The 144,179-nt window shown below is 45.2% G+C and overlaps 1 protein-coding gene across 1 annotated transcript; it reads right to left on the bottom strand.

Annotated features, from left to right (window-relative positions):
* Window positions 1-62,334: 62,334 nt before the first annotated feature.
* On the bottom strand, window positions 62,335-107,121 carry LOC141056742 (uncharacterized). The gene is made up of 6 exons (XM_073553193.1): window positions 106,964-107,121; window positions 74,811-74,974; window positions 74,503-74,716; window positions 72,313-72,413; window positions 69,267-69,404; window positions 62,335-62,793 (listed from the first exon to the last, which is right to left on the bottom strand). Exons 1-6 carry the CDS (start codon window positions 107,072-107,074, stop codon window positions 62,706-62,708), a joined length of 816 nt encoding a protein of 271 aa, XP_073409294.1. The 5' UTR covers window positions 107,075-107,121; the 3' UTR covers window positions 62,335-62,705.
* Between the last annotated feature and the right edge of the window lie 37,058 nt (window positions 107,122-144,179).

The following is a 144,179-nucleotide window of genomic DNA, read 5'->3' as shown; positions in this document are numbered from 1 at the left end:
GTTCCAAAATTGTGCTGATGTAAAGTAAACATGTGGGAAATGTTACTTATTAAGTTTTTGTGTGCCGTATCTCTATGATTTAAGGGCATAAAAATTCAAATTTGGAAAATTGCGAAATTTTAACAATTTTTGCCAAATTTCCATTTTTTTTCACAAATAAACGCAAGTTATTTGAATGAAACTTTACCACTCACATGAAGTACAATATGTCACAAGAAAACAATGTCAGAATCACCATGATCCATGGAAGCATTTCAGAGTTATTAGTTATTACCTCATAAAGGGACAGTGGTCAGAATTGTAAAAATTGGCCCGGTCATGAACGGGCAAACCACCCTTGGGGGTTAAGGGGTTAAACAAATCCAGAATTAGCGGCAAGGGGTAAGGATTGCACACAGTGGTCTTGTTAATCTCCCTGAAATCCAAACACGGCCTAAGACCCCGATCTTTCTTTTTGACAAAATAGAATCCCACAGCCACAGGGGACTTGGAGGGTCTTATATGACCTGCAGCAAGACTAGTCTGCAGGTATTCCTTTAAGGCCTCCCTCTCGGGAATCATCAGATTAATAAAAGACTCTTTAGGAGAGTAGCACCTAGGATGAACTCAATAGCGCAATCGTAATCTCTGTGCCGTGGTAGAGCTTGTGACTCAACTTCAGAAAATACTTTCCAAAATTCCTGAATGGGTTCAGGTAGCTCATTTTTTCACCACAGCATCGATGTGTACATCACAACATTTCCCATAACACCCCTGACTGCAGGATATTATAGTATTTGATGGCCAGCCCTGTACAGGATTGTGCACTTTTATCCAGGGTAACCCCAGGACGACTGGAAAAGGCAATTTATCAAGTACAAACAAATCCAAAGATTCCTGGTGCTCCATATTCACAGTGAGTGGAAACCCGGTGACCTTTCGGGAAACACCCATGCTCTAGTGGAGTGTTATCAATCGCCACTACAGGAGCAGGGGATGACAAAGGTACGGACTCAATCTTATCCTTGTCAAGAAATTGTTGATCGATCAAATTCAGTGCTGACCCACAGTCCACCTTCACTTGAAAATCCATAGTATGACCATGACAGATAGAACTACCAGAAAAAGAAACTCCTGTGGACCGTAAAAATGCAATACGAATGGGAGGGTTACTCTGAGCCCTTTGTTTTTCTTTTCCTGATTTATGTGATCTTCACATTGCTTGATAAAATAGCCAGTCTTACCACAATAAAGGCATAGCCCCTCAGAAAACCTTCTCTCCCGTTCATGGGAACGAGAGGACATTGCGCCAAGTTGCATCGGATCCCCGTAGTCCACGGGGGTCTCTTGAGAGACAGGACCCAGCAGAATTGAATCCTCATTCTGCCTGTCTCTCCATCTTCTATCCACCCTGATGGCTAATTGCATTGCAGCTTCAAGTGTATCAGGTGCAGGGTATGCAATGAGTAAGTCTTTAACCCTGTTATTCAGACCTGCTAAAAACTGACTTTTGAATGCTGGATCATTCCAGCTGACTTCTGCAGACCATCGTCTGAACTGGGTACAATATCTCTCAGCCTCACCAGAACCCTGTTTCAGCCGTCTAAATTTAGCCTCGGCTGTAGCGACCCGATCCGGATCATCATATATTTGTCATGATCCATGTAGGATCATGTCAGATAAGAGCACTGGTAACCATTTTTTTTCTCTCTCTAAGCTTTGTGCTTAGAGATAGTTTTGCCCCCGGTGGCCAGTATGGTCATTGCACTGGTGTTTTTAGAGATAGTTTTGCCCCCCGGTGGTGGTTAGTGTAATTGCACGGGAATCACTAACAGGTGTGTTTGCTCAATAAAGGTGTGTCAGTTGTGCTCACTGACGTTTGTGATTATTGTTGGTCTTTTCCAACCAGCCTGGGTGAAGGATGCAGCTGGAGGAGAGTCCAGGACAGCTCAGTCAGAGTCCTGGAGTAGAGAATATGGGAAGCAAGATGTGCCACAGTCCGCGCTGCTGAATCCACAAAATCACCTGGGATGCAAGATGTAGTAACAAACTACATCGTAGTGTCACTAGTGATAGGGCACTATTGCGCCTCTTGTTCCTCCACCCTTTTTGTATTGAGAGTCCTGGAGTGGCAGCTATGGTGTCAACGAGGAGTTCGTGTAAAGCATGGTGGAGTGGCAGCTATGGTGTCAGTGAAGAATTCTTGCAAAGCTTGGAGGAGTGGCAGCTATGGTGTAGAGCTGCACTCAGTTTGCTGGACTCTGTTACTGGAAAGCTGCACTCAGGTGCTGGACTCGGTTGCTGGACCGTTGCACTCAGGTGCTGGACTCTGTAGCTGGACAGCTGCACTCAGGTGCTGGACTCTGTTGCTCCAAGGTGGCACTCAGTGCTGGACGCTGTTGCTGTAAAGTTGCACCCAGGTGTTGGACACGGTGGGAGGAAGATGCACTCAGGTGTTGGACTCTGTTGCCAGGAGCAAGTGCATCAAAACAAAACTAAGTGTTTTCCTGTTTGTCACTTTTCCTTATGTTGGTGTTAGTACAGCAGTGGGGCCAGTGCCTGCACCACCCAGCTCCCTAGTAAGGAATAGGTGTAGGGTGTGCTAGGGTGACAGGTATCCTGATCGGTGAAGGGGAGGAGCCTGTATAGGGAACATTAGGAGTGTTAGGGACTCTGACTCAGGGGAGTGCAGGAGGTCTCCACGTCCCCCGTTCCCTATCGCAGGGCCCACCGCTGTAAATGTTTCCCTATCCCCTTTGTCTTGTTGTATTAGTTACCAGCCTGCGAGCCGCGTCATACTGGACAATTACACGTACCGTTTCCTGTTGTATTAGTTACCGGCCTGCTGGCCGTGTCACACAGGACGGGGCACGTGGCATTATCACCAACCTTACATTTTCTCTGGTGAGCCTTTGGCCATGTTCAGACATGTGAGCAATTGCTGCTGGACCTCACTAGGGTGAGTGAGGAGCTGCATGGTGTGTTGAAGCAGTTCCAGCAGCAGTAATCGGGGTCTGGGGCCTTCCCTCTGGCTCAACCAGAAAATTAATTTGCGTCTCTGGCAATCTGGCAATTAAGCCCCCTAGAGTCCCTGCTGGGGAGCGGGACTTGCTCATACAGGTGGATGTACCCAGGCAGGTGGGTGGAGTTGGTGTCCCCATGGTGCTGTCTGGGGTTCCCCGAGGTGAAGGGGTGCATCCCTGTAGTGAGCAGACTGGTGATATGGTCCGCGGGGCTCACGCTAAATCTTCCATACCACCGAAGAAGCCGCCCCCTCCTGGTCGTGTGGAGGAAGGCGATCAGGGAGTGTATTTTTCCTCCATATCCCAGGCCCCTCCCTCTCCGGTGTGTGCAGCAGGTGCGCTGCGGGGGAGTTGGGGCAAGTCTCTACCCTCGCCATTGGCCAACCCTGGAGGCTCAGACCTCATGGTGGAAAGGGTTGGGGGGGTGTACCCCTTGGTGGAGTGTGGGGGTGTGAGTGTGGTGACACAGGGGAACGCCTCTGTTGTCAATCCCAGAGAGAGTTCACCGAATATTGACAAACAAATGTGTGGCAATAAACGTTCAGGTCCTGACCTGTCTGTGTGAACGAGTGTGTATGGGTCCCACCAAAAACATCTAGTGGAAGTGTGTTGTGGAGTCTTACCAGCTCATATCTAACATACACATATCTAACTCATTCCCCAGGACGGCGCTTTGGAGATGTGTGGTGCCTCCAGAACTTACATTGCCAATACCAGCGGTGCGTTTGTCATAAACCTAAAGTGCAGGTGGTTGCTGGGGTGAACTCTGGATCTGGGCATCCCCTATGTAAGTGGTTCCTGATGAGGAGCGCTTTTGAGGGTCCAGAGGCCCCTCATTAAGGGGAGGGTACTGTCATGATCCATGTGGGATCATGTCAGATAAAAGCACTGGTAACCTTTTTTTTCTCTCTCTAAACTTTGTGCTTAGAGATAGTTTTGCCCCCGGTGGCCAGTATGGTCATTGCACTGGTGTTTTTAGAGATAGTTTTGCCCCTGGTGGTGGTTAGTGTAATTGCACGGGAATCACTAACAGGTGTGTTTACTCAATAAAGGTGTGTCAGTTGTGCTCACTGATGTTTGTGATTATTGTTGGTCTTTTCTAACCAGGTGAAGGATGGAGCTGGAGGAGAGTCCAGGACAGCTCAGTCAGAGTCCTGGAGTGGCAGCTATGGTGTCAACGAGGAGTTTATGTAAAGCATGGTGGAGTGGCAGCTATGGTGTCAGTGAAGAATTCTTGCAAAGTTTGGAGGAGTGGCAGCTATGGTGTAGAGCTGCACTCAGTTTGCTGGACTCTGTTACTGGAAAGCTGCACTCAGGTGCTGGACTCGGTTGCTGGACCGTTGCACTCAGGTGCTGGACTCTGTACCTGGACACCTGCACTCAGGTGCTGGACTCTGCTGCTCCAAGGCGGCACTCAGTGCTGGACGCTGTTGCTGTAAAGTTGCACCCAGGTGTTGGACACAGTGGGAGGAAGATGCACTCAGGTGTTGGACTCTGTTGCCAGGAGCATGTGCATCAGAGCAAAGCTAAGTGTTTCCTTGTTTGTCACTTTTCCTCATGTTGGTGTTAGTACAGCGGTGGGGCCAGAGCCTGCACCACCCAGCTCCCTAGTAAGGAATAGGTGTAGGGTGTGCTAGGGTGACAGGTATCCTGATCGGCGACAGGTGAGGAGCCTGTATAGGGAACGTTAGGAGTGTTAGGGACGCTGACTCAGGGGAGCACAGGAGGTCTCCATGTCCCCCGTTCCCTATCGCAGGGCCCACCATTGTAAATGTTTCCCTATCCCCTTTGTCTTGTTGTATTAGTTACCGGCCTGCGAGCCACATCACACTGGACAATTACACATGCCGTGTCCTGTTGTATTAGTTACCAGCCTGCTGGCCGTGTCACACAGGATGGGGCACGTGACAATATTAAGCCCATAGCACAAAAAACATTTCTACTGACCCAAAACAAGGGTCATCTGGACGCAATAAAAATGCCCAAACTTGCAGCTCCCCTCGCAATAAGGACATAATAATCCCCACACGCTGTAATTCAGCCCCTGAAGACCTGGGTCTAAGCCGAAAATAAAGTAAACGTGCATTTTTGAACAAAAAAATTTCCTGCTGTTTATCAGAAAAGCATTCAGGCAAACTCACTGAAGGCTCTTCAGGCCGGACCCCTGGGCAATTACTCACATGCTGTTGTAAGCTGGAAACTTCCAACATTAACCGTTGCAGGCATTGAGCGAGATCTTGAACGCTTTTCATATTGCAGATCCGGTAGGGTTTTTTTTTTTTTTTTTTTTATACTTTCTCGGACTGGACAAATTGCTACAGTTCTGCAGCACAGGACTAAGGTAGGAGGGGGAAAACTGACCCTGCACTGAGACTAGACTGATGCCCTACGATGGAGTGGGCAACCCATTCCTTGTGAATAGACCCACCGACGATCCTAGGCTAATCTCAAGCGAAGACCTATAGATAGGGGGAAGGGGGTCCCTGAAAGATCTTAGGACTGGGTATAAAAACGGGTCACTTCTTAATAGAAAACACAAAGAAGGCTGCAGAAACAAACTGAAAACAGAAACTAAGACTAGCAGAGCCAGAGGTCCCAGAACTGCACTAATTAAACACACAGAAGGCAAAGCAAAGCTCCAAGCCAGACTTCAAGCGGATTAACACTGTTGTCCAGCAAGGAATGGGAGACAGGGGCAGGTTAATAAAGGGTAATACAATCACCTGACCCAAGACAAACCCAGCACCAGGGGAAAAAGACCAGCAGCCAGAACACTACAAGAAAATGGTGGATAGTCACAAACTGAACAGATTCTAATAATAGTGAAGACACTGAATTTTTGAAAGCCTGGGAACGACTGCTTACTAAAAATTCCATATGCCTAACAAAATATTTACTGGATTATGAAAAAGAATATCTTGCTAAAATTAATCTAGCACTTGAAAATGAAATAGAACAGATTTAAACCGTTGCATATAATTCTTAATTTAAAGATCTGGAGAATAAATTACAAAAGAACATTGAAAACTTTAAAAGAATTGTGAAAGAGAGAAAGCATAACAAATTAATGAGAGACCTAAATGTATTTCAAATGTACACAGAATATCAAAAACTTGAGAGTGATATATTAGAAAGTGAAGAGGCCAACTACAGCAGTAATAGGAAATTTCCTAGAACCAAAAATGATAAAAAATGTTATTTCAACAAAAATTCTAACTCTAATACTGATCGGGGAGGAATTCCCAAAAGAAAAGATCATTGGACAGCAGATTTAAATCCTAAACAATCAACAAAACAATCTAAGAATAGTGATCAAAATTAAACCAGAAAAGAACATCAAATAAATACAATATGCAACCTAGGTCCTGCTCCTTCTTCATCCTCGGACTTGTCCTTTTTGCAACCATTAAATATGCAGATACAAAATGCTCCAGTACTAAACTCAACAATTACAGTCCAACTAAATACAATGACAAATGTGGACCCTACAAATACAATGTCTTAAGTGTCATCAAATATGCAAACAGCGTGAGAATCATGCTTAACATCTTCAGCTGCCTTTTTTTTAGGGGCATGCCAGTTGGTGACCAGAAAAATGCCTACAGGAAAATTCCCCACAGTAAAACTGCCCACAGGAAAATTCCCCACACGGAAAATTGCCCACAAGAAAAATTGCCCACACAGGCAATTGCTAAATACAGCATCACAAAGTTTCAGATCTATGATATTTGAGGTGCAAGGTGAGGATATTCACATGATATATGAAAAATGCCCACAGAAAATTGCCTACAGACATGAATACCCACTGGAAAACAGTAGAGAGTTATAGGTGAGATGCTCTGCAGCGCAGAAGAATGTTGTCGAAAATTGCTCACACAGAAAACTACCCACAAGTTTATTAAGAACAGTTTATTAAAGAGGTCTAATAACAGTAACTTCAGTTTTTTAATCAATCATTGCACACTTGCAAATAATTAGCCACCTGGTGGTAGTCCTGAACAGGAACAGTTTATTAAAGAGGTCTAATAACAACAATAACTCCGGTTTAGTAAACAATCATTGCACATTACTGAAAATTAGCTATTCTCCTTAAGTACTTTAGTTTATCACCTGGTGATAGTCCTGTACAGAAGTTATAATCATGTGATACATACTTTCTCTTTTTTATCTCAAGGTGACCTGCCTGTGCATTAGCCAGTGTTAATTTGTGGCAAGCCAGGTCATTCTGCAGTCCATCAAAGAGAAACCACAAACTGGGATGACTGCAGTGGAACATGGAATTAAGTGCATTGTGAAATCCCTCACAACAGTTTGTGGTTTTTGGTGACTGTTCCAGGGCTGCATCATGATGATTCCATATTCTTATAGGAAATTGAGGATCTCTACCAGCTGCACCCTCAATATATGTAGAAAAAAAAGTATGTGAGTGGGACGCCCTCCCAGGGCTGTGGGGTACTGGGTACCGGGCCAGTCTCTCAGAGGGGATTGTCACAGCAGCGGTGATACAGTCTGTGGCCCTGGGCGCCCATGTAAAAGGGGTTGAGTTGGGAATAAAGTTTATAAGTGATTCGTGACGCCACCTGTGGTGTTCAGCAATGAAGGTGTTAAGCCGACGCTGCAAGCAGATCCTCTGGGACAGATGGTGTAGTACAGCAATGATGTTATAACCCTCCACAGGTAGGGCTGTTGGTCCCAGGGCGCTGTAGCGGAATGTTTAGGAAGAGTGTGCAGTGTTTGGCACAGAGATGTAGCAGTGCTGAGGATGTTGCAGGAAGGAGGCAAGGACACAACAGGGTGCAGTTTCTTTACCTTTACTTGGCAAACGCAGTCCAGGGTCCTGGTTACAGATGGCACAGGAGCAGGCTAGCCTGGAAGCAACTCAGGGATCTCTCTATCAGATGGGTTGTGTAGTCTCCTTCCTAGCGCTGGCTTGAGGTACATGCAGTACGTATTACACTGAAGTTCCTCCTTCTTGTCTTCTCTTAGAACTACCTCGTATGGCAGACAGCTGTAGCCCTCTATCTCTCTTGGCTCACCCGTTGCTCTTGTGCCTCCGAGTCTTAGGTGGGAATAGAGCATTTACAGCTCCTATTCCTCTGGTTTCTGTTGCAGGACCTTCAGTATCCATACAACTGTAGAGACCAGGCTCCAGATCATGCGCTATCACTGGGAGGGAGCTCTCTATCCTCAGCTCAACCCCCAGCTTCTCTCCACACGTCTACACTTGTTGCCCTCCTCACACAACTGACTAATTTCCCCTCCTGGCCATCAGAGACAGCTCCTCCCCTCAGTTCTGGGTTCAGAGCTCCCTCTGCTGGCCTGGAGTGGGAACTGTGTTGCATGACATGGTTAACTGCTAGAGAGACCCTTCATTGCCTCCAAGCCTGACATCACCCTCCCTGGAGGAAGGCAATGCCACTGTGGCGACCATACTCCTGGGGGCGCCACATTCCCCCTAGTGAAAGTCAGTACTCCTGGACAGATAAAAGAAAAACATGAAAAACATATAAACATATAAACAATAGGAAGGTTACAAGATTTAAGAAAAATGAAATATTTACAAAAACCACATGCTCCAAAAATAGTCCTATGATGATAAGTCCAAGCATCAATGTCCATGGTCCATTCCTGGGCAACTGGTGAACTATGTACAAGTTGGTTTTGACCACACAAGTCCTGTGGTCCAATGTCCATCAAAACATGAAACGAGAACTTCAAAAAGGCTTCTTACAGGTTATCTGTAGGCACAAAACTTGAGAACAGTTACATATATACACAATTTCAACATTCACATAAACTTATCTATACACGATATCTGATGGGTGGTATACCTTGTGTAGTACGGGTAGACCTGTGTAACTCTTGTGTTGGTAAAGTAGGTAGTATTCTCCTACCGACTCTTAGTCTCACCATGGTTATGACAGATTCACCACCGGCAGGGCGAGGGTTCTCTACTCCACTGCTGGTATGGCATCTGCTACCTGAACTTCCTGATTTTCAGAGTTCTCATGAGTCACTTCTTCTTGTACTACCAGTTGGGGAAATGTCAACACTGGCACCACTATGGCATAATTTACTTTAGTCCAATTGGCAGGGAATTCTTCAAGTATAGTGTTGACCTTTTCTTCTTCTATGGGTTGGATGTTACTTTGTTCTTCCATTCTTTCCTTTAACTGGTCAGGGCATAATTTCAAATGATCCCTTGATATTGCTGTTGAGGTTTCTCCTCCATCTTTACTAATAAGGCACACCATGGTATTGTCAAAATTTGAGGGTAGAATGGTGTAGGGTTCAGCTTCCCATTGGTCATCCAATTTATGCAGTCTTCTTTTCCTCTTGAGGACTTGTTCTCCTGGGGACAAGGGAACTGCAGATGCATGCTGATTGTAGTTCCTCTCTTGCTTTTGTCTTGCCTGAGCTAGACTCTTCTCCACACACTCTTGTACTCTTCTGTACTGCGGCTGCCTCTCTGTATCCCAGTCAGCATCTGATGATGTCACTTCAGGGGTAAGGACTCCCATGTCCAAATTAATAGGCAGCTTACCAGGCCTCCATCTCATTAGGTAGGCTGGAGTGCAATTGGTGGAATTCACAGGAATGTGGTTGTAGAGGTCTACCAGATCTGGCAACTTTTCTGGCCACAGATTCCTCTCCTCCAAAGGCAAGGTCTTCAGTAGGTCAATCACTACCTGGTTCATCTTTTCACACATGCCATTGGTCTCTGGGTGGTACGGTGTTGTCCTGATCTTCTTCTAACCGTACAAGTTAAAGAATTCCTGGAACACTTCTGCCTCAAAAGCTGGACCTTGATCTGTAAGCACTCGCTCTGGGTATCCATGTGGTCTACAGAAGTGCTGTTGGAACGCTCTGGCTGCTGTCCTGGCTGTTTGATCCTTGACAAGCACAACTACCAGGAATCTTGAATAGTGGTCCATGATATTAAGAGCATAGATGTAGCCTGAGCGGCTTGGGACCAGCTTCACATGGTCTAGGGCGACCAACTCCAGTGGCTGTTTAGTTGTTATTGGCTGTAGAGGAGCTCTCTGGCTGTTTCGATCCTTTCTGCGCAGGTTACATTGTCCACACTCCCGGCACCACTTTTCAATGGCTTTCCTCATACCAGCCCAGTAGAATCTCTCCCGGAGCAATGCTTCCAACTTCTTCCATCCGAAGTGGCCAGCTCCATTGTGGTATGCTTCCAGGACCATTGATGCCTCTCTCTTTGGGACTACCACCTGCCAGACCAACTCATGAGTGCAGGCATTGATACTCCTCCGACACAGCTTTCCTTCTTAAATGAACAGCCGGCCTCTCTCCTTCCACAACTGCTGAGTTTCTTCAGGAGCATCCGACTCTGGGCAGGAGTCAGCTTGTGACAGTAGCTCCTTCACTAAGGCGGACTGCGGGGTCGCTATCCTGCATTTCCGCCCAGTCAAGATGGGGCAATGGATTTAGGGTGACCTCTTTCAAGCCAGACCATCTGTTTCTCACTCCTTGAGCATGCTGGGCCGCAATTGGCCGGTGGAAGGGAGGTAACTCTATTTCTTCAAGAGCCTCAGGGTCTTCTCCTGCATCTGGCAGATTAGGCATTCTGGACAGTGCATCAGCATTGGCATTCTTATGCCTGCTCGGTACTTGATGGTAAACTCTTAATTAGACAGCCGAGCCATTCATCGCTGCTCCAGTGAACCTATTTTTACAGTTTCCAAGTGAGTTAATGGGTTGTTGTCCGTGAAGATGGTAAACTTGGCTGAAGCTAGATAATGCTTGAATCTTTCAGTCACAGCCCAGACTATGGCGAGGAACTCCAGCTTGAAGGAACTGTAGTTGTCAGGGTTCCTTTCAGTGGGACGAAGCTTCCTGCTGGCGTAGGAGATCACTCTTTCTTTGCCATTCTGTACCTGTGACAGTACTGCTCCAAGTCCCACGTTGCTGGCATCAGTATACAACACAAAGGGTTTGTCATAGTCTGGGTAGGCCAGAACTTCGTCTCCTGTGAGAGCCATCTTCAGTCGGGTGAAGGAACTCTCCAACTCTTCAGTCCATTCAAATGTGGAACTTTTCTGTTTGGCTTTCTTGGACTGCCCCACCAGAAGATTTTGCATAGGAGTGGCTATTTCAGTGAAGCCCTTGATGAACCTTCGGTAATAGCCTACCAACCCCAGAAATTGGCGTACTTCATGGAGGTTGCTGGGCTTCGGCCAGTCCCGGATGACTGTGACTTTGTCAGGATCTGGTGCCACACCTTCTGCACTTACTACATGAACGAGGTACTGTACCTTGGGCTTCAGGAGGTGGCATTTGGAAGGCTTCACCTTCAGGCCAAAGTTGGACAAGGCTTCAAACACCTCAGCCAGGTGCTTCAGATGGTCTTCATAAGTCTTGGAGAAAACAATGACATCATCAAGGTACAACAGGACCGTCTCGAAGTTCTTGTGTCCCAGGCAGCACTCCATCAGCCGTTGAAATGTTCCTGGAGTGCTGCAGAGCCCGAATGGCATATAGTTGAACTCACAGAGACCCATTGGGGTGGTAAATGCTGTTTTCTCCTTGTCTGCCTCTGCCACGGGAACCTGCCAATACCCAATAGTGAGAACCAAGGTGGAAAAATAGTTAGCAGTTTTAAGTGCAGCTAATGACTCCTCAATTCTCGGTAATGGGTAGGCATCCTTATGTGTAATGCTGTTAATCTTTCTGTAATCAACACACATTCTCATGGTACCATCCTTTTTCTTTACAAAAACTATTGGAGCTCCCCACGGGCTACAACTGTCTCTGATAACCCCTGCTTCCTTCATCTCTCTCAACATACCTTTAGCACATTGGTATTGTGTTGGGGGTATAGGCCGGTACCTTTCTTTTATGGGTGGATGATCTCCAGTGGGGATATGGTGTTGAACCCCTTTTGCCTTCCCAAAATCTAGGGGGTGTTTACTGAATACCCACTCATATTCCTGGGTCACCCTGTAAACCCCATTTTTCTGGTATGAAGGTGTAGAGTCAGTCCCCATCTGCAAATGCTGGCACCACTCCTCCAGCTGCTTCACAGAGCCATTGTCCTCCACCTGGTCGGATGAGACCAAGGGCTCTGCTGCCTGCATTGCATTGTTACTGACAGTGAGCAGCTTAGCAACTGTGGCATACTGAGGTATTGTGGCCTCCTCCTCCCCACAATTCAAAAGGCGTACAGGTACTCTCCCTTTTCGTACATCAACTACCCCTCTTGCTGTCAGGACAGAGGGCCTGCTATCAGGGTACACTGGTTCTACCATTGCCTGGTAATCTTTTCCTCTGAGGCCTATGGCTGCCCGACACCAAATCAACATTTCACATCTGGGGGGTATTGCAATGGGGAAAGCATCACTCACTCTGACGCTGCCAATTTCTCCACCAGAGAGTTCTACCTGCTGTCTTTGCATCAGGGCCTTGATCTCCTTCTGCAGGACTCGTTGTTCACTGGAACCAGCAGTCTCAGCCACCTGTTGCAACAATAACCTCGGAAAGACAATTTTCAATTACATTTGTACCAAGAGTCATCATGGGATTACATTCTCGTCGATCAATATCCACAACTATCAGACCTTGAGATTTTAACTCCACCCTCCCCACTTTTACAGTAATTTCTTTACATCCCACTTGTGGTAAAGACTGACCATTACTGGCAACTACTGTTAGTTCGTCACTTGGGCCATGGGTGAGTTCAGAGTCAGCCCAATACCGCTTGTAGAGGATATAGGGCATAGTGGTCACCTGGGAGCCAGTGTCCTGCAAAGCGTTCATGGGGATGCCGTCAATCACCACTGGAAGGATCGGTCTCCCTCCAACATATTTGGCTCGCTAGTTCCTTGGGCCTTATTGTCCTACTCCTGGGGGTTGGCCGTCTGCCCCAGGGGTTACTCGTTTAAAGGACAGAATCTTGCGAGGTGGCCTGCTTTGTGGCAGTGACGACAGATGGGACGTCCATTCTGGTCATAGCAATCATTGTTTCTCCCTCGGAGTGGCAGGGTTCTCCTCTTCCGGAGCCACGGGACATCCTCTGGACTGGATGCGAGCTGGATCTTCTCCTTGGAGAACACCTGCAGGGACTGCATGGTTTTAGTAAGTTCAGCCATACCTTTGGTCAACTCCTGGACCTGAAGACGCAGCTCTTCTGTAGGATCTTTATCCAGAGTCTGTGCATCAGCCTCCACAGGGATGGAAGGAAAAGATGTTGCTTCCTGGTGGTAGGTGATTGCTGGGCGCCTAGGGGGCGCAGGACAGCTGACAGTTGGTTCATTCAGCACCTGGATAGCCCTGTACTTGAAGTCTGCAAAATCTAGGTCAGGGTTCTGCAGGGCTATAATGTGCAGCTGTGCTCTGTGGGTACTGGATAGGAGTCCTTCAATAAACTGCTCCTTTAACAGTCTGTCTCCGTTCTGCACACTGTCTGGATCCATCTGCTTTATGGCTCGCAGTGCCTCCTGCAGGTTAAGAGCATAGTCCCGTATACTGTCCTGCGCTCTCTGCTTACATCCAAAGAACCTCATCTTTATTTCAACTGCAGTGCGGGTGTCAAAGGTGCTTCTGAGCTTAGCCAGGATCTTTTTAACAGTCTCTTTGTCAGTGTCCTGCCAGGCTTTTACTTCTCTCTGTGCTGCACCTGTTAGCTGCCCAATCAGGATGTTCACTTTCTGACTATCAGATAGAGGATACACCTCAAACAAACTGCACAGTGAATTCACTCAGGGTATGTGACTCACCGGAGTACTGCAGTAGCCAGGCTGCTCCCGGTATGTAAGGCATAGACAGCGGCATTATGGGGACCGCTGCGGTGGGCGCTGTTTCTTGCGTTGCCCTGGAAGCAACACTGGCGGCTGGATTCAGCGGCGCTGTGGGGTTGGCGGGGGCGTCCACCGCTGCATTGGCGTTGTCCTTGGACATTTTCTCTCCCCCCTAGTTAACGTGGGCCAGGCCACGGGGTTGCGCTGGCTTACTGGATGCCACTCCTCGGCTGGATCAGGGGACGTCGGGACTGCAGGCATCAGCTTTTCACTTCCCGCGCGCTCTTCTCCTTTCGCGCTTCTCGGATGACTCCGCCCACGAAGGCCTGCCTCCTTTTCTTCCCGCGCCAATCAACGGGATAATGGCGGCAATGGCGCCAATTTTGCACACAGTCTATAGCACACAACACAGTCTCTGGCACACAGGACCCGGGGATACCGGGCTCCGTAATCCTGTTCGTGACGCCAAAATGGGACGCCCTCCCTGGGCTGTGGGGTACTCGGTACCAGGCCGGTCTCTCAGAGGGGATTGTCACAGCAGCGGTGACCCGGTCCGTGGCCCTGGGCGCCCATGTAAAAGGGGTTGAGTTGGAAATAAAGTTTATAAGTGATTCGTGACGCCACCTGTGGTGTTCGGCAATGAAGAAGTTAAGCCGACGCTGCAAGCAGATCCTCTGGGACAGATGGTGTAGTGCAGCAATGATGTTATAACCCTCCACAGATAGGGCTGTTGGTCCCAGGGCGGTGTAGCGGAATGTTTAGGAAGAGGGTGCAGTGTTTGGCACAGAGATGTAGCAGTGCTAAGGATGTTGCAGGAAGGAGACAAGTACACAACAGGGTGCAGTTTCTTTACCTTTACTTGGCAAATGCAGTCCAGGGTCCTGGTTACAGATGGCACAGGAGCAGGCTAGCCTGGAAGCAACTCAGGGATCTCTCTATCAGATGGGTTGTGTAGTCTCCATCCTAGCGCTGGCTTGAGGTACATGCAGTACGTGTTACACTGAAGTTCCTCCTTCTTGTCTTCTCTTAGAACTATCTCGTATGGCAGACAGCTGTAGCCCTCTATCTCTCTTGGCTCACCCGTCGCTGTTGTGTGTTGTGAGTTCATTTTCCCCTTCGATACTGAGGCCTGAGGAACTCCCTCTTCTGGTAAAGAAAGGTAGTGAGCCTGATTATCAAACACCTGAGTCTGATGATGATGATGACTGGCTGAGTGGAGTTAGTGACTGGATATAAGGCTGCCGACGCCCTTCTGCCCTGCGGGTGATTTCTCTGTGGGATCCTTGGAGACCAGTCTGAATTCCTGCTCCTCTAAAGCTAAGTTTTCTGCTCGGCCTTTTGCATTTGTGCTTAGACTTTGTTTTGCTTTGTTTTTCTGGATTTCTGCCATTCCCTGCTGGGGTGTGCTGAATTCCTTTAGCTCTGTCTTCTGAAAATACCTGAGTGCTGATTTAGTTTTTGAAGCCTAGCTGCTTCAGGGTCTTTTTCATATCAGCTTGTTGGCTTATGTCTTTGATAGGGTTTTGGTAGATTGCAGACAGCAACCTTCCTTTCCTGTTCTGTTTAGCTAGCTTGGGCCCCATCATTTGCTCAGCCTATCTTTCTATCTGTGTGAGTGTTTTTTCATCTTGCTTCACCGTCATTATATGTTGGGGGCTGCCTTTTACTTTGGGGTCTGCTCTGGGGCAGTTTAGATTTCCTTTTCTGTCTTTAGGCTATTTAGCGCTCCGGCTGTGATCGAGGGGTCTAGGGCATCGTAGGAACCCCCCACGGCTACTGCTAGTTGTGTTGATAGGTTCAGGGGTCTGCAATCTGATAGTTGCCAACTTCTCTGGTTTTCTGGATGTAGCTTCTATTTTTGTGTCTGCCTCCTACGGTGATTCAATCATAACAGTTGTGCCTCCGAGTCTTAGGTGGGAATAGAGCATTTACAGCTTCCTATTCCTCTGGTTTCTGTTGCACGACCTTCAGTATCCATACAACCGTGGAGACCAGGTTCCAGATCATGCGCTATCACTTGCAGGGAGCTCTCTATCCTCAGCTCAACCTCCAGCTTCTCTCCACATGTCTACACTCGTTGCCCTCCTCACAAAACTGACAAATTTCCCCTCTTGGCCCTCAGAGACAGCTCCTCCCCTCAGTTCTGGGTTCAGAGCTCCCTCTGCTGGCCTGGAGTGGGACTGTGTTGCATGACATGGTTAACTGCTAGAGAGACGCTTCATTGCCTCCAAGCCTGACATCACCCTCCCTGGAGGAAGGCAATGCCACTGTGGTGACCATACTCCTAGGGGCACCACATTAGCACCTCATTATAGCATTCTTCATCTGGGAATATGGCAGCAAGCTTATCAAAAACACATCTCACATCTTAAATTGGCACAAAGGCTAATGCAACAAGAGATTTCAGTGTAATTTTTATGTTGATACTAGATTCATATTGTTTTCAAACCAACATTTTTTATTTTTCTAATGAGACTCTGACAAAGATGAAAATAACACCCTTTAACATCAGCAAGTGGAAAGACAATCCTAACTGCAGCCATACAAGCCTTCTCAAAATCTACTAAAACCTTTTGAGGTGCCAGATTTGGAATCAATAGCTTCATTATTTCTAAAATTCTCTTATATGTGTTCATGGCCTTTCTATGTAGTAAAATGTACAAACATGGCAGATATGAGTTACCCACCTTGGCATGCCAAGTGCACAGTTGGTAAAACTTATTTTGCACTTTATCAAAGGTGCCATCTCCATGGATAGTATCTTTGTTCAGTTCAAGCATAAGATCTCTGTCTCCTAAAACCAGAATTCTCTTTCGATCATCCTTTCCTGAATCATGAAGTATCAGTTGACTATACTTTTCAGGAATGCATAAATGTATAACTTTTGGGTTAGGCAAATATCCATCTGTTCTATGATAGACCAGGCTTCTCGCAAGAGATGATTGTCTTGGCATATGGCCAATACATCATTACTCAACACAGACAACACCTTTCCCATCACATTATGAGGAGTTGCACTTACTGCTCTCATGTCTTCTCTTATTTTGCTTCTGGCAATATTTGCTTCTGCTTTTTGAGGGCAGGAGTCATGACAATGTTCTGTTGTTTCTTGAACTACGTTGCCCTCTTTTGTTTTGAGAATTGAACGGCACTTTGAAGAGCAATGCAGTCAGCATCTCCAAGTCACCACTGCATTGATAGAACGAAATGCAAGATATTCAAACCCCAAGTAAATCATAACTAAATCATAACTCTTGTCTTCTTGCAAACTCCATTGTTTGCACTACAAGAAGAAATAGAATAATTTAGATTTACTCAAAATACACTTTTATTGAAAAGAAATAAGGAATGGCATGATTGCCAACTGCAAACAATGGGGGTGGGGGAACGCTGGAAGGCCCATTTGAAATAATGTCAACAAGGAAAGCCAATTGACTTCCATGGGCTCAATTGAAATACAATACAGCACAACACAGGCAGCAAAGAAAATGCAGAATGGATTTCAACAAAGGAATGTGGGCCCAGTTTACTTCTCCAGGTTCTACAGGTTTGGTTCACTCATACCTAGTCCCAGAGGACAGATTTTGCTCTTACAAGTTGTCATTCCACTGTGCTGCAAAAGGAAGGACAAGATCAGGAGAACCGTTCTCACACCGGTTCCAGAACCACCAATGTTGCAGGGGGAAGACTTTCGGACAAGGACCAACCCTTGCATGTGACTGTAGCAGGTGAGGCTGAGTTAAAAAGCACTTCACGCAGCAATTGAGGCAGAGACCAGGCGGGAAAGCTAAGTGGATGGTCAGGTGCCATATTAGTTGTGAGAGCAGAGTACCCCCGTGGATGCAAGGCGGCTTGACTCATCTCCTGCTCTTTGTTCCGCTGCAGAAGGACTACCGACTGACAGTTCCCCGCTATTCTCCATGGTGGCTCAGATTGGACGCCAGAGACTGTAATGTGTGCGCGGCGCAGTAATCCACAAGTGACTAGGCCAGAGCCTGTTAGTCAAGTACCCGTAAACAGCGCAGAGCGAAGCCTCGCTCTGGTGGTTCTCTGTACTGAACTGAGCACAGTGTTTGACATTTGGGAGTGTGAAAGCTCCCCTCAATCATCAAGGGATCTCCCCCTGCCGTATGGATTGGATCCGCCTTCCCTACGAAAACCTGAAACCTTAGAGACATCACGTGCCACTGTTGTTGATGCCATCATTGGAGAACCGAGACGCTGCAATCAAGACAACTACAGACAGATACGTTTTTCTGCCGTTTACTTATTGAACTATCGTTCGCCCCTGTCCTATCCCTACTGAGCTCCTAGTTCTACCCAAATCCCTATCTCACCCCCGTCTCCCATCACTCCCTGTGCAGAGTATACTCGTTGTTAATAAATCTGTTAACTCTTGATCTGTCTCCTACTGTGACAACATCCCGCGTTCCTGCGATTACTTCAGTGCTAAAAATAATTCCACTCTCAGTGTGGTGTGTATGGGTCTAGAGACCCTTATTCAAATCCATTCTGCATTTCTTTCATCCTATGCCTGCCTACACCTGCAGTATATGTGTATGATACATAACTATGTAGGAACTGTTCACTCTTACTCTTGGTAGTCATAAGTGGGCATGGAAGGAAGTGCAGGCGCCAGATTCACTGCCACTGAAATCAGTGGGAGAGCGGCGCTGCTATGGCACTTCCACCTCCTCTGTTGGTCAGTGACATCACTAGGGAAACACACCGGTCAGTGGGTGCTCTTGTCTGCTGGCCTGGCTGTCTTTCGAGAGCCTGCAAGAACCAGGGCTCATCCCACTGAATGCCCGCATTCGATACCTGTGGGTAGAACACCACTCAGACAACACAGGGTAAGGGGAACACACATTGGTAGGACTATTGGTTAGCCAGCAGAAAAAAATGCAGAGGTGTAATGACTGTGGCCGCAAAGATCAAGGCCACGACAAGGCATAGGGGTACAGATGTCTGCTTCTGCTGGATCTGTGTCCTCACTGAATACGCAGATCCAGATGACATGCATTGTGTTGCAGAGACCCATTGGGTCCCCGCACTGCGATACATGCTGCCGTCGCAGTGGTTGTGAGGTGACGTCGGAGGTTCAGCCACAGGGAGCTGCGCACAACAGTGGTGCACACTCCATTGTCAGCTGCTGGGATGTGTGGTGGCTACAAAAGACACAGGGCGAGGTGGGAGCACAGGAAAGGTGAGTAGAGTGTTTTTGTTTTTAATTATGCATTAGGGGCAGAACGGGGACACATACACTTTGATTGGGGACCATGTAAACCTTAATGGGGATATATATACCAGGAAGGGGGCTTATATACCAGGATGGGGACCATATATACCAGCATTGGGACATGTATACCAGGATGCAGACAAATTCACCAGGATAATGGGCATAAATACCAGGATGGGGGACATTACTACATAACAAAGGGGGAGGGAAGCAATTCATAAGTCTTTATAGAATCTAGAATGAAACAGGTGCCCATACATCTGACCAACATGTGTGTGTGTGGGGGGCAGGTCCAAATTTTGCACTGGGGCCCATAAGACTCAAGTTACACCACTGAAAAAACATATACATTCTCAGCAAGAACACAAGGTGGTAAAAGTCACAGAATCTCACCTTTCTGCTGTTCCTTCTGGGCTTCCAGAAACAACTATCTCTGCCAGCAGCATCTTGCTTTTGGTGGGCTCCCACTGAGATGTTAATGTATTAGATGTGGCCTGCAGTCCCATGTAACTCCACCACAGATAATACAGTGATACTTTTGTGAGTACTGATAAAAGTGATGGCTCCTATTATTGATCAGACTGCTTCTGGTTCTGCATGTGCTGCTGTTTTGGGCTGGTGGGAGGAGTAAGGCAGAATCAGTGAGAGATGAGAGCAGACTATATCTATCTATTGCTGATAATGACAGACTGCTACAAACTACAGATCATCATTTTTGCAGTTTTGCACTAGGTCAACTGTAAATCACAAGTTAATCACGTATCATGTGAACATTCTCACCTTGCACATCAAATATCATAGATCTGAAACTTTGTGATGCTGAAATTGGCAATTTTCTGTGTGGGCAATTTTCCATGTGGGCAATTTTCCATGTGGGCAATTTTCCGTGTGGGCAATTTTCCATGTGGCCAATTTTCCTTGTGGCCAATTTTCCGTGTGGGTAATTTTCCTGTAGGCATTTTTCAGGGAATCGTACACTCAATATATTGAAGGATTTTTCTGGCAATCTATGATATTTTAATATTTTTTTCAATAAAGAAAATTGTTTTTATGGAGCTGGAACGTCAATCCTTTTGCTTCTTAACTTAAAAACATGCTGGTACCTAGCCACTTCCCATCTAATAATGAATCGGGCTGTGATTAGCTTAGAAATAAGACAGTGGGTTGTTACAAATGTGGCCATTGTAAGGCGTGCAATTTTATTTTAACAACTAAACCGTTTAATAATCCCAAACAGTCTGGGAAAATTTATGACATAAGAGACTTTATAAATTGTACATCATCGGGTATTGTTCATGCCGCCAGATGCCCCTGTTCCCTTCTATATGTGGGCAAAACAAGCCAACAATTTAGAAGACGGATTTTGCAGAACTTTGGGTCTGTTAGATATGGCTATGATACACCAATCGTCATATGCATTTTCATCACAGTTCAGACGCTCTGGCGTTATGTTTTTGGGGTATTTGAAAATATATACAAAAACACAGAAAAAGAGAACCTCGACCAATTATTAGTTTCTTCTATTATTAAAAGAAGCTAGACAGATACATCACCTTGCACCATGAGCCCAGCCGGCTTGAATGAAGGTTTTTCCTTCAGCGCTTTTCTTTAATTCCAGATGCCACTACGCTAACACCTGTATTCGCTAAGGAGTTTATAACTAAAATGATTGAAAATTTATGATAACATGGGTATATGGTTTTAACTTTTTTGTTTTTAAAAGTGCACTATTATGTTTGTCTTGTGTAGCTGTTTCTGCTTTGAGGAGCTGACTACACGGCAATTTATTATTTGTTTAAGATTGAACAGGCTGATTACTCATTTTGGCAGACATCGTGAATAATTCTCTCTCGTTTTCTAATTAAATTAGGCTAATAACAGTGGTTAAAATCATTTCCTCGCACTATACTCAGTATAGTTTTAAACTGTTTAAGGAAATATTTCTACTGCTGAATCCTATATGAGCCCCTTTCAATATATGGAGCACTGTGTGTTTAACATTTTGAAGATGTACATATAGGCTATGTGTAAGCTACATGTAGCCTTTGGTTAAGTAATATTTGAGCTACATATAATCATATAATCTATAAATAAGCTATATATGAGTTATTTAAAGTATATCTGTAACCCCAATTTTGGCCTATAAGCTGCAGCCACTGCCATCAGGGGCTTGTCTACAGCCTTCTATAATGCTGTAGCCAGCGTCGGACTGGAACACCTTGGGCCCACCAGAGAAAATCATTCTTGGGGCCCACTACGTAGCTGCATAGAGTTAAATACCAGACCACCAATTATGCGGTAAAACACGCTAATATCCGGGTATAATATAAGGTTGTACATGTCTTAATTATGTAGCAGGAGTTGGGGTAGCCCCCTCATATAATATAAAGCAGCCCCCTCACATAGTATAATGAAGCCATCTGATAGAATATAATGCAGCCATCTCATAGAATATAATACTGCCCCCCTCATAGGGTATAATACTGCCCCCTCATAGGGTATAATGCTGCCCCCCTCATAGGGTATAATGCACCCCCTCATAGGGAATAATGCACCCCCTCATAGGGTATAATACTGCCCCCCTCATAGGGTATAATACTGCCCCCCTCATAGGGTATAATACTGCCCCCCTCATAGGGAATAATGCACCCCCTCATAGGGAATAATGCTGCCTCCTCATAGGGTATAATGCTGCCTCCTCATAGGGTATAATGCTGCCTCCTCATAGGGTATAATGCTGCCTCCTCATAGGGTATAATGCTGCCTCCTCATAGGGTATAATGCTGCCTCCTCATAGGGTATAATGCTGCCTCCTCATAGGGTATAATGCTGCCTCCTCATAGGGTATAATGCTGCCTCCTCATAGGGTATAATGCTGCCTCCTCATAGGGTATAATGCTGCCTCCTCATAGGGTATAATGCTGCCCTCCTCATAGGGTATAATGCTGCCTCCTCATAGGGTATAATGCTGCCTCCTCATAGGGTATAATGCTGCCCTCCTCATAGGGTATAATGCTGCCTCCTCATAGGGTATAATGCTGCCCTCCTCATAGGGTATAATGCTGCCTCCTCATAGGGTATAATGCTGCCTCCTCATAGGGTATAATGCTGCCTCCTCATAGGGTATAATGCTGCCTCTTCATAGGGAATAATGCTGCCTCCTCATAGGGAATAATGCTACCCCCCTCATAGGGTATAATGCTGCCTCCTCATAGGGTATAATGCTGCCTCCTCATAGGGTATAATGCTGCCTCCTCATAGGGTATAATGCTGCCTCCTCATAGGGTATAATGCTGCCTCCTCATAGGGTATAATGCTGCCTCCTCATAGGGAATAATGCTGCCCTCCTCATAGGGTATAATGCTGCCTCCTCATAGGGTATAATGCTGCCTCCTCATAGGGAATAATGCTGCCCTCCTCATAGGGTATAATGCTGCCTCCTCATAGGGTATAATGCTGCCCTCCTCATAGGGTATAATGCTGCCTCCTCATAGGGAATAATGCACCCCCTCATAGGGTATAATGCTGCCTCCTCATAGGGTATAATGCACCCCCTCATAGGGTATAATGCTGCCTCCTCATAGGGTATAATGCTGCCCCCTCATAGGGTATAATACTGCCCCCCTCATAGGGTATAATGCTATATAGATATATAGATATAGAGTTAGATAGATATAGATAGAAAGATAGATGTAGAAATAGATAGATATAGAGATAGATAGTAGATAATGGATAGAAAGTAGATAATGGATAGATATAGATAGAAAGATTCATAGAGATAGAGATAGATAGAGATAGATATAAAGATAGATAGATATAGAAAGAAATATAGATAGATAGATAGATCGATAGGTAGATAGATATAGAGATAGATAGAAAATAGATAATGGATAGATAGATAGATATAGATAGCTATAGATAGAAAGATATAGAGATAGATAGATATATAGATAGAGATAGATAATAGATAGAGATATACAGATATAATAATAATAATAATAATAATAATAATAATAATAATAATAATAATATAGACATATATAGATAGATATAGAGATAAATATATATAGATAGATGGCTATAAATAAAAATAGATATAGAGATATATATAGAGATAATAGATATAGAGATAATAGATATAGAGATAATAGATATAGAGACAGATAGCTATAGAAAGATAGATATAGAGATAGATATAGAGATAATATCTAGATATAGAGATATGTATAGAGATAGATAGATATAGAGTTAGAAAGATAGATAGATATAGAGAGAGATAGAGATAGATAGAGATAGCTAGATAGATATAAATAATAGAGATAATAGATAGCTATAATAGATAGATATAATAGATAGATATAGAGATAGATGGATAGATCAATAGATAGATAAAGAGAGAGAGATAGAGATAGATAGATAGATAGATAGATAGATATAGAGATATAGTGTTAGATAGAAAGATAGATATAGAGATAGATAGATATAGAGATAGATAGATATAGAGATAGATATGGATATAGAGATAACAGATAGATATAGAGATAGATATAGAGATAATATATAGATAGATAGATATAGAGATAGCTATAGAGAGAGATATATAGAGATAGATATATAGAGAAACAGATATAGATATAGAGATAGATATAGAGATAGATAGGTAGATAGATATAGAGATAATAGATAGATATAGAGATAGATATAGATAGAGATAGAGAGAGCGGTAGATAGAGAGAGAGATAGATAGAGAGAGAGATAGATACAGAGATCGATAAATAGATAGAGAGATAGATATAGATATAGATAATAGAGATAGATAATAAATATAGAGATAACAGATAGCTATAGAGAGAGTAAGATAGAAAGATATAGAGATAGGTAGATATAGATAATAGAGATAGCTAGATAGATAGACATAATAGATAGGTAGAAAGATAGATATAGAGATAGATGTAGAGATAGAAAGATAGATATAGAGATAGAGCGATAGATAGATAGAGATAGATATAGATAATAGATAGAGATAAATAGATAGATAGATAGAGAAAGATAGATAGATAGATATAGAGATAGAAAGAAAGATAGATATACAGAGAGATAGATATAGAGATAAATAGATAGATAGATATAGAGAGAGATATAGAGAAATAGATATAGATATAGAGATAATAGATATATATATAGAGATAGATATAGAGAGAGATAGATACAGAGAAAAGATATAGAGATAAATAGATAGAGAAAGATAGATAGATAGATAGATAGAAAGATAGATATAGAGATAGAGCGATAGATAGATATACAGAGAGATAGATATAGAGATAGAGATAAATAGATAGATAGATATAGAGAGAGATATAGAGAAATAGATATAGATATAGAGATAATAGATATATATAGAGATAGATATAGAGAGAGATAGATACAGAGAAAAGATATAGAGATAAATAGATAGAGAAAGATAGATAGATAGATAGATAGATAGATAGATAGAAAGATAGATATAGAGATAGAGCGATAGATAGATATACAGAGAGATAGATATAGAGATAGATAGAGATATATAGATAGATAGCTATAGAGAGAGATAGAGATAGATATAGAGAGAAATATATATAGATATAGAGATAGATAGAGATAGATATATAGATATAGATATAAAGATAGATATAGAGATAGATATAGATATAGAGATAGAGCGATAGATAGCGAGAGATATAGATATAGAGATAGATAGATACAGAGAAAAGATATAGAGATAGATAACGGATAGATAGATAGATAGATAGATAGGTATAGAGATAGATAGATATAGATATTAGATAGAGATATATATAGATAAAGATAGATAGATATAGATGGTAGCTAGATAGATAATAAATATAGAAATAATAGATATAGAGATAGACATAATAGATAGATATAGAGATATATATAGAAAGATATAGAGATAGATAGATAGATAGATAGATAGATATAGAGATAGAGCGATAGATAGAGATAGATATAGAAATAGATAGATATAGATAATGGATAGAGATAGATATAGAGATAGATATAGATAATAGATAGAGATAGAAAGATAGATAGATATAAGAGAGATAGAGAGATATATAGAGATAGATAGAGAGAAACAGAGAGAGTGAGAGAGATATAAAAAAAAAAAATAAACACAATACTCACCTCTCCTCCTCGCTCCCACGCTGATCCCGGCTTCAGTGTCAGGAGCTGCCCTCTCTGCAAGACACACAGCGGGTGCGCGATGTAGTGACGTCATCGCGCACTGGCTGTGAGCCAGGAGCAGAGGGGACTGAGGGCGGCGCCGGCCCTGATGCAGAGCGGCTTACTGGGCTGGGGGCGGGGCCTCTGGGGGTGGAGACCTGAAATGATATTCACTGCTTCGCAGTGAATATTCATTTCTCTTTAGCAGCGGGGACAGGGGCTCCTGCCTCCTGACACCCGCTGCTGCTCCGCTGGCAGGGGCCCCCATAGCAGCTGCATGGTGTGCGACACACCACTGGCTGGGGGCCCCTGGAGCAGCGGGGTCCCTAGGCAACTGCTGGCCCTGTATGCCAGCAGGTGCCAGGGCCCACCAGATGCCAGGGCCCACCGGAGAATCCTCCGGTTCCCCGGTGGGCCAGTCCGACGCTGGCTGTAGCTAAGCCCCCGATGTAACCTGAAAGATAAGAAAAACGAGTTAGATTATACTCGCCCCGGGTTCCAGTCCGGTCTGATGTGTGTCGCAGGTTTGGGTCTGGCGCCTCCCAACTTCTTGCGATGCTGTCCCCCTGCTTGCATCATGGCTCCCCGGCATTGAGCTCCTGTGCAGGCGTAGTTCTCTGCCCTGATGAGGGCAGAGTAAAGTACTGCAGTGCACAGGAGCCGGGGAAAGGTCAGAGAGGTCCGGCATCTGTGCACTGCAGTACTTTACTCTGCTCTCATCAGGGCAGATAAAGTACACCTGCGCAGGAGCCACGGCAGAAGTAAGAAGGAGGATGTCATCTCAAGAAGATGGGAACTGCCGGACTGGACTGCGACACCCACCGCACGCGCCCCCCCCGGTAAGTATAATCTAACTTGCTTTTCTTCTCTTTCAGGTTACATCGGGGCTTATCTACAGAATTACAGAATGCTGTAGATAAGCCCCTGATGGCGTGGGCCGCAGCTTAAAGGCCAAAAATGAGGTGACAGCTTCCCTTTAAGGAAATATTACTATTGCTGAACCCTTTGTAAGCTATCTTAAGTACATAGGGCACTTTATGTATAACATCTTTAAGATGTATACATATAAAAAAAATAATGTTATATACACTTTACTATGCTTCTTTTTATCTTTATACATAACATTAATAGAGTTTGGCTAATTATGACTGAGAGGAATAGGGAAGAATAGCTATTTAACCTTCTCCAATACTTATATCTGAAACACTCTGAAAATGTATAATAAATAACGTTACTCATTCTGTGTTCTAAAATAACTTGTACCTTATTATTTTATTAAGCTTGTAAATGTTCTAGTGCTTTTTATAAAAATGGCAGATAACCGTTTATTAACAACTAATATTAAGCTTATAAATATCTTCTATATATTAATAATACACAGCTATAGAGAGATTAGTACTTTCACTTTTTAATAGTATATATTGAGTTAGTTAAATTACATTTTATAATAAAGCTTACTCCACAAATAGATCAACTTTTAAATAGATCACTTTTCTGTTCTGTTGCTCACTAGATGGGAACTCATATTTGAAAAACAATGAATCATGGAGCAGCTTGTTCTTTTCTTGTGACTCTAGTTGAACCAATTGAAATCTGCAACATCATCTTAGTAGACACACTAACTAGTCCCTAGCAGATTGGACAACTTAGATGTTGACACACCTGCAGGACACTCGCATATAACTGTTTTGAACTCAAACTTGAAAAATAACCAATCATGGAGCAGCTTTTCCTCTCATGTGATGCTAATTGAGCCAATTGAAATCTGCCATGCCATCTCAATACACAGTCAGTGAGTCCCAAGTAGATTGGATGAGCCAGATGCTGACGCGCCTACAGGACACTCGCTTCTGACTGATGTGATCTTGTATTTGAAAAATAACCAATCATGGAGAAGCTAATGTGATGTTAAGTGAACCTACTGAAATCTGCCATGTCATCTCAATACACAGACTGATGAGTCCCAAGCAGATTGGATGAGTTAAATACTGACACGCCTGCAGGACACTCGCATCTGACTGATGCAAACTCATACTTGAAAAATAACCAATCGTGGAGCAGCTTGCTCAGTTCATGTGATATTAAGTGAGCCAATTGTAACCTGCCACATCAGCTCAATACAGAGACGATCAGTCCCAAGCAGATTGGACGAGCTAGATACTGACACGCCTACAGGATACTCGCATCTGACGGGTGAGTTCAAATGATGATATGATTATATGTGTGTCAATAGCAAGGTGCCATGTCAGCACCATGTGATGACAGAAAGGGATATACCTCTTGGAGCCTTAAGAAGTAGGTTCCATGAGATTTCTCCTAAATAATACTAACTTAATAATATGTAAAGTGGATGTCGTCAATGCCAAGCTAACAGATAAAACCTTTTATAACCTTTCAATCTTTCCTATCGATCAGTTGACCACATTGGCTGTGATACAAGAGACCATTTTTTGCAACATGTAAAATTGCGAGTCATTGGTCCACAGGTATGCAAAAGCTACAGTACAGACCAAAAGTTTGGACACACCTCATTCAAAGCGTTTTCTTTATTTTCATGACTATGAAAATTGTAGATTCACTCTGAAGGCATCAAAACTATGAATTAACACATGTGGAATTATATAATTAACAAAAAAGTGTGAAACAACTGAAAATATGTCTTATATTCTAGGTTCTTTAACGTAGCCACCTTTTGCTTTGATTACTGCTTTGCACACTCTTGGCATTCTCTTGATGAGCTTCAAGAGGTAGTCACCGGAAATGGTTTTCACTTCACAGGTGTGCCCTGTCAGGTTTAGTAAGTGGGATTTCTTGCCTTGTAAATGGGGTTGGAACCATCAGTTGTGTTGTGCAGAAGTCTGGTGGACACACAGCTGATAGTCCTACTGAATAGACTGTTAGAATTTGTATTATGGCAAGAAAAAAGCAGCTAAGTAAAGAAAAACGAGTGGCCATCATTACTTTAAGAAATGATGGTCAGTCAGTCCGAAAAATTGGGAAAACTTTGTAAGTGTCCGCATGTGCAGTGGCAAAAACAATCAAGCGCTACAAAGAAATTGGCTCACATGAGGACCGCCCCAGGAAAGGAAGACCAAGAGTCACCTCTGCTGCGGAGGATAAGTTCGTCCGAGTCACCAGCCTCAGAAATCGCAGGTTAACAGCAGCTCAGATTAAAGACCAGGTCAATGCCACACAGAGTTCTAGCAGCAGATACATCTCTACAACAACTGTTAAGAGGAGACTTTGTGCAGCAGGCTTTCATGGTAAAATAGTTGCTAGGAAACCACTGCTAAGGACAGGCAACAAGCAGAAGAGACTTGTTTGGGCAAAAGAACACAAGGAATGGACATTAGACCAGTGGAAATCTGTGCTTTGGTCTGATGAGTCCAAATTTGAGATCTTTGGTTCCAACGACCGTGTCTTTGTGCGACACAGAAAAGGTGAACGGATGGACTCTACATGCCTGGTTCCCACCATGAAGCATGGAGGAGGAGGTGTGATGGTGTGGGAGTGCTTTGCTGGTGACACTGTTGGGGATTTATTCAAAATTGAAGGCATACTGAACCAGCATGGCTACCACAGCATGTTGCAGCAGCATGCTATTCCATCCAGTTTGCGTTTAGTTGGACCATCATTTATTTTTCAACAGGACAATGACCCCAAACACACCTCCAGGCTGTGTAAGAGTTATTTGACCAAGAAGGAGAGTGATGGGGTGCTACGCCAGATGACCTGGCCTCCACAGTCACCAGACCTGAACCCAGTCGAGATGGTTTGGGGTGAGCTGGACCACAGAGTGAAGGCAAAAGGGCCAACAAGTGCTAAGCATCTCTGGGAACTCCTTCAAGACTGTTGGAAGACCATTTCCGGTGACTACCTCTTGAAGCTCATCAAGAGAATGCCAGGAGTGTGCAAAGCAGTAATCAAAGCAAAAGGTGGCTACTTCAAAGAACCTAGAATATAAGACATATTTTCAGTTGTTTCACACTTTTTTTGTTAATTATATAATTCCACATGTGTTATTTCATCGTTTTGATGCCTTTAGAGTGAATCTACAATTTTCATAGTCATGAAAATAAAGAAAAAACTTTGAAAGAGAAGGTGTGTCCAAACTTTTGGTCTGTACTATATATGTAGATGGCTTGTTTGGCTGGCCACCATTAAGTCTATATCACATCCCCTGATGATGCTGCTAAAGCGGTGAATCATGTTGGGGGGGACGCTGGGCTAAAATTGGTTGTCGTATTCTGCCAATGTGAGGGAAGGCAAGGGCCGTAGTCCTGACCGAGGCCAGCTGTGTAGTCGTGCCCTGGTCTCCCATCACATTAAAACAGTACCCATTGCTCTGCATACCTGTGGCTTCACTTTCAGTACCGTCAGGGTCTCCTCTGTGTTTCTGTAGGCTCCTTCTAGATGGCTTTGCACAAATCAAGACACAGTCCACTTCAACTTTCAAATGAACAACTTTACTGGTTTCCTTACAAAGCACATACATATTCATCACAGCATCAACAACAGGTTCCATTATGCACACTTCTTTCTTTTACCCTGTGCTCCTTTCTTTGCCATATGGCACGTGCCTGTGTCGGACCATATCATATGGTTCCTCAGCATCTTCTCTGTCCACACTTACATTGCTTGGAGGTTCCTTAGCCGTTTCGCCCCAGATCTGAGGGCATCTGCCCATGCTATAAGTTACCACATGGTGAGCGACCTACCGGTCTGTACTGCCATGATATTCCTTTCAGCTCCAATTCTCACTACTGTTGTACTGCTGCTGTTGTTGTGTCCTAACTATCCTGGATGGCTGGGCTCCAACTTAGAACATTACGTGATCACTGCTTCTATTCCGGGCTCTATAGCCCATCAAGGTGGTTTGGGGCACCCTGGCCCAACTGATTCTAAAAAGAATATCTCCGTCCCTTAACTGAAGCTGACCCCTCCTATACTTAACTATGTACAGTATGTGGCCTAATTAGAGACTGTCAGAATCCCATCTTTTAGACTACCTGGGTACTGCACTCTCCCTATGTCAGAACTATTATACATATTATACATAGGAAGACAAGTATATATACATTTATACAAATATAAGCAAAAAGAATATTTACACTAAAGAAGGAAGTGCAGTATTACACGGTCACGGTACACCCTTTACACCAATATGTATTAGCATACCGGGTGCTATACGCTTTATTGATATAAAGTAGCTGGAAAACTGCAAAAAATTACTGCAGACTTCTGAGACAGATAAGGGACAAAACATTTTATACCCTTTGTGTATTCAATATTTTAATTTATAGAACTAAAAGTTAAATTTTATGGTCTTCCAGTGAGGGTTTATTAGGGGTTCTCCCCAATTTGGAAGTTATGCTAACATAATCTTCTAAATGTGTCCCTGCTATGTCTTGTATAATGGCCGTGTCCACCAGGGAAGGAAGCATAAGTGAATATCCTGACCACACAGCAAGGGGTTCCAGTAGCTTCCTGCAGCGGTGCTCCAGGTGCGCCGAACGTCTGTGGAGAAAATCCAATCTACCCGAAGATTTCATCCATTTTAAGTTTATGCTTAGAACATGCAACACTGCCCTTCACCTCTCCAAACAAACCTATTTCAACACCCTCATCACCTCACTGTCCAATAACCCGAAACGTCTCTTTGACACTTTTCATTCTCTACTCAATCCAAGAGTACAGGCCCCAACCACGGAGCTCCGAGCTGACGATCTGGCCAATTACTTCAAAGAAAAAATTGACCAGATCCGACAGGAAATTATCTCCCAATCCCCTCATACCATGCACTGTCCTCCCTCCCCCACTGCATCTAGCTCACTCTCTGATTTTGAACCAGTCACAGAAGAAGAAGTAAGCAGGCTCCTTGCATCTTCTCGCCCAACTACTTGCACCAGTGACCCATTTCCGTCACAGCTCCTTCAGTCCCTTTCCCCTGCTGTCACCCCTCACCTAACTAAAATATTTAACCTCTCTCTCTCTTCTGGTATTTTTCCCTTCTCATTTAAGCATGCCATCATACATCCACTACTTAAAAAACCATCCCTCGACCAAAACTGTGCCGCTAACTATAGACCTGTCTCTAATCTTCCCTTCATCTCTAAACTCCTGGAACGCCTGGTCCACTCCCGTCTTATCCGCTATCTCTCAGAAAACTCTCTTCGCGACCCTCTCCAATCCGGTTTCCGCTCTTTACACTCCACTGAAACTGCCCTCACTAAAGTCTCTAATGATCTGCTAACAGCTAAATCAAATGGTCACTACTCCATGCTAATTCTCTTGGATCTCTCTGCAGCATTCGACACTGTGGATCATCAGCTCCTCCTCACTATGCTCCGTTCCATTGGCCTCAAGGATACCATTCTCTCCTGGTTCTCCTCCTATCTCTCCGACCGCTCCTTTACTGTATCTTTTGCCGGTTCCTCCTCCTCTCACCTTCCCCTTACTGTTGGGGTCCCCCAAGGATCGGTTCTAGGCCCCCTCCTCTTCTCTTTGTACACTGCCCCTATTGGTCAAACAATCAGTAGATTTGATTTCCAGTACCATCTCTATGCTGATGACACCCAATTATACGCTTCTTCTCCTGACATCACGCCAGCCTTTCTAGAAAACACCGGCGATTGTCTAAACGCTGTGTCTAATATCATGTCCTCACTATATCTGAAACTGAACCTGTCAAAGACTGAACTCCTGGTGTTTCCTCCCTCTACTAATGCACCTATACCCGACATTGCCATTTCTGTGTGTGGTTCCACTATTACTCCCCAGCAACAGGCCCGCTGTCTTGGGGTCATACTTGATTCCGAGCTTTCCTTTGCCCCCCACATTCGATCACTGGCTCGCTCTTGTCATCTGCACCTCAAAAACATTTCTAGAATTCGACCTTTTCTTACCTTTGACTCTGCAAAAACTCTTACTGTTTCTCTTATTCATTCTCGTCTCGACTATTGTAACTCTCTTCTAATCGGTCTCCCTCTTACCAAACTCTCCCCCCTCCAATCTGTCTTGAATGCTGCAGCCAGGATCATATTCCTCACCAATCGTTACACCGATGCCTCTACCTTGTGCCAGTCATTACACTGGCTAGCCATCCACTCCAGAATTCAGTATAAACTTATTACCCTCACTCACAAAGCCCTCCATGGCTTAGCACCACCCTACATCTCCTCCCTTGTTCCAGTATACCACCCTACCCGCGCCTTCCGTTCTGCTGATGACCTGAGATTAGCATCCTCAATAGTCAGAACCTCCCACTCCCGTCTCCAAGACTTTACACGTGCCGCGCCAATTCTTTGGAATGCACTTCCCAGGTCAATACGATTAGTCCCCAATCCCCACAATTTTAAGCGTGTCCTGAAAACGCATTTATTCAGACTGGCCTATCGCCTCAACACATTAACCTAACCTATCCCTGTGTGGCAGAGCCAAAAGTTTTACCATAACCAGGTTCCCCGCATCATGTTCCCACATGCTTTATGCCTCCATTAGCCCTCTGTGTCTGTACTGTTACACACTTAACATTATGACTGGTCCATACAATCAGGGTAACTGTTACCACCCACCTTTCGTGTCTCCCTCTTTCCTCATAGACTGTAAGCTTGCGAGCAGGGCCCTCTTTCCTCTTGGTATTTGTTATAATCTACTGTATGTGATTATTGTTATGCTGTAATGTCTATTGTCTGTACAAATCCCCTCTGAAATGTAAAGTGCTGCGGAATATGTCGGTGCTATAAAAATAAAATTTATTATTATTATTCTTTTTGTGAGGTAACACATTTCCATATCTGTTTGATTTATCACAGGAGTCAGTGTTTCTACTGTCCACCAGAGCTGTGAGCTCATGGTAAATCATATTAGTGACATAAAAGTTCAGTGGGCACCAGACTTTGTACCTCAATTTTTACTGCAACTATAGATGTGTAGCCATTTTAATAGTTTAATGTGTTGGAATTTATTCTGCTTAATAGCTGTAATTGAAGACTCCTTTTTTTTTACCACTTCACATCATTTTAACTGACAAAGAGAGCAGAACAATGTATATGATCTTTCTGATGTATTTACATTCATTCTTTTACCTTAAGCTAGTTTCACACTAGCTATATGGCCGAGGTGCAGAGGGCTGCGGACTTCCTATGTGAAGCTCTGCCCACAGCCGCACCTCCTCCTGTCGGCTCCGCCTACCTCAGCATGCGGCGTGCGTACCCTATCTTTAACATTGGGTATGCAGGCCATGCTGATGAATGCAGATGCCTCCACATGCGTCATTTTGACGGTGCGGCGACCGCGCCAAAATGCAACACGTTGCGTTCGGGGCAGGTCACCGCACTGTCAAAACGACGCATGCGGAAGCATCTGCATACATTGACACGGCCTGCGTACTCAATGATAAAGATAGGGCACGCATGCCGCATGCCGAGGTAGGCGGAGCCAATGGGAGGAGGTGCGGCTGTGGGCAGAGCTTCACAGAGGAAGTCCGCAGCCTCCGCACCTCGACCATACGCTAGTGTGAATCTAGCCTTAGTCATACAGACCCTAGTTATAGACCAAAGTCATATTCCTTGATGTAATGGAACGTCACTTGAACTTGTATTTACCTTGAACAAGAGTTGTTGGGATTTGTTTTTCCAAGCCAGATCAGATGAAAACAAAAACCCTTTCAGCTTTTCTGTGTCACAAAATGTAGTACTTGCTTACATTTGAGTCTGAGCACAATTAAAAGGAAGACAGATTATTAAGAAGCAGAGATTTATGGGTACACCTGCAGGTAAGGTAACTTGGGGCAGCTGATAAGAAAACAAACAGATGTAAAACATGTTTGACAAGTCATCTGAGGTAACAGTTTACCTGGGAGGAAAATTTCATCAAGATAAAACAGAATCCAGAGAAAAAACAAGGGTTGGAGATTTGCAGAACCTGAGATATTGCAGGTGATAACAGGAACAACTTAAGGATGTCACAATCAGATAAGCACTTGGAAGTTAACTGCTTCACTCTCAGGCAAATTTCAGTTTTTCGGTTTAATCCCCCCTCCCTTTTTCCAAGAGCCTTAACTTTTTAATTTTTCCGTAAAGTTTAATTCTTGCTTTTTGCTGGATGAGTTGTACTTTTGAATGACACCATTGATTTTACCATATGGTGTACAGGAAAAAGGGAAAAAAAAACAAGTGCTGTGAAATTGGAAAAAACTTGCAATTCCACAATGTTTTTTTATTTACCATGTTCACTGTATGGTAAAACTGACCTGGTAATATTATTCCAGAAGGTGGTACACATACACAGATACCAAACATATATAGGTTCCTTTTTATTTAAATGATGAAAAAAGTTCAGAAATTCATATGAAAAAAGTTTTTGCATTTGTCGGCATTTTCTGAGATGTAGCGCTTTCATTTTTTGAGATCTTGGACTGTGTGATGGCTTATTTTTTGCGACCTGAGCTGACGTTTTTATTAGCCCCTTCCTGACATCTGACATACTATCCCGCCCAGGTGCCCGGGGACCGTATGACCGTGAATGGGATAGTATGTCATAACGATCAGCTGCGCTCACTGGGGGAGCGCAGCTGATCGCGGCCGGGTGTCAGCCGATTATCACAGCTGACACGTGGCACTGTGTGCCATGAGCGGTCACAGACCGCACCCGGCACATTAACCCCTGGCACACTGTGATCAAACATGATCGCAGTGTATCGGGGGCATAGGGAATAATGGCGCAGGGAGGGGCTCCCTGCTTCTCTGAGACCCACGGAACAACACCATGTGCTCGCGTTGTTCCGAGGGCCTCCTCCCTGCAGGCCCCCAGATCAAAGGTGGCCACGGGGAGGAGGCCCTCAGAACAACGCGAGCACATCGCCTGCAGGGAGGCGGCTTCTCAGTGCCTGCTGAGGAGAGGCGACTTCTCAGTGCCTGCTGAGAGCAGGCACTGAGAAGCCACCTGCAGCGCCTGTCAGATTGCTGATCTGACACAGTGCAGTGCAAAATGTCAGATCAGCGATATATATATATATATATATATATATATATATATATATATATATATATATATATAGTAATGTCCCACACTGGGACAATATAATAAAGTAAAAAAAAAATCAAGTGTAAAAATAATTTGTGAAAAATTCCTAAATAAACAAATGAATAAAAAATATTCCCTAATAAATTCTTTTTTTTGTAAATAAAAAACAATAAAAGTACACATATTTAGTATCGCCGTGTATGTAATGACCCACCCTATAAAACTGTCCCACTTGTTAACCCCTTTAGTGAGCCCCTTCAAAAAAAAAAAACAAGGCAAAAAACAATGCTTTAACATTAGAGTTAAAGAGTTTAATGGGTCTGTCAAATTCAAAAGTCGCCGACTTTCGCTAAAGTCGGGTTTCGCCGATCGAAACCCAATCATAGCGTGAGGTCGGCCATGCAGTCGCCGACTCGAGCGCCAAAGTCATGTTTCCCATAATGCTTCCAGTGCCTTTTCTCAGCCAATGAACAAGGACGCACACTGTGGGCATCGCAATGACATGGGCAGCGGCCACCACCATCTTAGAGAAGGGCATTGCAGTGATTGGCTTGCTTTGTGTGGTGTCACAGTGGCTATAAAAGCCCTGAACGCCGACCGCCATCTTACTTCTGCCGATCTTAACAAAGGGAGAGGTTGTTGCTGCTCGTTCTCAGTAGGGAGACTGTTTAGGCAGGAAAGAAAAAAAAATCTCTGCTTCTGCTGATAGCGATTTTCACTGTACACTACGGTTAGTGTGCAGTGACAGGGGAGGATTTTTTTGTGTGCAGCTGCGCTGGTAGTTATTAGGCTGCCTTATAAGGCTACCTGATAGCTGCATTGCTGTGTGCACACTGTTGTGCAGACTGCATTTTTCAAAGCAAAAATACTTTTATTCCTTTTTTCTGCACAGTTACCTAGCGTTCATTTTTTCACACACTGTATAGAGGTGTACGCTCCTCACATGCTACCATGTACCGGCTGGTATCATGGACTAATACATGCTATATGTGTGACTCCATTAAAAAATACATGGAGATTTACATTTTTCCATACATACACCGTATAGAGCTGTCCGCTTCTCAAACAGTATCGTATATCTGCTGTTTGGATTACGGTCACATCTATACAGAGACAGCGTGTGTGTGTGACTCCAGAAAAAAATAGATGGAATTTTCCATACATACAACGTATAGAGCTGTCCGCTTCTCAAACAGTATTGTATATATGCTGATTGGATTACAGTCACATCTATACAGAGACAGCATGTGTGTGTGAGACTCCGGAAATACATATACGGACATTTCCATTTTTCCATACACCATATAGAGCTGTCCGCTTCTCAAATAGTATCGTATATCTGCTGTTCGGATTACCGTCACATCTACATAGAGACAGCGTGTGTGTGTGAGACTCCGGAAAGACATATACGGAGATTTCCATTTTTCCATGCACCGTATAGAGCTGTTCGCTTCTCAAACAGTATTGTATATCTGGTGTTTGGATTACAGTCACATCTATACAGAGACAGCGTGTGTGTGTGTGTGAGACTCCTGGAATACATATATGGACATTTCCATTTTTCCATACACCGTATAGAGCTGTCCGCTTCTCATACAGTACCGTATATCTGCTGGTTGTATTACGGTCAAATACATACTGGCAGAGCGTCTGTGTGTGACTCCGGAAACAAATAAACGGAGATTGACATTTTCCCCAAAAACGTATACAACTGTACACTTCTGATACAGTACCATATACCTACTGGATGGATTACGGTCAAATACATACTGGGAGAGCGTCTGTGACTAAGGAAATACATACGGAGATTTCAATTTTTCCATATACCTTATACAGCTGTACACTCCTCATGCAGTACCATATCTCTGCTGGTATTTTTGGTACATTTTCCCAAACATGAGAAAGTATGGTGGAAGAGGCCGCGTACGTGGGTGGGGGGGCACAGCTGGTACTGATGGTGGTGCATCTGCTGGTTATGACAAAAGCACAATAGCAGCTAAGGCAGGAGGTGTTGAGCCTACGTCATTGTCTGGCACAAGAAGGCCTTTAAGGTTCCCTTTTCTGGGAGTAGGTAAACTGCTTTTAAAGCCGGAGCATCAGGAGCAGGTTTTGGCTTACATTGCCAAAACAGCCTCCAGCTCTATTGCTTTCTCTTCTGAAGTTTCAAAAACTACGTGAGTCATGAGTGCAGGCTTCTGGTCAGGAACAACCCCATTCCTTGTGTCCTTCACCCCCACCAAAAGTGAAGAATGCCGCAGCACACACTTCAGATTACTCCATGGAGCTCTTTTCACATACCATGCCTGGGTTATCAAGTCAAATCCTGAATTCCCCAGCCCAACATGAATCAGAGATGGAGTGCACTGATGCACAGCCACTGCTAGATGATTGTGCTGGTACATTCACCCACAGCACTACATTCCCCTCGCACTCTACAGAGCCATAATCTGACCCTGATGAAACTCAGGTGCCCCTTCCCGCATACTATACCACCTTACACAGTGACACAGAGGAAGGTGCTGATGAAAGTGCCGGTTCCCTGAGCTGGTGAGGGGGGCATACTCGTGGGCGATGGCACTGGCACAGGGCCCCTCATAGTATGAAAAAGTGTCTCTGCCGTTGGGAAGGCCAATTTTTGGTGAGCACTATACACTGGAGAATGATATATGGGGCCCATCATACACTGGAGCATCATCCATGAGGCCCATCATATACTGGAGCATTCCAAATGGTGGACATCAAACACTGGAGCAGCATTTATGGGGCACATTATACACTGGAGCATTAGAAATGGGGTCCATTATATATGGCTCATTATTTGGGCCCATCATGCACTGGAGCATCATCCATGAGGCCCATCATATACTGGAGCATTCCAAATGGGGGACATCAGACACTGGAGCAGCATTTAAGGCGCCCATTATATGCTGGTGCATTAGAAATGGGGCCCATTATATATGGAGCATTATTTGGGCCCATCATACACTGGAGCATCATCCATGAGGCCCATCATATACTGGAGCATTTCAAATGAGGGACATCAGACAATGGAGCAGCATTTATGGAGCCTATTATACACTGGAGCATTAGAAATGGGGCCCATTATATTGTTATGCGAGGCTTAGGTCGAAGGAGGCTGACAAAACCCGAGCCCCTGCGGAGTCCCTCAAACTAGGGAAAACCCTGTCTGACCCTCAACCCAGGGTTTTTGCTAAAGGTGCAAATGCCTGAGCCTCCAGTCTCTCCTTATATCCTGCTCAGCCCTAAGCTGAACCCTCCACCCTCCACCCACAGTGAGTTGTCAAACCACCAAAACCCACACAGTAATGACAGACAGGGAGAACTCAAACCACACCGCGCCGCATACACACAGGACTATACTATAATGTGAACAGGGCAAAACAAAGCACAAATATAGGAAGACGAAAAGGTAACAACGGATCATACGACACCAGCTATGAATTTCTCTCTCCAACACCTCCACTCCAGACCGGAACCACTTGGCACAAAACACAAGCTATAATCGGCGACGCCCACAGGCCAGCACGACTATTTAAAGACCGTGGGCGTGACCAAACATCCCACCTGATTTCCAGCTAGATTAACCCCAGATAACCTGAGTAAAATCAAGCCGGCGCCACTGAGGCTATAGTGGACGGAGATGGAACTACCGCTGCCTGCCGGACGCTGTGGTGTGAACAGCGTCCGACATGACAGTACCCCGTCTTCTACGAGGGACCCCTGGGCCCTCAAGACTCATAGGACCCGGCTTGTCCGGATGACGGCGGTGAAAGGAACTGACCAGCCGCTCCGCATGTATGTCTGAGGCTGGAACCCAAGACCTCTCCTCCGGACCATACCCCCGCCAGTGCACCAAATACTGAAGAGTACGGCGCAGTACTCGAGAGTCCACCACTTTGGAGACTTCAAACTCTAAATTGCCATCCACCATGACTGGAGGTGGCATCGGCGTCGTGTCCACAGAGCCTACCACCTTTTTCAATAAAGACCTGTGAAACACGTTGTGTATCTTGTATACCGCAGGAAGCTCCAACCGAAAAGCAACCGGGTTTATGATGGCAGCAACCTTAAAAGGGCCAATAAACCTTGGACCCAATTTCAATGATGGAATTTTGAGTTTTATGTTTTTAGTAGCTAACCACACCCAATCACCCACACACAGGTCCGGACCTGGCACGCGTCTAGAGTCAGCCACACGTTTGTATCTTGCACTCATGCTCAGCAATCGCTGTTTCACACTCCTCCAGACCGATGATAGTTGAACTCCTAACCGGTCCTCCTCTGGGACGCCCCCAGAGCCCCCCTGATGCAAGGTACAAAATTGAGGATGGTGCCCATAAACACAAAAGAACGGAGACTCTCCCGATGATTCTTGGCGGTGATTATTTAATGCGAACTCGGCCAAGGGAAGGAACGTCGACCACTCCTCTTGGTTGTCAGACACAAAACATCGCAAATACTGCTCCAGATTTTGGTTCATGCGCTCAGTTTGACCATTTGACTGCGGATGAAACGCCGACGAATGAGACAACTTGATCCCCAATCGTGAGCAAAAAGCTTTCCAAAACTTCGCCACAAACTGGGTACCCCTATCAGACACTATGTCCGACGGAACTCCGTGCAGTCTGACCACCTCCTGCACAAAGACCTGAGCCAACGTCTTCGCGTTGGGCAAGGAAGGCAACGACACAAAATGCGCCATCTTCGAAAATCGATCAACCACCACCAGGATGACCGTGTTCCCCGCCGAGGCAGGCAAGTCTGTGATAAAGTCCATGGAGATTTCTGTCCATGGCCTACTAGGTATCCCCAGAGGCTGTAGAGTGCCAGCAGGACGGGTTCTGGGCGACTTGGCCCTGGCGCACGTGATGCAAGCTGTCACGTAGGAAACCACATCCTGCCGGATTTTTGGCCACCAGAAGCGGCACGATACCAGTTCCAAGGTGCCCCTAACCCCTGGATGACCGGCCAGGACTGAGTCGTGGTGTTCCCCCAACACTTTAAGACGAAGATGAAGGGGTACGAACGACTTATTAGCGGGAAGTCCTGGTGGTACCTCCTCCTGGGCCTCGGCAATCTCCGCCTCTACCTCAGTCGTGAGAGCCGAAACCACTACACCTTCCTGGAGGATGGGTACCGGCTCTTCCCGAGGTTCTCCCCCCGGAAAACACCTGGACAAGGCATCCGCCTTGGTGTTTTTCGCCCCAGGACGGTAAGTCACCAGAAAGTTAAAACGTGTAAAAAACAATGCCCAGCGAGCCTGCCTGGGAGACAGACGCTTGGCCGACTCCAGATAGAGCAGGTTTTTATGGTCGGTGATGACTGTGACCTGGTGGTCCGCCCCCTCCAAGAAGTGTCGCCATTCCTCAAAAGCCAATTTGATGGCCAACAACTCCCTGTTGCCGATGTCATAATTCCGTTCGCCCGGCGACAGCTTCTTGGAGAAGTAGGCGCATGGACGCAAATTGCTCAAGGACGAGCCCTGTGACAGTACTGCCCCCACTCCCACCTCAGACGCATCGACCTCCACCGTAAAAGGTTTAGATACGTCCGGTTGCACCAGAATGGGGGCTGAAGCAAAACGGTTCTTCAGAAGCTCAAATGCACGCACCACATCCTCAGACCAGATAGCGAGATTGGTACCTTTTTTCGTCATGTCCATGAGCGGTTTGGCTATAGTAGAGAAATTCTTAATAAACTTCCTATAATAGTTGGCAAACCCAAGGAACCACTGGAGCGCCTTTAGATTACCAGGCCGTTCCCATCGCAGCACCGCTTGCACCTTCGCGGCATCCATTTTAAACCCTGCGGCGGACACAATATATCCCAAAAAAGGCAACTCTTGAACAAAAAACACGCATTTTTCAAGCTTAGCATAGAGCTTATTCTCACGGAGCAGCTGTAACACCTGCCTGACATGCTCTAAATGAGTGTCCTGGTCGCTCGAATAAATAAGGATATCATCCAGGTACACAATCACAAATTTCCCCAGCAAATGAGCAAATACATCATTTATGAAATGTTGGAACACAGCAGGCGCGGTTGTCAACCCAAATGGCATAACTAGGCTTTCAAAATGACCCTCAGGGGTATTAAATGCCGTCTTCCACTCATCCCCCTGACGGACCCTTATGAGGTTATATGCCCCCCTGAGGTCAAGTTTGGAAAACCACTTCGCACCAGCCACCTGGTTGAACAAATCAGGGATCAGAGGCATCGGGTAGGGATCACGGACCGTAATCTGGTTTAACTCCCGGAAATCCAGACACGGGCGTAAACCCCCATCTTTCTTCTTAATAAAGAAAAACCCCGCTGCTACAGGTGAGGATGAAGGCCGGATGTGCCCTTTACTTAAACTCTCCGCAATGTAGTCCTTAAGAGCTTGTCTCTCCGGACCAGAAATACTAAACATCCTCGCCTTAGGCAATTTAGCCCCGGGTTTTAACCTAATTTGACAGTCATAGGCTCGATGTGGAGGTAGTTCTGAGCAACCCCTCTCAGAGAATACGTCCGCAAAATCCAGCAATGCCTCCGGAAGGCTGGACTTCACGGTGGACACACATGTGGCCAAGCAATTTTCCTGGCAGAAACTGCTCCACTGGACTATGTCCTGGGTTCTCCAGTCAATCACCGGGTTGTGCTTAGACAACCATGGGAAACCCAGGACTATTTGTGCTGGGAGATTATTGAGTACCTTACATGTAACCCACTCAGAATGTAGGACCCCAATGTGGACTTTAACCTCAGCTACAAACTCAGTAATCTCCCCCTGTGGGAGGGGAGCGGCATTAATGGTAACCACGCGAATAGGTTGAGGGAGTTTTTCGATCTTGAAACCTGCCATGCGTGCAAACTCCTCATCCATGAGATTGGTGGCTGAACCGCTATCCACAAACACTGATATTGGTAGCTCTCTGCCCGCAATAATAACCCTGGCAGGGAGCATACATTGAGATACCATCATGGAGGATATGCATACGCTCAGTTGGGCCTCCTCCATACCCTCTGAGCTTACCAGTTTTCCGCCGGTGCGACTTTCTTTGGTAGCACAGGACAAGCATTTACATAATGATCTCTTTTACCACAGTAAAAACATGCTCCATGCTTCCTGAACCCAGGAACGCGACGCTGCACATGTGATACCCCAGCGATTTGCATAGGTTCCGTGGGCTCATCTGCAGCAACCACACTGGCACCCCTGCTTTCCCCCAGAGGCAGCGTCTCCTGCGCCCCTTGACGCAAACGGCGATCAATACGGATAACCAAACTCATGGCAGATTCTAACGAAGCAGGAGTCTCATACATCAGGAGGGCCTGTTTAACTCTTTCTGAGACCCCATGAATAAACTGACTCCGCAGCGCTGGGTCGTTCCACTGTGTGTCTACTGCCCAACGGCGAAATTCTGAACAATAGTCTTCCACCATACGTTCCCCCTGACGGAGGGCGCGGATCTTAGATTCTGCTAAAGCCAATCTGTCGGGGTCATCATAAATGAGCCCGAGTGCTGAAAAAACATTCTCAACCGAATGAAATGTAGCAGAGTCGGCTGGTAAGGAAAACGCCCATGCTTGGGGGTCCCCACTCAGTAATGATAACACCAGACCCACCCGCTGAGCCTCATTACCTGAGGAGACCGGGCGCATGCGAAAGTATAACTTGCAGGCCTCCCGAAAGATGACAAATTTGCTGCGTTCCCCAGAAAATCGTTCAGGCAGCGGAATCTTAGGCTCTGCACCTGCACCAGCAGAAGCCGCCTGCACATTAGCTACAACCAGGCCCTGCTGCTGAACTGCCCCCTTCAACTCGGTGACCTGTACGGACAGCGCCGCCAACTGGCGGTTTATGGAAGTCATGGAATCCATGGAAAAATGTTGGGCCGATTATAATGTTATGCGAGGCTTAGGTCGAAGGAGGCTGACAAAACCCGGGCCCCTGCGGAGTCCCTCAAACTAGGGAAAACCCTGTCTGACCCTCAACCCAGGGTTTTTGCTAAAGGTGCAAATGCCTGAGCCTCCAGCCTCTCCTTATCTCCTGCTCAGCCCTAAGCTGAACCCTCCACCCTCCACCCAGTGAGTTGTCAAACCACCAAAACCCACACAGTAATGACAGACAGGGAGAACTCAAACCACACCGCGCCGCATACACACAGGACTATACTATAATGTGAACAGGGCAAAACAAAGCACAAATATAGGAAGACGAAAAGGTAACAACGGATCATACGACACCAGCTATGAATTTCTCTCTCCAACACCTCCACTCCAGACCGGAACCACTTGGCACAAAACACAAGCTATAATCGGCGACGCCCACAGGCCAGCACGACTATTTAAAGACCGTGGGCGTGACCAAACATCCCACCTGATTTCCAGCTAGATTAACCCCAGATAACCTGAGTAAAATCAAGCCGGCGCCACTGAGGCTATAGTGGACGGAGATGGAACTACCGCTGCCTGCCGGACGCTGTGGTGTGAACAGCGTCCGACATGACATATATATGGAGCATTATTTGGGCCCATAAGACACTGGAGCATCATCCATGGGGCCCATCATATACTGGAGCATTCTAAATGGGGCAGATTATATATGGAGCATTATTTGGGCCCATCATACACTGGAGTATCATTCATGAGGCCCATCATATACTGGAGCATTCCAAATGGGGAACGTCAGACAATGGAGCAGCATTTACAGGGCCCATTATACACTGGAGCATTAGAAATGGGGCTCATTATATATAGAGCATTATTTGGGCCCATAAGACACTGGAGCATCATCCATGGGGACCAACATATACTGTAGCATTATGTGGAGCTCATCATATACTGTATGGAACATTATATGGGACCAATTATTCTTTATGGAGAAATATATGGGGCTCATTATTCTGTATGGCACATTATGTGATGGCCACAATAATGTATGGAGTAATATACTGTCCGTTTTTTGAGCTATTGTAGAATTTAAAATAGATATCAGTCATGTCATGTAAGAAGTGAAGTATTGTTCATTGCACTGTACCAATATTTCTCTGCCGTATAGGAGCATCATGAATTGTGGTATGTGTTAAAGGGGCCCTCTGACACTCTTTGGCCCGGGGCACACGAAAACCTGGAGCCAGTTCTACCCCCCCCACAACTTTAGCCAAATAACCCCCAGTTTTCAATGAGTAACTATTATTATAAAGTAAATTAAGGTTGACAAGCTTAAGTAATAAGAATTGATGTTGTTGGCATTAAAACGGGCACTGTAGGTGTGTTTACTGTCCTCCACTCTCTGTCGACTTTGCTTCCCCATTGACTTGCATTGGGTTTCGTGTTTCAGTCGGACCCCTGACTTTTCCCAATAGTCGGCCAATTTCGTTCAACTCGACTTTTGAGAGAGTCGGGTTTCATGAAACCCGACTCGACCCTAAAAGGCAAAGTCGCTCATCTCTATTTAACATCATACCGCCGAACAAAAAGTGCAATAACACGCAATCAAAAAGACAGATATAAATAAACATGGTAATGCTGAAAATGTCATCTAGTCCTGCAAAACATGAGCTGTCATACAGCATCATCAGCGAAAAAATTAAAAAGTTATAGCTCGCAGAATAAAGCGATGTAAAAATAATTATTTTTTATATAAAATTGTTTTTATTGTATAATACCGCCAAAACATTAAAAAATGATATAAATGAGGTATCGCTGTCATCGTACAGACCCAAAGAATAAAACTGCTTTATCAATTTTACCACACGCGGAAAGGTGTAAACGCCCCCCCTAAAGAAATTCATAAATTGCTGGTTTTTGTTCATTCTGCGTCCCAAAAATTGGAATAAAAAGCGATCAAAAAATGTCATGTGCCCGAAAATGGTAACAATAAAAACGTCAACTTGTCCTGCAAAAAATAAGACCTCAGATGACTCTGTGGGTCAAAACATGGAAAAATTATAGCTCTCAAAATGTGGTGATGCAAAAACTATTTTTTTGCAATAAAAAGCGTCTTTTAGTGTGTGACAGCTGCCAAACATAAAAACCCGCTATAAATAGTAAATCACCCCCTTATTTAGGGAAAAATAATAAAATAAAAAAAATGTATTTATTTCCATTTTCCCGTTAGGGCTAAGGTTAGGGCTAGGGTTATTGTTAGGGCTAGGGTTAGGGTTGGGATTAGGGTTAGGGGTGTGTAGGGGTTAGGTTTGAATTGGGGGGTTTCCTCTGTTCAGGCACATCAGGGGCTCTTCAATCGCGACATGGCATCTGATCTCAATTCCAGCCAATTCTGTGTTGAAAAAGTCAAACGGTGCTCCTTTCCTTCCAAGCTCTGCCATGTGCCCAAACAGTGGGTTTACCCCCACATATGGGGTATCAGCCTACTCAGCACAAATTGCACAACAACTTTTGTGGTCCAATTTCTCCTGTTACCCTTGGAAAAATAAAAAATTGGGAGCAAAAAATCATTTTTGTGGAAAAAAATATGATTTTATTTTTATGGCTCTACGTTATAAACTTCTGTAAAGCACTTTGGGGTTCAAAGTGCTCACCACACATCTAGATAAGTTCCTTGGGGAGGTTTAGTTTCCAAAATGGGGTCACTTGTGGGGGGTTTCCACTGTTTAGGCACATCAGAGGCTCTCCAAATGCGACATGACACCCGCAGACCATTCCTTCAAAGTCTACATTCCAAAATATCACTAATTCCCTTCCAAGTCCCAACGTATGCCCATACAGTAGTTTTCTCCCACTTATGGGGTATCAGCATACTCAGGACAAATGGGACAACAATTTTTGGGTCCAATTTCTCCTGTTACCCTTGGGTAAATAAAAAAATTGGGGACTAAAAGATCATGTTTGTGGAAAAAATATGATTTTTTTATTTTCACACCCGGGCATTATAAACTTCTGTGAAGCCCTTGTGGGTTCAAAGTTCTCACCACATATCTAGATAAGTTCCTTCGGGAGTCTAGTTTCCAAAATGGGGTCACTTGTGGGGGTTTCCAATGTTCAGGTACATCAGGGGCTCTCAAAACACGACATGGTGTCCGATTTCAATCCCAGCCAATTTTGAGTTGAAAAAGTCAAACGGCGCTCCTTCCCTTCCAAGCTCTGCCATACACTGAAACAGTGGTTCCCCCCACATATCAGGTATCAGCATACTGAAGACAAATTGCTCAATAACTTTTGTAGTCCAATTTCTCCTGTTGCCCTTGGTAAAATAGAAAAAATTGGACCTGAAGTAATTTTTTTGGGAAAAAAAGTTAAATGTTAATTTTTTTAAAAACATTAGGGGTGCAGTTTTTAGAATGGTGTCACTTTTGGGTATTTTCTATCATATAGACCCCTCAAAATGACTTCAAATGTGATGTGGTCCCTAAAAAAAATGGTGTTGTAAAAAGGAGAAATCGCTGGTCAACTTTTAACCCTTGCAACTTCCTAACAAAAAAATTTGGGTTCCAAAATTGTGCTGATGTAAAGTAAACATGTGGGAAATGTTACTTATTTAGTATTTTGTGTGCTGTATCTCTGTGATTTAAGTGCATGAAAAATCAAAGTTGGAAAATTGCAGAATTTTCAATATTTTCGCCAAATTTCCATTTTTTTTTCACAAATAAACGCAAGTTATATCAATTAAATTTTATCACGAGCATGAAGTACAATAAGTCATGAGAAAAACCATGTCAGAATCACCGGGTTCCATGGAAGCGTTCCAGAGTTATTACCTCATAAAGGTATAGTGGTCAGAATTGTAGAAATTGGCCTGGTCATGAATGTACAAATCACCCTTGGGGATAAAGTGGTTAATATAATTTTGGAGTAGATATGATGTTTTGATAGCCTCTTATTACATTTTCTTTTTGCAATGTTATGTCGACCAAAAACCCCCATAAATTCTGGTGTTTCTATTTTTTTTCTCGCTATGCCGTTTACTGATCAGATTAATTTACTGTATATTTTGATAGATCAGACATTGCTGAATGTAGCAATTAGGGATGAGCGAATTGTTTATTCGAATAGCTATAATGCTTACCGAATACCTGCATCCGGAACCCGGATACCTGGAGCGCTCAGGTATCAGCTGTTTGGCTCCGCAGCTGCATGTGTCGTGGCTGTGTGACGGTCACAACACATGCATGGAGAGCCTGTTTGTTGGGCTCTCCATGCATGTGTTATGACAGTGAAACAGCCGCGACACATGCAGCTGCGGTGCCGAACAGCTGATCATCAGGAGCGCTCCAGGTATCCGGGTTCCTAATGTAGCTATTCAGTAAGCGCTATAGCTATTCGCTCATTCCTAGTAGCAATACCAAACATGTGAATTTTTTTATTTGTTTTAATTTTATTAGGGCAAAAGGGAGATAATTTGAACTTTTTAATATTTTTTAAATATTTTTTTAACTTTTTACTTTATTTAATAGTCCTTTTAGGATTCTTAAAGCAGGGATGAAATGATCTCCTGTGCTATATATAACAGTCCTTCAGCACGGCTATGTATTGCAAAAATCATGATCTCTTATGGATGCCGTGTAGTAGTTCACAGAAGTATCTTGATGACTAGCAGGGTGGTCTTCTGCAGACCCCAGTCAGTCATGTCAACCCATCGATGCCCCATGATCAAGTAACAGGGGTACCCGATTAGTGTTGAGCGAGTGTACTCCGTTACTTGAGATTTCCTGAGCATGCTCGGGTGATCTCCAAGTATTTGGATGTGCTCAGAGATTTAGTTTCTGTTGCCATAGCTGCATGATTTGTGGCTGCTAGCCAGCCTGAATACATGTGGGCATTGCCTGTTTGTTAGGCAATCCCCACATGTATTCAATCTGTGTAGCAGCCGCAAATCATGCAGATATGGCGACAGAAACTAAATCTCCGAGCACATCCAAACACTCGGAGATCACCCGAGCATGCTCGGGGAATCTCAAGTAATGATTATACTCTATCATCACTAGTGCCGATGAGTAGGGTTTGTGACTACAAGTGTTAAATGCATTTACTTACATAACAGCCGAGATCCACCTGTGGCTGTCACTTGATGGCTGATTATGTCAGCCATCAAGTAAAGGGAAAGATTCGGGCTCAGTGCCACAGGCCACATCAAAGGCAGGGTTGCAAATATACCTCATCAATCGTGAAGAGGTTAAAGGAATTTTCCCAAGTTCAAAGTACATTTTAATTAATAAATCTTGTAATAATAATAAGTTCCACAATTTTACGGGTTTGAAAAACAATGTTCCTGTGCTGTGATCTTGGATATGTGCCCTTGCTACATGAAGTCGTATTTCCAGTGTTGAACCATGCAGAGGTGCTCCAGTTCATGGTTGGAACATATCACAGGTCTTGGCCAGTGGAAGTAGCATAAATGAATCTACTGACCATACAGCAGTGGCTTGCAGTTACTTATTTTTGTGAATTAATAGATAACCCTATCATGAATCAGTATTTCTGCTGGTCACTCTGTGTGACTGACTCCTCACAGAGCACGCATGTGCACATGCGCCTTGTCAGGATTCTCCGGTGCCAGCGGCAAGAGTGGGTGATCAAATGACCCCATATACTTGATTTGTATACTTCCGGCCACATTCCGACTAGACATGTGCTGCCTGTTTTAATATAAGTAAATTGAGCATGGCTAAGCATGTCTAGTAAGCACGTGACCACATTTTTGCAAATTGCATACATGCGATCTCATAACTAGTGTGAGGCAGTGACCGGTGTCATATGTGAGGGTCACTATGTGTCCCCCATGATGCGTTCAGAAGCATATTAGATCTGCTGGAGTGCCTTGTGCTCACAGCAAGTTGCCTGTGATTCAAGTGAATGTGAACTTGGTCAAGTTATGTGACCAAGGAATTGTTCAGGAAAACCAGGTATGGGCTTTTATTTTTGAAACGGACTGCAGGAAGGTAGTGGGGCCAGTCCGCTTCCTCCAGCCCAGATCTTATAAGTGGCCCATGGCCACAAAGTCTGGACTAAAGGGAAAAAAAAACCTTGCAAGAGGGATTTGGGTGTGTCAGTTTTGGTCGTGCAAGCAGACAGAGCAGTTGGTCTGCAGAGCACTCCCTGTGTGAGGCAACACAGGGCCAAGTGGAGCCAAAGGGTCTGGTACCCCCCTGCGTACATGGCAGTGCAGTCGCTCATGGCAACCGGTCCCGGACTGTCTTTTGTTTTCCTGGCTGTGATCCGGAGGATACAGCGTGCTGTGCTCTGTGTGAGTTTTTGGACATTAAGCACATTTTGTTTAGAACTTGCTTGGGTCACTGCCTCATCACTGCACATCGTGGACACCGCTGCATCACACTAGAGATGAGTGAATTTGTTTAGATTTTGTCCCCGAATCTGATTTTGACATATTCGAACACTATTTGTGCCGAATTTTTGTCTTATGATCGGTTTCGAGCATATTCGGAAATTTCTACTTCCATTGACTCTAATGACGTTCGGCTGTATTCGATGAATATTGCAAAAACAAAATGCGATTCTGATCATATTCGGAACCAAATCCGAACAAATTCGCTCATTTCTACTCATAAGCACCTGCTCTTCACGCTTGCTCCAGAGAATCCTGACAGAGCGCAGAGTGCGTGCTGTGAGGCTTCAGAAGTTTGCAGTCACGCAGATTGACTGCAGAATTTCATCCTAAACCTGGACACCCCCTTTAATATTTGGGGGATATAGTAAGGTGAGTTTTGTTCAAGGACTTCTTTTCAGAAACTGGATGTAAAGTTTGTACAAACCAATTTGCAGCACAGCTATTTATCTTTAGCCACCCTGGTTCCTTTTATGCTAGAAGAAATTAAATGCATCCTGTCAACCATCTAGAGATGTTACAATTTTGGGACCTTCTTTTGAATGTGGACCTTGTTAAAAAAAAATCACACAATAAGATCTTATTATTCAACGAATGTGATAAAACTGTGTTACAGTGAGAAATCAAAATGCCAGATTTCCACTTAAAAATAATTATGGCTAATATCGGGGTGCAGCCAGGAGGCCCAATTTGCTAATCCAAATTGTTTATGATAAAACTGTGTTTCTGTGAGAAATCAGAAGGCCACATTCCCTCTTAAAAATCGTTCGGTATAACAGTGTTATTCATTCACGCTATCCTAGAAAATAAATAGTGATTGTTCATTTAGTGACAGGTGACTGACAGGTGTGAGCCAAAGGTTGTGAAACAGCAGGTGACAAGAGGGAGGGTACATACAACATGAGTGGGAAAAAGCAAGGTAGTGGTGAAAGGGGGATTAGATTTGGTTTTCGACTTGTACATCGGTTAGGTGTTAATATTAATGAAAGCTCCACTGAACTAACAACATCTCATCCTACAAAAGATGACTGACAACATCTGTTACTGGATGGCTACTCCACTCACTCCTGAAGAGACTCAGATAGCAGAGATGCACACAGACCGTACTGTGGTGTAAGAGCAGGAAGAGGAGGAGGGTGACCCTCAGGATGAGGAGTATGAGAACAGAGAGGGTAATGATGAGGTTGTAGATCCCACTTGGTGTGAACCCTGATTTATGCAGCTGAGTAACTCAGCAGAGGAGGTGGAGGAGGAAGAATAGGAGGTTTCATTGCGGCTTGCGACACAGACACGCAGTAATGCAATCAAGACAAGCAATGCATCCTCAGCCCCAACTCTGGATGTGGCCAACACCTGTCATGAGTATGCAGTTCACAGGGGCAGCAAAGGGATAGCTAACCTGAGTCTTTTTTGAGACCACAAAGGGTGACCCCCACTCAAGATATCTGCCAAATTTGCAAAAAAAACTCAGTAGAGGCAAATATTGCAATAATTTGACAACTACATGCATGAACCGGTACATGCTCAATCAACATGCCTTAATGTGGAAATTCCACTGTGCTAAAGTGCGGACTAGTGGGCCTCACCAATCACTGGCCATCCCATATAACACATGTGCTTCTTTTTCCTCCTCCGTCACCATGCCAAGTGTTCTCACATAGATCTCCGTCCGGATGCAGTAATTCCACTTGTTTCCCTGTTATGATTGAGTCACCGTAGGAGGCAGACACAAAAATAGAAGCTACGTCCAGAAAACCAGAGAAGTTGGCAACTATCAGATTGCAGACCCCTGAACCTATCAACACAACTAACAGTAGCCGTGGGGGGTTCCTACGATGCCCTAGACCCCTCGATCACAGCCGGAGCGCTAAATAGCCTAAAGACAGAAAAGGAAATCTAATCTGCCCCAGAGCAGACCCCAAAGTAAAAGGCAGCCCCCAACATATAATGACGGTGAAGCAAGATGAAAAAACACTCACACAGATAGAAAGATAGGCTGAGCAAACGATGGGGCCCAAGCTAGCTAAACAGAACAGGAAAGGAAAGTTGCTGTCTGCAATCTGCCAAAACCCTATCAAAGACATAAGCCAACAAGCTGATATGAAAAAGACCCTGAAGCAGCTAGGCTTCAAAAACTAAATCAGCACTCAGGTATTTTCAGAAGACAGAGCTAAAGGAATTCAGCACACCCCAGCAGGGAATGGCAGAAATCCAGAAAAACAAAGCAAAACAAAGTCTAAGCACAAATGCAAAAGGCCGAGCAGAAAACTTAGCTTTAGAGGAGCAGGAATTCAGACTGGTCTCCAAGGATCCCACAGAGAAATCACCCGCAGGGCAGAAGGGCGTCGGCAGCCTTATATCCAGTCAGTAACTCCACTCAGCCAGTCATCATCATCAGACTCAGGTGTTTGATAATCAGGCTCACTACCTTTCTTTACCAGAAGAGGGAGTTCCTCGGGCCTCAGTAGTGAAGGGGATAATGAACTCACAACATTTCCCCCTACAGTCACGTTGAGAGAGAGCCCATCAGCTGTTATGGAAGTGGACAAGACACCTCTTGTGTCACCTATCATCTTTCTCATTCTGCCATAATATCACCACCTGCACCTCACTCACAGTCCAGCAGTTTGTCCTGTTCTCCATACTCCACTCTCTCACAGCACAGCAGCCAGCCCTCGTTCCCACAGTTTTGGTCATGTAAAAGAATGTTGCTTTCTACACATGCCAAAGCTAAGAGCTTGAACTCCACCACCTCCAATCTGTTGGCCACAGAAATGCTGGCTATCCGCCTGGTCGATGCAGTTTCAGAAAGTTGATGGCTGTCGCAAACATTCTACACATGCCAAAGCTAAGAGCTTGAACTCCACCACCTTCAATCTGTTGGTCACAGAAATGCTGGCTATCTGCCTGATACAGACAGTTTCAGAAAGTTGATGGCTATCGCAGTCCCCCATTACATGTTGCCCAGATGCCGTTACGTTACTTCTCTAAGAAAGCTATGCCTTCGCTATACCAGCATATCGCCGACAACATCACCAAATCTATGTCTGCCAAGGTGCATTTCACCACTGATGAGCAAACTTGGACAAGGGCGTTACATCTCACTGACTGGGCACTGGGTGAGTCTGGTGGCTGTGGGGGCAAGTGAGCAAGGGGCTGCTCCACAAGTCTTTTGAATTCCAAAGGTTTGTGGGACAAACCTCTGCATCTAACACTTCCTCCACTGCTTCTGGCCCTTCCATCTCCTCTATTGCCTCCACCCGTGCCCTCAACCCCTCCCTTAATCAGACACACATTCCAGCAGTGCAGCTAAAATCCCCCCACATCCATACTACTCAGCCATGGCACACCTTAATCAGGCAGTGTTCAAATTAATATGCCTTGGAGATTGCAGTCACACAGCTCAAGAGTTGTAGACAGCTATCCATGCCCAGTTAGAGCAATGACTGTCTCCACTGAACCTGGCACCAGGGAAGGCCTTTTGCAATAATGGTGCAAACCTGGTGGTGGCCCTACGCTAGGGCAACCTCACACATGTGCTTTGCTTTGCATGGCTCATGTCTAGTGTTGAGCATTCCGATACCGCAAGTATTGGGTATCGGCCGATATTCGCTGTATCGGAATTCCGATACTTAGTTCCGATACTTTTTTCATATCGAATACCGGAATCAGAAGTTCCCATAATGCTAGGAGCCCGCTCGATTTGATTCAGCCAATGGGGATCCTCAGAAGTGTGGACACATCCTGTTAGGCATGTAGGCATGTTAACTACTGGCATGGCTGTGATTGGCTGCTGAAATGATGTCATGATGCACTATAAAAACCACAGCAGCCGCCATTTTGGGTTCACTCTGCTGTGAATTCAGTTAGGGACAGGCTGCTGTTGAAGACTGTGAGGGACAGTTAGAGATAGCGATCATCAAACATATCTATTGCTCTACCCAGGCTACATAATCCACCACTGTAGCATTTTTGTAGCCCAGTAGCGCTGTTTTAATAGCTGTCTGCAAGGGCTGTGTGAGTGTAGACCCACGCTGTGTATTGTGTCCTGCAGGCACGTCAGCTTGTAGGCCGCCCAGCGTGTGTCTCTGCCTCATACACATTTTTCTTTTATTGCTGCTTTTTTTTTCTCCTGTATAGTGTGCTTCCATACGTATCCATATACGTTGGTTGCAAACACTAAAGGAGTGGACAGCGTAGCCTTTCAGCAGCCTTTCAGTGCTATAGCCCATTTCTCTGCACTGTTTTTGGCTGTCTGATAGGTCTCTGTGTGTGAGTGCAGCTCACGTTGCAGTGTGTTCTACAGCCACCGCTGGTTGTAGTCCGCTCAGCGTGCGTCACTGCCTCATACATAGTCCTTTTTTTGCAGCTAATTTGTCCAGATTTTTGCTCCTATATTAGTGTGCTTCCATCCGCATCCATTGTCATTGGTTGGTTGCAAACACTATATAGGATTAGATAGAGGAGCCTTTTTGCTGGCTTGTGCCCTTCAGGGCCAGCCAGACTAGTATCACCCTATTTTTTGGAGCCTCAACAATTGCATTGTAGGTTAGCTTCCTGCATTGTAATCGCTCCAAAAAGTTTGTGATACTATAGCTTTCAAACTTTGGTCACATCCTTTTCTTTCCCCCCCCCCAAAAAAAAAAGGAAATAAAGTTCACCAAACACTCCACTTTAGAGTTGTGTAGGCCACATTAGATCATATTAAAGTGTAGTACACACACTCTTAGCCAAATTAGTGTTTCTTATACTGGTTAGCAGGTGTTCAGGAATAAGAACACTAAGCCACCCCTTTTCTACTTTTCTGCCTATCTTTATCAGTCTACCAAGATGAAGAAGGCAGGGAGTAAGGCACGTGGTCGTGGCCGTGGAGTTTCAACAGGGAGAGGACGGGGGGATTCAGCAGGGAGAGGACGTGGGGATTCGGTGTCTGCTGCGGCCACCAGTGACCCGGCATCCCCCACTTTTACCAGGCAACAGTCCTTCATGGGCAGCTTTGTAGGACCTCGCCGTACCCCACTGCTGCGTGATGAACAAATTGAAGTCGTTGTCGGATGGATGGCAGCTAACGCATCCACTTCAATGACTTCCGCATCCTCCCAGGGCCAGAGCACTGAAGAGCAACCATCTGTCTCTTCACCACCTGCCAAATTGCCCAGGCAGTCTGAGAGCCCTGGACAGGAGCCATCTCAATCTTTACTTCTGCTCTCAGAATCTGTTGGCTTGGAAAGAGGTGGCCAGCCAAGCAGCATTCTAGAGCGTGAAGAAGAGGGAGTATGCAGTGATGCGCAACTGCTTTGTCCCTCTGAATCTGAAAAGGCGGGTGGGCCAGTGCCTATTGTCAGCACACCTCAGTGCTCATCTGATGATGATGATGAGACTCAGTTGCCAATTTCTGGTGCCCACGGTGCTAGCGAGACAACCCAGGACCAGTCGGTGCTTGAAGAGGGGAGTGGAGATGATGAAGTCCTTGACCCATCATGGTGTCAGCCACAGGAAGGTGGTGGGAGCAGCTCTGAGGAAGAGATTCCCCGAACGGCCAAAAGAGGAGGGAGAGGGCGGGGGCAGACTTGGTTGCCTGTAGCCTCCACTTTGGCACCCGTGAGGAGCAATCCTCTTCCAAAACACAAAACAGGCGCTCCCAGGACTTGCAGTGCATGGTCTTTTTTTGACACAGTTGCAGATGACATTTGCTTTGTCAAATGCAAGCTGTGTCATCAGAAAGTTAAACGAGGGAAAAATGTGGGCAACCTCAATACCACAAATATGTGGAAACATGTGCGTACCAAGCACGAGGTGGAGTTACACAGACACACTGAAGATGTAGGCCAACCTTCAGTAGCACCTACCACCTCTTCAGCTCGTGTTGGGGCCTCTTCCTCCAGCTCACACACAGCTGGTTTGGTTTCCTCACTGGAACGCCATGGAAGAACCACTGCCACTGTTGTCCAGAGACCCAGTGAAATTTCACCCACTGAACCACGTTCTCAGTCATCAGCACACTCCCAGGCCACTCACCAGCAATTGGTAGCACAGGCATGGGAGAAAAAGCGGCCATACTCGGCAAACCATCCCCGAGCACTGGCTCTGAATGCCAGCATTACAAAACTACTGGCCCTTGAGATGCTGTCATTCAGGCTGGTGGAGACTGACACCTTCCGGAACTTGATGTCATTGGCAGTTCCACAATACAATGTGCCCAGCCGCTTTTATTTCAGCAGGCAAGCCGTCCCTGCCCTGCAAAAGCATGTGGAGGTAAAAATTAAAAATGCGCTACTAAACGCCGTCAGTAGCAAGGTCCACCTGACCACCGATGCGTGGACCAGTAGCCATGGACAGGGACGATACCTTTCCCTCACTGCCCATTGGGTCAATGTTGTGGAGCCGAGTACAGATCTGGAGAGTGGCTCTGTACGTATTCTGCCAACTCCAAGGTTTGCAGGAATGCAGTCTGTACATATTGAGTCCTCCTCCTACTCTAGTTCCTCCGAATCAGCACTGCATGAGCCTGTTAGGCCAGATATGAGCACAGGTGTGGCCAAACGTCAACAGGCCGTCCTTAAATTAATTTCTTTGGGGAATCGGAGCCACACAGCACAGGAGCTATGGAATGCCATCAAGCAGGAGAGCGATGTGTGGTTTGTGCCAGCGAATCTCCAGCCAGGTTTGGTAGTGAGTGACAATGGCCGAAATCTAGTGGCAGCTCTGGGCCTAGGCAACCTCACTCACATACCATGTCTGGCACACGTGCTCAATTTGGTCGTGCAGAGCTTTCTGAGGGACTATCCGGATCTTGATGCACTGCTGCACAAGGTTCGCCTAGAGTGTGCTCACTTGCGGCGTTCCAGCATGGCAAGATCGCGCATTGCATCTCTGCAATGCCGATTCTGCCTGCCAGAACATTGCATCATATGTGACCTCCCCACCAGGTGGAATTCAACGTTACATATGTTGGAGCGGTTGTGTGAGCAGCAGGCAGCAGTAATGGAGTACCAGCTGCATCAGGAGCAAACAAGTCGCACTGTGCGCCGGACACACTTCACCACCACTGAGTGGGCCACTATGAGGGACATCTGCCAAGTTTTGCGTGCCTTCGATGACTCCACGCGGATGGCCAGTGCAGATGATGCACTAGTCAGCATGACTGTCCCCCTTATCTGTCTGCTTCAAAAAACCTTACAAACACTAAGTGAGGAGGTTTTTGAAGAGGTCGAGGATGAGGAGTCAGAAATGCCATCTGCTTCTGGCAAGTCTGCGCAACGTGCTTCCACACAAAGGCCCAGGCAGGGGACACTTAGTGAGGAGGATGACGAGGAGTCAATGGAGGAGGAGGAACACATCTCTCCAGAGGAGGGAGGTACACAAGGCTCTAGTAGTCAGTGTGTACAGCGAGGGTGGGGTGATGCTGAGAAGGCTGAGATGCTGCCTCAAGCTGGGGACAGCGTTTCCGGTCCAGTTGGCAGTCTGCAGCACATGGTTGATTTCATGCTGCAGTGCTTGTTAAATGTCCGCCGCATCGTCAACATTCTCCACACGGCTGATTATTGGGTGTACACCCTCCTAGATCCTGGCTACCGGGACAACTTACAAAGCCTCATACCACAGTTGAACCGGAAGCGTAAAATGCGAGAGTACCAAGAAACACTTGTGCAGGCCATCATGTTCTCCATTCCCCCCGCAAGTGTTGCTGGTAGTGCTTTTCAAAGCAGCCATGTGGGTAGAGGCAGTGGAGGAACCTCTGCACAAAGAGGTAGCAGAGGCAGTGCCGCAGGACAAGGCAAGGCCAGTGTGGCCCAAATGTGGAAAAGTTTTGTGGGACCGCCACAAATGGCTACACCATCACAGACGGCTCCAGTCAGCAGGAGGCAACGTTTCCGTCAGATGGTGACAGACTACTTGTCTTGCCCTGTTAGTGTACTCCCAGACGGCTCTTCCCCTTTCAAGTATTGGGTCTTTAAGCTGGATACATGGCCAGAGCTTAGCCAGTATGCATTTGAGGTGCTGGCTTGCCCTCCTGCCAGTGTATTATCGGAACGTGTCTTTAGTGCTGCAGGTGGTGTGGTAACAGACCGTCGCACGCGACTATCCGCCGATAATGTTGACCGGCTTACTTTTCTGAAAATGAACAAGGCCTGGATCTCACCTGAATTTGCCAGTCCTCTTCCAGAATAAATAATTGGCTTGCAACAGGATCCAGGTCTCCTGTTGTGTTCATGTTTCTATGACCTGAACTTTATTTCCTGGGCTACAGCAATGCCCGTTGTTGCTCAGAAGTGCTGTCCACACAGACAAAACACTCGCTCATGTGTAAGTGGGGTTCGATAACGTCAGCTGATCCCCTGCTGTGTGTACGGCAAACTCTCCTGCTGCCTACAACTTCTGACTACCTCTGATTTAATATGTTCTCTGATTTGCCCTCTGTCTCCACTCTGTTTTGAGTATTTCCTCTGGCCTACAACACTGCCTGTTTCTGCTCTCAAGTGCCGTCTGCACAATCAACACTTGTTCCTGTGTTACCTGGGTCCTGTAACATCTGCTCATCTCCAGAGGTGAGTCCGGCAATGTCTCCTGCTATGTCTACATTCCCACTACTTGTAGTGGAAAAGTGGACAGAGCAGGAGACATTGCCTGACTCACCTCTAGGGAGAAGCTGTTGTTACAGAACCCCAGTAACACAGGAACAAGTGTGGGTTGTGCAGACGGCATTTCAGAGCAGCAACTGGCGTGGTTGGAAGCCAGAGGAAATACTCGAAACAGAGTGAAGACAGAGGCCTAATTGGAGTACGTTGACTGTTAGTAGTAGTCTAGAAACAATCGAAAACTGCCACCAAGTAGGCCTCAGCCTACTACCTGATTTTCCCTGGGCTCCGACACCGCCAGTTGGTGCTCAGAAGTGCTGTCCACACAGACAAAACACTCGCTCATGTGTAAGTGGGGTTCGGTAACGTCAGCTGATCCCCTGCTGTGTGTATGGCAAAGTGTCCTGCTCCCTCCACAGTCAAACAACCTCAGATTTATACCTGGCTCCAAGTAGGCCTCGGCCTACTACCTGATTTTCCCTGGGCTCCGACACTGCCAGTTGGTGCTCAGAAGTGCTGTACGCACAGACAAAACACTCGCTCATGTGTAAGTGGGGTTCGGTAACGTCAGCTGATCGCCTGCTGTGTGTACGGCAAACTCTCCTGCTGCCTACAACTTCTGACTACCTCTGATTTAATATGTTCTCTGATTTGCCCTCTGTCTCCACTCTGTTTTGAGTATTTCCTCCGGCCTACAACACTGCCTGTTTCTGCTCTCAAGTGCCGTCTGCACAATCAACACTTGTTCCTGTGTTACCTGGGTCCTGTAACATCTGCTCATCTCCAGACGTGAGTCCAGCAATGTCTCCTGCTATGTCTACATTCCCACTACTTGTAGTGGACAGAGCAGGAGACATTGCCTGACTCACCTCTAGGGAGAAGCTGTTGTTACAGAACCCCAGTAACACAGGAACAAGTGTGGGCTGTGCAGATGGCATTTCAGAGCAGCAATTGGCGTGGTTGGAAGCCAGAGGAAATACTCGAAACAGAGTGAAGACAGAGGCCTAATTGGAGTACGTTGACAGTTAGTAGTGTCAGAGACACCGCACTACACTTGCTCATAGAGCCAGTGCGCGTGTCCTGAGTACAGAAGCAGTGCTAAACGAGGTACAGGAGGGATAAACAGACGGGAGGTCAGACAAAGCCAAAGGTCATACACAGGATCACAGTACAGTACCAGGGATGAGACAGAGCGGATAATCAGGGCCAAGCAGAGATCAAAACCAAACAGACATAGGAGGTACCAGGCAGAATCCAAAGCGATATCCAGGAAACAGACCGAGTCATACACAGAGAATCAAGTAACCAGAACACAGCACAAACACACTCAGGGGTCACCACACAATGCCAAGGGCGAAAGTATAACTGACAGGGATGGGAGCGTCCTGAGGCTATAAGAAGCCTCCCCCAGAACCAGAGAGAGGCCACAATCATAGCCCCAGGTGTGCAGGTAAGCCTGCACCGGGATCACAACCTTTAACCCCAGAAATGCCAGTCATCAGTATTGGTTCCATACATTAACCCCACGTGTGCGAGTCAAACCCGCACTGAGATCATGACAAGTAGTAGTCTAGAACAGTGGTCCCCAACCTTTTTTGCACCAGGGACCGGTTTCAAGCAAGACCATTCTTCCATGGCCCGGCAGGGCGGGGATGGAGGTGTGGCAGGGGTGGGGCTTTGGTCATAAGGGGGTGGGGCTATGGACACAGTTGTAGTGTAGCAGTGCATACTTATAATTAAATAACATTTATAATGTGACTCAACTCACCATAGGTTTTGAATAAGTGCTCCATCACCCCCTTCTCCCCATCATTGCCTTCACCCCATCATTCCCTTCTCCCCATCATTGCCTTCACCCCATCACTCCCTTCTCCCCATCATTGCCTTCACCCCATCACTGCCATCTCTCCATCATTGCCTTCACCCCATCACTGCCAGCTCTCCATCATTGCCTTCACCCCATCACAGTTGTCTCTCCATCATTGCCTTCTCCCCATCACTCCCTTCTCCCCATCATTGCCTTCACCCCATCACTGCCGTCTCTCCATCACTCCCCTCATGGCCTTCTCCTCATGTCCCCATCTCCTCCAGGGCCAGGCTACACAAACACAGACCAACACACATACACACACACAGACATACATACACACACAGACAGACAGACATACATACACACACACACACCACCTCTCTCCTCTCACCTGCCCGCCGCCCGCGCTTCCTCGCTCTGACACAGCAGCGGCCGCGCTCCTCTCTGTGTCAGTCAGAGACAGGAAGCGCGGGCGGCGGGCAGGAAGCTGGACGCAGTGGACGGGTCCTTGCAGCTCTGCTCCTGCTATTCCCTCTTGCAGGCAGCGGAGCTGCTTGATCGCTCCCTGGCCGCCGCTAAGAACTGCTGCGCGCCGCCCCAGCCCCCGCTACGCCACTGACCGCCCCTGGCTCCCCTTGTGTCCGCGGACCGGCAAGGGCACTGCAGCGGCCCGGTGCTGGGCCGCGGACCGGCGGTTGGGGACCCCTGGTCTAGAAACAATCAAAAACTGCCACCAAGTAGGCCTCAGCTTACCACCTGATTTTCCCTGGGCTCCGACACTGCCAGTTGGTGCTCAGAAGTGCTGTCCACACAGACAAAACACTCGCTCATGTGTAAGTGGGGTTCGGTAACGTCAGCTGATCCCCTGCTGTGTGTATGGCAAAGTGTCCTGCTCCCTCCACAGTCAAACAACCTCAGATTTACACCTGGCTCCAAGTAGGCCTCGGCCTACTACCTGATTTTCCCTGGGCTCCGACACCGCCAGTTGGTGCTCAGAAGTGCTGTACGCACAGACAAAACACTCGCTCATGTGTAAGTGGGGTTCGGTAACGTCAGCTGATCCCCTGCTGTGTGTACGGCAAACTCTCCTGCTGCCTACAACTTCTGACTACCTCTGATTTAATATGTTCTCTGATTTGCCCTCTGTCTCCACTCTGTTTTGAGTATTTCCTCTGGCCTACAACACTGCCTGTTTCTGCTCTCAAGTGCCGTCTGCACAATCAACACTTGTTCCTGTGTTACCTGGGTCCTGTAACATCTGCTCATCTCCAGAGGTGAGTCCGGCAATGTCTCCTGCTTTGTCTACATTCCCACTACTTGTAGTGGAAAAGTGGACAGAGCAGGAGACATTGCCTGACTCACCTCTAGGGAGAAGCTGCTGTTACAGAACCCCAGTAACACAGGAACAAGTGTGGGTTGTGCAGACGGCATTTCAGAGCAGCAACTGGCGTGGTTGGAAGCCAGAGGAAATACTCGAAACAGAGTGAAGACAGAGGCCTAATTGGAGTACATTGACAGTTAGTAGTAGTCTAGAAACAATTGAAAACTGCCACCAAGTAGGCCTCAGCCTACTACCTGATTTTCCCTGGGCTCCGACACCGCCAGTTGGTGCTCAGAAGTGCTGTACGCACAGACAAAACACTTGCTCATGTGTAAGTGGGGTTTGGCAACGTCAGCTGATCCCCTGCTGTGTGTATGGCAAAGTGTCCTGCTCCCTCCACAGTCAAACAACCTCAGATTTACACCTGGCTCCAAGTAGGCCTCAGCCTACTACCTGATTTTCCCTGGGCTCCGACACCGCCTCTTTATGTAATGTATAGATTTAACCTGGAGATCAAATTTCTAGACCAGCCTCTTAGGTTAATATTATAATTCCTGGCTTGTGACTGGACTATTTTTCTCTGTACGCTGTTTGTATACTTTTCTTTCTCATAGTAAATAGATAGTGTCAGCTGCAATTTGGCATCTTCCCATCAAAGACACCAGGAGGTGTGAAATGTTTCCAATTCTGTATGTGTTCTCAGGAAGGTCCCCTGTGTGTCCAGGGACCAGGAAAACTGTCTTTTTCTCAGGATAACATAGGTCATGACCTTTGTGAAGAGCTGCAGCCTAGAACAAATGCTAAGTTACTGCTGGTCATACATCCATACAAATACATATTTCACTACAGTGATATTAAAAGTGTCCTTAAATAGTTTGCCTTTCAGGTGAACAGACCAGTAACAGTTAGATGTTTAATTGATAATTCCATTTGACTTTTTTCAATCTAGCTAATCTATTCCTACCATGTCTTTATGAAGGAATATGGTCAAGAATAAAAAAAAAATGCTTGCTATGTTTAAAACCATGGCAATAACAAAAATAAAAAATGTGATAGGGCAGGGATAATTAAAAGTTAATGAATTTTATACATATAATAAAGTCATGTAATAAAATTCAAAATTACAAACACACAAACAAATTGGCAGGTGAGCCACTGTAGGAACAACACTGAATTCACAGCTATGGGGCGACACACACAGATGTATATATATGGCAAATATAATAATTAGGTAAAGTATATATCATAAAAGCAGTCAGTCAACAATTATGACCATATGCAAATGGACATAGAGGAATTATGTATCACAGCCTACATTGTATATACGGTATAACAAAATATATTGAATGCATAATATTCTGTATAGTATAATATAGGGTTTAATGATGCATTTCACAGTTGATTCGTCAGGTGGGTGGGTTAACAGGTCTCCACGTTAATGCTTGCAAGCAAAAACACAGTAGTGTTTCATATGAACGTTCATTCTGACAGTATCAGCCTCTTCTCCAAGTATATCTCGGAATCTGTAATGATAAGGTACATTCAGTAACATCATAGAAATGTGAAAAATACTTTACATGACATGTGTGCTTAGTAAACTTCATACTGTGATATGCCGTAAACCATTACTAAAAGCATCTTTATAATTTGGCGTGTGTACAGAACTGATGCTGGGGTTTTAAGGAGGAGGGTGGTTCCTAAGTATGATTGAGTCCATAACAAATCGCTAAATTCCCCTCTTTAACATGACATTTCTAATTTTATTTTTTTTGCATACACTAGTGTGACGAAAGCACACCCTGTGCCACCAATATGTCACGATCCCACCACTGACACGGGTATGTCAGCGGATGGAGGGATGCGACGCACTGCCGGCACATGGCTATCACAGGCACAGTGGGGGCTTATCTTAGTTATCCCGCCACTGGTACCATGTGACAAAAATATACAGCAAGCTAATCTCGCTCTAACAATTTACCGCAGGGGGGGTTATTTTGGATGCCCCCACCACTGCTAACAACCTTCCAAGAACTGCGGGGATTTATGGATATCCCACTTTCTCAGTTCCACTTTGGAACTCGCAGCTCTCCGGCACCCCCATTACCCTCAGGTCAGTCAGGGAACTGCACCTAGGATAATTAGTCGCCGGATGGGCTGCTTGTTGTGCACAGGCAATTAGACTACTGCAGTGAGGGAATTATCGATGCTTTGGCCACGGCCACTCATTCAGCATCTAAGACCCTTCCGTACTGCCAACTAGCCCAACCAACCGAACACACCACGCTGCCACCAGCCACGATTCACTTAATCAACGAGTTAATTAAGAGGGTCTGTGGCAAACCCCCAAATTAGTAGCGATTATCTAAAAAAAGGCGCAAAGTTCGTTTCTTAGAGCATGAAGACAGACTGATAATTTTATCATTTATTCCCAAAATGTGGGCAGTGATTACACAGATAAAAGTTGTTACAAAGTTGAGTAAATATGTACAATGCAAATATATAAAAATAACAGGGATGAAAACCGAAATGACACTTACAGTTGCTTATGGTTCTTTAGACAACCCATGTGGCTCGGGGGAGGTGCAGCTAATCACACATCCCCGGACATCTGCAGGCCTTTCTAGCATGGCATCTGCAGCTTCATCTGAGGAATTGTAAGGGAGGGGTACCTTATAGCCTAGGGTCGGTTACATCACGAAAGGGGCAGTCTGGGGAAGTTCAGCCCCCCTTTCTCCAAGTTGCCATTTAACTAAGAAACTTATAATAACCATATCTTAACGAGGGAAGCTCGTATAAGCACACCGATGGTCTCATTTTTCTCAATTTATCGAATCCAATAAAACAACATCAAACATGCCATAATTAAGACACTCCATTTTGGAGCAATCCATATCTCAGTTTCTAGAGGGGTTAGAGCTGTGAGAATTAGGGATTGGAAAGTTGGTTTCGTGCCCTTCGCAGAAATGTAATTATTATATCTCTGCCGCGAGGGAAGTGCACGCTAGAGCTTCTTTAATATCTGTCATTGTTTTATTTGAGCCGCATGTCTCAGACAAAGAAATGCTGTCCCTTAACTAATCAACATTCCTTTCTACAACAGGAAATGGACGGTGTCCTGTTACCAAATGCGGTCAGAGAGCTGTAAGTGAATAAGGAGGGAGAAACAAAAGGAGGGGGGCTGCAGCTGTGTGACAAGGAGATTTTCTCCTAGAATGGAGGATTCTGGAAGGTTACAACAAAATCATGCCTTACAGTACATTACAACTAGTCTTAATAAATTGACTCCCAGGAGTCTTTAAGAAATGCATGCCACTTAATGAATTAGGTGCATCTATTAATTGGTGAGCGCTGCCACTAGAAATGTACTCTGGTCCGGGACTACAGTATATTTCTGGAGTGAGCTACATGACTAAAGAGGCTAAATCAAAAAATAATTTGGACAGTGAAAGTATGTATAAATTTATCTAATTATTATTTATGAGTAATAATAAAAATATGGTATAAAAATTCTGAAAATTACACAAAGGAAACCACCATAGTGTTGCATAGGGTAAATAGTACAAGTTCAGAAGATTAAATTATATTACAAACTCCTACTGACCACCAGCTAACATATTGTGTGTATACATAAACACTAGGGTAGAGGACTATAAAGACTCATGAGTAAAGCTTACAAATACAAATACCATAACTGAGAACCGAAGGAAGAAGCACCGAACATGATCAAGGGAAAATGTGGGACAATTGATGTGAAGATAAAATGCCTTTATTGATAAGAGAGGTATAGGATAGCACCATATACAAATAGGTGCCCGCACATTACAATAAAAAGGAAATGATTATACACAATAAAAACGTAATTAAAAACTGAATCACTGGGTGAGTACTAGAACAATACATGTGCATATGAGTGCATGAATACATACCATAGGGCAGTAAAACATGTATGTAATTAGCCTGAAAGGATAATAGCTGCTACTGTACAGGCGCCAGCGGCGCCATCTTGCTAGAGAAAAAGAAAAGTTTTCTCCACTAAGATGGCGCTGGCTGCTCCTGCGCAGTAGCATCTATTGGCCATCTGATAGATGCTACTGCGCAGGCTCCAGCTGTGCAGTCTTGGAAGAGGCAATTTTTTTTATCTCTAGCAAGATGGTGCCGTCAACACCTGCACAGTAGCAGCTATTGAATTGCCGATGACTGCTACTGCGTAGGGACGTCCATTATCAGGCTTTTTTTTAAAATTTATGTATACGAGCAAAAACAATTAACTACGCATAGATGCAATCATGCTGCAGTCTTGGCACCGCCGCCGGCGCCTGCCTTCCGAAGGTGATTTTTTTTCTTTTAAATATATATAATATTCATTGTGTAGACTAGGGGGGCAGGTCAGTGAGGGATCAATGACCTGTCAGAAGCCATAAAAGTGAATACCTAATCAGAGCACCAAATGAAGACCCCACAGGCCGCCCTGGAGCACGAGCATATCATTAACTCAAAACTGAAAATAAAGATTAAACAACAACCTCAAGATGGATTTCATCAACCAAGGTATCTTTATAACCAGTATAACAGCGCCGACCTGACACTGTGTGTAGGTTACAGTGCACAATCCTGCTGACAGGTTCCCTTTAATGAATTGGCCACATAATTTTAAACTAAGAAATATTTTCCTAAATATTAATTCTGCTTGCTATTGTTTAGTACTAGAACCCAGATTCTATATAATATCTATTGAGGACCTCTCACGATCCATTCTTGAACTTGTGACAGCTCTGGTTCTGCATTAATTTAAACATTTTTTGCTTTTGTGTTAGCAAAGGTTATTGTCAGTTTTCCTTGCTGGCAGCTGCTGTGTTGCTGGTCAGCTGATGTGGATGGTGACCACTCCTACCATCCTTTAAATAGTCACATAATGTATCAGCTGACTGTTTGTGATAGTTTTCTATATATGCCATCCTTGGAGTTGCTGCTCTCTGGTTTAAGAGCTGAATCTGCTACTTCTATGGAGTTTGGGGTCCTGTTTCCATATTCTCTACGGTGTGGAGCTTGGCAGCGGAGCCTGGAACTAAGTTGCCTGATGACTTACCTGGTCTGTCTCGTGCTTGTCACTTTCCCTGTGTTTGTACCATCTGCAGTGGTGATGCTTGGGTCCTTGCCGACCAATACACTAGCCAGGGTTTAGTGAGGTGACAACTATGGACCAAGTTTGTGACGGCGGCGAGAGGAAGGACCTGCATAGGGCATTAGGGGAGCTTAGGGTTAGGCACAGGCTGAGTTAGGAGGTGCCCATCCCTAGTTACCTACTATTAGGGCCGTCCACCCCCTCTTCCATCCCGTTGTTGGTGTTTGCTGCGCCGTCTGCTGGACCGACCCTTGTGGTCGTGATAGGATCCCAGAAGTACTCTCCGTACTGAATCTACAAGAATTCATCTGTCATGAGTTATTCAGAATTCTGGACAGATAGTGCAGGGGTTAATAGGGAGAGCCTCTCTTTGACGCCAGGGAGGGTTTTTATAGCCTTAGGTGAGCACCCCTCCTTGTCGTTTATACTCCTAACCAGAGTGTGCCCGACCCTGCATCGCTAGTGCCTCTCGCCTATTCTCGTACGTTGTTTGGTGTATGATCTGTTCTGGACTTGGTTTACGTCTCTTGGTTCCTGATTTGGTACTGTACTGCTCGACCCGTGTATGACCCTCTGCTTCCCCTGACTGCTCTCTATCATCCTGATTCTGTACTGCGTTGCCCGACCCGTGTCTGACCCTCTGCTGCACCTGACGATCCTCTGCCATTCCAAGTCTGTACTGCGTTGCTAGATTTGTGTATGACCCCCTGCTTTATCTGACTATCGCCACTGCTCAGCCCCTGTGTGTCTTAGTCTCCTGCCTGTCACCGCTGCATCCCAGGGGTAAGCCCCGCCCCCTCCTCTGACAAGCGGTCACATAGTGGAAGGTCCTGTGGGTACTGAGTGCCTCTCCATCGCTCCTCCCCTCCCGCAGGTCCTGTGACCGTTTTCCTGATCTCAGATACTGCGCCCCTGCCCGGCCACCAAGAGTTACCTTCCTCTGGAGTCTCAGCATCTTCAGGGCCCGCTGACGCTCGCCTGTCACGCCACTCCTGACAGCTACAACAGGTGAGCATGACACCATCACAGCAAAATGTATACTGGGATAGAAGGGGACTGACATAAACATGAATGGGAGATAAGCTGCATTTCTTGACAGCAGCCACTAAACAGTGCACAGAGTTTTAGTACTCCATGCCATACATTACATTTCTGTTGCTGGAGCAGATATCAGGTCAAAAGGTGCCTGGTGTTTGACCCCCATCAATCTCATATTGATGGCCTATTCCCCATTAATTCTTCATTAAAGGCATTATCCAGGGATTTGTAGGCTTTATGCTTTTGGAACTAAGAACTTACAGGCTGGTAGTTTATATTAAAGGACTATCTTATGTCTGAAAATGGTTAAAATTGCAATGTGCTTGTAAAAACAAGCTTATCTACAATTTACTTTTTACACACATGGTCAAAATTGTTGGTACCCCTCATTTCATGACAGAAAAACCCACAATGGTCACAGAAATAACTTCAATCTGACAAAAGTAATAATAAATTAAAAAAATCTATGAAAATAAACAAATAAAAGTCAGACATTGCTTTTCAACCATGTTTCCACAGAATTTTTTTTTTTTTAAATAAAACTCATGAAAAAGGTTTGGACAGAAATGATGGTAGCCTTAACTTAATACTTTGTTGCACAACCTTTTGAGGCAATCAAAGCAATCAAACAATTCCTGTAACTGTCAATGAGACTTCTTCAAACCTCAACAGGTATTTTGGCCCACTCCACAAGAGCTAACTGCTCTAGTTGTCTTGTGTTTGAAGGTTGCCTTTTCCAGATGGCATGTTTCAGCTCTTTCCAAAGATGCTCAATAGGATTTAGGTTAGGGCTCATAGAAGGCAACTTCAGAATAGTCCAATGTTTTCCTCTTAGCCATTCGTGGATGTTTTTAGTTGTGTGTTTTGGATCATTATCCTGTTGCAAATCCCATGACCTGCGACAGAGACCAAGCTTTCTGACAGTGGGCAGCACATTTTTCTCCAGAATCCCTTGATAGTCTTCATATTTCATTGTACCCTGCACAGATTCTTGACACCCTGTGCCAGATGCAGCAAAGCAGCCCCAGAACATAACAGAGCCTCCTCCATGTTACACAGTAGGGACAGTGTTCTTTTCTTGATGTCCTTCATTTTTCTTTTATGAACATAGAGCTGATGTGCCTTGCCAAAAAGTTCCATTTTTGTCTTATTTGTCCATAGGACATTCTCCCAGAAGCTTTGTGGCTTGTCAACATGTAGTTTGGCAAATTCCAATCTGTCTTTTTTATGATTTTTTTTCAACAATGATGTCCTCCTTGGTCATCTCCCATGAAGTCCACTTTGGCTCATACAACGACGGATGGTGCAATCTGACACTGAAGTTCCTTGAGCTTGAAGTTCACCTTTAATCTGCTTAGAAGTTTTTCTGGGCTCTTTTGTTACCATTCGTATTATTCGTCTCTTTGATTTGTCATCAATTTTCCTCCTGCGGCCACATCCAGGGAGGTTGGCTACAGTCCCATTTTACAGCTTATTTCCTAGGTTACTGGACACCTATGCAATGGCTGATTTCCTAGATAGAGGCCGCTCTTGTAAGCATGTTCGCGTTTCAGCTAAAAAATACCGTTCTGAACCTGGACGGATCACTGGATTTGGCCAGCTTAATTTCCCTTTGCCTCTGCTAGCAACATCAAAAAGAACGCAGTTCAGCGGAGCAGCTCATAACATGCCAATAGTCAGAATTGTCAATCATCAGGAGCACACCGCTCCCTTTCTAGAAGGAAAAAAAATGGCAGGGTAGCAGTGCCCCCTGCAAGAAAATATGAGACATGTAATGGCAATGTATGAAATGTAATAACCAAAATAATGCTATGAAATTATGTATTTATATTATACCTTTTATTAATGCGCATTATAAACTGATCTGCTCTTTTCGCGTCTTTTTCTTTTAATTGCTGAAACATATAACTTGACTGAGTGAATCCAATCATCTCTGGAATAGTCAGTTGAACTTTGGCAGGTATATCTGTGATACTATAAGAGAAAAATGTGATAAGTTATCTGGCAAAGGGAAAAAAATGCATATTTTAATCATCATGGGAAAATAATAACAATAGTGAGAACAAAACATGTTTTTGCATTTGATAACAAAGCACTCTTACTTACTCGGAGCAGATGCTGACAAATTTTGCTTTAATTTGTATCATTTTATTTTTACATTTTTCTCGTGGGTTCTGCTTCAAAATTCACTATAATATACAGTAAAAAAAGTGAAAACCCCCATCCACTTATAGCAGAAAAATGCTTATATTATGAAAATGTGTAGGGTTTTATCATTGATTTCCTTCCAGCAATGCAATGGTTAAAATATGTAGAAAGTCCATAGCAAAATACAAATTTAGAAGCTAATTTCCAGCAAAATCTGCATAGAAAATGATCTGTGGGGTCTAATTTCAGTCTGTCTCTTTTCTGTTTATGGCACTGGGCTCTCCGACTAACTGAAAAAAAACCCTATTAAAATATAACTTTTATTAAGTACAAAAATAACAATATAAAATTGCACAGATGTCCCCTATTATAAAACCTAGTAAAAAATGGGCTATTGTATTGCTGGAAAGAGATAAGGTATAACAATTAAACCAAATCTAGCCAGCTAAATCTGCCAATCCAATCATATGGTCAGAAAAACTTGAATCCAAGCAGTTAAAAACTGCAAAATACTATTATAGCCCAAAAACCTCAAAAAACGGAAAAAAGGGAAATGGACACAAAGAGAATGTATAAAAATTGATAATACGTGCTACCATCTGATCACAATTTCACTCAGCCAATGTGAAGAAAAAAGTGACCTGGCCCTATACAAAATGACTGTCTGAACACCTACCTAGGTGCGGAGGTTGGCACCCTTAGAAATACGAGAATGGCGCCCCCGCTCGTGCGATGGCTATCCCTAATCTCTTATATCAACCTATAAGATGACAGATTAGAAACAGAGGGCCAGATGGCCTGTATCCATTTTCTTAGAATATCTTCATGAATGCAGTAAAGCAGATTTATACAATCATATATGGATGTGAGGAAAGGTAGAAAGTCCAGACAGTCTGAATAGATGCATAACACTCACATACAGTAGAACCAGTTACATATAAATTTGTAGCAAATTATGCCCTTTCCCAAAACCACCATGTTATGTATATGAAGTATATTTAAATTGTCATAGCAAGTACCCAGATAAAGAACTGCCCATTAAACACAATGATAGATCAATAGTAGGTAAACAAGAAAGGCTTATCTGATATCAAATTGTCAGAAATCATAAAAGCAATCAAAGACACCACTGAATATGCCAGAATTTCACGTCTCAGTGTAAATTAGCAGGGGTACTACAGCCACTGCAGATATCAGATATATACCACACCCCTAGTTTGAATCACCAGATACTGACAACAATAAGCCCATTCATGCAAAAAACCAGTACTTATCTGTGAATATATACTCCTTCATAATGATAGTCATAAGGTCCATGATAACATCATTCCTCAGATATAGTCCGCACACTCTCAACGCGTTTCCCCCTACTGCGGGTTCATCATGAGAGATGCATATTGGTCAGAGCGGTCTGGCAGTGGAGACCAATCCAATTGATGAGGCCTGTTGTCAGTATCTGGTGCTTCAAACTAGGGGTATGATACTGTATATATCTGATATCTGGAGTGGCTGTAGTACCCCTGCTAATTTACACTGAGACTTGAAAATCTGGCATATTCAGTGGTGTCTTTGATTGCTTTTATGATTTCTGACAATTTGATATCAGATAAGCCTTTCTTGTTTACCTACTATTGATCTATCATTGTGTATAATAGGCAGTTCTTTATCTGGGTACTTGCTGAGACAATTTATATATACTTCATATACATAACATGGTGGTTTTGGGAAAGGGCATAATTTGCTACAAATTTATATGTAACTGGTTCTATTGTATGTGAGTGTTATGCGTTTATTCAGACTGTCTGGACTTTCTACCTTTCCTCACATCCATATATAATTGTATAAATCTGCTTTACTGCATTCATGAAGATATTCTAAGCAAATGGATAAGGCCATCTGGCCCTCTGTTTCTAATCTGTCATCTTATAGGTTGATATAGGAGATTAGGGATAGCCATCGCACGAGCGGGGGCGCCATTCTCGTATTTCTTAGGGTACCAACCTCCGCATCTAGGTAGGTGTTCAGACAGTCATTTTGTATAGGGCCAGGTCACTCTTTTCTTCACATTGGCTGAGTGAAATTGTGATCAGATAGTAGCACGTATTATCAATTTTTATGCATTCTCTTTATGTCCATTTCCCTTTTTTCCGTTTTTTGAGGTTTTTGGGCTATAATAGTATTTTGCAGTTTTTAACTGCTTGGATTCAGGTTTTTCTGACCATATGATTGGATTGGCAGATTTAGCTGGTTAGATTTGGTTTAACTGTTATACCTTATCTCTTTCCAGAAGTACAATAGCCCGTTTTTTACTAGGTTTTATAATAGAGGACATCTGTGCAATTTTATATTGTTATTTTTGTACTTAATAAAAGTTATATTTTAATAGGGTTTTTTCAGTTAGTCGGTTATAGGTAACCCTTATTCACATTATACTTGTACACTGGGCTCTCCGAGCACAAGGTACGATAGTGCGTCCATTGTTACAGTATATTTAGCTTTTCAGTGGAAAGTTGAATGAAAATGCTTCTCAAGTCTATAGACTTGAAAAACAGGTTTACTAAATTAACAATATGATTTGAAACTATTTCAAAATAAATAAAATAATTCTGGAATTAAAAAATACTACATCTGAAGGAATTAGTATTTTGCTAGACCTATAAAAAAAGTGAAGAGTTTTTTTTTTTACAAAATTTTTGCATGCATAGAAAAGTGAAACAAACAAGTGAAAACTTACCGCTGCTTGTCTTTCAGTGGAATGGCTTCATGTAAATTTTGGTACCGACAAAGCATATCATCTGTCGAATTATCAACGTGCTGGAACAATGTATCCCAGACCTGTAAATATTTGGAAAAAAAACTATTAGCATGAAAAAAAGTTACTGATGTCTTTAACATGGATGAGATGTCCACAAACCTTTATGGGTCCAAAACTTTGGCAACAGGCTTTTAAGGCTACGGTAGAGGTCAACCCACCTTGGATCTAATGACATGTCACTTACGGTAAGTCTATTTGTTATAAATGTATTAACAAATTATCTATTAGTCGTCAATTATAAAAGGTTTAGCCTGTGCTATGGCAAAAATTGCAATTTAAAGTGGCATCGCACATGAAGTATATGGATAGATGGCGGGCCCAGTGTATAATGTTTTCTTATGGTACCCCGATGTATTTGAATATATGCAAATTATTCCCCACCTAAATCACTGTAAGAACAAAGAGGTTGTTACACACTATTTTAGAGAGAGAATTACAGTATTTTAACTAAATATCATGGTGGAAACTGAAAGAAAAAGAGCGCAATAGGGTCTTACCCGAGAAAATAAGTATGTAAGTAATTCGTTATACTCACCCTATGTAGGAGAGTATCAGGCATAAAGGAACAAGGTCAGCTTGCTGCACATCCAAATGACCACGCCGTGGCCATAAATCATCAGATTCAAGGAAAAGGACTATTATGGATTAAGCGGGCGCTGCCAGACCATCACTCCTCACAAGTAGTGTGCTTTATACATTTATTACCAACGCGTTTCAAAGTTAACAACTTCTTCCTCAGGGGATGACATGTCATGTCATCCCCTGAGGAAGAAGTTGTTAACTTTGAAACGCGTTGGGAATAAATGTATAAAGCACACTACTTGTGAGGAGTGATGGTCTGGCAGCGCACGCTTAATCCATAAAAGTCCTTTTCCTTGGAACTAAATATCATGATGAGACAGTAAATGGTAACAGCAAATTTATATTATACATGGTGATTAACTTGCTACTTTACCTGGAAAAATTTCTGTAACTTCTAAAAAAAGCCCCAAAGGAAAAGATACAGTGGTGCTAAATCAGGGGAACATAGTGACCAGAGTTCCTTGGAGAGTACTCTTTCATCAAACAAGGCTTTGAAACATGGTTTGGACAGTCGATTTCGACCTCCAAACTTCTTTAGAAACTCATTTTGGCACCTCTTTAATGACTCAGCTTTCTAATTAATTTTCACAATGAAAACATGCACCTCCAAACTGTATCTGTACATTGTTAACAAATGAAGAAGGAATTCGGCAGGAGTGATGTGCAAGTACCATACACAGACTTACTGCATTTCTTTCTGCACGTCAGTAATTTGTCTTGTAGTGGAAGCGACTGGCAGTGAGACTAGATGAGAGCACTCGGGGTGAGGATGTTTCTCATTGCTCTCACTGAGGTTCATTTCACTCTCACTTTTCATTAACCAAAGTACGTGCAAGTCCATATGTCAGTACGGTCAACCGATTATTTTAGAAGTTACAGCAATTTTTCTGGTAATGTTACTATATGAGTCTCACTAATTGCAGAAAAACAGGTATCTGGAACTGCTTCCATACACGTTATGTGCATTAAGAAGCAGTGGAAAAAATTGTCAAGATTCAGCTGCTAATAACCTGTCTCGATGGTGCTCATCAGGAAAAAGTCTATTTCACATTGTAGGTAGAAAAATTGGGAGTTCACCACTGCGCATTAAAGTAAGCTTTAATTGAGGTTCCAAACAGGGCTTGTTGAGGCAAAGTGTCTGACAGTCGTTTCGCATGTATGTCACGCTTCTTCTGAGTCACACGCGAAATGACTGGCAGCCACTTTGTCTCCATAAACTCTATTTGAAACCACAAATAAAGATCATTTTAAAGATCAGTGGGGAGTGCTTGATTTTTATACCTACAATAAGTATAGATTCTCCCTACAATGTATGCAATCTACATCAGTAAGGATTAGAGATGAGAGAATTTATTTGAGAGGATTTGAATTCTACTCGAATACGGATTACTGTAAATTTGCTTTGAGTGGATTTAACTAAATGACAGCTGTTTGCCTGTGTGTAAACAGGTTGCTAAATGATATTTTATTGGTAAAACTGGTTGTTTAATACTGCAAGTCAGTTGGTATAAACCCATCTTAACTTACCTCTGGCATCACTGCATTCAGGTCGTCTGACAAATTCTTGTATTCAAACTCAGTGATTGGTTCAAAAGCATGGACAGCCAAGCATCCCCTTGTCTTCAATACCCGAATTGTTTCATCGAGAAATTTGTCTAATTTGAACCAATGAGCTGCAACTGCAACATGTACCAGGTCCACAGAATCATTCTTAACGGGTAATTTCTCAGCCGGAGAGACCCTACAGACAGGGGATAGACGATTGCGAGTGTCACTTAGGCCATCTAATCCTCTCATTATACCAAAAGAATTTAGAAATTCAGTTTAGCACTCACATGTATGACACATTTTTTGCCAAGGTCATTTGTTTAGCCACACTTATTTGGGATTCACTGATGTCTAGCCCCAGGACCTTTTTGAAATGGGAAGCAAGAGGTAACGTGTAACGTCCGGTTCCACAGGCAACATCCACCGCCATCTCCAGGGGTCGCCCATTTGTCTTTAAAGAAGGGGAGATTACATTATGTAAAGTCAAATGTTTATTACACTGATACAGAGTGGGTCAAATAAGTATTCAACATGTCACCAATTTTCTAAGTAAATATATTTCTGAAGGTGTTAATGACATGAAATTCTCACCAGATGTTGGCCACTCCCAGCCTAAAAATAGCACCCCGCAGCAGACCCAGAAACTATGGCACTTTACCCTGCTCTTCTCTCTTGCCCTGTTTCCGTAACAAGTAGGGTTAATGTCACCTTTGTATTTTCAGGTGATAATAAGCCCAGTGTAATGCTGCTGCAGTGCAGTATAGCGCAACCTCTACCAGGGGATGCTGGTGAGGGAAAAGAGGTTGCACACACAGTGTAGCACCACTGGGCAGCAGCACCAGGCGCAACCAGGTGGAGAAAGAGTATTCAGACGAGTCAAGTCAGAAACAGTTGGGACAGAAGTACCAGAGGTCACAGCAATACACCAGGTCAAATACAAGCCAGAAGTCAGAGCCAGACGAGCAAAGATAACTAAGACGTGAGACAGTAAAATGTCAGAAGAAAAGCCGGGTCACATACCAAGAGCTCCAAGCACAGGGAGCGAACACTAATATAAGTAGAGTGGCAGGAAAGGGAAGTCACGGGAACAGAGTAAATGGGCAGAGGAAAAAACATGGTATGAAGGGGTCAGCTGCTTCTCTAGCCTGGGAGCATGAACTGTCACTGACATTGGTCTACAGGTCACAGGAGTCTGAAATAACCCCACAGAACCCAAAATGAGACAGAGAAAGTTAACCCCCACATGACCAGACCAGGGAGAGAATAACAAGAAACAAACTCGGACCTGGATCATGACACCCAGCAGTTAGCAATGGAGTGGTGTCTATCAGATGACTCTCCATTACCAACCCCATAGTCATATTGTCAGTAAAAAAACACCCAAAATAAAATCATTTATTTAAAATAAAAATACACACTGTTTTACAAATGTATTTCAAAATAAAAAGCACAGTTATACTCACCTTATGCACTTTCCATTGAAGCCCTGGTCGCCTGTAAAAAATAGAAAATAATAAACAACAAAAATACTCACCATGAGAAATTTCTTACGGCGAACTGTGGTGAACCTATTGACTTCAGTGCTGAACTGACTTTCTCGCGGTGCTAGCGGTGATCTCACTGCAGTCACTGCAGTTCATCGGTCCGGCTCACACTGAAGTGAGCTGGGGAACACAACCTCAGTGACCTGTGGTAACCTTGATGATGTCGCTAATAGTCACTGACACTGAGGTCGCAGCAGCTCATTCTCCTGTGGTTTTCAGCCTGGATGGTCACATCTTGGCACCATCCTAGTAGAAAACCAGTTTTCGCAGACATGGATTACAGCATGGGACAGTAAGTCAGACAGGTGAGGGATATTGTTGTTTTTTATTTTTCTACTAGAGACCAGGCCTTCAATGGAATGGTCATTAGGTGAGAATTGTTGATGCTTATTATTTTCTGTTTTTTTTACAGGGGATCAGGGCTTCAATGGAATGGGTGTAAGGTGAGTATAACTGTGTTTGTTATTTTTAAATAAATTTGTAAAATGGTTTGTATTTTTATTTCAAATAAAGGATTTTATTCTTGATCTTTTTTACTGACAATACAACTATTGGGTTAGGAATGGATAGGCGTCTTATAGACACCTCTCCATTAGTAACTCATAGGCTTGATGTCACCTCAACCCAACAAATATGAACTCTACTTGCCACCGCCACAGGGCAAGTGGGAAAAACGTGGGAAAATTGCCAGAATTGCTATTTTAGGCTGAGGAGGCAATATCCATGGCCCCTTACCAGCCTGAGAATACCAGTCACCAGCTGCTTGCTTTACCTTGGCTGTTTGTCAAAAATCAGGGAACAAAGTTGTTTACCTACAATCTTGGAAAGGAGCCAGACATTTTTTCATGAAAAAAGGGGGTTATGAGGCAGAGGAAAAGTCAGCTCAACATGTGTGCAGTTCAGTTGATGCAGCTGGTTGTCACACAGATTAGCCTGGGATTTGGCTTGGAAAAAACACAAAGAAGGAAGATTCCAGTGAGACCGTGATGAAGAGGTAAGTAAAATCCACAATTTATTAGACTAAAAGTAGAAAGTGTTCTCATCATCCAGTGGCTGAACCAAATCATTGCGTCTCAGGTAATAAAAGCCTTACTCATGGTTACATTGTGTAAGCTAAAGCAATGGATATACACTGCTCAAAAAAAATAAAGGGAACACTTAAACAGACTATAACTCCAAGTAAATGAAACTTCTGTGAAATCAAACTGTCCACTTAGGAAGCAACACTGATTGACAATTTCACATACTGTGGTGCAAATGGAATAGACAACAGATGGAAATTATTGGGAATTATCAAGACACCCTCAATAAAGGAGTGTTTCTGCAGGTGGGGACCACAGACCACATCTCAGTACCAATGCTTTCTGGCTGATGTTTTGGCCACTTTTGAATGTTGTTTGTGCTTTCACACTCGTGGTAGCATAAGACGGACTCTACAACCCACACAAGTGGCTCAGGTAGTGCAGTTCATCCAGGATGGCATATCACTGCGAGCTGTGGCAGGGTTTGCTGTGTCTGTCAGCGCAGTGTCCGAGGCTGGAGGCGCTACCAGGAGACAGGCCAGTACACCAGGAGATGTGGAGGGGGCCGTGGGAGGGCAACATCCCAGCACCAGGACCTCTACCTCCACCTTTGTGCAAGGAAGAACCTGAGAAGAACTGCCAGAGCCCTGCAAATTGACCTCTAGCAGGCCACAAAAGTGCATGTGTCTGCACAAATGGTTAGAAACCGACTCCATGAGGATGTTCTGAGGGCCCGGCGTCCACAGATGAGGGTTGTGGTCACAGCCCAACACTGTGCAGGACGCTAGGCATTTGCCACAGAACACGAGGAATGGCAAATTCACCACTGGCGCCCTGTGCTCTTCATAGATGAAAGCAGATTCACACTGAGCACATGTGACAGTCTGGAGACGCTGTAGAAAGCGATCTGCTGCCTGCAACATCCTTCAGCATGACCGGTTTGGCAGCGGGTCAGTAATGGTGTGGGGTGGCATTTCTTTGGAGGGGCACACAGGTAGCCTGACTGGCATTAGGTACCGAGATGAGATCCTCAGACCCCTTGTGAGACGATATGCTGGTGTGGTTGGCCCTGGGTTACTCCTAATGCCAGACAATGCCAGACCTCATGTGGTTGGAGTGTGTTAGCAGTTCCTGCAAGATGAAGGCATTGAAGCTATGAACTGGCCCGCCCGTCCCTCAGACCAGAATCTGATTGAGCACATCTGGGACATCATGTCTCGCTCCATCCACCAACGTCATGTTGCACCACAGGCTGTCCAGGAGTTGGCGCATTCTTTAGTCCAGATCTGGGAGGAGATCCCTCAGGAGACCATCTGCCGCCTCATCAGGAGCATGCCCAGGCATTGCACAGTAGGGAGGTCATACCGGCACGTGGAGGCCACACACAATACTGAGCATCTTTTCCATGTCATGAGGCATTTCCATTCAAGTTGGATCAGCCTGTAATTTGATTTTCCACTTTGATTTTGAGTATCATTCCAAATCCAGACCTCCATGGGATATTCATTTTGATTTACATTGATAATTGTTATGTTTTATTGTTCTGAACACATTCCACTATGCAATGAATAAAAATCTGCAACTGGAATATTTCATTTAGAGAGATCTAGGATGTGGTATTTTAGTGTTCCCTTTATTTTTTTGAGCAGTGTATAAAACATGTGAAGACTAGAGTTGAGCGATACCGTCCGATACTTCAAAGTATCGTATCGGATGGTATCGGCCGATCTTTAAAAAAAGTATCGGTATCGCCGATTCCGATACCGGAAGTCCCATTCAAGTCTATGGGACTTCCGGTATCGGAATAAGAAAAACCCTTTCCTGCCCTTGTACAGCCTCTCTGGGGTCTGTACGGGCCTTTCGGGGGGCTGTGCCGGCCTGCCAGGGGGTCTGTGCAGGCTCCGGTGGTCTGTGCCGGCCTGCCGGTGGTCTGTGCAGGCTCCGGGGGGCTGTGCCGGCCTGCCGGGGGGCTGTGCCGGCCTGCCGGGGGGCTGTGCAGGCTCCGGGGGGCTGTGCCGGCCTGCCGGGGGGCTGTGCCGGCCTGCCGGTGGTCTGTGCAGGCTCCGGGGGTCTGTGCAGGCATCGTCCGATGGGACTACAAGTCCCATCGGGCGATGCCTGCTACCATGACAGTGATTGACACATTAGCCAATGATGGGACAGTAGTAGTCCCATCATCCGGCTAATGTGTTAAATGTAAAAAAAAAAAAAAAAAATTACATGCTACATACATACAACATGCATACTACATACATGCTACATTCATACTACATACTACATACATGCTACATTCATACTACATGCAACATACATACTACATATATACTACATGCATGCTACATACATACTGCATGCTACATACATACCACATATATACTACATACATACTACATGCATGCTACATACTACATGCTACATACATACTACATATATACTACATGCATGCTACATACATACTGCATGCTACATGCATGCTACATACATACTACATATATACTACATGCTACATACATACTACATATATACTACATACATACTACATACATACTACATGCATGCTACATGCATGCTACATACATACCACATACATAACACATATATACTACATGCATGCTACATACATACTACATGCTACATACATACCATATACATACTACATGCATGCTACATACATACTACATGCATGCTACATACATACTACATGCTACATACATACTACATATATACTACATGCATGCTACATACATACTGCATGCTACATGCATGCTACATACATACTACATACATACTACATGCTACATACATACTACATATATACTACATGCATGCTACATACATACTGCATGCTACATGCATGCTACATACATACTACATACATACTACATGCTACATACATACCACATATATACTACATACATACAATACATTCATACAATACATACATAGACATACAGTACATATAACATAGAGTAACATACTTACCAATACTTGTCACATTGTTCCCCGAAGCCATTGTCTTTCCGGAATAAATATTAACATAACAAACCACAAAAATACTCACCCACGATCCGAAGCAGTCCACGAGTGTGTCCCACGACGATCTTGGGTAGAGAACTGCAGCATCAGATGATGCTGCCGTTCTCTACGGGCTGCAGGAATCCAATGACGGAAGGTAGGTATCCTTCCGCACTGTATTCCTCCGCCACTTAAAAAAAAAAAAAAGTCCCTAGTCTCACTTTATGCCATTGCTGTGTGGGAAATTCCCACGCAGCAATGGCATAAAGTGAGACTAGGGACTTTTTTTTTTTTAAGTGGCGGAGGAATACAGTGCGGAAGGATACCTACCTTCCGTCATTGGATTCCTGCAGCCCGTAGAGAACGGCAGCATCATCTGATGCTGCAGTTCTCTACCCAAGATCGTCGTGGGACACACTCGTGGACTGCTTCGGATCGTGGGTGAGTATTTTTGTGGTTTGTTATGTTAATATTTATTCCGGAAAGACAATGGCTTCGGGGAACAATGTGACAAGTATTGGTAAGTATGTTACTCTATGTTATATGTACTGTATGTCTATGTATGTATTGTATGAATGTATTGTATGTATGTAGTATATATGTGGTATGTATGTAGCATGTAGTATGTATGTAGTATGTATGTAGCATGCATGTAGCATGCAGTATGTATGTAGCATGCATGTAGTATATATGTAGTATGTATGTAGCATGTAGTATGTATGTAGCATGCATGTAGTATATATGTAGTATGTATGTAGCATGCATGTAGTATGTATGTAGCATGCATGTAGTATATATGTAGTATGTAGTATGTATGTAGTATGTATGTGGTATGTATGTAGCATGTAGTATGTATGTAGCATGCATGTAGTATATATGTAGTATGTAGTATGTATGTAGTATGTATGTGGTATGTATGTAGCATGTAGTATGTATGTAGCATGCATGTAGCATGCATGTAGTATGTATGTAGTATGTATGTAGCATGCATGTAGTATGTATGTAGCATGCATGTAGTATGTATGTAGCATGCAGTATGTATGTAGCATGTATGTAGTATGTATGTAGTATATATGTAGTATGTATGTAGCATGTAGTATGTATGTAGCATGCATGTAGTATGTATGTAGCATGCATGTAGTATGTATGTAGTATGTATGTAGTATGTATGTAGCATGCAGTATGTATGTAGCATGTATGTAGTATGTATGTAGTATATATGTAGTATGTATGTAGCATGCATGTAGTATGTATGTAGCATGTAGTATGTATGTAGCATGCATGTAGTATGTATGTAGCATGTATGTAGTATGTATGTAGTATATATGTAGTATGTATGTAGCATGTAGTATGTATGTAGCATGCATGTAGTATGTATGTAGTATTTTTTTTTTTTTTTTTTTAACATTTAACACATTAGCCGGATGATGGGACTACTACTGTCCCATCATTGGCTAATGTGTCAATCACTGTCATGGTAGCAGGCATCGCCCGATGGGACCTGTAGTCCCATCGGACGATGCTTGCACAGACCCCCGGACATCAGCACAGCCCCCCGGCAGGCCGGCACAGCCCCCCGGCAGGCCGGTACAGACCCCCACAGGGTGCACAGACCACCGGCAGGCCGGCACAGCCCCCCGGCAGGCCGGCAGAGACCCCGGGCAGTCCACACAGCCCCCCGGCAGGCCGGCACAGCCCCCCGGCAGGCCGGCAGAGACCCCCGGAAGGCCCGAAATGACGGCGCATCATGATGCGCACACACCGCGCATCATGATGACGTCAGGCCGTCAATCAACTGAACTTCCGATTCCGATGCCGAATTCCGATATTGAAAAAATATCGGAAGTCGGTATCGGAATTCCGATACAGCAAGTATCGGCCGATACCCGATACTTGCGGTATCGGAATGCTCAACACTAGTGAAGACACATGATGAGAAAGATCCAATAACAATGTAGCATGTAAATGAGTCTAATGAAACACCTGTAGAGACTCATTTATATGCTACATTGTTATTGTACCTTTCACATCATGTGTCTAAACATGCTTTATATATGTCTATTGCTTTAGCTTACACAATGTAACCATGAGTAAGGTTTTTATAAGCTGAAACACGTTGATTTGACTCAGCCACTGAATGTTGTGAACACTTTCTACTTTTAATCTGACTGATAAATCGTGGTTTTTACTTACCTTTTCATCACGGTCTGGCTGGAATCCTCCCTCCTTGCATTCAACATTTTTTTTCAGGCCCAGTTTTGCACTTTTGTGTGAAATGATGTCCAATTTGCCTTATTTCTCTGTTTTTTTGTGTTGTTCCAATACATATAAAAAAAGGTTGAGAGGTGTAAGAAGCTTGTTGATGGCTAGAAGAAGTGATTGATTGCAGTTATTTATTCCAAAAGGTGTGAAACCAAACATTAGATTGAAGGTGCCAAAAAAATTGTCCTGACCATTTTGGGGGATTTGTGTGAAATTACCTTATTTTGCAAATCATAAGACACCCCCCAAAGTATGGGGAGAAAAATGTGTTATGACTAACTTTTGCGGTAGCTTACCTGGGGGGGCAGCGGTGGTGTAGCGGGGTTTCAGGTGGCAGTGTCACTGCTAGCAGAGGCAGGAGGTGCTGTGGGCTTCAGGCTGGTAGGATGGGGTGTTCAGACGCAGCAGGAGTTGGGTGTGGCTGTGGGTCCCAGGCTGGTACAACGACATGTTCAGTGGTGCGGAGGCTCTGCCCACATTTTGTGACAACCTGGAGCCCCACGCCTTTCATACTTTATAATGCCGTGGACTCCAGAAAAATGTCCGCCGGAGGTGGCACATGCGCATTTGAGATCTCAGGAGATGAGATATTGGCACCAATTTGCGCATGCGCAGTCTGCGGTGGCCTTTTTCACAAAGTCATAGAAAAGTATGTAAAGTGTGGGGCTCCGAGCTTTCACAAAATGTTAGCGGAGTCCTCGCACTGCCGAGCATCTCGTCATAGCAGCCTGACGCCTCCAGCCATCACATGACTGGTGCGTCCGCCAAAAGCTTCCAGCAGCAGTGACCCTGTGACCTCGCTCCACAGCAGCTAGTAAGCTCCAATGTAGCTGCAATTTGGATTATAAGAAGGGGTCACACTACCGTAGAATACAGATGAGTGTTATGCAAGAGAACGTCGCAGAGCACTCGGACCAGTGTTAATCTATGGAGCAACTCACATCCACATTTATTTTCTCGGGTGTTTTTAGCATGCGTGAAAAATAGCAGCACGCTGCGATTGGCACCAAGACTTGGCCGAGACTCACCAATGCAAACCTATGGGTGCGAGAGAAAAAAAAAAAATCGCACAGCACTCGGATCATGTGAGTGCTGTCCGATTTTTACGCATTGGTGTCCTTTGAAAAGCCAGCAATTCATGTGCCGCATACCGAAAAATCACTTTTAATCAATTTTTTTATTTATTTTACTTACTTATATAGCGCTTTACAAACATCATCATCACTGTCTCCACAGGGGCTCACAATCTAGGATCCCTAACAGTATGTCTTTGGGATGTGGGAGGAGATAGGAGTACCCAGAGGAAACTCATGCAAACATGGGGAGAACATACAAACTCCTTAAATATAATAGACTAGATTATGGCCCGATGCTATCGCATCGGGAGGATGCGATAGCATCACACCTCTTGCCATGTTAACCCTCAACACACACACTCCTCAACACACACTCCTCTCACCTTTCACCATCTCCACTCACTCTTTCACTCCACATACGACCCCTTCTCTCACTCCGTCTCTCATACTCACGCCGTCATCGCCGCTGTTCCACGATCCCCGACATCTTCTTCCACCAGCGCCATCCTGGATCCAGACGTTGTCCACGCCGGCGACATGTTCTTGCGGCGACGCCATCTTGAGTATCGTGAAATCCCCCGATAGTCAAGATAGCGTCGCCGGAAGAACATGTCGCCGGCGTGGACGACGTCGGGATCCAAAATGGCGTCGGCGAAATCTCGCGAGTTTTCGCCGACGCCATTTTGGATCCCGACGTCGTCCTCGCCGGCGACATGTTCTTGCAGCGACGCCATCTTGACTATCGCGGGATTTCATGAAATCCAAGATGGCGTCACCGCAAGAACATGTCGGCGGCCTGGAGAACGTCTGGATCCAGGATCGCGGCGGCGGAGGAAGATGTCGGGGCAGCGACGATGACGGTGTGAGTATGAGAAACGGAGTGAGAGAAAGGAACGTATGTGGAGTGAAAGAGTGAGTGGACGTGAGTGGAGGTGAAAGGTGAGAGGAGTGTGTGTTGAGGCGGTGTGGTGTGTTGAGGGTTAACATGTGCGTGTGTGTGGTGACGTCACCGGTTACAACTGGACGGAAGTTGTTACAACCGGAAGCTGCTTAGGGCATTTATTATAATAGATGATGAGGAAGAAGCCGTCTGTTGTTGGCGGTGATGGCGTGTAGAGGCTTCTTCAGCCAATGTAATAGATTTAGAGTTAGGGGATTCGTGTGTGAGACGACGCCGTTTATAAGCCTTAATCTTGTCAAGTCGATGCTGTTTTTCCTCAGGAGTCTCATTAGCACGGCATTGTTTTTGTCGTAGTGCTAAAGCTGCTTTCCTTTCACTGGCATTGGCATACTGTGCATCGGTATTGAATCGTGGTATTGATAGGGCAGAAACAGATTGCTGATTAGTTATGTCAGTGAACGGCATATGGGATGAAGTGTAGCAGTAAATTGTTCCACATGCTGATGTGGAAGCATCCTGTTGTGAGTCTAATAATAATGATGAGGAAGAGGCCGTCTGTTGTCGGCGGTGACGGCGTGCAGAGGCTTCTTCAGCCAATCTTATGGATTTAGAGTTAGGGGATTCGAGTGTGAGGCGACGGCATTTATAAGCCTTAATCTTCTCAAGGCGATGGTGTTTTTCCTCAGGAGTCTCATTAGCACGGCGTTGTTTTTGTCGTAGTGCTAAAGCTGCCTTCCTTTCACTGGCATTGGCATACTTTTTGTTATGACTCATGTTGGCACAGGTAAAGGAGTCTATTTGGCAGTTATCTGGCAGTGAAGAAGGCGTCCTGGAGTATTGTAGAGTAAACAGATACTAATTGACCCTGTAATTGCCCAGCAGTAGTTATGAAGTGGTAGTGGCAAATTGGCCCTGTAGTTAGACACTGGCAGAGGAGCAAGGCAGCAGTAGTTATGGCGGTAGAGGCAAATTGGCCCTGTAATTAGACACAGGCAGTGAACAGTCAGAGGAGCAAGGCAGCAGTACTTATGGCGGTAGAGGCAAATTGGCCCTGTAATTAGACACCGGCAGAGGAGCAAGGCAGCAGTAGCTATGGCGGTATTGGCAAATTGGCCCTGTAATTAGACACCAGCAGAGGAGCAATGCAGCAGTAGTTATGGCGGTAGAGGCAAATTGGCCCTGTAATTAGACACCGGCAGAGGAGCAAGGCAGCAGTAGTTATGGCGGTAGAGGCAAATTGGCCCTGTAATTAGACACCGGCAGAGGAGCAAGGTAGCAGTAGTTATGGCGGTAGAGGCAAATTAGCCCTGTAATTAGACACCGGCAGAGGAGCAAGGCAGCAGTAGTTATGGCGGTAGAGGCAAATTAGCCCTGTAATTAGACATCGGCAGAGGAGCAAGGCAGCAGTAGATATGGCAGTAGAGGCAAATTGGCCTTGTAATTAGACACCGGCAGTAAACAGGCAGATGACCAAAGCAGCAGTAGTTATGGCGATAGAGGCAAATTGGTCCAGTAATTAGACACCGGCAGTAAACAGGCATAGGACCAAGGCAGCAGTAGTTATGGTGGTACAGGCAATGCCAAGCGTCCGCACAGCAAGTCGGCGTGAGGTAAATGACGCAATTTCACGAATGCAAGATGGCGTCGGCGAAATCTCGCGAGATTTCGCCGACGTCGTTAACACCTCTTGCCATGTTAACCCTCAACACACCACACCGCCTCAACACACACTCCTCTCACCTTTCACCTCCACTCATGTCCACTCACTCTTTCACTCCACATACGTTCCTTTCTCTCACTCCGTTTCTCATACTCACACCGTCATCGTCGCTGCCCCGACATCTTCCTCCGCCGCCGCGATCCAGGATCCAGACGTTCTCCAGGCCGCCGACATGTTCTTGCGGGACGCCATCTTGGATTTCGTGAAATCCCGCGATATTCAAGATAGCGTCGCCGCAACATGTCGCTGGCGTGGACGACATCGGGATCCAAAAAGATGGCATCGGCGAAATCTCGCGAGATTACGCCGACGCCATTTTGGATCCCGATATCGCCCACGCCAGCGACATATTCTTGCGGGACGCCATCTTGGATGTCGTGAAGTCCCGCGATATTCAAGATGGCGTCGCCGCAACATGTCGCTGGCATGGGCGACATCGGGATCCAAAATGGCGTCGGCGTAATCTCGCGAGATTTCGCTGACGCCATCTTTTTGGATCCCGATGTCGTCCACGCCAGCGACATATTGTTGCGGCGACGCCATCTTGAATCTCGCGGGACTTCACGACATCCAAGATGGCGTCCCGCAAGAACATGTCGGCGGCCTGGAGAACGTCTGGATCCTGGATCGCGGCGGCGGAGGAAGATGTCGGGGCAGCGACGATGACGGTGTGAGTATGAGAAACGGAGTGAGAGAAAGGAACGTATGTGGAGTGAAAGAGTGAGTGGACATGAGTGGAGGTGAAAGGTGAGAGGAGTGTGTGTTGAGGCGGTGTGGTGTGTTGAGGGTTACATGTGCGTGTGTGTGTGTGTGGTGACGTCACCGGTTACAACTGGACGGAAGTTGTTACAACCGGAAGCTGGTTAGGGCATTTATTATTATAGATATATACATATAGAATATATAGATCTATAGTTGTCAGTGACACACACATATATATCTGTATTTATATTGCATTGATAGATAGAAGAAAAGCTGGTAATTCATCTGTCGTGTTCTGTAAAATCACTGCAGGAGCCAACAGGATAGAAGAGATAGATTACTTACAGTATATACAAATAGAATAGGTAGATATATAGATGTCAGTGACAAATACAATTAGTACAGTGTGTTTTGAAATTACTGTACATGTATTTAATTAATAAAAGATTTTCCAGAAAAAAATGGCGTGGGCTCCCAGGCAATTTTTGTAACTAGCAGAGGGAGAGCCAACGGCTGGGGCAGATGTTTATAGCCTGGGAAGGGGGTAATACCCATGGAGCGTCCCAAGCTATTAATTTCAGCTCACAACTGTATACTTAGCCTTTACTAGCTAGTAAAATGGGGGACGCCCCAAAAATGATGTGGGGTCCCCCTATAATTAATAACCAGCAAAGGCTATGCAGACAGCTGCAGGCTGATTTAAATAGTCTAGGAAGGGGCCATGGATGGTGCCTCCCTGACTAAAAGCATCAGCTCTCAGCCACCCCAGAAAAGGCGCATCTCTAAGATGCGCCAATTCTGGCATTTAGCCTTGCTCTTCCCCCTTGCTCTGTTGCAGTGGCAAGTGGGGTAATAGTTGGGGGGGTTGATGTCACTTTTGTATTGTCAGATGACATCAAGACCTGAGGTTAGTGATGGAGAGGTGTCAAAAAGACACCCCCATTAGTAACCCCATAGTCACATTTTAAGAAAAATCAGCACCCAGAAAAAGTCCTGTAATTGAAAGAAACCATAAGTTGAGGATCCAAGAAAAGCACTTCTGAGCATCCGCGCTGCTTTAGTGATAAGAATTCTTCAAAAATCCATATAAATCTTTCAAGTTCTTTATTATATGTACTACAGAAACTACGCGTTTCGAGGTGACAAACCGCACCTCTTCTTCAGGTTACAGTACTATGTCTGCGCCCCCGCCCTTGTTTTCTCTTATACAGTAATTGAAAGAAAGACACAGACTCCTTTAATATTCGTAATTAAACCACACTTATGACCTTGCCCATTCCCTTGAGGCCCTCGTTATCTGCAAAAGAGGTAAAACAAACAAACAACAAAATTCCTCACCTTTCCGCAGAGATGCTTTTAATCCATTAGTCACACGGAGGGTTCAGCTCTGCTAAATCTAGAGGGCAGGCTGCATGATGCAACCATGCAGCCTGTCATCCAGCAAAGAAATTGAGCACCGTGTGCTCAGTGTCTCTCTGTGAATTGCTATTCCCTTTCTGATGGCACCACGAGCGTGAGAAAGTTCTCCTGCTTGCAGTGCCATCTGACAGACAGGTCCTGGGAGTTCACTTCCAATAAACTCACTTCACCTATGTGACGTCGGCATGAGCACGGTTGGAAATTTTAGATACTTTTTCCCACTGCTCGCGCTGATGTCAGAAAGGTGAAGTGAGTTCATTTTCAGTGAACTCGCAGGACCTGTCAAAAAATCCAAAAATAATTTAAAAAATCTAAATATATAGTACCCATGAATTAATATTTTTATGGGAAAAAAGTACACATATTTTGGTATCGCCGCATCTGGAACGACCCAACCTATGAAACTGTCCCACTAGTTAACCCCTTTAGTTAACACCATAAAAAAATGCTTTATCATCATACCACCAAATAAAAAGTGGAATAAAGCACAATCAAAAAGACAAATATAAATAAAAATGGTACAGTTGAAAACATCATCTTGTCCCGCAAAAAACAAACCATCATACAGCTCCATTAGCAGTGTCCTGAAAAAAAACAAGCCATCATACAGCTCCATCAGTGGACAAATAATAAAGTTATAGCATCCACCTAGCAATCGGTTCCAGTACCTCAGCATGGGCAAATCTGAGGTTAAAAAGGTGAAGATCCAGTCCTTCATCCATTCTGCATCCTCCCAGGGCGATATTGAGCCATTTCTCACCAGGACGCAGAGACCGGAGTGGAGATTTCTCCTGGTTTGGCTGGGTTAACATCCTCAAAATTACTGTATTACCTAGATTTTTGTATCTACTACAAACTATCCCGAAATATATTCCATCCTCCTTCTGGATGAGGGTCCAACATAAGTTCAGTTAATTTGTTTAGTAGACGGGGCTTCCAAGAATTCGTAGTACTGTTTTGGTGCTTCAAAAGATTCTGGGGGTATAGGTTTGCCATACTACCGAAGATACTATCTTGTGTCCGCCCATGCAAGAATTTTAGATCTTCTGTACTGCAGAGAATCTAAACTGTGGATATGTATGGCCCATGAGTCATGTCATGTATCAGTTTCCATTCTACAATGTATGTGGCCTATTGTGGCTCAAAATAAAATCACAATTCTATTTAGTCTCAGAAACACGCAAAACTGTCCACATTCCCAGTATAAAGGGAATTCTAAGTGACCCAGTAGGACAGTTATCCAAAATAACAGATAACCCAAAATTCTCATCCGGTGTCTCCTCAAGCATTTTTTTGGGTAGTTCCAAGAGAAACCTCTTGCTTCTTTGTCATGTGACTCCTCAAGGTATATTACGTTCCCTCTCAGTTATTCGAGGTGATTGTCTACGGAAAGCGGGATAGTCTTTTGAATATATTCAACTAGGGCATTTTTTTCTCTACATTTGCCAATCACTTAGAATGGGTGTGCCCCCTTTCTGCATTTGAATCTCTGTATGGCTCCCACTAACCCTGTACACGCAATCTCGGATATCTATAAGCTTCTATTGGATAGTGATTGGGATATACATCCCCCTTTCTGTAGAGCGTGGGAAAAGGAGCTCCATCAAACCTTCCCAAGAGAACAATGGTATACAGTGGGTACGGAAAGCATTCAGACCCCTTTAAATTTTTCACTCTTTGCTTCATTGCAGCCATTTGGTAAATTCAAAAGAGTTCATTTTTTTCTCATTAATGTACACTCTGCACTCCATCATGACTGAAAAAAAACAGAAATGTAGAAATTTTTGCACATTTATTAAAAAAGAAAAACTGAAATATCACATGGTCATAAGTATTCAGACCCTTTGCTCAGACACTCATATTTAAGTCACAAGCTGTCCATTTCATTGTGATCCTCCTTGAGATGGTTTTACTCCTTCATTGGAATCCAGCTGTGTTTAATTAAACTGATAGGACTTGATTTGTAAAGGCATACACCTGTCTATATAAGACCTCACAGCTCACAGTGCATGTCAGACCAAATGAGAATCATGAGGTCAAAGGAACTGGCTAAGGAGCTCAGAGACAGAATTGTGGCAAGGCACAGATCTGGCCAAGGTTACAAAAGAGATGTTTCTCAATACAGTGTATGCAAGCGAGGGCTTGTATTGTGGTCAGTCTATCAGGCCTGAAATCCATTTCAGGAACATGTACAAGCCTCATTTTACTTGGAAGCAGTCTCCTCAAGGAAAAGAGACAGGCGTGCCATTGACCAATCTGAACAAGTCTATGCACTTCTTCTGGAAACTACACAGCCAGGCAGAATGTATCTTTTGCATGGTTTTGAGCAACAATGGAGTAATTGCAGGATATGTCCCAGAGAGTGATGAGGTCTGTGGAGTGTATTACTCACATGACAGGCAGTGCTACAGAGCTTAGGTAAAGGCCTTAGTGTGGCAATGAACATGTTCCAATATGTGTAAGGCTGCAGAATGAATAGGTCTATGGAGCATATTAACCCAGTCTCTTAGACCTGCTTAAAATGTACAGAAACTGGCCAATACCCCCACCTTTTTTATTAAACCAATATTTAGAAAATTTAAGGGAAGTGACAGTTTAGTAACTCATTTAAGAGCCTTGAAAAGCCAGAAATGGTCTTTGTCCAGCACCAGACAATGTAAAGTGCTAACGAATATGTATACCCCATCTAACTAACAATTTGGAAAGAGACATGTATGCTGACAAGGGACAACTGAACACTGCACTGGGACAACGAACTGAATGTGGTTGCTGGCTGTGGCGTCTGTGCAACTGCAGGCTGTGGGCAAGAGCCATCAGCACCTCCTTCCTGGACAGCAGATTGGGAAGGAGGTAACACAGGGGAAGGGCTAGTAGTTTCATCCTCAGACACAGATTTTGAACCCTGGTGTTCCGCCCACCTCCTGGGGTGTTGCATATGTCAGCAGTATATGGCGTATCCTAACAGAGGTATTACAGTTAGGTCCATATATATTTGGACAGAGACAACATTTTTCTAATTTTGGTTCAATGTGGTTGCTGGCTGTGGCGTCTGTGCAACTGCAGGCTGTGGGCAAGAGCCATCAGCACCTCCTTCCTGGACAGCAGATTGGGAAGGAGGTAACACAGGGGAAGGGCTAGTAGTTTCATCCTCAGACACAGATTTTGAACCCTGGTGTTCCGCCCACCTCCTGGGGTGTTGCATATGTCAGCAGTATATGGCGTATCCTAACAGAGGTATTACAGTTAGGTCCATATATATTTGGACAGAGACAACATTTTTCTAATTTTGGTTCTAGACATTACCACAATGAATTTTAAACAAAGCAATCCAGATGCAGTTGATGTTCAGACTATCAGCTTTCATTTGAGGGTATCCACATTAAAATTGGATAAAGGATTTAGGAGTTTCAGCTCCTTAACATGTGCCACCCTGTTTTTAAAGGGACCAAAAGTAATTGTACAATTGACTCCAAGGCTATTTCATGGACAGGGGTGGGCAATCCCTTCGTTATGTCATTCTCAATTAAGCAGATAAAAGGCCTGGAGTTTATTTGAGGTGTGGTGCTTGCATTTGGAAGGTTTTGCTGTGAAGGAAACATGCGGTCAAAGGAGCTCTCCATGCAGGTGAAACAAGCCATCTTTAAGCTGCAAAAACAGAAAAAACCCATCCGAGAAATTGCTACAACAATAGGAGTGGCAAAATCTACAGTTTGGTACATCCTGAGAAAGAAAGAAAGCACTGGTGAACTCATCAATGCAAAAAGACCTGGGCACCCACGGAAGACAACAGTGGTGGATGATCGCAGAATAATCTCCATGGTGAAGAGAAACCCCTTCACAGCAGCCAACCAAGTGACCAACACTCTCCAGGAGGTAGGCGTATCAATATCCAAATCTACCATAAAGAGAAGACTGCATGAAAGTAAATACTGAGGGTTCACTGCACGGTGCAAGCCACTCATAAGCATCAAGAATCAAAAGGCTATACTGGACTTTGCTAAAAAACATCTAACAAAGCCAGCACAGTTCTGGAGGAACATTCTTTGGACTGATGAAACCAAGATCAACCTCTACCAGAATGAAGGAAAGAGAAAAGTATGGCGAATGCATGGTACAGCTCATGATCAAAAGCATACCACATCATCTGTAAAACACGGCGGAGGCAGTGTGATGGCTTGGGCATGCATGGCTGCCAGTGGCACTGTGTCACTAGTGTTTAATGATGATGTGACACAGGACAGAAGCAGCCAAATGAATTCTGAGGTATTCAGAGCCATACTGTGTGCTCAGATCCAGCCAAATGCAGCCAAACTGATTGTCCTTCTGTAGTATGAAGCGATGACCAATGACCCAAAACATAAAGCCAAAGCAACCCAGGAGTTTATTAAAGCAAAGAAGTGGAATATTCTTGAATGGCCAAGTCAGTCAACTGATCTCAACCCAATTGAGCATGCATTTCACTTGTTAAAGACTAAACTTCAGACAGAAAGGCCCACAAACAAACAGCAACTGAAAACCACCGCAGTGAAGGCCTGGCAGAGCATCAAAAAGGAGGAAACACAGCATCTGGTGATGTCGATGAGTTCAAGACTTCAGGCAGTCATTGCCAACAAAGGGTTTTTAACCAAGTACTAGAAATGAACATTTTATTTACAATTATTTAATCTGTCCAATTACTTTTGGCCCCTTTAAAAACAGGGTGGCACATGTTAAGGAGCTGAAACTCCTAAACCCTTCATCCAATTTTAATGTGGATACCCTCAAATGAAAGCTGAAAGTCTGAACTTCAACTGCATCTGAATTGTTTTGTTTAAAATTCATTGTGGTAATGTCTAGAACCAAAATTAGAAAAATGTTGTCTCTGTCCAAATATATATGGACCTAAATGTATGTCAAATTTCCCTTTAAAAAGGGATGTGTGGGTAAGATTTTGGAACTAGCAGAATATATAGAGAGCATGTTTCATTACTTATATGTCCAAGTGCAGACCAAAAATCAACATTAGGCTTGCAGATACATGCTTAACAAGGTTTTTTTTTTGCTCCCCTTTTTCCCAGAGCCATAACTTTTGCACTTTTTGGTAAATATGGCCATGTCTACCACGTACTGAAATGCGGCAGCCATGTTGGTTGTGGCTTTACAGTGATTGGCTGGCCACAGAGCGTCATCAGGTCTATATTAGACCTGGCGTCACCCTGCTCATCCCAGTCACCTCCGGACTTAGGCAGTGTTGGGAGAGTTGCTGCACAGATAGGGACAGAATAGATGGGGTATCAGTTAATGTGGGTACACCATTGTTGAATCCACTAATCCAGCTAAACCAACAGTCCTTCTAAGGGCTCATACCCATATGTGATAAAATAAAGTTCCGATAGCAGGACCGAAAAACGAACAAGTGTCATGCGTGTGTCACGTGAGTACAATGCGAATTTCACACCTAACATCCAATTTACATCTGATTGCTGTGCGATTTGAACATGAGCTTTTACATACAGCAGTTCTCTGTGTCATTTATACATTGTTTTCAAAGGAAATATTCTTCAAAACACACATATATATATTTGTAAAGAAAAATAATGCGACACTCACCAGATGGATTAAATATTCCAAAGTCCTTTTTATTTCATCCAAGTGAACAAAAGACTTTGTATAGGATTTGCATGTTAGGGATTATGCAGGTGGACGACGACCATTTCGCACAGCAAGTGCTTCAACGGGTCCAGGTGTGTGAGGGGGTGGGGTCAGTTCCTTTTAAAAGGATTTAGACACAAGGTTACATGTGAACAAAATCAAATTGTGCATATTTCAATACAATTAATAAAAACAGTGACTCACTAAATACATAACTTGCAGCACTGCACCAAAAAACACCCTCAATTTTTCATTATTATAAGAAGACAGATGAATCTACCTTGTCATTTAACACTAAAGGATCCTGTGCATTCGTCGTCAGGATCCATTTAGCCTCACTCTTTAGCAGAATTTTATTATGATCTCCCCCTTGTGGTGGATATGGAATGGTTTCTAAACCTGGGAGCTGATTTTAAGTAAATCTTTATCAGTCTTTAAAATATGCCAATGCTTACAGATTGATGAATGAATAATATTCTCCAATATAGTGTGTTTAAAATTAAAAATAAATCTTTGCGTTTTATTATCATTCAGTTTTTCTTCATTTTTATTTCTATAGAGCAATTCATTTTGCGTGAATTTTTTTGCTCTTTCATGTGCATTGTCCAATAACAATTCCGGGTAACCTCTTTCTCTAAAGCGACATTTTAACGATTCAACCTGCTCTTCAAAACTGCTGTTATTATTATTATTAATTTTTCGCAGACGTAGCATTTGGCTATAAGGGAGACCTGTTTTTGTATGACCAGGGTGTGCACTATCAAAATGTAACAACATGTTCATTGCAGTTGGTTTCCTATATTCCTGTGTCATCAGGTTGTGATTTAGGATATTAATTTTGACATCTAAAAACTCGAAAAAAAATTGCCACCGTAGCAAGATGTAAACTTCATATTCTCAACATTCACTTCATTTAAATAATTGACAAAATCAAAAATTTCTCCTTCAGAACCATCCCATATTATAAAGTTATCGTCCACATAGCGTAAAAAAAGCGAATGTGTTTGAGGAACGGATTATGCACGCTAGTGGTGTATTTTTCTTCAAAATAAGCCAAAAATAAATTTGCAAAAATGCATGCAACTTAAAATCAGCTCTAATCCCCCTATGTTCTCATATCGCAGATCTAAAAATATAGGAGATATTCTGGTTCATAACAAGTTAAAACCAGCTGAAAAAAATATTTGGCTGAGGCCACATGCACACATTCAGTATTCGGCGAGTATTTTGCCTCATTTGCCTTAGTATTTGTAAGCCAAAACCAGGAGTTGAAGAGGAGAGGAAAGGAAATGAGAGGAAAAGTATAATAGAGATACATCACCACTTCTGTATTTAGCACCCACTCCTGGTTTTGGCTTACAAATACTGAGGTAAAAAACTCATCAAATACTGAATGTGTGCATGTGGCCTAAAGAAAAATATATTAAGAGGGAGTTATAAGTGTGGAAATTGCGCCAGTTGCCACCTCCACATTACTGATCGTTGTTTACGCATAGGACCAATAACACATGTGGTCAGGGGCTTCATATCTTGCAAATCTCAGTACGTGGTATATATCACATATTGCCCCTGCTCTTTCTACTATATTGGTAAGACTATAAGACCACTAAGGCCGGTTTCACATGTCAGTGGCTCCAGTACGTGTAGTGACAGTTTTCTCATGTACCGGAGACACTGACACACGTAGACCCATTCAAAAGAATGGCTCTATGCAGATGTCAGCGTGTTTTCATGGACTGTGTGTCCATGTGCAGAACATGGAGACATGTCCGTTTTAACAAGGACACACAGCCTGCAACACGTGCTGCACACGTGCACATGGAGAACTGTTCACACAGTCCTCCATGCTCACGGACGGCCGCCGGGAAGAAGCGGCTACTGTAAGCACTGTTCCCGGTGGCTGGTGCTGACCACAGCTGACATTCTGCTCTCTTGCTCTGCCTGCAGGAGAGCAGAATGAATGAAAACCCGACGTGGGGTTCCCCTCATTTTCATAACCAACCAGAGGAAACTTACAGCTGGGGGCTGCATACCTCTGCTGTCAGCTTCAGCCAGGTTGGTTGTGAAGAATAGAGGGGTCTCCACACTGTTTTTTAAATTATTTAAATAAATGATTTTAAAAAAAATGGCGTGGAGTCCCCCCTCTTTTTGACAACCAACCTGACCAAAGCCGATAGCTGAGGGCTAATATTCTCAGGCTGGTAAGGGGCCATTGATCTTGGCCCCCCCAGCCTAAAAACAGCAGCTCCCTGCTGCCCAGAAAAGCCACATCTATTAGACTCGCCTAATCTGGAGCTTTGCCTGGTTCTTCCCACTTGCCCTGTAGTAGTGGCAAGTGAGGTAATAAGGGGTTAATGGCACCTTTCGATTATAAGGTGACATTAAGCCCGGATTAATAATGGAGAGGTGTCAATAAGAAATAGATCCATTACTAATCCTACAGTAAAGAAAGGGTTAAATAAACACACTCACACAATAAGAATAAATTATTTTAGTGAAAGAATACAACACACACATTTTTATTAGTATTAGCAGGGCCCCGACTGTAAATATATTAACCCCAACCCCTGAGATGGATTTACACCGTGGGATGTGACTGAGCGCCTGACATGTAATGTATAGATTTGTTTTATTATTTTCAACTTTTTTTCAGAAAAACTAGGCCTTTGCTAAGGATTTACCAGTGTAATAAAGATTATAAAAATGTGTGTGTTGTATTCTTTCATTAAAATAATTTATTCTTATTGTGTGAGTGTGTTTGTTTAACACTTTCTTTACTGTAGGATTAGTAATGGGTCAGTGTCTTATTGACACCGCTCCATTACTAATCTGGTCTTAATGTCACCTTATAATCAAAAGGTGCCATTAACCCCTTATTACCGCACTTGCCACAACTACAGGGCAAGCGGGAAGAACCGGGCAAAGTTCCAAATTAGGCACATCTAATAGATGCGCCTTTTCTGGGCAGCTGGGGCTGCTGTTTTTAGGCTGGGGGGGCCAAGATCAATGGCCTCTTACCAGCCTGAGAATATCAGCCCTCAGCTGTCGGCTTTAGTCAGGTTGGTTGTCAAAAATAGGGGGGACCCCACGCCAGTTTTTTTAATTATTTATTTAAATAATTAAAAATAACAGCGTGGGGACCCCTCTATTCTTCACAACCAACCTGGCTGAAGCTGACAGCAGAGGGATGCCGCCCCCAGCTGTAAGTTTCATCTGGTTGGTTATGAAAATGAAGGGGACCCCACATCGGGTTTTCATTCATTCTGCTCTCCTACCGGCAGAGCATGAGAATAGAATCACAGCCGTGATCAGCACTAGCTGCCGGGAACAGTGCTTACTGTAGCGCTTCTTCCCGGTCCTGATGCGGCACACGTGCGGCACACGTGTGCCACACGGAGGTACCATGTGTCCACACGGACACACGGATAGCTGTGGTACCGTTTTTTCCGGTACCGGAATTATTCAGATGTGTGAAACCGCCCTAACTAAGAGATTTAGGGAACATTATCGCTCAATAATTTCTGGAAAGGGTTCTATGCGTTTAATCAACCATATGAAAGAAAAACATCAGGCAAATTCAGAATTACCAAGATTCGCAGGTTTAGAAACCATTTCATATCCACCACAAGGGGGAGATCATAATAAAATTCTGCTAAAAAGTGAGGCTAAATGGATCCTGAAGACGAATGCACAGGGTCCCTTAGGGTTAAATGACAGGGTAGATTTATCTGTCTTCTTATAATAATGAAAAATTGTGGGGTTTTTTGCTGCAGTGCTGCAAGATATGTATTTAGTGAGTCACTGTTTTTATTAATTGTATTGAAATAGGCACAATTTTAGTTTGTTCACATGTAACCTTGTGTCTAAATCCTTTAAAAAGGAAATGACCCCACCCCCTCACACACCTGGACCCGTTGAAGTGCTTGCTGCGCGAAATGGCCGTCGTCCACCTGCACGCTCCCTGCATGCCTCCTTAACCCGCAAATCCTATACAAAGTCTCTTGTCCACTTGGATGAAATAAAAAGGACTTTGGAATATTTAATCCAACTCGTGAGTGCTGCATTATTTTTATATATATATTTATATATATATATATATATATATTATATATATATATATGTATATTATATGTCAGTGACACACGCACACACAGGTGCATCCACAAAATTAGAATATCATCAAAAAGTTAATTTATTTCAGTTCTTCAATACAAAAGGTGAAGCTCATATATTAGATAGTCAAGTGTTTATTTCTGTTAATGTTGATGATTCTGTCATATCACCTCAGTAAATTAGAATACTTTATAACACCAGCTTGAAAATTGATTTTAAAATCTGAAATGTTGGCCTACTGAAATGAATGTTCAGTAAATGCACTTAATACTTAGTTGGGGCTCCTTTGGCATCAATTACTGCATCAATGCGGCGTGGCAAGGAGGCGATCAACCTATGGCACTGCTGAGGTGTTACGGAAGCCCAGGTTGCTTTGATAGCAGCATTCAGCTCTTCTGCATTGTTGGGTCTGGTGTCGCTAATCTTCCTCTTGACAATACTCCATAGATTCTCTATGGGGTTAAGTTCAGATGAGTTTGCTGACCATCAAGCACAGTTATACTGTTGTTTTTAAACCAGGTATTGGTACTTTTAGCAGTGTGGATAGGTGCCAGGTCCTGCTGGAGAATGAAATTTCCATCTCCAATAAGCTTTTCACCAGAGGGAAGCATGAAGTGCGCTAAAATTTCCTGGTAGACAGCTGCGGGGACTTTGGTCTTGATAAAACACAGTGGAACTACACCAGCAGATGACATGGCTCCCCAAACCATCACTGATTGTGGATACTTCACACTAGACCTTGGAAATCAAGGTCCCAGAGTCTGGAGGAAGAGTGGAGAGACAGACAATCCAAGCTGCTTGAGGTCTAGTGTGAAGTTTCCACGCCACGCCATTTTTTTTTACTATAAATAATCTTTTATTAATTAAATACATATCCAGTAATTTGCACACACAGTCTACTAATTGTATTTAGCACTGACATGTGTGTATGTGTGTATATATATATATATATATATATATATACCTATTCTATATGTCTTTACTATATGTAATCCATGTGTTCTATCCTGTCGGCTCCTGCAGTGATTTTACAGATTAAGACACCACTGCAAAATTTTCTGAAAATCAGCTTCTTTAAATGTCTGACAGCCATTCCATTCCAGTATCTGTTGAACTCCAACCATAGTACACCTCATTCTACTTACTGTGCTTCTGATTAGGTGATCACCTGAGCCAATCTTATTTAAAGAGGGAAAGTATAAAAAATACTACTTTGGTCTTCAGAATCCTCATGCAATAGGACAAGCTGGATGGCCAAACAAGTGCTAGGAATAGCCCAAAATTAATTTTAATGAAAAAATAACTTTTAACCATGTCAAAGGCTTTGAAAAGAAAAGTCTTGAGTGAGGAAAAGAAGAGCTTAATTCTGGCTTTACTAGCAGAGGGATACAGTGAGCACAATGTTGCCTCCATCCCTAAAATTTCGAAGATGGCAGTCCATTACAACATGGCCATATCAAGTCTCTGTCATGGCCAGCCCTATCTCCAGACCTGAACCCCATTGAAAACCTCTGGAAAGTAATCAAGAGGAAGATTGATAGTCACAAGTCATCAAACAAAGAAGAACTGCTTACATTTTTGTGCCAGGAGTGGCATAAGGTCACCCGAAAGCAGTGTGAAAAACTGGTGGAAAGCAAGCCAAGAAAGCTGTGATTAAAAATCATGGTTATTCCACCAAATATTGATTTCTGAACTCTTCCTGAGTTAAAACATGAGTATTGGTGTTTCCACATGAATAAGAACTTGTTTTCTTTGCATTATTTGAGATCTGAAAGCACTGTTTCTTTTTTATTATTTTGTCAGTTTCTCATTTGCTGCAAATAAATACAAACATTTCCTGTCACCAGGAAAATGCAATCTAATCTTATAGCAGCATGTTATGAAGCAGGACGAGCTGAGCAGATTGCTATATATTTTTGTGGGAAAATATTCATTATAACATATGCTTTACATATTTAAACCTCTGCTCTTTCTGGGATTTTCGGTTCAGAGGGCGGTTCTACCAGTGAGTGACAACTTTATGTGCATAAAGGTGCATACAGAGATGGCTGTCAATTACTGATAGGACCACCCACTGGAACAAAAATCCCAGAAAGAGCCGAGGTTTAAGTATTTAAGTAATTAAAACACAGGTTATGCTGAATCTTTTTTTCACAAAACTATATACCAATATGTGCTGTCCCCCTGCTCTATAACATGATGCCTGCAGATTGTACTGCATTTTCATTGGTGACAGGTTCAGTTTAATTAAAAGGAACAACGTCTTTAAGGCTATGTCCACACGTTGCTTTTTTTTGCAATGTATTTCCGCTGCGGAATCGCCGCGAAAACGCATCTCATGCAATCCTATGGGATTCCGCAATGCTGTGCTAATGCTGCGGATTTTTCCACTGCAGAATCACATAGCGGAAAAATCCGCAGCATGCCCATTCTTTTTGAGGAATCGTGGCGATTCCGCACCCATAGAAATGCATTGATCCGCTCACTTTCCGTATGTGGCTATGCCCACCTTGCGCAAAGTAAGCGGACTGTCCTTCAGGCCCTGGGTACAATAATCCTTTAAAAAATAGAATAAAAATAAAAAATAGAGATATAATCACTCTCCGGCAGCCCCCGAAGTCCTTCCCGCCTCTCACCATGCTGCCGGCATCTTCTGGTCCCAGTAATGTGTGGTGCCCTTGAGGCTCAGTCGCCACAGAGGTACTGCACCTTCTCCTAAGGTGTAGTGCCCCACCATCCAGGTAAGGTGGGAACTCCTTTCCACGCTCCAACACTCGCATCCCACACAACAGAGTAATTTAGCAAAACCACATTGCGGCTCCTTGCTCAGAGGGTAGCAGAGCACCTTTGGTGGTTCCCTGCTTGGAACACTAAACATGCTGGGAGGCGGGTGGAGTTAGAACATATAAAAGAGCAGGGAGGTTTAGAATTACAGGTCAGTCCGGGAGGTCAGTGAGTAAGGAAGCCACTCGGAGAGGAGTGGGGATCCCTGGAAGAAGGGATGGAGGAAGGAGTGCTGCAGCTGCCTCAGTGATCTGAGCCAGCTGGCACAGGAAAGGAAAGGAAGAAGCACATTGAACAGTAACCTAAGCATCCATAAGAAAGAGAGATTAGTATGGAATGAAGGAGTATAAGAGAACAGAGAGGACAAGGGTTGGAAGGAAGCACCCTGCCTATAGGTTCTAAGCACAAGGCCGGGGCCCAGTCCCCGAGGTTGTATGGACACTTATGGTTTTGCAGCAGACACCGGTGGAGTAGTAGGCTGAAAATGCACTACTCCCATCTAAGACTTGGGGCACAACAGCACTTGGATAGTGAGCCGGGACTCAGGAGAAGGGAGTCCCCGAAGCAGGCTACAGCTGTCTGCCATACAAGTAGAGTTCTTGGGAACATCTGATAGGAGGAACTCCAGTGTAACTCAGTACTAGGAGATCTTCACACTTAAAGGCGCTATAGAGGAGACGTTCAGAAAGGTACATGTTGGCGGAGTGTTGGAGGGGAGCCTACCATCTTGCCTGGAGGTTGACTGAGTCTCTGACCCGGAGGACACGGCCCAGAGGCAGGCACCTGTGTGTACTACAGACTGTGAGTAAAGCTTTGGAACTGCAAGCCCCGGTGTCCTCCATTCATTCTTGCACTAACACACTCAGCACCGCTACATCTGGGTACCAGCTTCCCCGCCGCCTGCGCCTCTCCTCATCCATTATATCTACACTGCCCTGGGACTACGGCTCCACCTGTTGGGAGCTACACCATCTTTGCTGCGCCATCCCATCGGTCCCAGGGGATCTGCATGCAGCGTTGGCCTGGCACCTCTCTTGCCGAACACCACAGGTGGCGTCACGAACTATTCATTTAAACTGTATTACAAATGCCTCCATTACTTGGGCGCCCAGGGCCACGGACCGGGTCACCGATGCTGTGACACATCCCCCTGACACCGGCCCGGTAACGAGTACCCCACGGCCCTGGGAGGGGTGACCCAACTTGGTGTCACGAACAGGATGAGGAGACCCGCTGCCATCGGGTTCTGTGTGCCTAAGATTTGTTGGACTTTGAACTTTTGAAAATGTGCAGAAGACCCAATTTGATAGACTGCGACATGAACATTAAAAATGTCCGCTGGTGCGGAGAAGGGCGTGAAGAGATGGGAGGTCCTAGGAAAAGACCGTGAAGAGTCTTGGGCCTCTCCTGCCTGAACTACTATGTGACAGCAACCTGGCCCACCCCCCGAGGGGTTCGTATACTGGCTTGGTATGGAGGCGCTGGAAGAAGACGCCACTCCCGGAAGGAGGAGCAGAAGAAGACAGTGGTGGGAAAGGGGCCGAGGCAGGAAGAAGAACGCCAGAGCGCCATTTTGGAAGAAGAAGGAAGGAGGCCTGCGGAGCGCAGGGAAGCTGATCTCCCCGGCACCATGGCTGAAGGCTCCGACCCCGTAGTACAGATGAACCGCCAGCAGCTGGAGGACGAAATTGCCCAGCTGACGCGCCGCCTGCAACTGAGGCAGGAAGCGCTATGGACACTGAACTGGCAGCGCACCCAGGAGAGGCCTACACCTGCGGTACCCGTGATACCGGTATCCGCCGCTGCTGCACCCGATTCTGTCCAGGCAGATTCCGTGGAGCCTGCCGCCGCCATCATACCACCGGAGGAAGAATTATATGAGGCCCCGGGAGCTGAAGCGGAGGAAGAGAAGCCCCCGTCCGGACCTGACGCGGCTGCGCAGGTCCCGCCAGAGACCCCCGCGGATCCGGAGCCGCCATAAGCTCCACCGCCGTCCCTGGTGTCCCACCGGGCAGTGCCCACTGCCACTATGCCTGCACCGGAGCAGAGGTCACACTGCCGAGAAGTACCAGGTATATACCCTGGCCCTCCTAATGGGTTACCCTCTGAATTCACGTTGTCAGAGGCGGGCTTGCGGCAACTAGAAATGGGGCAGTTGGAAGAGTCAGCTGGGGGCACTAGTCTGTCGGAGATGAGGAGGTGGAAGAGGTCCCTACTGAGAAGGGTACGGCTGGAACAGGCGCGCACGATTCAACATCTTCGGGGATTGGAAGAATCTAGGTCGCTTAGGGATAGTGATCTCGGGATCCCTTGGCTGCAAAGCCCCCGCGTAGCCGCTTACCAACGCCAACAGGCTATGGCTTCCCCTGGCGTTAGGCCTCGTACCAGAGCAACGGAACCACCTGCCAATGGAGAGCAGCTGATGGGCATTGATAAGCATCATGGGTTCCCTTTACCACAGCTTCAAGGCCCTAGGTGACAATCGCTCCAGTTGCCACCACCATGCCCTTTGGCAAGCAACCAGCAGCAGGATGAAGATACCCAAAGTATTTCACCAGGTAGCGGTTCCCAATTGTCAGCTTCCAGAACCCCAGGAAGGGACCACCCACTAGTAACCTGCAAAATAACTGACTCTCGTTACCCAGGAGGGTATTTGCATAGATGTGCTTTGTTTCCTATTATGTTCCAGTTTTTGTTTTTTCAGAGTTGTCCTGTTTTGATTGGCAGCGTTTCTTCAATTAGAACTGTGGAGATCATGATCGCTGAATGATCCAGAACTATGTTTGTAAATAGTTGCACCTCTTTAGGTGCCCTCTCTTGGTTTTACATAGGACACTTTGCGAAGATAATGTCTACCTCAAAGGACGCTGCAAGAGATCCCGGCAGGGAGTGGTGTCCAGCACTTACAAGAATTACTGAAAGTTTTAATGTAGAGTATTTGAAAATGTGTCTTATGAGAGTAAATGGCTTTTATATAGAATTAAGAATGTTTTGATACAGAGATGAGAGATTTGAATAAAGAATTGAAAATGTAGATGGTGAATGTCACTTTGAGCTAATGATAGAGAAATAGAACATGTGAAACAGGAAAGATGATGCAGAAATGTGTTGATGAAGAATACTGAAGTGATAGTGAGTAACAGTTAATAGCACTTTGAATTATGTATAGTATTGAAAATTGCACTTTTGAATTAAGATTTTAGATAGTTAATTAAGAATTGTTTGCAACGTTCAAGAACGAGTGCCTCTCACATTGGGAAGTTTAGTATAAGAAATGTTTATTCAGCATTACAAAAAATTTGTATGTTCCTGTATTGTCAACTTTGTTTGCCTTGCAGCCTGCGGACGAGCTGTGTTTAACGGGGGGGTATGTGGCACCCCTGAGGCTCAGTCGCCACAGAGGTACTGCACCTTCTCCTAAGGTGTAGTGCCCCACCATCCAGGTAAGGTGGGAACTCCTTTCCATGCTCCAACACTCGCATCCCACACAACAGAGTAGTTTAGCAAAACCACACTGCGGCTTCTTGCTCAGAGGGTAGCAGAGCACCTTTGGTGGTTCCCTGCTTGGAACACTAAACGTGCTGGTAGGCGGGTGGAGTTAGAACAGGTAAAAAAGCGGAGAGGTTTAGAATTACAGGTCAGTCCGGGAGGTCAGTGAGTAAGGAAGCCACTTGGAGAGGAGTGGGGATCCCTGGAAGAAGGGATGGAGGAAGGAGTGCTGCAGCTGCCTCAGTGATCTGAGCCAGCTGGCACAGGAAAGGAAGGGAAGAAGAAGGACATTGAACAGTAACCTAAGCATCCATAAGAAAGAGAGATTAGTATGGAACGAAGGAGTATAAGAGAACAGAGAGGACGAGGGTTGGAAGGAAGCACCCTGCCTATAGGTTCTAAGCACAAAGCCGGGGCCCAGTCCCAGAGGTTGTATGGACACTTATGGTTCTGCAACAGACACCGGTGGAGTAGTAGGCTGTAAATGCACTACTCCCATCTAAGACTTGGGGCACAACAGCACTTGGATAGTGAGCCGGGACTCAGGAGAAGGGAGTCCCCGAAGCAGGCTACAGCTGTCTGCCATACAAGTCGAGTTCTTGGGAACATCTGATAGGAGGAACTCCAGTGTAACTCAGTACAGGAGATCTTCACACTTAAAGGCGCTATAGAGGAGACGTTCAGAAAGGTACATGTTGGCAGAGTGTTTGGAGGGGAGCCTACCAGCTTGCCTGGAGGTTGACTGAGTCTCTGACCCGGAGGACACGGCCCAGAGGCAGGCACCTGTGTGTACTACAGACTGTGAGTAAAGCTTTGGAACTACAAGCCCCGGTGTCCTCCATTCATTCTTGCACTAACACACTCAGCACCGCTACATCTGGGTACCAACTTCCCCGCCGCCTGCGCCTCTCCTCATCCATTACATCTACACTGCCCTGGGACTATGGCTCCACCTGTGGGGAGCTACACCATCTTTGCTGCGCCATCCCATCGGTCCCAGGGGATCTGCATGCGGCGTTGGCCTGGCACCTCTCTTGCCAAACACCATAGGTGGCGTCACAAACTATTCATTTAAACTGTATTACAAACGCCTCCATTACTTGGGTGCCCAGGGCCATGGACCGGCTCACCGTTGCTGTGACACATCCCCCTGACACCGGCCCGGTACCGAGTACCCCACGGCCCTGGGAGGGGCGACCCAAATGCTTTGCGCGAATGACCGCTTATGACGTTGCGCTCTTGTGAGCGTGACGTCATCTCAGGTCCTTCACGCAAAGCATTACTGGGACCGGAAGATGCCGGGAGCGCCGCAGAGCAGATCGGGGGCCGTCGGAAGGTGATAATAACAATATTTTTTATATTTTTTATTATTTCAACATCCTATCTATCACATTTCCAAGCGATGCTAATCGCTTGGAATGCGCAAGTGCGGAAATGTTGCTGAAATTTCTGCAGCATTTCTGCACGTGTGCACATAGCCTAAAGGGATTGTACAGAGTTGGAAAGACATGACTGTTTTCATCCACAAACAGTGAGCTACAGTACCAATCACCCTGATGGATGTGGTATTGAACCTCACCCCCATTTGCTTCAATAGAACATTGTCACACCGTGCCACCTCATGTTTATTTATATGTGTCACTGTTCCTCGGAAAAAGCAGTTTTTCTAAGGTCTCATTCAGACGTCAGTTTTTTTGATATTAGAGAAAAATGGAACATGTTTCTTCAGTATTTGTCATCAAGAGTTTATCAGACTTTGGTCCCAGTTTCATCAGTTTTTTTCACTGATGAGAAAAAAAATTCTCCAACTTCTCCTAACAGTCAGTGAAAAACTGACATCTCAGTGAGGTCTAAGGCAGGTTTCACACGTCAGTGTCTCCGGTATGTGTGGTGACAGTTTCTCACGTACCAGAGACACTGACACAGGTAGACACATTCAAATGAATGGGTCTATGTACATGTCAGCATGTTTTCATGAAGTGTGTGTCCCTGTGCAAAACACGCTGACATGTCCGTCTTTGAGCAACAGCACCGATCATACGGACCCATACAAGTCAATGGGTCCATGTAAACATGTAACGCACACGGATGCCATCCGTGTGCCTTCCGTATGCGTTTTAAAAGTCATAGGGTAAAAATTGAGACAAAGACACGGACATACGGACAGCACACGGATCAAACACGAATGATACACACGGATAGCACACGGAAGCCACACAAATGTGACAAATTGCCACACAGACACGGATATCTCCGGTACCGTTTTTTCCAGTAGGCCGGGATCACACTTGTGATTTAAACGGCCGAGTCTTGCATGGTAATACACGGCGCTGCCGCCGGGACTCAGGAGCGGGGTGTGCGGCCGCATAGCAATACATGGAGCTGCACGCCCCGCTCCTGAGTCCCGGTGGCAGCGCCGTGTATTACCATGCGAGACTCGGCCGTTTAAATCGTAAGTGTGATCCCGGCCGTACCGAAAATATCAGGACATGTGAAACTGGCCTAAGTCTGTATAGCTCTTTCAATTTAGGCACACAACACAGAAAAGGAGAGTGGAAGAATCCACTAGTCAATGCAGTCATACATTTCCAGAAGTAAAACTGGCAATGGTTTAAAGCAGAGTTCAAAGAAAAGATGCCCCCATATTGTTATTATGTGTAGAATACAAGTTTTTAGTAAAACAGATGTCTGATGAATGATCTGAAAGGTATAAAGAGGATTGAAATGCTTAATTCAATAGCTTAACATCTTATTATACTTACTTTTTCTTTCAAGTAGGATAAAACCATATTGACAATTTCATTTGAGACGGGCATCATATGTTTTTGATATATCAATGAAAATGCCATGTTCTTGTACAAGTTGACTGCCATGATAATCTGTGCTTGATTTTGTTGCTGCTAGTTCTGGTGAAAAAATCTGTCAAATGAAATGTAACTTTTATTGCAGTTGATAATGTCGACCATTTCACAATATTTTTCTTTCTCTGTAAATATAAAAGATGGTAAATAATGAAAAGTACATAGGGTACAAAGAACATGAGATAACAAAGAGCCAGCATGTGTGCAAAACATACAATAAGTGCCAAAAAGGAACATTTTATTTAAGTTAATTGCTGAAATGTGAGTGAACCATGGGAATAAATCATGATGTGAGTTGTCCCAACAAACACACTAAGGCTATGTTCACATACTGAATATTACTGCTCTTCGCAGTAAATTCGCAAGAATTCACATGCCTTTAACCATTTTACGACCTTGCACGTATAGGTACATCATAGGCTCTGTACTCCCCTTTGATATGAGCTTCGAAGCTGAGCCCACATCTTTCCCGGCATGTGATCAACTGTCACGTGTCTCTAACAGTCACAGATTGAATCGCGCTACACTCACGTCTGTTAACATCTTATATGCTGCTGTCAATCAATGACAGCGGCATGTAACTCAAGCACGCTGGAAGGGTATCATAAAAATCATAAAACCTGACCATCGGCGCCTCTGTTGTGTGATCGTGGGGCGTCGATGGGTTGGCATGACAGCAGGGGGTTCTGATTTTTTGCTACAAATATCTGGGCTGAAGCCTTTCTATGTGTAGCACAAGATACCGGAAGATCGCAGCTTCAGTTCTCCTATTGAAACATGTAAAAAGTTAAAAGAAAGTTTTAAAAAATATTAAAAAACTAAAAAAGTATAAAATGTTCAAATCATACCCCTTTTGCCCCATTCTAAATAAAACAATGAAAGATAAATAAAAATTACACGTTTGGTATCACTACATTCAGGAATGTTCGATCAAAATATAAAGTAAATTAATCTGATCGGTAAACGGCGTAACAAGGAAAAAATCGAAACACCAGAATTCCATTTTTTACTCGCCGCAATATTGCAATAAAATGCAGTAAATATAAAAAAGGAAAAACCAGCTCACCCCTCAATGTAGCTCGATCTGCACAGAAGCCTGCGATCCATGCCACTGCACATCATTGGTTAGACACAGGGAAGGAAGAAGTTGATCCAGCTTCTGATTCACAGTTTAAAGAAACGTGGTTTAAAATCATGAAGTCTTTATTTCCAGAAGAGTTAAAAATCAATAGAGAAATTCAAAAATACAAAATATAGGAAACAAAATCCTATGTGGTGGAGTAGCTGTAGGGGTGACACAAAAAAAAATAATGCTATCAGATGCGTTTCGAACACAAGTGCGTTGTCATGTCGGACACTGTTCACACCAGGGTGTCCGGCAGACAGCGGTAATACCCTGTTGGGTATTCTGTTCCAGTCGGGATAGGGTTAACCAGGTTGTCATGCTGGCTGAGGGCTGGGCCACGCCCTAGGTCTTTAAATAGTTCGTCCTGACTATGGGCGTCGCCGACTATAGCTTTAGCCTAGTGCTAGCAATACCGGTCAGCAGTGGTGGTGTTGGAGCGTCTGATATCTGGTGCAGTATATCCCTCAGTGGTTCTTTCTCCAATCTGTTATATATATATTTGGTTGCCCTTGCACATTATTGTATTCCCTTGTGTATTTACTGTGTGGTGTTTTCTTTTACCCCTGTCCATACGTATTTGTGGGGTCTGGTGTCTGGTCCCCTCACTGGGTGGAGGGAGGTGGGTTCAGCTTAGGGCTGGACAGGAGACAGGGACAGGGTGGAGGCTCAGGCAGGCACACCTACAGTGTAAACCCTGGGTAGAGGGACAGACAGGGTTCCCCTAGTCTGAGGGACATCACAGGGGTCCCGGGGATTTTCCCTAAAGTAACCTAGGCATTCCATGACATTAATGTCATGGAATGCCTAGGTTACTTTAAGCAAAAACCCCGGGACCCCTGTGATGTCCCTCAGACTAGGGGAACCCTGTCTGTCCCTCTACCCAGGGTTTACACTGAAGGTGTGCCTGCCTGAGCCTCCACCCTGTCCCTGTCTCCTGTCCAGCCCTAAGCTGAACCCACCTCCCTCCACCCAGTGAGGGGACCAGACACCAGACCCCACAAATACGTATGGACAGGGGTAAAAGAAAACACCACACAGTAAATACACAAGGGAATACAATAATGTGCAAGGGCAACCAAATATATATATAACAGATTGGAGAAAGAACCACTGAGGGATATACTGCACCAGATATCAGACGCTCCAACACCACCACTGCTGACCGGTATTGCTAGCACTAGGCTAAAGCTATAGTCGGCGACGCCCATAGTCAGGACGAACTATTTAAAGACCTAGGGCGTGGCCCAGCCCTCAGCCAGCATGACAACCTGGTTAACCCTATCCCGACTGGAACAGAATACCCAACAGGGTATTACCGCTGTCTGCCGGACACCCTGGTGTGAACAGTGTCCGACATGACATGCGTTTTTAGACTTGGTTTAGGCCACTGCATTCTTGTATAGTGGTTTGTGAAAGTATTTGCCCCCCTTTGGTTTTCTACCGATTTTGTTACATTACAACTTGTGTTTAAATATTTTTGTAATTTGATTTGTGTGATGCATCAGCATTAAATAGTCTAAGTTTGTAAAGTGAAGTTTGAGAAATATAGGCATAAATTAAATTGATGGGATCAAATAACTAAAAATTGGCATGTATATATGTATACACCCCTTTTGTGATGAAGCCCATAAAAATTTCTTGTGCAACCAATTCTCTTCATACGTCACATGCTTAGTGAAAGTAAGTTCACCTGAGTGCAATCTAAGTGTCACATAGTTTGTCAGTATATATACACACCTTTCCTGAAAGGCCACAGAGGCTGCAAACACCATTAAGAATGACCACTAACCAAACAACACCATGAAGACCAAGGAGATCTCCAAAGAAGTCAAGGACAAAGTTGTTGATAAGTGCTAGTCAAGGTTGGATTCTAAAAAAAATCTCAATCTCTTATTATCCCCTGGAGCACCATCAAATCCATTATCATCAAATGCAAAGAACATAGTACCACAACAAACCTGCCAAGAGAGGGCCATACACAAAAACTCTCATTTTGGGCAAGGAGGGCATTAATCAGAGAGGCAACACAGAGACCATAGGAAACCCTGAAGGAGCTGCAGAGTTCCCAAGCAGAGACTGGAGTATCTGTCCATATGGCCACAGTAAGCTATGCACTCCATAGAGTTAGCTTTTATGGACGAATAGGCAGAAAAAAGCATTCATTTACACACAAAAATTGCAAGGCTCATTTTATTTTTGCCATAAACCATGTGGGAGACTCCCCAAATGTATGGAGGAAAGTGCTATAGTCAGATGAGCCCAACATTTAACTTTTTGGCCACCAAGGTAAACGCTATGTCTGGTGCCAAACTAACAAAGCTTATCAACCTTAGAACACAATCCCCACATGGTAGAGGCAACATCATGCTATGGTGATGTTTTTCTAAACCAGGGACAGGGAAAATGGTCTGAGTCGAGGGGAAGATGGTTGGTGCAAAATACAAGGATATCCTTGAGCAAAACCTCAGTCTGTCAGTGATTTCAGACTGGCACAAAGGTTCACCTTCCAACAAGATGATGACCTAATGCATATTGCTAAAGCAACATTAGAGTGGTTTAAAGGGAAACATGTAAATGTTTTTTGGAGTCAAAGCCCAGACCTTAATATAATTGAAAATCTGTGGTCAAACTTGAAGATTGTGGTTTACTAGAGGAAACCATTTGACTTGAAGGAGCTAGAACAGTTTTGCATTGAAGAATGAACTAAAATCCCAGTGGCAAAATGTAGAAGGCTCATAAAGACTTATTCAAATCCACAGGCAGTTTTAATACTTGTACAAGGAGGCTCCACAAAGTACTGACTTTAGCGGGGGAATAGATATGCACATTGAAGTTTTCAGTAATTTTGTCCTATTTGTTATTTCCATCACAATATAAAGAACACAAAATTTTCACAGTTGTATGCATATTTTTTACATGAACTGATGCAAACCCTCAAAATAAACAATGACATTTTAGGTTATGAGATAGCAAAACACAAAAAGTGCCAAGGAGAGGAGGGTAAATACTTTCGCAAGCCATTGTATATGTAAGCATTTGACTGAATGCAATGCACAGGCAAACACAAAGTGAAGTAACCAGTTAAAATATTTATTTCTCTGATATGGCAGAAGTTATGGTAAATATTTCAACAGCATGTAATGCCAAACAGGATATTTACAGCACGAAATATACAATAACAAATGTAAAAAGAATCCTCAGGTTCACTCTAGCTGCAATGGCAGTCTCTGGTTATACTGTATATTTTTATAATAGTATCAAATAAACTTGGCACACTGAAGGCAATATTATGTGAGAATAAAGCTCCTTTTATTGTTCATTCATTGTTAAATGTTTCCAGTCCTGATGGGGACCTTCTTCAGAACTAAATAAAAATGGGGGTAAAAGGGTATACAGAAAACAAGATAAAGGGTAAAAATATGCCAGAACGATCAACATATTAACATGGTACTCAAAACAACATTAGGTTCTCGGTTAGAAGAATATATTGTTAATCATATGTCAACAAAGTTACTCTACAAGCAATTGCCATAGAAACTTATTTAGAGGCAGGAATCGTTTGTTATTTAATGAGAAAATCGGGTTTTTTTGAGAAAAATAAAAGGAAGGCGCAGAAAACTGACTCTGGTGAGAAACTGACTCAGTTAATTGTGAAGGTTCCATTAGATGTGATTGAAAAAGGATATAGAATCATCACAGTAGAGGCACCGGGGATAGAGTCTACCTGGAACAGGATGAAGAGGTGCAGAAATCCTAGTTTTTCATTGCGGGTTTCATGTAGTATGTAGAATGTGGTATTTCTACAAAGTCTCAGTATACCTGGAGAGCTGAGGTAAGATACAGATTAGTGCTGTATTTGGTGTGGCAAATCAAGTATATAGAAGACAATGGTGACCGAAGCATACTAGATTTACCACAAATGGCTGCCTTTGCTTCAATAGGCAGGGCGTCTTTTGTACTAGCCCAGACCAGCCCCTGTACCATATGTTGGTGCTGGAACCAATGGCCTACCTTACTTGCGCCTCCAATTCATCACTGCGGGTGTCCACCCCCAAGTGGGGTCTTCTCCCGTATCTTTAGATCTTAACCGACGAACGAGGTCTCTTGCACCCGGTGAGATGAGGGCAAATTCTCTGTTCTTGAAGGGCATAATCTTGACTCCAGGTCCTGACCAATGTATGTTGGGTTTTTGGAATTTGATCGGCGTCATCTGGAGTCTGGAACTTGGTTAGTGTAGATCTGCCCTTGACCAACGTTGTGTGGATTCCGGAACACACTTAGTACCACCCAGATTCTGCTTACTGGCATGCCTCAGCCCTTCGCTTCGAGCATTCTAATGCGGTCTGTCACCTCAGCCTCAGCTTCTTCCTGGATACATGTTCTGCCATTCCTTTACTTTGTGCCAAATCTCCTTCTGCTTTGGCACACTGGCCATTTATATTGGTGAACTGACCAGGTGCTCCATTCAAACTCTTCCTGTCTGAAGCTATACCTCTTCTGGTTGGTTCCAGAGAGTCTCGCACCTTCTTATATTCTTTCCCCCTTTTAACTTGCCAATTCTCAGGCGGGTAGAATCCCGAAATGGCTGGAGTTTACCTAAGGATAGTCCATTTTCTGCGAAAAGTTGGGAACACTCCTGGGTTTTCTGCTTAATCTGTTCCCAAATGAATTCATCCTGCGCACACTGATTGGGGGAATGCTAGCATTGGCCCATACAGTTCTCCATGGTTCCTCTTGTAAGAGCATCTCCTGAACCTCCGGAGTTTCAATCGCTTGATTACACTGATCATGCTCTGGCCCATCCTTCAGCCCATCTGAAGCCGATGCCGCCAACTCTTGTGGTATCACAGGCACAGTAGCCTAGTCTTCCTTATCACTGATAGCTCTTCCCTGGGTAGTATCATGCAGTTTGTCTAGGCTCCTCATCCCTGTGAACTCCTCCACTTCAGAAGACCATGAATGGAGCATATTATGGTGCAGTACTCAAATTGGAGTCTCTTCTTTTTCATCAGTCCAAACTTCATAGACTGGGTTATTAGGGTGAACTCTCCTTACTACTCGATAGGGTACTACCTCCCAGTGGTAGTCTAGTTTTTTCTTGGGTCATTTGGCCCATACCAGCACATGGTCTCCAAGCTGGAGCAGCTATAATTGTGTTGAGGACCTTTCCAAATGCTCCTCTTTTTGGAACTTCTGCTCATCAGCTGCCTTATCGTCTGAAGTCAGTGTCTATGTTCTCGGACTAGGTGTTCAGACTATTTCCTGGATAATTGTCTTACAGAGCCAATTCCAACTGTGCAATCTCTCGACCACTCTGACTGAACAGCAACATATATGGTGCATATTCAGTAGTAGTGTGGACTCGATTGTTATACACCCACACCAACTCAAAGTCAGGCCATCTCATTTTTTTTGTCTTCCTCCAAAGATCGTAACATTTGCAACAAGGTCCTGTTGAAGCATTCACATAAGGAATGAGCGCACATGCTCAGTGACACTCGGATATCACTGATATCTGGGTGCTCAGATGTGCTTGGCTCTAGGCTTGGCACTGGTTCTCCGATTTGAAGCTCGCTACGCAGCGAACATACAGTACATGTGGGGATTGCCTGCCAGTCACTGTATTGCCGTAGCCATCTTAGTTGTAGCATTACTGTGATTGGCTGGCCACATTACCTTATCAGAAGTTATAAAAGGACAGGTGCTGCCATGCTCAACAAACTCACGCCATTACACAACTCAGGGACAGTTGTGATTGGAGGGAGAGAGCAGTTATCCAGGCCTGTGTATGCACAGTTTAACTAATTAGTCCTCCGGTGTTGATACTGTTGCTGATGCTGAACAATCATACTAAGGCTATGTGCGCACGAGGTGTATTTGCTTACAGAAATTTCTGCAAGGTTTCTGCATCTCTTGGCAGAAAAATGCCGGGGAAAATACGCACATTTTTAATGCATTTTTAACGCATTTTTGCATGTGGTTTTTCATGCCGTTTTGTAAATCCATAGAGCTAAATAACGATATATTATTTAAAAAAAAGAATTGTAATGTAATTTCCTTGTTCAACCACTTCTTTTTCATTCTCAATTGAAGACCATGTTTAAATTTATAATGTGTACACACATAAATCAAATATAAGTGAATATATACTGCTCAAAAAAATAAAGGGAACACTTAAACAACAAAATAACTCCAAGCCAGTCACACTTCTGTGAAATCAACACTGATTGTGAATCAATTTCTCCTGCTGTTGTGCAAATGGAAAAAAACAACAGATAGAAACGATAGGGAGGTCACTAACATCCATGTGTCTGCTCAGTGAGGCTGTGTGCCCACGTAAGCATTTTTTAAGCGTTTTTACCTGCAAAACGCTTAAAAATCGCTTAAACGATGCATCCCATTCATTTTAATGCATTTTGCACTTTTTGTGCATATTGATCCATTTTTTACAGTGAAAAAAACGCATCGTGATAAAAAACGCAGCATGCTCATTAATTTTGCGGAAAAGTCAGCATCTTTAGCTATTCTTTATGTGTCTGGGGACACGCGGAAAAAATGCATCAAAAACACTCATTTTTGCGCAAAAAACGTGCAGAAAATGCGCAAAAAATGCTCGTTTTCTGGGAAGGAGTCCGGTTTTCATGCAGAAATTTTCTGCATATGTGGGCACATAGCCTAAGAGTGTCTAGGGTTCCCTTTATTTTTTTGAGCAGTGTATATATACATATATATATATAATGTAATACCAAGCCCAAGATTTAGTAATGAACAGGTGTCAGACAGATACCCTCATCAATAAAATGGTACATAAAGAGTTAAATAAAGACACACACACACACACACTGTCACCAGCCTATGTTGGAGCATTAACATAATTAACCTACATATGCTGTAACAAAACAGCAACTGTCAGAACTCTGAGTGAAAAGCAATATCTGTTATTTTTCAAAAACAAAAATTAAAAATTGCATGGGCTCCCTCATAATTTTCATAACCAGCAGAGGGAAAGATGATGGCTGAGGGCTGATGTTAATATTTTGGGAAGGAGCCAATAGCCATAAAGGTTCACAGGCTATTAATATCGGATCTCAGCTGTTTTTTTAGCCTTTACTGGCTAGTTTACAGGGGAACCCCAGAAAAACATTGACATTGGGTCACCCTATAGAATCGAACCAGCAAAGGCTAGGCAGACAGCTGCGGGCAGATATTAATAGACTGGGAAGGAGCCAAAGATATTTGCCCATCACAGACTAAAAACATCAGCTCTCAGCCACCTCATAAATGGCGCATCTTATAGATGGTACATCAATGCGAGTTGTGGTAAGAAGAGTAGCTATGTCTGTCAGCACAGTGTCCAGAACATGAAACAGATGCCAGGAGATGGGCCTGTACATCAGGAGACATGTAGGGGGCCATAGGAGAGCAACAATCCAGCAGCAGGACTGCTACCTCCTCCTTTTGTGCAAGGATGAACAGGAAGAGCAGTGTCAGAGCCCTGCAAAATGAACTCCAGCAGACCACTAACATCCATGTGTCTGCTCAAACTGTCAGAAACAGATTCCATGAGGGTGGTATGAGGGCCTGACATCCACAAGTAGGTTTTGTGCTTACGGCCCAACACCATGCAGGGCAATTGGCATTTAACAGAGAAGACTAAGATTGGCAAATTCAACATTGTCACCCTGTGTTCTTCACTGATGAGAGCAGGTTCACACTGAGCACATCTGACAAACATGACAGAGTCTGGAAACATCACGGAGAATGATCTTCTGCCTGCAACATCCTGTAGCATGACTGGTATGGCAGTGGGTTATTAATATGTGGGGAGGCATTTCTTCAGATGGCCATACAGCCCTTCATGTTCTAGCCATAAGTACCCTGACTGCCATTAGCTAACGGGATGAGATCCTTAGACTCAATGTAAGACCATATGCAGGTTCAGTGGGCCCTTGGTTTCTTCTGATGCATGACAATGCTAGGCTTCATGTGGCTGAAGTGTTTCAGCAGTTCCTGCATGATGAAGGCATTGATGCTAGGGACTAGCCTGCCTTGTTCCCAAACCTGAAAAAAATCGAACACATCTGGGACATCATGTCTCATTCCATCCACGAACGCCATGTTGTACCATAGACTGACCAGGAATTGACTGATGCTTTAGTCCAGGTCTGGGAAGAGATCACTAAGGAGACTATCCATCGCCTCATCTGAAGCATGCCCAGGCATTGTAGGGAGGTCATACAGGCAAGTAGAGGCCACACACACTACTGAGCATCATTTTTTTGTCTTGAGACATTTCTGCTGAAGTTGGATCAGCTGTAATTTGAGTTTCCACTGTGATTTTGAGTACTATTTTAAATACTGACCTCCATGGGATAATAATTTTGTTTTACATTTGATTATTTTTATGCTTTACTAGCTGAAGAGCCCGACGCTGCCCAGGCATAGTAACTAACTACGGTTAGTTATAACAAATTATAATGATTATATCTATAAATATATAAAGCTGAGTGTAGAGCCCCTTCCATTCCGCATAGCCACATTTACTATAATATCCCACATCATCCCATCAGCCAGAGCTACCGGACTACTACCCATAATATCCCACATCATCCCATCAGCCAGAGCCACTGGACAACTACCACTAATATCCCACATCATCCCGTCAGCCAGAGCTACCAGACTACTACCCATAATATCCCACATCAGCCAAAGCCACCGGACTACTACCACTAATATCCCACATCATCCCATCAGCCAGAGCTACCGGACTACTACCCATAATATCCCACATCATCCCGTCAGCCAGAGGCACTGGACTACTACTCCTAATATCCCACATCATCCCATCAGCCAGAACCACCGGACAACTACCACTAATATCCCACATGATCCTGTCAGCCTGGAGTCAGAACCAGAGCGCTGATTGGAACGGACCTAACTTCCATACTGGGGATCCCTTTAAGAGAGGCTTGGCATCAAAACCAGAACACTGAGTGGATTTGCCCTGACTTCCATACCAATGATCCCTTCAATAGAAGCCTGAGGTGAGAATCAGAGCACTGAGGGATTTACCCTAACTTACATACCGGAGATCCCTTTAAGAGAGGCCTGAGGTCAGTACCAAAGCGCAGAGTGGATTTTCCCTCACTTCCATACCGAGGACCCATTTAAGAGGGGACTTGGGTCAGAGCCAGAGCACTGAGTGGATTTGCCTTAACTTCCATACCGGGGATCCCTTTCAGAGAGCCTGGGGTCAGTACCAGGGCATTTGAAGGCAATTGCCCTGACTTCCATACAGGGGATCCCTTTAAGAGGGGCTTGGGGTCAGAATTAAAGCACTGGATGGATTTTCCCTGACTTCCATACCAGAGATCCCTTTAAGAAAAGCCTGGGGTCAGTACCAAAGCGCAGAGTGGATTTGCCCTAAACTCCATGCCAATGATCCCTTTAAGAGACCCTGGGGTCAGTACCAAAGCGCAGGATGGATTTGCTCTGACTTCCATACCAATGATCCCTTTAAGAGGGAAGATGTGCCTACGGGATGGAGGATGTGTGATGGGGATATAGGCATGGGAGGGGGGATTCATTTCTGTCATGTGATCTCTGCTTCTTTCAGGGGGGCAGACAATGGCTGTTTCCAGGGATGCTATATTTCTCCCACCATGTCAGTGTCTGCTGAGGTGTTGTCAAGTGGAAAAACTGTTGGTCATAGCAACCAATCACAGCTCAGCTACTTTTAACCAGCTCTGGTGAAATGAGAGATGCTTAGTGATTGTTTGCAAGGAAAGCTGTTGCTCATAGCAACCAATCACAGCTCAGCTTCTTTTGAACAGCTCTGGTGAAATAAAAGATGCTTTGTGATTGGTTGGTGATACACACACATTCATTTTTATATAGAGAGATTGTTCTCAACACATTCCACTTTGTAATGAATGAAGATTTTCAGCTGTATTATTTCTAAGATGTGGTATTTTAGTGTTTCCTTTATTTTTTTTGAGCAGTGTATATAGCTGCTGTACATGACCATATTCTTTTTTGGCGGGGTAAAGAAATTGACTATATTGTCACCCTTAACCTTATACCTTAACTTGCTTAGTGTTATATTAGGGTGGTATATAACACTCCAGAAAAGCAATCAACATTTTTTCTGGATTTAATTTGTTAACCATCGATTATTATGTACTTTGTTTTACATTTCGGTGGTATATAGTGTAAGGGGGTGAAGCACAAGAAGACTCAGAGGGGGATACCTTCTCCGCTCCTGATCTGGAACCACTTGGTCAGACAGCAGGCTTGCTAGGGGGAAGACTTTCTGCCCTGGATGTGCTCGGTCATGTGACTGCTGAGAGGAGAGAAGAATAGGAAGGAGGGCAGCCTGAGAGCGTGCGAAGCTCGGAGCAGCGTGTGCAGGGGACAGGGCAGCTTGCAGCTGCACACAGGGGAGAAGAGAGAACTTACGTTCAGAGGACAAATCCAGGGAGACTGTGCAGAGAGACTGCATCTTGTGAGTACGTGAGACCAGAGCCTGCAGTGACTGGAGAGGTGTGCTCTGACCCCCATCCAGAGACAGTGACCCCCCGTGCGTAGCCCCGGTACCTGCGATGTTGATGCAGAGCCCCTGACTCCTGTTGAGAGACTTATAGAGACACAGAGCCCTTGATTCCTGCAGATAGACTGTTTAGTTTTGGAGCATAGACTTAGAGCAGGGGACACCTGGAATGCCTTGTGTCCGCTTGCCTTTTTTTATTAACCCCTGAGACCCCTGTTGTGGGTCCTTATAGACTGCAGAGCCTACAGCGACTAGAGAGACATCAAGTGCCGCTGCTGACAGCACCGACGCGGGAGAAGATGACCCTACAAGCAATTACTCAGCAGACTGATAACTTCCAAGAACACCTGTTTCTAACTGCTATTTTTGACTGTTTTATATACTGCTTTAAAACCAGTTTAAGCCCCACTGCTTTCTCCCTGCAAGGAGTATCATATCCCTGTAAATAAAACCCTTTAACTTTTGATCTGTCTCGGTTCCGTGGTGACATACCAGCACCTACACTTTTATTACATTTGGCATAGTCAGAAGGATGTCACATGGTAGCGTGGACGGTGCAGATCAAGCAGTTGGGAGAGGCCCCAGGTCTAGCATTTCCCTGGGAGCCATGTTGAATAATCTTCCAAAGTTTACTGGGAGTAAATGTGATGTTGTGGAGTTGGACGGCGCGTATCCGGGGACTGATGCGGATGCATCCCATGACACCAGCCCTGGAGGCAAAGATTGCATTAATGGCCCTGGAGGGGGAGGCACAGGATTCTGTTATGCTTAGGTCCCCCCGAGAAAGAGATACCCTGGACAAAGTGCTGCGCATACTTGAGGAGATGCATGGGGATCCCACTGACATAGGAGAACTGCACATGCGACTGTTTCACCAGGTGCAAAAAGAGGGGGGACTGTGACACAATTTTATGAACGCCCTGCAAGAGCTCCATATTGCCATCAAATGGAAGGACGGTGTAGGTGTAGGGTCAGTTGACATTGTGCTCCGGGACAGGCTGGTGATGGGTTTGCGTTACATATTGATGAAACAGGCCCTGCGAGAGTGCATGCGGGTAAAGCCAGAAATAACGTTCTCAGAAATTGGCAGTGAGGCACGTGCGCGAGATCAAGAGCAGGGAGTGTCAGGGCCAGTGGGGAAGGTGCGGAGCGGAGAGGTAACCACCCCCACGGACACTATCTCTCAGTGGGTGGAAGACCTGAAGATGGAGATGCAGACAGGTCCGTGAAGAAATGGCAGCCTCAAGAAGAACTTGGGTGATAGAGCCCGTCTGTCACCGTATGTCTGGCTTTGCGTGACGTGACCCGACGATCGGTCGGTCACAAAACCACAAGACAGACAAGGGGACACGGGGGAAACAATTACAATGGTAGGCCCTATAATTAGGGAACGGGGAAGTAGACACCTCCTGCACTCTCCTAATGAAGAGCCCTGATTCTCCTCACGCTCCCTATACAGGTTCTTTCAACTTGTCGCCGACCAGGATACCTCAGTCCCTCACTTGCCCTGCACCTATCCCTTACTAGGGAACTGGCAAGTGTGGACACTGGTCCTCACCGCTGTACTAGTAAAACACCAGGGAAAACAGGCAGGGAAAAACAAACAACACTTAGCTTGCTCTGCAGTCATGCACAGGACCGCAGAGTAAGGCACCTGGACACAGCTTCCAGCAGAAACACAAAGGCTCCAGATAAGCTGCAACAGCACTGCTCCAGATAGCTCCTCTCTTCAGAAAGGTTGGTTAGTGAATGAGAAATATTACCAACAGGGAGCTGCAGCAGCTGACGACCTTTTATAGGAAGGAGGGGGGGGTCACCACCTGCTGACTAATTAAAACTCTAGTAACATCAGCGGCCACTGGAGAGGGAAAAACCCAGCAGCCGACCAACTACAGTGGTAGTAACACCAGCGACCACCGGGGGCAAAAACTCATATTAACCCCCAAGGCCTGAAAGGAAAAAAGGTTTTTAAAAGAGAATCCAGACTCTGCCACAGATCCAAGAATGGATCGTGACACCGTCCCTATGGCACAGGACAGAGAAGCTGCCCCCAATGTGAGATTGATACTACCCGGAGGAGAAGCCCTCGTACGTGTTATACCTGTGGAGAGCCCAGCCACATCGCCCGGTGGTGTACACAGCGGAGCCGGCCATCCCCGTGCCATCCGTTAAAATAATTGGCTCCGAGCCCAAGGGATGCCACCCGGAGCATGAAGAGTGCAGAAAGAGTAGCAGAAGTCCCACCAGCCTTGTTTCCACGTACCCTCTGGTCTGGGCAGAAATCAATGGAAAAGCAGTGCAGTGTCTGGTAGACATGCCTGAAGGATATTTCTGCCATCACTTCATGCAGGCACTACGGCCAGAATGTGGCTCAGTGATCAAACTTATGGCGGCTAACCAGTTACCCATCCCGGTCGCAGGGGTGGTATGGATGAACATAGAAGTCTGCGGTAAAGATGTAGGAAGAAGGGGCATAGTACTGGTGGATGGAGAAGCAGCTAATGACCATACCCTGACCCTGGGCATGAATGTGCTTAAAGATCTCGGGAGCCTTCTGTTTAGCGAGTCCCCAGAGCAGTTCCTGCAGCAATGGAGCGATCAAACTCCTCAGAGGAAAGGTCTTTCAGCAATTGATACTGACAGCTCAAGCCCGGGAAGCATATGGTGATGGGAAGGAACTTGGCAAAGTCATCGCACCCACCTCCGTTAATCATGTGTTGCCTGTTATGAGTCAGTCACCGAGGAGGAATAACAAAAACAAGCTAAGCTACAGAAAACCAGAGAGGTTGGTAACTAAGTGGATTTCAGACCCCTGATCCTATCCACACAACTAGCAGTAACCATGGAGCGTACCTACGATGATCCTAGACGCCTCATCACAGCCGGAGAACTAAATAAACCTAAAGCAAGAAAAGGGGAAATCTAAACTGCCCCAGAGCAGACCCCAAAGCAATAGACAGCCCCCAAACATATATTGTCAGTGAGACAAGATGAAAACACAAACACAGATAGAAAAATAGGCTGAGCAAACGATGGGGCCCACACTAACTAGAAAGGACAGGAAAGGAAAGATGCTGTCTGCAATCACGCACAAAACCCTGCCAAAAATGTCCAACACTTTCTGATAACAAAAACCCTGAAGTCACTAGACTTCAATTCCCTATATCAGCACTCTGGTATATTCTGAAGACAGAGCAAAAAGCGACCAATCTGATCAGGGACAAAAAGCAAACTGGCATAAACAGAGACATAAGAATGGAAATTCAGCACAGCCCCAGCAGGGGCTGGCTGACCACAAAAACTGAGTAAACAAGACCAAATCTCATGTGAAAAAATAGCAGAGCACACTTAGCTTGAGAAGGCAGGAACAGAACTGGAAACCAGAACCTCAGGGCAGGAAAAAATAACCAGCACAAAATTATTGAGTCGGCTGTCTTAAATCCAGTCAGAGACTCCTGATGTCAACTCACAGTCCTCCTCCTCAGGTGGCAAGTCTCTGCCATTTAGATCAGCTTCATTACCTATTGTTACCACTAGAGGGAGCCCAGATGGAGAACTCCCGACTCCTCTGTCAACACATCCAGCTCCACCACCCTCACCAGAAGCCAGAGGTAAACCAGAAAATGAGTTCACCACAGTTGCCCCCTGGGCAGACTGTGGTGCCCCTGCCTGTCCAAGCTGGTATTCCCCGGGAGGGGTTGGAGGTTCAAATTGAACCTAGCGGAGTCGACCAGTTGCCATCGGGAGTAATGGTCGCACGGACCCTGGCTACCGTGCAGGATGGCACTGTCCTCGTATGATGCTTAAATTTGGGGGAAACTGATGTAACTTTACTCCCCAAGAGTGAAGTCTCCCACATCCTGGGTCTCCCAGACGAGCTGATCCTGACTGAGACAGTACAGCTGACTGCAAGGTCAGAAGATCCGTGGCTAGTGACTGTCAAGGCGGAGGCAGCCCTGGACCCCAGATTGCTGCAAGAGGGGTGACGGATACTGGAACACATGAGGGCAGAGCTCACAGAGCTGACCCCTCAGCAGGTGCCCCAGGTGGAAGCCTTGTTGGGAAAATACCAGGAAGTGTTCGCGAAAAATGAAGACGACTTCGGGCGCACCACGGCCATCATCCATGAGATACTCACCGGGGATGCGGCACCAATCCAGGAGCAGTATCACGAGTAGTGTTGAGCGATACCATCCGATACCCTAAAATATCAGATCGGATGGTATCGGCCCGATACGAAAAAAGTATCGGGTATCGCCGATTCCGATACCGGAAGTCCCAATCAAGTCTATGGGACTTCCGGTATCGGAATAAGAAAAACCCTTTTCTCTCCTTCTACAGCCTCTCGGGGGGGTGTACAGACCTTCCAGGGGTCTGTGCCGACTACCCAGGGGTCTGTGCGGACTGCCGGTGGTCTGTACTGACTGCTCGGGGGTCTGTGCGGACTGCCGGTGGTCTGTGCCGACTGTCCGGGTGTCTGTGCAGGCTGCGGTGGGCTGTGCCGGCCTGCCGGTGGTCTGTACCAACTGCCCGGGGGTCTGTGCGGACTGCCGGGGCTCTGTACCGGCCTGCCGGTGGTCTGTACCGACTGTCCGGGTGTCTGTGCAGGCTGCGGGGGGCTGTGCCGGCCTGCCGGTGGTCTGTGCAGGATCGTCCGATGGGACAACAAGTCCCATCGGGCGATGCCTGCTACCATGACCGTGATTGACACATTAGCCAATGATGGGACAGTAGTAGTCCCATCATCCGGCTAATGTGTTGAATGTACAAAAAAAAAAATACATACTACATACATACTACATACATACTACATGCATGCAACATACATACATACTACATATATACCACATGCATGCAACATGCATACTACATATATACCACATATATACTACATGCATGCAACATGCATACTACATATATACCACATATACCGGGGGGCTGTGCCGACTGTCCGGGGGTCTGTGCCGACTGCCCAGGGGTCTGTACCGGCCTGCCGGTGGTCTGTACCGACTGCCCGGGGGTCTGAGCGGACTGCCGGGGGTCTGTACCGGCCTGCCGGGGGGCTGTGCCGGCCTGCCAGGGGGCTGTGCTGGCCTGCTGGGGGGCTGTGCCGACTGTCCGGGGGTCTGTGCAGGCTGCGGGGGTCTGTACCGGCCTGCCGGTGGTCTGTACCGACTGCTCGGGGGTCTGTGCGGACTGCCGGTGGTCTGTGCCGACTGTCCGGGTGTCTGTGCAGGCTACGGGGGGCTGTGCCGGCCTGCCGGTGGTCTGTACTGACTGCCCGGGGGTCTGTGCGGAATGCCGGTGGTCTGTGCCGGCCTGCCGGTGGTCTGTACCGACTGTCCGGGTGTCTGTGCAGGCTGCGGGGGGCTGTGCCGGCCTGCCGGTGGTCTGTGCAGGATCGTCTGATGGGACTACAAGTCCCATCGGGCGATGCCTGCTACCATGACGGTAATTGACACATTAGCCAATGATGGGACAGTAGTAGTCCCATCATCCGGCTAATGTGTTGAATGTACAAAAAAAAAAAAAATACATACTACATACATACTACATGCTACATACATACTACATACATGCTACATACATACTACATGCATGCAACATACATACATACTACATATATACCACATGCATGCAACATGCATTCTACATATATACCACATGCATGCAACATGCATACTACATATATACCACGTATATACTACATGCATGCAACATGCATACTACATATATACCACATATACCGGGGGGCTGTGCCGACTGTCCGGGGGTCTGTGCCGACTGCGCACGGGTCTGTACCGGCCTGCCGGTGGTCTGTACCGACTGTCCGGGGTCTGAGCGGACTGCCGGGGGTCTGTACCGGCCTGCCGGGGGGCTGTGCTGGCCTGCCGGGGGGCTGTGTCGACTGTCCGGGAGTCTGTGCAGGCTGCGGGGGTCTGTGCAGGCATCGTCCGATGGGACTACAAGTCCCATCGGGCGATGCCTGCTACCATGACGGTGATTGACACATTAGCCAATGATGGGACAGTAATAGTCCCATCATCCGGCCTATGTGTTGAATGTAAAAAAAAAAAAAAAATACATACATACTACATGCTACATACATACTACATACATGCTACATACATGCAACATATATACTACATGCATGCAACATACATACATACTGCATATATACCACATGCATGCAACATGCATACTACATATATACCACATATATACTACATGCATGCATACTACATATATACCACTGTGCAGACTGTCCGGGGGTCTGTGCCGACTGCCCGGGGGTCTGTGCAGGCTGCGGGGGTCTGTACCGGCCTGCCGGTGGTCTGTACCGACTGTCCGGGGGTCTGTGCAGGCTGCGGGGGTCTGTAGTGGCCTGCCGGTGGTCTGTACCGACTGCCCGGGGGTCTGTGCGGACTGCCGGGGGTCTGTGCCGGCCTGCCGGTGGTCTGTACCGACTGTCCGGGGTCTGAGCGGACTGCCGGGGGTCTGTACCGGCCTGCCGGGGGGCTGTGCCGGCTTGCCAGGGGGCTGTGCCGACTGTCCGGGGGTCTGTGCCGACTGTCCAGGGGTCTGTGCAGGCTGCGGGGGTCTGTACCGGCCTGCCGGGGGGCTGTGCCGACTGTCCGGGGGTCTGTGCAGGCTGCGGGGGTCTGTACCGGCCTGCCGGGGGGCTATGCCGACTGTCCGGGGGTCTGTGCGGACTGCCGGGGGTCTGTACCGGCCTGCCAAGGGGCTGTGCTGGCCTGCTGGGGGGCTGTGCCGACTGTCCGGGGGTCTGTGCAGGCTGCGGGGGTCTGTATCGGCCTGCCGGGGGGCTGTGCTGGCCTGTCGGTGGTCTGTACCGACTGTCCGGGGGTCTGAGCGGACTGCCGGGGGTCTGTGCGGACTGCCGGGGGTCTGTACCGGCCTGCCGGGGGGCTGTGCTGGCCTGCTGGGGGGCTGTGCCGACTGTCCGGGGGTCTGTGCCGACTGCCGGGGGTCTGTACCGGCCTGCCGGGGGGCTGTACCGACTGTCCGGGGTCTGAGCGGACTGCCGGGGGTCTGTACCGGCCTGCCGGGGGGCTGTGCCGGCTTGCCGGGGGGCTGTGCCGACTGTCCGGGGGTCTGTGCCGACTGCCCGGGGGTCTGTGCATACTGCCGGGGGTCTGTACCGGCCTGCCGAGGGTCTGTGCTGGCCTGCTGGGGGGCTGTGCCGACTGTCCGGGGATCTGTGCAGGCTGCGGGGGTCTGTACCGGCCTGCCGGTGGTCTGTACCGACTGTCCGGGGGTCTGAGCGGACTGCCGGGGGTCTGTACCGACCGTCCGGGGGTCTGAGCGGCCTGCCGGTGGTCTGTACCGGCCTGCCGGGGGGCTGTGCTGACTGTCCGGGGGTCTGTGCAGGCTGCGGGGGTCTGTGCAGGCATCGCCCGATGGGACTACAAGTCCCATCGGTCGATGCCTGCTACCATGACGGTGATTGACACATTAGCCAATGATGGGACAGTAGTAGTCCCATCATCCGGCCTATGTGTTGAATGTAAAAAAAAAAAAAATACATACATACTACATGCTACATACATACTACATACATGCTACATACATGCAACATATATACTACATGCATGCAACATACATACATACTGCATATATACCACATGCATGCAACATGCATACTACATATATACCACATATATACTACATGCATGCATACTACATATATACCACCGTGCAGACTGTCTGGGGGTCTGTGCCGACTGCCCGGGGGTCTGTACCGGCCTGCCGGTGGTCTGTACCGACTGTCCGGGGGTCTGTGCAGGCTGCGGGGGTCTGTACCGGCCTGCCGGTGGTCTGTACCGACTGCCCGGGGGTCTGTGCGGACTGCCGGGGGGCTGTGCCGGCCTGCCAGGGGGCTGTGCTGACTGTCCGGGGGTCTGTGCCGACTGCCCGGGGTTTGTGCCAACTGCCCGGGGGTCTGTGCCGGCCTGCCGGTGGTCTGTACCGACTGCCCGGGGGTCTGTGCGGACTGGCGGGTTTCTGTGCCGACTGTCTTGGGGTCTGTGCAGGCTGCGGGGGTCTGTGCAGGCATCGTCCGATGGGACTACAAGTCCCATCGGGCGATGCCTGCTACCATGACGTGATTGACACATTAGCCAATGATGGGACAGTAGTAGTCCCATCATCCGGCCTATGTGTTGAATGTAAAAAAAAAAAAATACATACTACATACATGCATGCAACATGCATACTACATATATACCACATATATACTACATGCATGCAACATACATATATACTACATATATACTGCATGCAACATATATACTACATGCATGCAACATACATATATACTACATGCAACATGCATACTACATGCATGCAACATACATATATACTGCATACTACATATATACCACATGCATGCAACATATATACAACATATATACTACATGCATGCAACATGCATACTACATATATACCACATACAGTGGGGAAAAAAAGTATTTAGTCAGTCAGCAATAGTGCAAGTTCCACCACTTAAAAAGATGAGAGGCGTCTGTAATTTACATCATAGGTAGACCTCAACTATGGGAGACAAACTGAGAAAAAAAAATCCAGAAAATCACATTGTCTGTTTTTTTTTCATTTTATTTGCATATTATGGTGGAAAATAAGTATTTGGTCAGAAACAAAATTTCATCTCAATACTTTGTGATATATCCTTTGTTGGCAATGACAGAGGTCAAATGTTTTCTGTAAGTCTTCACAAGGTTGCCACACACTGTTGTTGGTATGTTGGCCCATTCCTCCATGCAGATCTCCTCTAGAGCAGTGATGTTTTTGGCTTTTCGCTTGGCAACACGGACTTTCAACTCCCTCCAAAGGTTTTCTATAGGGTTGAGATCTGGAGACTGGCTAGGCCACTCCAGGACCTTGAAATGCTTCTTACGAAGCCACTCCTTCGTTGCCCTGGCGGTGTGCTTTGGATCATTGTCATGTTGAAAGACCCAGCCACGTTTCATCTTCAATGCCCTTGCTGATGGAAGGAGGTTTGCACTCAAAATCTCACGATACATGGCCCCATTCTTTCTTTCATGTACCCGGATCAGTCGTCCTGGCCCCTTTGCAGAGAAACAGCCCCAAAGCATGATGTTTCCACCACCATGCTTTACAGTAGGTATGGTGTTTGATGGATGCAACTCAGTATTCTTTTTCCTCCAAACACGACAAGTTGTGTTTCTACCAAACAGTTCCAGTTTGGTTTCATCAGACCATAGGACATTCTCCCAAAACTCCTCTGGATCATCCAAATGCTCTCTAGCAAACTTCAGACGGGCCCGGACATGTACAGGCTTAAGCAGTGGGACACGTCTGGCACTGCAGGATCTGAGTCCATGGTGGCGTAGTGTGTTACTTATGGTAGGCCTTGTTACATTGGTCCCAGCTCTCTGCAGTTCATTCACTAGGTCCCCCCGCGTGGTTCTGGGATTTTTGCTCACCGTTCTTGTGATCATTCTGACCCCACGGGGTGGGATTTTGCGTGGAGCACCAGATTGAGGGAGATTATCAGTGGTATGGATGTCTTCCATTTTCTAATTATTGCTCCCACAGTTGATTTCTTCACTCCAAGCTGGTTGGCTATTGCAGATTCAGTCTTCCCAGCCTGGTGCAGGGCTACAATTTTGTTTCTGGTGTCCTTTGACAGCTCTTTGGTCTTCACCATAGTGGAGTTTGGAGTCAGACTGTTTGAGGGTGTGCACAGGTGTCTTTTTATACTGATAACAAGTTTAAACAGGTGCCCTTACTACAGGTAATGAGTGGAGGAAAGAGGAGACTCTTAAAGAAGAAGTTACAGGTCTGTGAGAGCCAGAAATCTTGATTGCTTGTTTCTGACCAAATACTTATTTTCCACCATAATATGCAAATAAAATGAAAAAAAAACAGACAATGTGATTTTCTGGATTTTTTTTTCTCAGTTTGTCTCCCATAGTTGAGGTCTACCTATGATGTAAATTACAGACGCCTCTCATCTTTTTAAGTGGTGGAACTTGCACTATTGCTGACTGACTAAATACTTTTTTTCCCCACTGTATATACTACATGCATGCAACATACATATATACTACATATATACTACATGCAACATGCATACTACATATATACTACATGCATGCAACATACATACTACATATATACCACATGCATGCAACATGCATACTATATGTATACCACATATATACTACATGCATTCAACATACATATACTACATATATACTACATGCATGCAACATATATATAATACATACATACTACATGCAACATACATACTACATATATACCACATGCATGCAACATGCATACTATATGTATACCACATATATACTACATGCATTCAACATACATACAGTGGGGAAAAAAAGTATTTAGTCAGTCAGCAATAGTGCAAGTTCCACCACTTAAAAAGATGAGAGGCGTCTGTAATTTACATCATAGGTAGACCTCAACTATGGGAGACAAACTGAGAAAAAAAAATCCAGAAAATCACATTGTCTGTTTTTTTTTTCATTTTATTTGCATATTATGGTGGAAAATAAGTATTTGGTCAGAAACAAAATTTCATCTCAATACTTTGTGATATATCCTTTGTTGGCAATGACAGAGGTCAAACGTTTTCTGTAAGTCTTCACAAGGTTGCCACACACTGTTGTTGGTATGTTGGCCCATTCCTCCATGCAGATCTCCTCTAGAGCAGTGATGTTTTTGGCTTTTCGCTTGGCAACACGGACTTTCAACTCCCTCCAAAGGTTTTCTATAGGGTTGAGATCTGGAGACTGGCTAGGCCACTCCAGGACCTTGAAATGCTTCTTACGAAGCCACTCCTTCGTTGCCCTGGCGGTGTGCTTTGGATCATTGTCATGTTGAAAGACCCAGCCACGTTTCATCTTCAATGCCCTTGCTGATGGAAGGAGGTTTGCACTCAAAATCTCACAATACATGGCCCCATTCATTCTTTCATGTACCCGGATCAGTCGTCCTGGCCCCTTTGCAGAGAAACAGCCCCAAAGCATGATGTTTCCACCACCATTCTTTACAGTAGGTATGGTGTTTGATGGATGCAACTCAGTATTCTTTTTCCTCCAAACACGACAAGTTGTGTTTCTACCAAACAGTTCCAGTTTGGTTTCATCAGACCATAGGACATTCTCCCAAAACTCCTCTGGATCATCCAAATGCTCTCTAGCAAACTTCAGACGGGCCCGGACATGTACAGGCTTAAGCAGTGGGACACGTCTGGCACTGCAGGATCTGAGTCCATGGTGGCGTAGTGTGTTACTTATGGTAGGCCTTGTTACATTGGTCCCAGCTCTCTGCAGTTCATTCACTAGGTCCCCCCGCGTGGTTCTGGGATTTTTGCTCACCGTTCTTGTGATCATTCTGACCCCACGGGGTGGGATTTTGCGTGGAGCACCAGATCGAGGGAGATTATCAGTGGTCTTGTATGTCTTCCATTTTCTAATTATTGCTCCCACAGTTGATTTCTTCACTCCAAGCTGGTTGGCTATTGCAGATTCAGTCTTCCCAGCCTGGTGCAGGGCTACAATTTTGTTTCTGGTGTCCTTTGACAGCTCTTTGGTCTTCACCATAGTGGAGTTTGGAGTCAGACTGTTTGAGGGTGTGCACAGGTGTCTTTTTATACTGATAACAAGTTTAAACAGGTGCCATTACTACAGGTAATGAGTGGAGGAAAGAGGAAACTCTTAAAGAAGAAGTTACAGGTCTGTGAGAGCCAGAAATCTTGATTGCTTGTTTCTGACCAAATACTTATTTTCCACCATAATATGCAAATAAAATGAAAAAAAAACAGACAATGTGATTTTCTGGATTTTTTTTTCTCAGTTTGTCTCCCATAGTTGAGGTCTACCTATGATGTAAATTACAGACGCTTCTCATCTATTTAAGTGGTGGAACTTGCACTATTGCTGACTGACGAAATACTTTTTTTCCCCACTGTATATACTACATATATACTACATGCATGCAACATATATATAATACATATATACTACATGCAACATACATACTACATACATACTACATATATACCACATGCATGCAGCATGCATACTACATATATACTACATGCATGCAACATACATATATACTACATGCATGCAACATACATATATATTACATGCAACATGCATACTACATATATACTACATGCATGCAACATACATACTACATATATACCACATGCATGCAACATGCATACTATATATACCACATATATACTACATGCATGCAACATATATATAATACATATATACTACATGCAACATACATACTACATACATACTACATATATACCACATGCATGCAACATGCATACTACATATATACTACATGCATGCAACATACATATATACTACATGCATGCAACATACATACATACTACATATATACCACATGCATGCAACATGCATACTACATATATACTACATGCATGCAACATACATATATACTACATACAATACATTCATACAATACATACATATAGACATACAGTACATATAACAGAGTGCATACTCACCATCACTTGTCACTTTGATCCCCGAAGCCATTGTCATTTTTGGAATAAATATTAAAAAAACAAACAAACAATATACTCCCTGATCCGCAAAAATCCACGAGAGTCCCACAACGATCTTGCGTGGAGAACTGCAGCATCAGCTGATGCTACCGTTCTCTATGGGCCCCAGGAAACCAGTGTCAGGAGGTAGGTATCCTTCCGCCCTGTATTCCTCCGCCAGTGTAAAAAAAAAAAAAAAAAAGTCCCTAGTCTCACTTTATGGCAAAAGCTGCATGGGAAATTTCTCACACAGCAATGCTATAAAATGAGACTAGGGACGTTTTTTTTTCTTTACAGTGGCGGAGGAATACAGGGCGGAAGGATACCTACCTCCCGACACTGGTTTCCTGGAGCCCGTAGAGAACGGTAGCATCAGCTGATGCTGCTGTTCTCCACGCAAGATCGTTGTTGGACACCCGTGGACTTCTGCGGATCAAGGGTGAGTATATTGGTGCTTTGTTATTTTAATATTTATTCCATAGATGACAATGGCTTTGGGGATCAAAGTGACAAGTGATGGTGAGTATGTACTCTATGTTATATGTACTGTATGTCTATATGTATGTATTGTATGAATGTATTGTATGTAGTATATATGTATGTTGCATGCATGTAGTATATATGTAGTATATATGTAGTATGCATGTTGCATGCATGTGGTATATATGTAGTATGCATGTAGTATGTATGTTGCAAGTAGTATATATGTATTATATATATATATATGTTGCATGCATGTAGTATATATGTGGTATATATGTAGTATATATGTATGTTGCATGCATGTAGTATATATGTGGTATATATGTAGTATGCATGTTGCATGCATGTAGTATGCATGTTGCATGTAGTATATATGTATGTTGCATGCATGTAGTATATATGTGGTATATATAGTATGCATGTTGCATGCATGTGGTATATATGTAGTATGTATGTTATGTATGTTGCATGCATGTAGTATGCATGTTGCATGTAGTATATATGTATGTTGCATGCATGTAGTATATATGTAGTATTTATGTTGCATGTAGTATATATGTAGTATATTTGTATGTTGCATGCATGTAGTATATATGTGGTATATATGTAGTATGCATGTTGCATGCATGTGGTATATATGTAGTATGCATGTTGCATGCATGTGGTATATATGTAGTATGTATGTATGATGCATGCATGTAGTATGTATGTAGCATGTTTGTAGTATGTATGTATGTAGTATGTATGTAGTATGTTTTTTTTTTGTACATTCAACACATTAGGCGGATGATGGGACTACTACTGTCCCATCATTGGCTAATGTGTCAATCACCGTCATGGTAGCAGGCATCGCCCGATGGGACTTGTAGTCCCATCGGACGATCCTGCACAGACCCCCGGACAGTTGGCACAGACCACCGGCAGGCCGACACAGCCCCCCGCAGCCTGCACAGACACCCGGACAGTCGGTACAGACCACCGGCAGGCCGGCACAGACCACCGGCAGTCCGCACAGACCCCCGGGCAGTCGGTACAGACCACCGGCAGGCCGGCACAGCCCCCCGGCAGGCCGGTACAGACCACCGGCAGGCCACTCAGACCCCCGGACGGTCGGTACAGACCACCGGCAGGCCGGCACAGCCCCCCGGCAGGCCGGTACAGACCCCCGGGCTGTCGGCTCAGACCACCGGCAGGCCGCTCAGACCCCCGGGCAGTCGGTACAGACCACCGGCAGGCCGGCACAGCCCCCCGGCAGGCCGGTACAGACCACCGGCAAGGCCACTCAGACCCCCGGACGGTCGGTACAGACCACCGGCAGGCCGGCACAGCCCCCCGGCAGGCCGGTACAGACCCCCGGGCTGTCGGCTCAGACCACCGGCAGGCCGCTCAGACCCCCGGACAGTCGGTACAGACCCCCGGTATATGTGGTATATATGTAGTATGCATGTTGCATGCATGTAGTATATATGTGGTATATATGTAGTATGCATGTTGCATGCATGTAGTATATATGTGGTATATATGTAGTATGCATGTTGCATGCATGTGGTATATATGCAGTATGTATGTATGTTGCATGTATGTAGCATGTATGTAGTATGTATGTAGCATGTATGTAGTATGTATGTAGTATGTATGTAGCATGTAGTATGTTTTTTTTTTTTTTTTTTTTACATTCAACACATAGGCCGGATGATGGGACTACTACTGTCACATCATTGGCTAATGTGTCAATCACCGTCATGGTAGCAGGCATCGCCCGATGGGACTTGTAGTCCCATCGGACGATGCCTGCACAGACCCCCGCAACCTGCACAGACCCCGGACAGTCGGCACAGCCCCCCGGCAGGCCGGTACAGACCACCGGCAGGCCACTCAGACCCCCGGACGGTCGGTACAGACCACCGGCAGGCCGGCACAGCCCCCCGGCAGGCCGGTACAGACCCCCGGGCTGTCGGCTCAGACCACCGGCAGGCCGCTCAGACCCCCGGACAGTCGGTACAGACCCCCGGTATATGTGGTATATATGTAGTATGCATGTTGCATGCATGTAGTATATATGTGGTATATATGTAGTATGCATGTTGCATGCATGTAGTATATATGTGGTATATATGTAGTATGCATGTTGCATGCATGTGGTATATATGCAGTATGTATGTATGTTGCATGTATGTAGCATGTATGTAGTATGTATGTAGCATGTATGTAGTATGTATGTAGTATGTATGTAGCATGTAGTATGTTTTTTTTTTTTTTTTTTTTTTACATTCAACACATAGGCCGGATGATGGGACTACTACTGTCACATCATTGGCTAATGTGTCAATCACCGTCATGGTAGCAGGCATCGCCCGATGGGACTTGTAGTCCCATCGGACGATGCCTGCACAGACCCCCGCAACCTGCACAGACCCCGGACAGTCGGCACAGCCCCCCGGCAGGCCGGTACAGACCACCGGCAGGCCGCTCAGACCCCCGGACGGTCGGTACAGACCACTGGCAGGCCGGCACAGCCCCCCGGCAGGCCGGTACAGACCCCCGGGCAGTCGGCACAGCCCCCCGGCAGGCCGCTCAGACCCCCGGACAGTCGGTACAGACCACCGGCAGGCCGGCACAGCCCCCCGGCAGGCATGGTACAGACCCCCGGCAGTCCGCTCAGACCCCCGGACAGTCGGCACAGACCCCCGGTATATGTGGTATATATGTAGTATGCATGTTGCATGCATGTAGTATATATGTGGTATATATGTAGTATGCATGTTGCATGCATGTAGTATATATGTGGTATATATGTAGTATGCATGTTGCATGCATGTGGTATATATGCAGTATGTATGTATGTTGCATGTATGTAGCATGTATGTAGTATGTATGTAGCAGGTAGTATGTATGTAGTATGTATGTAGCATGTAGTATGTATGTAGTATGTATTTTTTTTTTTTTTTTTACATTCAACACATAGGCCGGATGATGGGACTACTACTGTCCCATCAGTGGCTAATGTGTCAATCACCGTCATGGTAGCAGGCATCGCCCGATGGGACTTGTAGTCCCATCGGACGATGCCTGCACAGACCCCCGCAACCTGCACAGACCCCGGACAGTCAGCACAGCCCCCCGGCAGGCCGGTACAGACCACCGGCAGGCCGCTCAGACCCCCGGACGGTCGGTACAGACCACCAGCAGGCCGGTACAGACCCCCGGGCAGTCGGCACAGACCACCGGCAGGCCGCTCAGACCCCCGGACAGTCGGTACAGACCACCGGCAGGCCGGCACAGCCCCCCGGCAGGCCGATACAGACCCAAGGCAGTCCGCACAGACCCCCGGGCAGTCGGCACAGCCCCCCGGCAGTCCGCACAGACCCCCGGGCAGTCAGCACAGACCCCCGGGAGGCCGGTACAGAACCCCGGGCAGTCGGCATAGACCCCCCCCCCGGAAGGCCCGAACTGACGGCGCATCATGATGCGCACAGACCGCGCATCATGATGACATCATTTCGGCAGCCAATCATAGCCACAGCAGTGGCTCTTTGCATTATGGGAACTTCCGATTCCGATATACGATATTGAAAAAATATCGGTACTCGGTATCGGAATTCCGATACAGCGAGTATCGGCCGATACCCGATATTTGCAGTATCGGAATGCTCAACACTAATCACGAGATACCTCCACAGATGTACCAAGAGGTAAAGGGGATGCTGTCGCAGATGTTGAGGAAGGGGGTGATTTGTGAGAGTCAAAGCCGATGGGCTGCCCCCATAGTCTTGGTGAGGAAGAAGGACGGGTCCCTACGTTTCTGTGTGGACTACCACCGGCTCAACGCTTGCATAGTGCGAGACTCGTATCCACTGCCGAGAATAGAGGAGTCCCTGTCGGCGCTAGGGAATGCCAGGTACTTTTCCATGCAGCGGTTACTGGCAAGTACCAATGTCTGAACGAGATCGAGCCAAGACAGCATTCATCCTTCCGATGGGATTGTATGAGTTCGACCGCAGGCCCTTCGGCCTAGCCAATGCCCCAGGAGCATTTCAACGCCTCATTGAGAGATGTCTGGGAGACCTGAACTTTGAAGCCACTTTGATCTACTTGGACGATATCATAGTCTTTGCCCCCACCTTTGAAGAACATCTGCAGAGGCTGGAGCAGGTTCTGAGTCGTCTACAGAGGTATGGGTTGGAAGTGAAGCCCCAGAAGTGTCACCTCTTCCAGATTGAGATTGAATATTGGGGCACGTTGTTTCAGCTGAGGGAGTGAAGCCTTCTCAGGATAAGATTGCTGCGGTACAAGAGTGGCCAACCCCAAAAACTGTAAAAGATGTGCGTGCATTCTTGGGACTCACCGGATAATTTCGACGCTTCATAAAAGACTTTACCTGCCTTGCAAATCCTCTTCTGGAGCTGTTGAGGGGAGTACCCTCGTGTGCCAAAAACAGGAACATACAGTGGGGAAAGCGTCAGGAAGAAGCATTCCTAGCCCTGAAGAAGGCTTTGACGGAGGCCCCTGTGCTGGCTTAAGCTAACTTCTCGCAGCCGTTCATCTTACACACTGATGGGAGTTTACAGGGGCTCGGAGCAGTGCTATCCCAGATGCAGGACAGAAAAGAGCGTGTCATAGCCTACGCCAGTGGGTCTTTACATAGCTCGGAGAAAAATCCAGAAAGCTACAGAGTTCATTCAAGCTGGAGCTATTGGCGCTGGTGTGGGCAATGACTGGGAAGTTTGCGGAGTATCTGGCTGGCTCAGAAGTTCATGTACGTACGGATGACAATCCGTTGGCTCATCTAGAGACCGCAAAGTTAGGGGGTCTAGAACAACATTGGGTAGCCCAGATGGCCAAGTTCCAATACAGAATCTCCTACAAGAGAGGATCAGAGAATGTTCATGCTGATGCCCTTTCTCGAGTGAATTATCACAAACCAGCGCCCAGTCGGGATGAAGAGCTGGAGCCTGTGGAGATCCCGGATTTTGGAGAGACTGCACACTTTGGGCCCGAGAAAACCTTCTAATGGTTGCAGCGCCTGTTTTATCATCCCAATCTGAGGAACGTCATGAAAAGGTTCTGTCAACAATGCCGGAGTTGTGAACTGGTCAAACCACCGGAACAACGGGCCCCCGCAGAGACGGTGAAGTCCTCTGGCCCTATGGACCTGCTGGCCATAGATTACCTGACAATTGGACCCACGCACCAAAGGCTATGACCACTGTTTAGCAATGATAGACCATTTTATCAAGTTTGCCATAGGGAGACCTACACGGGACCAGACTGCCGAGTCTGCTGCTCATGCAATCTGCAAACACTTCATTCAGGTGTACAGGTGCCCCAAATGCATCCATTCTGATCAGGGGGCCTGCTTCCTCAGAAAGGTGATGGAGGAGCTGTATCAGCTGAACAAGACCAATAAGTCCCGGACAACTACTTATCATCCACAGGGAAACAGAGCTTGTGAGAGATTTAACCGCACCTTGATCCAAATGCTGAGGACTCTGGAAGAGGAACAGAAGGCCCATTGGACTGAGTATGTCCCTGCATTGGTGTGGGTATATAACAATCAGAAGCACAGCACCACTGGCTTCACACCCTACTCTCTGTTCTTTGGGCGGTCCAGGAAGGAGTTGGCAGAATTGGAGTTGAAGCCCAAGGAGGACTAGCCACAGATGGGCGTGTACTCCTGGGTTCAAGAACACCGTTGTCGGCTACAGACTATCCATCAGCTAGTGCAGAATCGGCTGCGGGAGTTAGAACTTTCACTCCTCAAAGGGGGACAGCTCTGCGGCCCGGAGATCGAGTCCTGGTGAGGGAAAAGCGCCCACACAACAAATTGGAGTGCTGGTGGGAGAAAAGACCGTACAGGGTGAGGTGGCGACTTGGCAGAAAGGGTCCCATCTACGAGGTCTGGCCAGAAACAGACGAAGGGGCCCCCACTCACATGCTGCATTCTTGTTTGTGTCGAGATCCTGAACCAGTTCCATTGGCCCCAGTGCCTCCACCAGCTGTACCAGTGGTTAATGTTGATGTTGAAGACGAGGAAGATATCCAATTTCCCCCAGGGGACCTGGAAACAGGGATGGTGCCGGAAACTACCAATGTGCCGGGAGTGGCCCAGACTCCCGTCCCTCCCACAGCAGCTGACACCAGGACCCGTGCTGAATTTAGATGCTCTGAACGTTCAACAGCTGGTGTACCCCCCATTCGATACAATCAGGATGGGTTCATCTGGCAGCAGATTGTGCAGGGATTGGAAGATTGTCAAAAGGAACTTCAGTAATTCTCTCCCGTGGAATGGCGAGTGAAAAGAGAGGAGGAATGTAAGGGGGTGAAGCACAAGAAGACTCAGAGGGGGGTTACCTTCTCCGCTCCTGATCTGGAACCACATGGTCAGACAGCAGGCTTGCTAGGGGGAAGACTTTCTGACCTGGATGTGCTGGGTCATGTGACTGCTGGGAGGAGAGAGGAACAGGAAGGAGGGCAGCCTGAGAGAGCACGAAGCTCAGAGCAGAGTGTGCAGGGGACAGGGCAGGTTGCAGCTACACACAGGGGAGAAGAGAGAACTCTCGTTCAGAGGACAAATCCAGGGGGACTGTGCAGAGAGACTGCATCTTGTGAGCACGTGAGACTAGAGCCTGCAGTGACTGGAGAGGTGTGCTCTGACCCCTGTGCAGAGACAGTGACCACCGTGTGTAGCCCCGGTACCTGCGGTGTTGGTGCAGAGTCCCTGACTCCTGTTGAGAGACTTATAGAGACACAGAGCCCTTGATTCCTGCGGAGAGACTGTTTAGCTTTGGAGCATAGACTCAGAGCAGGGGACACCCTGAATGCCCCCTGCCTTTCTCCATTAACCCCCAAGACCCCTGTTGTTGGTCCTTAGAGACTGCAGAGCCTGCAGCGACTAGAGAGACGACAAGTGCTGCTGCTGATGGTGCCAACGCGGGAGAAGACGACCCTACAAGCAAGTACTCAGCAGACTGATAAGTTCCAAGAACACCTGTTTCTAACTGTTATTCTTTTTTACTGTTTCATATACTGCTTTAAAACCAGTTTAACCCCCACTGCTTTCTCCCTGTGAGGAATATCATATCCCTGTAAATAAAAACCTTTAACTTTTGATCTGTCTCGGCTCCGTGGTGACATACCAGTACCTGCTCATTTATTACAATACCACTCCAAAAAAGTATTCACGAATAGTAGAGAACGACAAATTTTGTCTAAGGAGGTGAATGATGATGAGATGATGGTAAGTCAAGTTGTTGTTAAGTCACCAAGTCAGGAGGATAAGGCTATGTGCACACTTTGTGGTTTCTGCTGCATTTCCGCAGCAGTTTTGGCTCTGCAGAAACGCAGCAGATTCTGCTGCGTTGTACAGTACCTTTATTTCCTATGGAAATAAAAAAACGCTGTGCACATGCTGCGTTTTTCCACGCGGTTTTGCTGTGGTTTTCAGATCTGCGTAGAGAATTTTTTGTGGCCCTGTAGATATTTTTCTATAAGTTTCTAAAACTTGAGGTTGGGTCTATTTATTGCATCTACTATTGTATATCAATTTATTTATTTCCTAAATTATTTCAATGTGTCGTACACGTGCTCTGCCGGGTGTATGCATTCAGATCTGCGCACCATAAAAATGGCTTTTTATTGATTATTTTTGGTGCGCAGTCTATACTAAAATAGAACCGAGAAAAAGGAGTACAAAGATCTGTATATAATATAAAATATATCACATTTTATTAATATTACATCATGGAAAAATGTATTTTAAGGACAATACATTGTTCAAAAATAATTCAAAAAATTTAAAATTACAAAGGACATGAACAGTGACAATGTGGTATGAATAATTCATGTAAGGACAGGGTATAAAAATCTGAATTGAATTATCTATAGATCTTTCACAACCATTTATCCCGATGCATATGTGACCAATAACAATAGGAGACTAGTCTATATCACTAAGTACATAATAATCACCTATACCCAGGGTATTAAATTCCAAAATAATTAAAAGTGCAAAACTACAATCATAAAAAAGACTTCTTACCCAGTATGTCCAAATTACCACAAATAAAGCAGCCCCAACGCACGTTTCGCTTGGGCTTCCTCAGGGGTCTATGCTCACACTGTGTGTTACAACTATATATATATATATATATATATATATACACCCCTACAGCTGTACCCAATTCACATCAAGTAACGGCGCACGTCATTGAAAGCGCCCGAACCGGAAGTGACATCATTCCCACAATCCAGTGCAGCATACATCACTACTAACTCGTTACCATGGAATCCATACATAGCCTATAATTAATATAGAAACACATGTAAAAATATAAGAAGCGGCGCCCGATCCGGACATGGCCCTGCTCCCATAATATAATGGCGCACTTGATCGCAGCCATTCTCACGGCGGTAATAATGGTGCCCAACCCGGAAATGACCTCACTCCCATAATACATAGCGGCGCACATAATCATTGCCGCTACCACGGCAACAGTGACAGTGCCCAGCCCGGAAGTGACATCACTCCCAGGATACAAAGCGGCACACAGAATCACAGCCGTTACCACGGCAACAGTGACGGTGCCAAATCTATAATTGATCTCACTCCCAAGGTGTTTTACAGCATATATAAACACAGCCGTTACTACAATAACAATTAACACTCCGAATCATAAATAAAGCCAGAAACCGGGAACGATATCATTCCTCCTACACCATGTGACGTCCGCGATCACACGGCCATTGCCATGACAACAATAAACAGACCATCTCATAAGTCGGGCCACAGTCCGGAAATGACATCACTCACATGTTTGCTGCAATAGGACTACAGCTCCACCTGTGGGGAGCTTTAACATCTTTGCTGCACCACACCACCAGTCCCAGAGGATCTGCATGCAGCGTCGGCCTAACACCTCAATTGCCGAACACCACAGGTGGCGTCACGAACTATTAATCTAAGCCATTGTACTCCCACCATTCAATTTCCTCTATTACTTGGGCGCCTAGGGCCACGGTCCGGGTCACCGCTGCTGTGACACATCCCGCTGATACCGGCCCGGTACCGAGTACCCCACAGCCCCGGGAGGGCGACATATAAACATATAAGAAAATCCAAATGTAAAATTGTTAAAAGTGCATCGCTAATAATGGGACAGTTTAAGAGATCCAGACAGAAGGAAGTATGCTCTGTTAGGTGCCTTAAATCAAGCATGGCATGTGTTGGATGTTATGCCTGCGCTTGCTCAGGTCATATTGCCACGCACTGCAAATTGTCAGGTACAAAAAGAGAGAGGAAAAATTGCTCTATTAAAAGTTATAAATGTGGTCACTTTGGACATATTGCAAGGAAGTGAAATTGTGGAGAGTCTAGCAATATTGTCATGACTAACAGGCATTTACGCAGACAGAATAGCATTTTCCCTCTGTCTTATGTGACTCACCATGTGCAGACAGCTCAAAATGGCCGATTACAGTCAGGGAGCAAAGGCCGAATTTGATCCCTAGTTGGCTTTGATTCAAACTCAGTACATCGAAGGGCAACAGAGTTTCTAACATGCCTGTAAAATATTCAGAATTGAGAGTCCTCAGTGGTTGATACCTTTCAATGGCTAACTGAAAAGATGGTAACACATTGCAAGCTTTCGAGACTACTCATGTCTCTTCTTCAGGCTGGACTAATACAAAATCTGAAAGGACTCTCAATTCTGAATATTTTTCTATCTACTGGCTAACACGGTACAAAGATATACATCTTTCCTGTATTAACATGCCTGTACTGTTTCTTTATGTGTATGATTGTTTTGTTGTATTAGCTTATTTAACTGTTCCTCTGTTTACTAGGTTTGTTCTTTTACAATTTAAATATATTGATAGACCTGGGAAGTTCAGGCAAGTGGCAAAAAAGTTTTATCTGAGGCTCAATATAAATGCAATTTGTAACAGGAGTTGTTAGTATGCTGGGTTTTTTGTGTTTTCTATCAGAAACCCTGTGAAGTGAAAAAAGGTTTTACCTTTATTTTTAGCTCCAGTTTTTCAATAGGATTCATAAAAATAAAAGCAGCACAGATCGCAGGATAATAGAGCCACATCCACAGATGGTTTTATTGCATGGACTAAGATAGGTAGAGAGGTGTGGACAGGTATACATTGTGCACCTAGGCCTTGAAGTTCAAGTGGGTTGTGGCTGCCTATACATCTTAATCAGAGGTATGTGTCATTGGAGAGAACAGAACCAAGGGATGGGCAGTTTCATGATGTAGAAGAATGCCTTTCCTTACTCATGAGACTGGCAGTTAGCCCCTGGGACGTTCCTCCTGAAATCCTGCCAACTATACACGATAAGCCTTTGTCTCTGTGTAGTCGATTTGAAGTTATGCACTGGAAAATAAGTAGCTGCGAGGGTTGTATGCTACTCTTGTGAATTGTGAAAAACTGGGAGGGATATCTGTATAGGAAACAGAAGCTATTGACTAGGAACGAACTTAAGAAAAATTGCATTTATTTTGTCATGTCCAGGTGTCACAAAAAAGAAGCGGCCCAGCCCAAAAACGCCCCCACAAAGACCGACCACGATGGGGCGGGACGGGGGGTGTAATATGGACCCTCTATACCACAGAGGGTGACCCGCGCCTACCCGAACTAGGGAAGGGCAGCGACTGGGATTCTGTAGCAGCTGAGCATGTGGACCAGAGAAGACACGTAGGACTTGATTACACCGCACAACTTCAGATATAGAGAACATAAAGTTTACTAAAGTAAAGTCACACAGTACATAAACCAAACATGACTATGCCAGGCTCCCGATTCCACACCACCCAGACGGGTACCACCCAGTGGACCCCAAGACACCAACAGATCACCGAGACACACATAGGCGGGACATAGGGACATCAAGACACAGGCAGGACTTCAGGGTACATGAGGTCATCAGGATGCGGGCAGGACATCAGGGTACACGAGGACATCTGGACGCAGGCAGGGCATCAGGGTACAGGAGGACATTGGGACATTAGGACACAGGCAGGATATCAGGGTCGCCCACAGGACATCAGAGTCACTGGCAGACATCAGACAGGAGTCGTTCAGTTCCAGACATCCGACACGACCTAAAGGCACTACTGTGGTCATCAGGCTCCGGATCGTCAGGTTTCAGACTGCGGTCGTCAGGTTCCAGGCATCGGACCTAGGAAGGAACTCAAGCGTGACGGTGCTAGAACCGCAGGATTGCTGGGCCTGCATGGAGCTAGCACCACATGGTAGCCAGAGCATAGGGTAGTAGAAGCTCAGCAGAAAAACTGGTTACAGGAGACTCAAAGTCACTGGGTGCGAGGCTCCAGACACAGAGGAATTCCAGGAACATAACACAGCAGACACAGTTCAGACAGGGTCAGGTACAGGACAGGTACAGGATCAAGGATTCAGGTCTGGATATACTGCCTCCAGGACAGGCTCAGGAACAGGACAATACAGGAATCAAGGCAAGGACTTTGGTACCAAAACATAGACAGGAGAGGTCCAGGAACACAAAACACACATGGCAAATTTCAGGAGCTTTGTGAGTAGCTCTGGACCAGCCCTTAGGGCATAGGAACTTTATATAGGAGCTGCCCCTCAGCAATTAGCTGGGGACAGCATTTCAAGTACACACACTAATCCTGATAAAAGCTGGGGAGGTGTAGCCGTGCACGCTCTAAGCACAAACAGAAACCATTACTGCACAGTCAGTGCAGGAACTGAGGCTCAGGGCACCTAGCAGTGGCTGCATGCCCAGACACATGGAAAGTCATGCACCAGCTGCAAATGACCTCTCAACCCGACAGCTTCCACAGTGGCAACCAGGGACTGCGCATGTGGATGGTCATGCAGCAGAGCAAAGACCTAATAACATATGCACGACTATGCAGCAGAGCAGGGACCTGAGCAGGCTCCATACAGGTAACAGCCAACAGTTTCCCAGCTCAATTAGGGGGAAATGAGCAAAGGGTTAAAGAAAAAACATGCATTGGATTCCAATAAAGAAGAAAACGGATCGCACTCCCCGGTAAAAGTCACTTTTTATTCCAACATTTTAAAAACATGCATTGCCACGCCGACAAGCAGATACAGACAGAACGGCATGACACCAGGGATCAGCTATGCTATATGAACTTTCTGGGCACTCTAGGAAAGGTTAACAGGGGGAGAAACAGTCTAAAGAATGAGTGAGTTTGGTGGGACAGGGAAACATAAAATAAAGGATGTCATCCAGTGCCAGGATGTTGATTAACTGCATTGAGAGAACTCCCAGTAGTGTATTGTTACCTTAATCCCATTTTAGGTATTGATGTAGAAGAACACT

The sequence above is a fragment of the Dendrobates tinctorius genome, unplaced genomic scaffold, assembly GCF_039654945.1.
Source record: "Dendrobates tinctorius isolate UK_male_01 unplaced genomic scaffold, ASM3965494v1 ptg000199l, whole genome shotgun sequence".
NCBI lineage: Eukaryota > Metazoa > Chordata > Amphibia > Anura > Dendrobatidae > Dendrobates > Dendrobates tinctorius.
Note: the sequence above shows the minus strand (reverse complement) of the source record. Positions and strands in the feature narration are given on the sequence as shown.

What these genes read in the sequence shown, in the direction of transcription:
- LOC141056742 (XM_073553193.1), bottom strand. Translation starts at nt 107,074, where the DNA reads ATGGCAGTCAACTTGTACAAGAACATGGCATTTTCATTGATATATCAA. An exon ending in TATCCTACTTGAAAGAAAAA is followed by an intron (nt 74,975 to 106,963) that starts GTAAGTATAATA and finishes CCTTCTTTAAAG; the next exon opens with ACAAATGGGCGACCCCTGGA. An exon ending in GCAAAAAATGTGTCATACAT is followed by an intron (nt 74,717 to 74,810) that starts GTGAGTGCTAAA and finishes CCCTGTCTGTAG; the next exon opens with GGTCTCTCCGGCTGAGAAAT.